Source organism: Hyla sarda, chromosome 4 (assembly GCF_029499605.1).
Source record: "Hyla sarda isolate aHylSar1 chromosome 4, aHylSar1.hap1, whole genome shotgun sequence".
NCBI classification, from domain to species: Eukaryota; Metazoa; Chordata; class Amphibia; order Anura; family Hylidae; genus Hyla; species Hyla sarda.
This window is the reverse complement of record NC_079192.1, coordinates 313623565-313767743: the sequence shown is the minus strand read 5'-3', so window position 1 is coordinate 313767743 and position 144179 is coordinate 313623565.

The following is a 144179-nucleotide window of genomic DNA, read 5'->3' as shown; positions in this document are numbered from 1 at the left end:
ATGCTTGAGAGAAATTGGGTTACACATTTTGGGGGGCTTTTTCTCCTTATACCCCTTGTAAAAATGAAAAAAAAATGGGGCTACAAGAACATGTTAGTGTAAAAAATGCAGATTTTGATTTTTCTCCTTCACTTTGCTGCTATTCCTGTGAAAAACCCTAAAGGGTTACAAAAAAAAATTTTCTCAATATCATTTTGAATGCTTTGAGAGGTGCAGTTTCTATAATGGGGTCATTTATGGGGTATTTCTCACTGAAAGGCCCCTCAAATCCACTACAAACCTACCTGGTCCCTGAGAAATTCAGATTTAGATTTTTTTGTGAAAATTTTGAAAATTGCTGCTATACTTTGAAGCCCTCTCATGTCTTCAGAAAGTACGGTAAGAACATGTCAACTTTATGATTCAAACATAAAGTAGACATTGTATATGAGAATCAATATATAATTTATTTGGTATGTCCATTTTCCTTACAAGCAGAGAGTTTCAAAGATAGTAAAACATAAAATTTTCAACATTTTCAAGGAATTTGGGAATTTTTCCCCATAAAATGATGTAACTATCAACGAAAATTTACCACTGACATAAAGTAGAATATGTCAAGAAATAACTGTCTCAGAATCAGAATAACAAGTAAAAGCATCCCAAATTTCTTAATGCACAAAGTGAAACAGGGCAGATTTGCAAAAAAGGGCTCAGTCCTCAAAGGGGTACTCTGGTCCTAATACATCTTATTCCATATCCAAAGGATCTGTAATTCCGCATCCACCTTTGTGAGCTCTCCGCAGCGCTGGAGGCTCCGAGTGTGAAAGGTAATGACCACGGGGCCAGAGTATCGTGAAGTCACGACTCCGTGCCCGTGTGATGTCATGCCACACCCCCTCCATTCATGTCTATGGGAGGGAGCGTGATGACATCAGGAGGGGGCATGATGTGACATAATGTCTCCAGTCCTGGAAACACAGAGGTTTCTGAGACTGGAGCAGCAGCCTGTCATAGAATACGGGAGCTGCATGGAGATCACAGGGGGTCCCAGTAGCGGGTACCCCCGCAATCAGACATCAGACATCAGATGTCTATGGACGGATTACCCGTTTAATACACTCCCCACAACCTAACTTTTCTCTCCTCAGTACTGAATTTATGGAACTGCTACTGAAGCATGAAGTGTTAAAAATGATAAAATTAAAATGAATCGAGCATACTTTGTGTTTGTGTTTCCATGGGGAGTCAGCCTACCTGGAACTCTTTTTTTATGCATGATATACATAGTTCACACCATGACCAAACATGACCACAATATTTGTGGCAAAAGAGTTTACAAGAGTATGGAACAGCTTGGGAAAGATGTGTACCATTAAAGTTGGGAAAAAAGGATATGCAAAGCAGCTCTCACACCAGATTTTCAAGTGGTTTTTGCTTAACCAGTTAAGAACCCAGCAACGACCAACAGCAGATTGGGCGCGGGGGCTGGGCAGAACGGGGAAACCGATGGGGATCGGCGCCGAAGTCCACTTACCCATCGGCGGCGGTGATCGGCGGCAGCAGAAGACGGCGATGCGGCTCCCTGGATCCTACGTAAGCCGGTGAGTTGCCAGGCAACATCTGGAGGGCTACAATTTGTAGACCATTATACAGTGGTCTCTAAACTGCAGCCCTCCAGATGTTGCAAAACTACAACTCCCAGCATGCCCAGACACCTGTTTGCTGTTTGGGCATGCTGGAATTTGCAGTTTTGCATTAAGTTTGCAGTGCAATGGTCTCTACACTGTGGCCCTCTAGAACTTGCAAAACTACAACTCCTAGCATGCCCACACAGCAGTTTGTTGTCTGGGCATGCTGGGATTTATAGTTTTGCAACATCTGGAGGGCCACAGTTGGGAGGTCACTGTGCAGTGGTCTCCAAACTGTAGCCCTCGAGATGTTGCAAAACTGCAAATCCCAGCATGCCCAAACAGCTGTCTCGGCATGCTGGGAGTTGTAGCTGCTTACCTCCAGCTGTTGCAAAACTACAACTCCCAGCATGCCCATCGTTGATCAGTACATGATGGGAGTTGTAGTTTTGCAACAGCTGGAGGCACACTTGTTGGAAAATACTCAGTTAGGTAACAGAACCTAACTGAAGGTTTTCCAACCAGTGTACCTCCAGCTGTTGCAAAAGTACAACTCCCAGCATGCACGGTCTGTCAGTACATGCTGGGAGTTGTAGTTTTGAAATAGCTGGAGGTTTGCCCCCCCCCCCCATGTGAATGTACAGGGTACATTCAAACTGGCGAGTTTACAGTAAGTTTCCTGCTTGAAGTTTGAGCTGCGGCAAATTGCGGCAAGAGCTGCGGAAACTGTAGGCGCTATATAAATAAATAAAATAAAATAAATTGTTTGCTGCGGCGCAAACTCCTAGCAGGAAACTCACCGTAAATCCCCACCAGTGCAAATGTATCCTAAAAACAATACACTAAATTAACACAAAATAAAGGGTAAAACACTATTTATACACCCCCTTACACTGCCCCCCCCCCAATAAAAGTGAAAAATGTATCATATGGCAATGTTTCCAAAACGGAGCCTCCAGCTGTTGCAAAACAACAACTCCCAGCATTTCCGGACAGCCACTGACTATCCAGGCATGCTGGGAGTTTAGCAACAGCTGGAGGCACCCTGTTTGGGAATCACTGGTGTAGAATATCCTTATGTCCACCCCTATGAAATCCCTAATTTAGTCCTCAAATGCGCATGGCGCTCTTTCAATTCAGAGCCCTGTAGTATTTCAAGGAAACAGTTTAGGGCCACATATGGGGTATTTCCATACTTGGGAGTACGGAAATACCCCACATGTGGGTGTAAAATGCTCTGTGGTCGCACAACAAGGCTCAGGAGTGAGAGCGCACTATGTACATTTGAGGCCTAATTTATTGATTTGCACAGGGGTGGCTGATTTTACAGCGGTTCTGACATAAACACAAAAAAATGAGTTCCCCAATGTGACACCATTTTAGAAACTACACCCCACACGGAATATAACAAGGGGTATAGTAAGCCTTAACACCCCACAGGTGTTTGAAGAATTTTCATTAAAGTTGGATGGGAAAATGAAAAAAAAAAATTCACTAAAATGCTGGTGTTACCCTAAATTTTTCATTTTCACAAGGGAAAATAGGAAAAAAGCCCCCCAAAATGTGTAACACCATTTCTTCTGAGTAAGAAAATACCCCATAAATGGATGTAAAGTGCTTTGCTGGCGAACTACAATGCTCAGAAGAGAAGGAGCGCCAATGGGCTTTTGAAGAGAAAATTTGTCTGGAATTGAAGGCCACCTGTGTTTACAAAGCCCCTATGGTGTCAGAACAATGGACCACCCCCACATGTGACCATTTTAGAAACTACACCCCTCACAGAATGTAATAAGGGGTGCAGTGAATATTTACACCCCACTGCCGTTTGGCACATCTTTGGAACAATGGTCCGTGAAAATGATAAATTAAATTTTTCATTTGCACAACCCACTGTTCCAGAGATCTGTCAAACGGCAGTGGGCTGTAAATATTCACTGCACCCCTTATTACATTCTGTGAGGGGTGTAGTTTCTAAAATGGGGTCACATGTGGCGGGGAGGTACACATTTTAGGTGTAATTTTCTCCTATTACCCCTTGTAAAAAATGTAAAATTTGGGGAAAAACATGCATTTTTGTGAAAAATAATTTTTTTTCATTTACACATCCAACTTTAACAAAAAGTCATCAAACACCTGTGAGATGTTAAGGCTCACTGTACCCCTTGATATGTTCCTTGAGGGGTGTAGTTTTCAAAATAGTATGCCATTTTTTTTTTTTTGCTGTTCTGGCACCATAGGGGCTTCCTAAATGCGACATGTCCCCCAAAAACCATTTCAGCAAAATTTGCTTTCCAAAAGATAAATGTGACTACTTCTCTTCTGAGCATTGTAGCAGCAGTACCAGCAGAGCCCTTGACGTCCACACATGGGGTATTTCCATACTCAGAAGAGATGGGGTTACAAATTTTGGGGGCATTTTCTTCTATTATCCCTTGTAAAAAAAATTAATTTGGGGGAAAACTAGCATTTCAGTGAAGAAAAAAGAAATCATTTACACATCCAACTTTAACGAAAAGTTGTCAAACACCTGTGGGGTGTTAAGGCACACTGTACCTCTTGTTACGTTCCTTGAGGGGTGTAGTTTCCAAAATAGTATGCCATGGGGGGGGGGGGGTTGGGGATTTGCTGTTCTGGTACCATAGGGGCTTCTTAAATGTGACATGCCCACCAAAAATCATTTCAGAAAACCTCACTCTCCAAAATCCCACTGTTGCTCCTTCCCTTCTGAGCCCTCTAGTGCACCCACAGAGCACTTGACATGCACATATGAGGTATTTTCTTACTCGAGAGAAATTGGGTTACACATTTTTACGAAGATTATTCTCCTTTTACCCCTTGTAAAAATAAAAAAACTGGGTCTACAAGAACATGCCAGTGTAAAAAATTAAGATTTAGAATTTTCTCCTTCAATTTGCTGCTATTCCTGTGAAACACCTAAAGGGTTAACAAACCTTTTGAATGTCATTTTGAATACTTTGAGGGGTGCAATTTTTATAATGGGGCAATTTGTGGGGAATTTCTAATATGAAGGCCCTTCAAATCCACTTCAAAACTGAACTGGTCCCTGAAAAATTCAGATTTTGAAAATTTTGAGAAAAATTGGAAAATTGCTGCTATACTTTGAAGCCCTCTGATGTCTTCCAAAAGTAAAAACATCTCAACTTTATGATGCAAACATAAAGTAGACATATTGTATATGTGAATCAATATATAATTTATTTGGGATATCCATTTTCCTTATAAGCAGAGAGCTTCAAAGCTAAAAAAAAGGCAAAATGTTCATTTTTTTTCATAAAATTTTGGCATTTTTCATCAAGAAATGATGCAAGTATCGACAAAATTTTACCACTAACATAAAGTAGAATATGTCACGAAAAAAAATGGACGGGCCCTTAAGGTATAAATGGGCTGGGTCCTTAAGGGGTTAAAGATTTATTCAGTAAACATGTGGGGCACCTCCACTTCCCTTTTTTTTTTTTCTTTTACCTACCACATGCAAACAGGGGTCTGGTATTATGTAGCCTTATATGTGTTATATTAGTAGAAGGGGTACCATGAAAGTAGGTGTCTGGTGTGGTGTATCCCTGTATGTGCTACAAGTTGTTTGTCTTAGTTTTTAGTAAACATGCTGTTATGCCCACTTAGTGGTCGTCCACATTAAGTTTGTTTTTGCCCTATCTCTTTTTTCTCCTTTTTGGAGTTTGATATATGCCTCTCTGGGGAAGTGTTTAAGTGGGGGTTGGACCCATGATGGGTGCACATTGAGGGACAATATGTGGTCAGATAGCTGGGGCTTTACCCGACTTGGCTCTCTGCACCCCCTGAAATTTTTTTGGTCTTTTTTATTTTTGGAACTGGATATTTTCTGTTTTAGATTCTTCAGTACGCATATTTGCAAATTTTTTTTTTTTTTTTATTTATTTTTTTTTAAATGGGGACCTGGGTACAGGACTCTTTAAAGATTGGGAGTTTGAATTTAAAGGCCTTCATGATGGAGGTCTATTCTGTTCAACATGCTTAAGACACAGAAACTTAAGGTTGTATTTCTTCAGGAGACCCATTATACGGCGCAACAAAGATTTGCTCTATCTAATAAGTGGTTCCCTTTTTCATATCACAGCTACACCCCAGAGGCCAAATCTAGGTACAAGCATATTATTATCCCATACCTTACCTTGGAATTTGTTGGGGACTTACAGTGATGGAGATGGACGTATTCTATTCGTAAAGGGTACTATCGCAACACATGTATTTACATTTGCCTATCTTTATTTGCCTAATACAAATCAAGGGGGGTGCTGGCTTCTGCTCTGGAGTCTTCGCGGAGAGCACTCTTGTCTTGGGGGAGATTTTAACATGGCTCTTGAACCTGGAGATCAGTCTTGAGGCAGATTGGCTCCCTTTTCCATGAACATCAGCTTATCGATATGTGGCGGATTTGCCATCCTGGAGATCAGGATTATTCTTTTTATTCGCCTGTTCATGATATGTATTCTAGATTAGACTATTTTTTTTTAAACACCGCGACCTCCAGTTTTCGATACAATCAGTTTCTCTGACCATGCATTAGTGTCCATTACTATTTTGATTCCTACTCCGTATCCAGTGCAATGGCAGTGGAAACTTAATCCGTCAGTGTTGGATGACGACGTGGTGGTTGAGGAGCTTAAAACTACATTGTCAAATTACTTTATTGAAAATGTCTCGAATGATATGTATCCATGCTTGATTTGGGAGGCCCATAACTGTGTGATTCTGGGTGTTTTAGGAAAGCACGGAGCACGTATTAAAAAAAAACAAGGCTGCTTAATTATCTCAGCTGTTGGGTCAGCTAAAAGAGCTTGAAATGCACCATAAAATGCTCCCAACTGATAGCCTTAGAGGGGAACTGACCCAGAAGAGGTTTGAGGTGAGTTCTTTGCTATTAGATAAAGCTACACTTACAAAATGCTGATGTTAATTCTACAAATTTGGGAATAAATGTGGGAGAACTGTGGCACGTGTACTCCGTAAACAACAACCCAGATCTTTCATTCCTTCCATACGTACTCGCTCTCAGGATAAGGTACATCTTTCGTCAGACATTGCCGGAGTTTTCAGGGACTACTGAGCCGTATGCTGAGCTGTAGTGTTGCTCACGAATATTCGCAATTCGAATATTATTCGCGAATATCGCATATTCGCGAATTCGCGAATTTCGCGAATATAGCGCTATATATTCGTAATTACGAATATTCATTTTTTTTTGTTTTTTTTTTCACAGTACACATCACAGTGATCATCCCTCTCTGCTTCCAGCTTGTGTGGTGTAAAGAAGGCTCTAATACTACTGTGTGAGACTGGCGCGCGAAAATTCGCATATGCGAAAATTAGCATATGCGAAAATTAGCACATGCGAATTTTCACATATGCGAATTTTCGCGTATGTTAATTTTGTATATGCTAATATGCACATATGATAGTTTTCGCATACGCGAATGTTCGCATATGCGAAAATAAAACGGGAATATAACGAATATGCGAATATTCGCGAATATATGCCGAATATTCGTCCATATATTCGCGAATATTCGCGAATTCGAATATGGCCTATGCCGCTCAACACTACTGAGCTGTACTCCATCAGCAGCACAAATCCCGCTACTCTGAGCCCTAAGAGTGCATAAATACATTGTATCTTCAGGTATGTTCTCTCTTCAGGAGGAGGATATGGATAGATTGGAGATCCCGATCTTGATAGAAGAGCTGCATATGACAATTAAACAATCACAGCGTGGGAAGGCCCCCGGACCCGACAGCTTTACATTGGGTTACTATAATCTCTTTTCTGATTTACTTTCCCCACACCTTGTGAATGCACTCAATGCACTGACACGGGGGACCACTCTACGCGCTGACGCTACCCGGGCACTGAAAATATCCCTTAGTGCAGAAGTGGTTACCACATTGCAAAATTCTTTCAGATTTCATTGGTCCCAAGAGGCTCTTAAATATTTGGGGGTACAGCTTACGAGGGACATTCACTTGGTTTGGTAGATCTGAGGCGTTCAAGATGATGATTTTATCAAAATTTCTATACATGTTTCAGTGTCTTCCTATATGAATTGCCTCTATTTTCTTTCGAGATCTTGATTCCTTGCAAAATAAATGATCATACTACAAAGTGGCTCTGTAAACGAGGGTGGTTGATTGGTGTCGGCATGCTCAGGATAAACCATGGATTGATTTGGAACAGACATACACTAAAACACCCCTCTCGTGCCTACCTTGGTGTTCTCTCTCTGAACTACCCTTTTTGCGGGCACACCCCCCGATTGGTCCCACTTTGGTGGCATGTTCAGATCAGACAGGGGGGCACATCTTTTTCCAGCTAATTCCTCTATGTTGCCAATACTGGGCGGCACTTCATTCCCTTCAAGTTTGGAAGATCTGTTGTTTCAGAAATGGATAGCAGCAGGCAAATTTTGTGCCAAACATTTCTTGCATGAACAAAATTGGATGTCTAGTTCCTTAATGTCGGAGATTTTAGACCCATGCCTGTTGGGATTATGGAGAATCGCCCAATTGCGCATTTTTTTTGACTACTCTTCCCCCACCTAGGTTGCTGACTAATCAACCAACGAGATTGGAGACCGTATGTGCAGAGGTAGGCCCATTGAGACATGCAGTATCTAGAATATATGCGGTGTTGATGTCCCCCCTGGACCAGGCTCCACCGGAATTTATCATTAAGTGAGAATCGGACATACAGATTTCTTTGACTCCAGAGCAGAGGAGTGGGATTTTTTCTTTGGTGCACTAATCTACTATTAGCTCCCGCTTCCAGGAAACAGGATACAAAGTTTTGTCCAGATGGTATGGAGTTCCAACCTGATTGCATGCCATCTAATCACATGTGGAACCTACTTGCTGGAGATGTGGGATTGAGGAGGGTTCATTCATACTTTTTTTGGGCTTGCCCCTCTCTTACTTCCTTTTTGAAGGTGGTAACGCAAATTATTAAGGCTGTCACAGGTCTCTCAATTGATTTAACACCAGCACTTTTCCGTCTCCATCATTGTGAGATACAGATTAAGACCTATAAGAAGTCCCTTTTAGGTTACATACACACGTATGCAGATTTAATGCACAGGATTTGATGCGCAGGATTTTCTGCGCAGATTTCAATGTAAACTAAATGAGTGAGCAAAGCTTCTTATTGGCAGTTACAAATCCTGCGCATCAAATCTGTGCAGGATCCTGTATGTGTGAATGTACCCTTAAAGGGGTTACCCAGGAAAAAACTTTTTTATATATAACAACTGGCTCCAGAAAGTTAAACAGATTTGTAAATTACTTCTATTAAAAAATCTATATCCTATCAGTACTTATGAGCAGCTGAAGTTGAGTTGTTCTTTTCTGTCTAAGTGCTCTCTGATGACACGTGTCTTGGGAGCCGCCCAGTTTAGAAGCAAATACCCATAGTAAACCTCTTCTACTCTGTGCAGTTCCCGAAACAAGCAGAGATGTCAGCAGAGAGCACTGTTGCCAGACAGAAAACAACAGCTCAACTTCAGCATCTGATAATTATTGAAAGGATTAAGATTTTTTATTAGAAGTCATTTACAAATCTGGTTAACTTTCTGGAGCCAGTTGATATATATATATATATATATATATATATATATATATATATATATATATATGTGAAAAAGTTTTTTTCCTGGAATACCCCTTTAAGGTTTTTGGTTATGCCTACTAGAGCTTGTGTTCCTATTCTGTGGAGAAAATCAACATCTCCTTCATTGTCTCTCTGGGTGTCTAAGGTGAATGAATTGTTGTTTATGGAAGATCTGACAGCGTTTATTTTGGAGTCTGTGGAACAATTTCAACAAACATGGCATCCCTGGTTAGAATTTTGTGAATTTTCAGAGTATAAAAATATATTAAGAGTAGAGTGGTACCGGGGCGGGATGGAAGGGGAGGTGGTAATGAAGGTTTTTTCTTTGTTTTGTTTGTGTTGTTTTCAGTGGGTGTTTTTGGGTAGGGGTTATGTGTTGATATAAATTGACTACATGGGATGGAGAGAAGTGGCAGAGAATGTGAGCCTTTCTTGATATTTGGGATAAGTGCCTATTTTCTTTTCGTTTTGTATTTATGTTAATGAGATGTACTGTACTGTATTTTCACCTATTGTGTGGGAGGTCTTTCTGGCCTGGTGTACCCCTCCGCTGGAGTTATTGTCTTAAAAATAAATAAACTGAGAGTTTAAAAAAAAAAAATGGCAAAAACAAGAAAACATGTCTGATCTACGATGGATAAATGATCGTGCCAGGCTTCTTATATAAAAAAAATAGTTATTTATTGTACTAAGGAGTACATATGGCAGTTTACATACATAAGTATATTACCTCTATTTACAATCTATGGTATTAGACTAAATATAACTATGTAGAAGTTTCTTAGGAATAGTAGAGGCAAATGTTATAGACTAATCTCATCTTACCATCTCAGGCCTAGTCAGTTCATGCAAAATGGTGGAATTATCTTGCTTCCTTGTCCAAGATGGCTGCCTCCTTCTCCCATCCATTCTTTTGTGTGTCAAGTGCTTTGAGCTTATATACCATATATGCCGGCGTATAAGACGACTTGGCGTATAAGACGATCCCCAACTTTTACAGTTAAAATATAGAGTTTGGGATATACTCGCCATATAAGACTACCCTCCTACTGCGATGTACGGTACCTTGTAGTTCCCCCCACATTAGGTAGGCATCATGTTCCCCCACATTAGGTAGGCAGTATAGTTCCCCCACAATAGTAGGCAGCTCCCCCACAATAGGTCCGGAGTTACCCCACATTAGGTCAGCAGTTACCCCACATTAGTAGGCAGCTCCCCCACATTAGTAGCAGTTCCCCACATTAGTAGGCAGCTCCCCCACATTTGTAGGCAGCTCCCCCCACATTTGTAGGCAGCTCCCCCACATTAGGTCAGCAGTTCCCCCACAATAGTAGGCAGCTCCCCCACATTTGTAGGCAATTCCCCCACAATAGTTGGCAGTTCCCCCACAATAGTAGGCAGCTCCCCCCACATTTGTAGGCAGCTCCCCCACATTTGTAGGCAGCTCCCCCCACAATAGTAGGCAGCTACTCCCCCATTTGTAGGCAGCTCCCCCCACATTTGTAGGCAGCTCCCCCCACATTAGGTCAGCAGTTCCCCCACAATAGTAGGCAGGTCCCCCCACATTTGTAGGCAATTCCCCCACATTAGGTCAGCATTTCCCCCACAATAGTAGGCAGCTCCCCCACATTTGTAGGCAATTCCCCCACAATAGTAGGCAGTTCCCCCACAATAGTAGGCAGCTCCCCCCACATTTGTAGGCAGCTCCCCCCACATTTGTAGGCAGCTCCCCCCACAATAGTAGGCAGCTACCCCCCCCCCATTTGTAGGCAGCTCCCCCCACATTTGTAGGCAGTTCCCCCCACATTAGGTCAGCAGTTCCCCCACAATAGTAGGCAGCTCCCCCCAAATTTGTAGGCAATTCCCCCACATTAGGTCAGCATTTCCCCCACAATAGTAGGCAGCTCCCCCACATTTGTAGGCAATTCCCCCACGATAGTAGGCAGTTCCCCCACAATAGTAGGCAGCTCCCCCCACATTTGTAGGCAGCTCCCCCACATTTGTAGGCAGCTCCCCCCACAATAGTAGGCAGCTCCCCCCACATTTGTAGGCAATTCCCCCACAATAGTAGGCAGTTCCCCCACAATAGTAGGCAGCTCCCCCCACATTTGTAGGCAGCTCCCCCCACATTTGTAGGCAGCTCCCCCCACAATAGTAGGCAGCTACCCCCCCATTTGTAGTCAGCTCCCCCCACATTTGTAGGCAGCTCCCCCCACATTAGGTCAGCAGTTCCCCCACAATAATAGGCAGCTCCCCCCACATTTGTAGGCAATTGCCCCACATTAGATCAGCATTTCCCGCACAATAGTAGGCAGCTCCCCCACAATAATAGGCAGCTCCCCCCACATTTGTAGGCAGCTCCCCCCTCAATAGTAGGCAGCTCCCCCCACATTTGTAGGCAGCTCCCCCCACATTTGTAGGCAGCTCCCCCCACATTTGTAGGCAGCTCCCCCCACATTAGGTCAGCAGTTCCCCCACAATAGTTGGCAGCTCCCCCCATATTAGATTGGCAGCTCCCCCCAACAGACATACAGCTTCCAGCCATATACAGTGTATGGCTGCAGGCTGTATGTCTGTACTGGTCTGCCCCCACAGTGTTCTGATCACCGCTCCTCCGGCCTGGGTCACCATCTACTGCTATGGCCTATGGGACCGGGGAGCGGTGGCCGGATCACTTAAGATAGCACGGCCGGTCACTCACCAGGCCCCGGTCGGCGCGTCCTCCTGCGGTCCTCCTGGTCCTGCGCTCCTCTGCCTCTATGGTTGTAGGCACGTGATGTCACTGACGTCCTGTGCGTACAACCATAGAGACGGAGGACCGGACCGCAGGAGGACTGAAGGAGGATCGCAGGAGGACACCGGGGAATGGTAAGTGACCAGCGGACATCCTTATGTCCCGAAAAGATTTTTCGGGACACAGGGATGTCCGGCATAGGAATACCTATGATTATCTGCCTGGGCCGGCTCCCGTTTGTGGCTGCAGGCGGGGGCCGGCCAGAGCAAGTAAAAACTAATACTGTATACTAAAAACCAGGGGGCCTACAGCTGTTGTAAAACTACAACTCCCAGCATGCCCGGACAGCCTTTGCCGTGCTGGGAGTTTTAGTTTCACAACAGCTGGAGGCACCCTGGTTTTTAGTATACAGTATTAGTTTTTACTTGCTCTGGCCGGCCCCCGCCTGCAGCCACACACGGGAGCTGGCCTGGGCAGATAATCCTAGGTATTCCTATTCCGGACCTCAATACCCGGCGTATAAGACGACCCCCGACTTTTCAGAAGAAAATTCGGGGTTAAAAAGTCGTCTTATACGCCGGGATATGCGGCATAACCATGGGTGCATCTATTATAATTGTGGGTGTTCCTTTTATTAATGAGGGTGTGTTTAACCTAATTGAGGGTGTATCTTCAATCACTGAGTGTCCATAAATATACATATAAGGTTTATTAGGAGAATATGCCTCCTCCTTTTGGGTTGGCTGAATATTCATTAAAGGGTACCTCTCATCAAATAAACTTTTGATATATTTTAGATTAATGAATGTTGAATAACTTTCCAATAGCATGTTAATGAAAAATATGCTTCTTTCTATTGTATTTTTCCCGATCAGTCCTGTCAGCAAGCATTTCCGACTCATGCTGGAGTCCTAAACACTTAGAGCTGCCAGCCTGCTTTGTTCACAGCCAAACAGGCTGTGAACAAAGCAGGCTGGCAGCTCTGAGTGTTCTCCTTTGAGAATAAAGCAGACTGGCAGCTCGTAGTGTTTAGGACTCCAGCATGAGTCTGAAATGCTTGCTGCCAGGACTGGTAGGGAGACCCCTAGTGGTCATTTCTTCAAAGGGGAAAATTAAATAGAAAGAAGCATATTTTTTTAATAACATGCAATTGTAAAGTTATTCTGCATACATTAATCTATAATATATCAAAAGTTTTTTTGATGAGAGGTACCCTTTAACTCGTGAGAATATGCTTCTTCTGATTGGATACTCCATGTGCATATATGGCTCACCTACAACCCTAAACCTCCCCACACTACATGTGTACAGAAATTGAATGTAGTATGTCATAGATTCCATATCTATATATACTGTGATATCCTTATGACAGCTGGTAACATATTATATATATTGCATACGTGGCGCTTATCTTATGCACTCAGTACTGTGCTAATAAGGATTTTTCATATTATTACATATTATACCCAAAAACATCTCATAATATTTACAGGTGAATTCTAGGCCACTGTACATGGTGATAGGTAGTTAATGAGTTTGTATCAATAAATGCTTCACGCCTTCTTCTGTGTTTCTTCGTAAACAAAATCCTATACAATCCTCAGTGATATTATTTGCTAGAACCAGAGCTTCTTGCCAGTGGATGACTGGATATCTGCCCTGAACACTTTTAATGGTAGCAACATGGAATTCCACTGGCTCATTTTGCTGTAGTTTTTTAGATGAAAACTGGGCCGCTTTTTTCCCCTAGGAGAAGCCAGTAGTAAATTTCTGTTACATCCAGCTGGTTATAATGGCAAACAAATGTTGCTTTTCCTATGAGAAAAGACAAGCGCTGTACAGACATTCATGTCACATTTGCTTTAAAGGTATACGCAGACTGTGAGATATAGTAAAATAAATTAAAATGCCCAACGAAAGGAATTATTGGTAAAAAAATGTTTTAGAAAAGCGACAGCCAATAAATATATAGCTTTTACTGCTGGAGTAAGCAAAATCCACTAGATGCTGACAAAATTTTGACACAACAGTTTGTCTTAAAGAAGCATTTTTAACTAATAGAAAAATGGTGCAGCTCACAATTAGTTACTTACCGAGGTTGATTTGGGTATACCCTAGGTAATTTGCCTATACCCCAGGTGTTGAATTGAGAACTACTAGTACATACACAGAAGAAAACCCAAACCTCAAGGCCAGTTTGAGTATTACTGGTACATGATAGAAAATGATAAAAAATAAATTCAGAGACTGTGCTTCAATGACATATAAAAGGAAATTTATAAAAATATAATATATAAAATATATAGATTTTATATCCTTTCACGGGGCCCTTGTGTGAGGAAAACCCTGTAAATAATTTACATACAATAAACAATGAACACAATATCGTATGTGGGGGAAATGATAGATGACTTAGTTATAAATTGCATAGTCCGGCATTTGATAATCCAGAAAGTGCTATTAACCTGCCAAAGGTCCTATGGCTTTCTATGATAGAATGATTTGTCCATAGAAGAAAACAGAATCTGTGTTGGAATATGATATACAATCCTTTCACCGAACAGCTTAGGACCCAATGTATGCCGCACAATGTCTGAGATGGATACTTGCAAGCCCGCAGGTTCAGGAACCTCGTGTGGATGGCATCTGACATCAGCCATGGCAACAGGAGGTCAGTGGCTGGACAGGTGAATTCTGATAGATGGTGGGAAGCAGGGACGCGCACAGACATTTTGGAGGGCAGGGGCTCTAGTAAAGAAAGAGGGCACTTTTCATAATTTAAATAACGTCTGCCAGACTTAATGGGCAGATGTGCTGCGGCCCAGGGATACAGTGGACTCCCGCCAGGCCTCCTTGACATTCCTATGCCCATAAAAGTTGGCGTTTTTGTAAAATAAAGTCAAGAACAGTTTCTCTGAGGTCTGCCATGTGTATATACACTTTGTCTGTGCTGTCAGTCTTATTTACAGAAAACATGTGACAGCTGCCCTATAATATACTGTATTATAGAGGAGATTTATCAAAACCTTTGCAGAGAAAGAGCGGTGCTGTCGCCCATAGCAACCAATCAGATCGCTGCTTTTATTTTGCAGAAGGCTTTTCCTCTGCAAAGGTTTTAATAAATCTCCCCCTATATGCCCCCACCTGAGCTCTATTTAACAGAACGTGCACTGTACCCGGCCTCACCCAGCATCCATCACCAATCACCCAGCACCCACCTTATGCAGGAATCTCCACAGAGCCCTGGTTCTTACACTGAAGAGATGGGCACCACACTAATATATGCTTACATGCTACAATATACAAGAGTTGGCAAAAAAAGAATTATAAATATACAAAGACGGCCAGGCATAGCACAGCATACAGGATGGAGGCAGGGAAGCTCCGCCTCCATTGCGCACAAGACTGACTTCGCATACTAGCAATGTGGGGCAATACCTAGAAAACGGGAAGACCAATTTTTGTATACATGCACTGTAACCTAGTGTATTGGGTTTAGTGCGAGTAAACAGCCTGTCAGTTTCCCTTTAACCCCTTAAGGACTCAGGGTTTTTCCGTTTTTGCACTTTCGTTTTTTCCTCCTTACCTTTTAAAAATCATAACCCTTTCAATTTTCCACCTAAAAATCCATATTATGGCTTATTTTTTGCGTCGCCAATTCTACTTTGCAGTGACATTAGTCATTTTACCCAAAAATGCACGGCGAAACGGAAAAAAAAATCATTGTGCGACAAAATCGAAAAAAACGCCATTTTGTAACTTTTGGGGGCTTTCGTTTCTACGCAGTGCATATTTCGGTAAAAATTACACCTTATCATTATTCTGTAGGTCCATACGGTTAAAATGATACCCTACTTATATAGGTTTGATTTTGTCGCACTTCTGGAAAAAATCATAACTACATGCAGGAAAATTTATACGTTTAAAAATGTCATCTTCTGACCCCTATAACTTTTTTATTTTTCCACGTATGGGGTGGTATGAGGACTCATTTTTTGCGCCGTGATCTGAAGTTTTTATCGGTATGATTTTTGTTTTGATCGGACTTTTTGATCACTTTTTATTCATTTTTTAATGATATAAAAAGTGACCAAAATACGCTTTTTTGGACTTTGGAATTTTTTTGCGCGTACGCTATTGACCGTACGGCTTAATTAATGATATATTTTTATAGTTCGGACATTTACGCACGCGGCGATACCACATATGTTTATTTTTTATTTTTTTTACACTGTTTTATTTTTTTTATGGGAAAAGGGGGGTGATTCAAACTTTTATTAGGGAAGGGGTTAAATGACCTTTATTAACACTTTTTTTTTACATTTTTTTTGCAGTGTTATAGGTCCCATAGGGACCTATAACACTGCACACACTGATCTCTAATGCTGATCACTGGCGTGCATTAACACGCCTGTGATCAGCATTATCGGTGCTTGACTGCTCCTGCCTGGATCTCAGGCACGGAGCAGTCATTCGTCGATCGGACACCGGGGAGGCAGGTAAGAGCCCTCCCGGTGTCCGATCAGCTGTTCGGGACGCCGCGATTTCACCGCGGCGGTCCCGAACAGCCCGACTGAGCAGCCGGGTCACTTTCACTTTCACTTTAGAAGCGGCGGTCAGCTTTGACCGCCGCTTCTAAAGGGTTAATACCGCACATCGCCGCAATCGGCGATGTGTGGTATTAGCCGCGGGTCCCGGCCGTTGATTACCGCCGGGACCGACGCGATATGATGCGGGATCGCGGCGCGATCCCGCTTCATATCGCGGGAGCCGGCGCAGGACGTAAATATACGTCCTGCGTCGTTAAGGGGTTAATTATATACCGTACCCCCCTTTATGAACTATATACTGTGCCACCATTCATCTATTAGTTCCCTATATACTGTGCCACTATTAATGAACTATATACTGTGTCACTATTATTTAACTATACTGTGCCACCACTAAGGGTGCGTTCACACGTGCGTATTTTCTGCTACAGATCTGCTGCAGATTTGTTTTAGCAGATTTCTCTTCCCATTGTCAATGGGAAGCAAAATCTGCAGCAGCAAAATCTGCAGCAGATCTGCAGCAAAAATAGGCACATGTGAACGCACCCTAAGGATCTATACACAGTGCCAGCATACATAAAAATATAATGTTCCACTATAATGAAATATATACTGTGCTTCCCTAAATTCCCTATATAATGTGCTTACATTCCTCCAATAATTCCCTAATAATGTGCTTTATACAATAAATACAAGCACATAACACAAAGACACATACAATACATAGGTAATATACACACATACAAAGAGACACTTTGACACATACATACAGGTACAAATATACATTAAGAAACATAAATACACAGACACACATATAACAAGGAATATATACTAAAAGATATAGCCAACAGGCACATCATACATACAGGTACACACATACAATCACTCACAGATATATACACACATATATAGATTCACTTGCTTATATATATATATATTTGTGGTCGTTGCTACATGACTGAAATGCGTAAAACCCTAATACTAACCTAACAACCAACTGTAACCAATAATCTATCAACCTCAACTAAGCAGTTTGGAGTGTGCCATAACTGCGGCGTAAAGAATATGCCTGGAAAAGAGGGCATACCCTGTGGTAAGTGTGATGGAATGAAAAGAAGGGGGGGCGGGTGGGAGCGAAGAACCCACGGCGTCATTGAAGGGAGGAGAGCCGTGAGTTTTATAGTCATCCCGCTCCTCCCACAATTACAGGCCAGCTGCGCAGGCCTTTCCATTTGTGGTCGTTGCTACATGACTGAAATGCGTAAAACCCTAATACTAACCTAACAACCAACTGTAACCAATAATCTATCAACCTCAACTAAGCAGTTTGGAGTGTGCCATAACTGCGGCGTAAAGAATATGCCTGGAAAAGAGGGCAAAACCCGGATTTAAACAAACATTTGTTTATTGCGGATTACAACACAAGAGACTGGAATGCGCGAGCCATTTCTTTGCGAGGGTTAGGGATATACTGCATGTAGCATCCGCATTTCCAACATCCTAATTTCATGATTACGTGGGCTGGGACCCCGTGCTTAGAATTGGCTGTAGCTGCGCCAATACGGAAGGAGTGACCGGATAATGAAGTCGGGACTCCTCCCAGCGACCTGACCGAAATGCGTAAATGTTTGATGAACTGAGAAGTAGTTAGCGGGTTGGACCTGAAATGGAGTAAAAGGTCGTCAGCTGATAGGTTACACAGGCATTCAACAATTCACGGAGGACTGTGGCAGGACACCCTTTGTGCACGGTGGGGAAAACCGAACAACCACAGTTTGACCCGGTGACGAGGTCTTGGTCTGACTGAGGGACAGCTCGAAATGATCAGAGACATGTGACAGCTGACTGACCTTAGGATAGGGCGCGTTAATGGTCCGAGTTGTACACTCACCCGGTCTGAGAAACCCATAACAGGCAAGGTACATGGCCGCTTTTAATGTGAGGCTATCACGGATACCCAATGGTGTGGAGTCTAACAAGTCGGACAACTGCCTGAACACATTGCCTGTGATTGGTTGTCTGACCGGGCTGCGAGGGACTTCCTTCTCAAGGATGCCCTTCAGAGCGGACTTCACCAAGCGAGAAGAGAGTATGGAGTAACTACGGGTATTGGTCAAGGATAAATGGTGTTGGATACCGGCTAGATAACTCTTAATAGTATTGTGGGATAAATGCAGTGTGGAATGGCAAAACCCGATATATGCTAATAGGAAGGGAACTGAAATCTTGTCGCCCTCGGCGTGCTTGGATCTGGATTTGGAAAACGAGTTCCACGCCGTACCATAAATTTTTGCGTATTTGCGGACAAGGCATCTGCTGCAATATACTGGACTCCTTCAACGTGAGCACATGTGAAAGTAAATGTATGTAGTAGGGACAGCCAAACTAACCGTCTAGCCAAGCTCATTTATCTATAACATGGCTGACCGTCTAACACCAGGACAGAGAGAGAGTATCCGAAGACGTGACGGGTGAGAATTGTATACGTGACGGACCTAGACAAGTATGTGCCCGGTGACAAGAGCGAAACGTTATACAAGTACCTTAACAACCTAGAACACCCTGAAGAGCATCTTTAGGAACGACTACACGGAGAAAGGAGCGCATCGACAACGCAAGCAATCACAACCTGAAAACGTGTCAGGTTCATGAGGTGATTACTTGGAGAACAATGTACGACACTTTAAACCAGAACAGAGGGAAAGTATCCGAAGACGTGTTGGACGAGAATCGTATGCGTAACCGGGCCTAGACGAGTATGCGCCCGGTGGCAAGTGCGAAACGTTAAACGAGTACCATATCAACCTAGAACACCATGAAGCACCTTTTTGGGACATGACTACACATAGAAAGGAGCGCATCGACAACGCAAGCAATCACAACCTGAAAGCGTGTCAAGTTCATGAGGTGATTACTTGGAGAACAATGTACGGCACTTTAAACCAGACAGAGGGAAAGTATGCGAAGACGTGTCGGACGAGAATCGTATGCGTAACCGGGTCTAAACGAGTATGCGCCCGGTGACAAATGCGAAACGTTAAACGAGTACCATATCAACCTAGAACACCATGAAGCACCTTTTTGGGACATGACTACACATAGAAAGGAGCGCATCGACAACGCAAGCAATCACAACCTGAAAGCGTGTCAAGTTCATGAGGTGATTACTTGGAGAACAATGTACGGCACTTTAAACCAGACAGAGGGAAAGTATGCGAAGACGTGTCGGACGAGAATCGTATGCGTAACCGGGTCTAAACGAGTATGCGCCCGGTGACAAATGCGAAATGTTAAACGAGTACCATATCAACCTAGAACACCATGAAGTACATTTTTGGGACATGACTACACAGAGAAAGGAGCGCATCGACAACGCAAGCAATCACAACCTGAAAGCGTGTCAGGTTCATGAGGTGATTACTTGGACAACAATAAGAAACTCTTTAAACCAGGAGAGAGGGAAAGTATGCGAAGACGTGTCGGACGAGAATTATATGCGTAACTGAGTCTAGATAAGTGTGTGCCCAGTGATAAGTGCGAAAGTTCATACGAGTACCATTACAACCCAAAACATCGTGAATTCCGATTTTGAGAACGTGACTATATCGTAAAAGAGGTGCACCGACGACACAAGTAAACACAACCTGAAGACGTGTCAGGTTCATGAGGTGATTACTTGGAAAATAAAACAAATCTTATCACCTACGTGTGGCGTTATTGCTGTTCTGAAGGCGTGTCAGTAACAACCGTGCAACGTACTCCCTGCAGGCGTGGGAGGCATGATGGGTATACATCACCTATGTGTGGCGTGTCAGTCATAACAATTATGCGACGTACCTTTTCTGTAACATGACAGGCTTAACAGGTAAATACCACCTATGCGTAGTGTCAGTGTCGTTCAGAAGGCATGTCAGTACCAACGATAATGAGACATACCCCGTCTGCAAGGTTTACTGGGTCAGCCCCGCCTGTGCGTCGTGTAATAGTCGTTCTGAATATGTGTGAGCAGCGACAACTGCTATGTATCACCCTGCCTATATAAAAATGCGTGCAGAACGACTACGTGTGAAACTGTCGTGAACCGCTAAGCATGGCTATACCACCAACTTGATGAGCCTATACTCGGGCCAACCATAAACGCGTATAGACCACCAGTGAATGCCTGAAGCTAACCACAACCTGATGGCAGAGAATATGCCGGCAAGTAGTAACTATTATAACCACATACCTGCGTACAGGGCCACACCCCATGTGCTGTATGAGCATGTGCGCTGCACAAAACTGCGGGCGTACGAACTTCACAAATAGCGCAAGTGCATGTACAGAACACATGCCACGAGTGCACACGCAGCCTGATTCCCGCGTGCACCCGAGTAATATAACCCTCCAAACATGCGTGATACAGGACCTGCGAGCGGGTGTGCAGCACGAACCTTATGAGTGCATACTCAGTAGTAATCCTATGAGCGTGGGCCATGTAATACTATAAACGTGCGTACAGTGTGACTCGTATGAGCGTGTACAAAGTATGAATCCTATGAGTGTGTACAACATGACTCCTACAAGAGCGTGTGTAGTAAGAACCCTGCAGGCGAGTACAAGCGTGTATACCACGTAACCTACGAGCAAGTGTACAGAATGGATGCTACATTGGTATGCACCGCATGAACTTTATGAATTATGCGAGCGAGTGTACCGTATAAAAGCTACCGCGAATGTACTGCATAATCCTAACGCGTGTAAAGTAAGAATCCAACAAGCGTGTGTACAGTGTGTACTGTGTAGCATGAATCTTATAAGTGTGTACGCAGCATAGTGCTACAAGTATGTACAAGCGTGTGTATAGAGTAAATGCTACAAGCATGCACCCCCGAACTATGCGCAAGTGTGAGTGCAGTATGAATGCTACAAGCAAGCGTACAGCATGAACCCTAAGGGTGAATGTACAATATAATCCTACAAGCGAGTGTACAGTATGAAACCTGTAGGCAAGTAAACGGTATAAACACTACAAGTGTGTACTGTATGAATCATACAAGCGTGTGTGCAGTATAAACCTTACAAAGGGGGTGTACAGTATGACCCTAAAAGCGTGTGTACGGTATAAAACTACAAGTGCGTAGAGAACGAATGAACCCTAAAAGCGTGTGTGGCGTATAAATGTTACCGGCATGAATCCTACCAACGTGTATGGGTACCAGGATGTGTACAGCATGAACCCTACGGCATGATTCCTATAAGTGAGAATCGTAGCTTCACAACAGCTGGAGGCACACCGCCCGGAAACACAGAAATATAAATAAATGAAAAGTAAACTGTGAGGAAGTTAGTTAAGAGACAAAGGTTAGAAGTGAGCGCAGCTGTTGATGTAGCGTGCCTTAGACTGACCAGATTGGCAGCTGTGGGGGTGAAGCATAAGCCCACAGGGTGGGGCGGAGCGGTGAGTCCGATTGAGTGTAAAGGTGTGCGAGTCTCAGTATACGGGAGACACATATAGATCCTCCCCGCAGCACAGAACTACAAAATGTGATAATGATATATATGTGCAGGAGGCTGTTCACGTGGTGCGGTAATGATATATATGTGCAGGAGACTGATCACATAGTGCGGTAATGTTATACATGTGCAGGAGACTGTTCACATAGTGCGGTAATGATATACATGTGCAGGAGACTGATCACATAGTGCGGTGATGTTATACATGTGCAGGAGACTATTCACATAGTGCGGTAATGATAAACATGTGCAAGAAGCCTAACACATAGTGCGGTAATGATATGCATGAGCAAGAAGCCTAACACATAGTGCAGTAATGATATACATGTGCAGGAGACTGTTCACACAATGCAGCAATCAAATACATGTGCGAGAGGCCTAACACATAGTGCGATAATGATATGCATGTGCAGGAGACTGTTCACACAATGCAGCAATCAAATACATATGCAAGAAGCCTATCACATAGTGCGGTAATGATATACATGTGCAGGAGACTGATCACATAATGCAGCAATCAAATACATATGCAAGAAGCCTATCACATAGTGCGGTAATGATATACATGTGCAGGAGACTGATCACACAATGCAGTAATCATATACATGCGCAGCAAGCCGTTCACATGGCGCGGCAATGATATGCACGTGCAAGAGGCGGTTCACACAACAAAGTAATCGTATACATGTGCAGCAAGCCGTTCATATAGTGCGGTAATGATATGCACGTGCAGGAGGCTGTTCACATAGTGCGGTAATGATATGCACGTGCAGGAGGCTGTTCACATAGTGCGGTAATGAAATGCACGTGCAGGAGGCTGTTCACATAGTGCGGTAATGAAATGCACGTGCAGGAGGCTGCACACATAATAAAGCAAGCCATAAGAGAACACATACATGCGCAGCAAGCCGTACACCTAATGCAGTAATGATATGCTCGTGCAGGAGGCTGTTCGCATAACAAATTAGCCATATACATGCGCAGCAAGCCGTAAGTAATCATATACAGCTGAAAACCGTAAAATGCTACCGGCGAATGCAGATATGTAATACAATAACCTGGGGCCGGGCTGACCAAGGGTTTCCCTGAACTCCGGCTCACCTCCGGAGTCCGGGAACCGCCAGCGTTACCCCCGGTCAGCCACAGCCACTTACCCCCCCCCATGCCGGCTGAAGCGAGGTTCCTGTCAGCTGACTCGTGCAGTCAGCTGACCGGTGGGAACGTGACTCCACTTCCTGCCGACATCACGTGACAACCCTCAAGCGAAGAACCCACGGCGTCATTGAAGGGAGGAGAGCCGTGAGTTTTATAGTCATCCCGCTCCTCCCACAATTACAGGCCAGCTGCGCAGGCCTTTCCATATATATATATATATATATATATATATATATATATATACACACACACATACATACATACACACATGCAAAGATTCACTTGCTCACATATATAGGCACATACATAGAGATACACACACACACACACATATATATATACACACACTAACATACAGTCACTCAATATATACACACAGTCACTTACCCTAAGGCCCCAGCCATCTCTCTCTGCACAGGCACATACATAGAGATACACACACACACACGCACACACACACACACACACATACACACATACACATCATACAGACACACTGAAAATCACTCACATCTATATACAATCACTTACAGTAAGTAAGGCTCCATCCCCCTCTGTATAGACTGAAGTTTCTGGCCGGGACAGAGAGTTGGCGGGGCTTCTCTCTGCCTCCTCTACTTCTGTCTCCTCCGTGTGGAGAGAAGCAGAGAAAAGGCAGATAATGACAGGGTAAGTGGCGCCCCCTTGCTGCAGGGAGGGCACAGCACCCTCCATTAAACCACACACAACTCCCCAGCAATGGATCCTTTTTACTTCACCTGTCACCCTGAGTCTGCAGCTCCTTTTGTGAGGGCACTAGAGGGGCAGGTGAGGAAAAGAGCAGGGGCTCCAGCCCCGCCTTTCACTCCTATGTGTGCACGTCCCTAGTGGGAAGAACAGGCACAGACCAATTTCTCACATTAGTAAAGACTCCAAATGACAGTAGTGCGTCTCCTGCACTGTAACTAGTTGCGTTTCAGGGTACTTAAGGTAAATTATTCGACCCTTTCCTCAGTAGTTGTGCTGGAGAGAAGAGGTTATTCAACATATTTATAGAAACACGGTCTCAATTAACGAGTAGATGGTAGGGTCTCCAAAATAGCAGGCATGGATTACAACAATGGGAGCACAATGTTTCTATACAGCACTTAGTGATCTATATTCACACCTTATAAAGGAGTTCATTTTTATAGGCACTTACTAATCATCAAAAACAGAATACACATATCATCATTGTAATCTACTACTAAATATTTTACGCACAATATATAAACAAACATAAGAAAGGAAAAATGAGAATAAGAAAAAATAAAATACAAAATACCGGTATATAATATAAAATAAAAAATAAGAATGAAAAAATAAAAAGTAAAAATGAATATAAAAACAAAAAAATGAAAATAAAAATTAATAGAATGCAATATTAAACACAGGGTTTGCGCAATATGACAGTTCCTGCATGAAGAAATGTGTTAATAGGGCATGGAGTCGGTTGCAGCAAATGCCTGAAGACAAATCAAGGGCACTTACTGGACTGAAGTCCACCGCCTACAGAAATCCAAACAGTTCAAAATTGGAATTTAGTCCCACTGGGTTGGGCCCGGCCTCTATAAACGGCTGGGACCCATAGCTAATAGGGCGTGGCATTGATCGAGGTGCCGCGCGCTATTAACCCTTTAGACACGGTGTTCAAAGTTGAACGCCGCATCTAAGTGAAAGTAAAGCATTGCCGGTTAGCTCAGGGGGCTGTTTGGGATGGCCGCTAACAGCTGTGACAAAGCAGAAGGGTCCCTTACCTTGCCTACTGGTGTCCGATCACCGAATGACTGCTCAGTGCCTGAGATCCAGGCATGAGCAGTCAAGCGGCAGAATCATTGATCAATGGTTTCCTATGAGAAACCATTGATCAGTGTAAAAGATCAGTGTGTTCAGTGTTATAGGTCCCTATGGGAGCTATAACACTGCAATAAAAAAAGTGAAAAAAAAAGTGAATAAAGATCATTTAACCCCTTCCCTAATAAAAGTTTGAATCACCCCCCTTTTCCATTGTAAAAACAAAAAAACTGTGTCAATAAAAATAAAAATAAACATATGTGGTATCGCTGCGTGCGGAAATTTCCAAATTATAAAAAATATAATTAATTAAACCGCATGATCAATGGCATATGTGCAAAAAAAATTCCAAAGTCCAAAATAGTGTATTTTTGGTCACTTTTTATATCATAAAAAAATAATTAAAAAACGATCAAAAAGTCTGATCAATACAAAAATGGTACCACTAAAAACTTCAGATCACGGCGCAAAAAATTAGCCCTCATACCACCCCATACGCAGAAAAATTAAAAGTTATAGGGGTCAGAAAATGACAATTTTAAACGTATAAATTTTCCTGCATGTAGTTATGATTTTTTCTACATAGTACTACAAAATCAAACCTATATAAGTAGGGTATCATTTTAATCGTATGAACCTACAGAATAAAGATAAGGTTTCATTTTTGCCAACAAATTTACTACGTAGAAACGGAAGCCCCCAAAAGTTACAAAATGGTGTTTTTTCCTTAATTTGTTAGCACAATGATTTTATTTTTCCGTTTTGTCATAGAATTTGGGGTAAAATGACTGATATCATTACAAAGTAGAATTGGTGGTGTAAAAAATAAGCCATCATTTGGATTTGTAGGCGCTAAATTGAAAGAGCTAGGATTTTTTAAATGTAAGGAGGAAAAAGGCGGGGTCCGGGGTAGCGCCGCGGCCCATACAAAACTATTGATTTCAACGGGGGGGAGAGAGCGGGGTTTGGGGTAGAGCCGCAGCCCATACAAAACTATTGATTTCAACGGGGGGGGGGAGAGAGCGGGGTTTGTTGTAGAGCCGCGGCCCATACAAAACTATTGATTTCAACAGAGGGGTGAGAGAGTGGGGTTCGGGGCAGCGCCGCGGTGCCAACAAAGTTATTGTTTCACCACTACAACTCCCAGCATGCCCTGACAGCCAGTAGATGTCAGGGCAAGCTGGGAGTTGTAGTGGTGAAACAGCTGGAGGCACCCTGTATAGTGAACTAAGGGCAGAAGTGTCGGCCCCAGCAGGCATCAGTGACGTTGTGCCTGCTGGGGAAGTCTGCCTGGTTGTGAGCACACTACCAGGCAGACAAAAAGCAATTTTTAATATAGTAAAAAAAAATGTAAAGGCAGGGATAGATGGGCAATAGGCAGGGACTGAAAAAAAAATGGATGGAAGGAGTTAATGATTTGGAGGCCAATGAAAGATAAATTGTTCAGATCCTGGTTAAGCTCTGTGATAAAGTGGGCTGAAAGGGGATGTTTGAGATTCCCATTTTTATGTTATTTAGATGTTCTTCTATTCTAGTTTTCAATGTTCTTTTAGTATGTCCAATGTACTGTTATTATATAAAGTGCTCCCTTGGTGTTACCAGTAATTAGATCTCCTATTTTCCATCTAAAGGAATTGGTTCGTGAGGACACTTCCATAGTTTTTTTTAGGACTTTTTTTTTTTTACTACAATCTGAGCACCAGCAACATCTCACACATCCTTTTATGCTCAGCCATGTCTCAGTTTTTTCTTGAATTGCTGGAGGCTTTATTGAAGGGGCTACAGATATCCCTAAGTTAGGAGCCCTGGTATACACTATTGGTGGACGAGTAGGTATCATCCACCCAAATCTCTATCTTGTCTCACCAAGTGGCAATATTTGTTTATTACTTTCTCTACCTTCTTATATGAATTATTATAGGGCAGAACTAATTTACCATTAAATTCATTGTTAGTGTTACATTTGTCTTTGTGGCCTATCTAATTGTTTGACATGATCTAGCGATTGTTTAATAGTGAATCTGGATATTCTTTGTCTCTAAATGGATTGGATACATTTTCTGACTCCTCTAAGAATTTTTCTTCAGAGGTGCAGTTTCTTTTTAATCTGTGATGCCAGCCTGCGCTAACCTCGGCTCTGCGAGTGCTTGCCGGCACTCACAGCTCAACGAGACAGGACCATCTTTCAGCAAAGCTGGTAATATTATTTATACTTCTACAGGTGAAAGGACTGCATGTCATATTCCAACACAGATTCTGTTTTCTTCTATGGATAAATCATTCTATCATAGAAAGCCATAGGACCTTTGGCACGATAATAGCACTTTCTGGATTATCAAATGCCGGACTATGCAATTTATAAATAAGTCATCTATCATTTTCTCCACATACAATATTGTGTTCATTGTTTATTGTATGTAAATTATTTATAGGTTTTCCTTACACAAGGCCCCTGTGAGAAGATATAAAATCTATATATTTTATATATTATGTTTTAATGCATTTCCTTTTACATGTCATTGAAGCACAGTCTCTGAAATAATTTTTTTATCATTTTTTATCATGTACCAGTAATACTCAAATTGGCCTTGAGGTTTGGGTTTTCTTCTGTGTATGTCTTAAAGAAGATCAACTAGTAGCCTTATTTAAAACAAATCTTAGATTTAATATTCCTCTCTACAATCTCAGTCCATTTTGACAAAAAAATACATCCCATTTATGTTAAAAAAGTTTTCTGCAACAGAATTACTTGTTCCTGTCCTGGTGATGCAAAAAGATTATAAAAAATAAATGCCGTTCCTTCCTGATTTAGAGAACAGAATGCTATTATTTAATGCAGGTGGTCCTCTGACAGCAACATTAGTGACTAATAATGTTATCCACTGGTGACAAATAGAGGCATAAAGCGAATGTATCCTAAGATAAACTGTGTCTGCGATTATATAGTATTAGTTTCAAAGATAATTGGATACGCTGACAACAACTACAGGTCAAACTGTCAGTATTTCATTACTTACCAGAGGGCACATCTATACATTTGACTACATATAGTACATACACTCATTGAGAGAGAAAAAATAATGCACCCAGAGCAAAATGTCAGATTGCTACTAAATTTCACACACTTAAAGGGGTTATCCAGGAAAAAACTTTTTTTTATATACATCAACTGGCTTCAGAAAGTTAAACAGATTTGTAAATTACTTGTATTAAAAAATCTTAATCCTTTCCGTACTTATGAGCTGCTGAAGTTGAGTTTCTGTCTAAGTGCTCTCTGATGACACCTGTCTCGGGAACTGTCCAAAGTAGAAGCAAATCCCCATAGCAAACCTCTTCTATTCTGTGCAGTTCCCGAGACAAGCAGAGATGTCAGCAGAGAGCACTGTTTCCAGACAGATAAGAACAACTCAACTTCAGCAGCTTATAATTATTGGAAGGATTAAGATTTTTTTTAAATAGAAGTCATTTACAAATCTGTTTAACTTGGAATACCCCTTTAAATAAGTGGGCTCAGCTACCATTATACACAGGGGTGCCACTATGTGTATCGGCCACAGACACTATACCAAAGAAGAAGATATACACAATATAGCGCACACCCAATCTATAAATGTACCAAAGATAATTTTATTTCACATACAAAAATCATATAAACATTAGCAGCTACTAAACTTGTCATGGAGTTATGTCTTAGGCAAATATGTAAATGATTATAGGTTTAGTCTGATTAGACACTGGGTCTTGTTACAATAGGCGAAACGTTTTTCCCCTGCTACCCTATAAAAAAGGCTCTCAGAGGCTACTTTTAGGTAGTGTACATATTGGTGATAGATTGATGATTTCTAGACATGCCTTTATGATGCACTCAAAGACATTTTGCCAAGTTGACAGAGACTGGGTACATCATTAGATGAAGAAATGCGTAGTGGTTGTCTCAACATAATTGCCCAACATCTAGGCCGTTATGACCAAGATGCTAGAAAGTGTTGGGTGCATTGTTACATAAGGGCACAAATACAGGTGAACAGACTCCGAACGGTCCAAACAGACCACCAGTAGCTTCCACAGTTTCATTGTCCACCGTCCAGATACACATGGCACCTTCATTTCACATCATTTTCAGGCACTTAGCAGAAGTGAATGTGGTGTCATAACACCTACCACCTGTCCTGCCATTGACAGCCAGCCACCGTCGCTTCTGTTTGCAGTGGTGTCATGAAAGAGAAGCTTTGAATGCTTAACATTGGAACAATACCATCTTTAGCAACAAATCCAGGTACTGTATGATAGTCGTATTTGAGTATATAGGCCTTGTGGTGACCACTGACCACCAGTTGGTCGCTCCTAGTAGTGATGCAACCCTTACAGCTCAGTGATATGTGAAAGACATCCTGCGGCCACTTGTCTCTCATAGCTTGAAAAGCATTTTTTTTTTCGAAGAATAATGCTTATACACATACCGCAAAGGTTTCACAGGAACGTCTTCACCAGATTGCAACACTTCCTGGTCGTCAAATTTATTGTCTATTAAGAGTGTACGGTAAGTCGGCTTTGGCAACCTATGCGCATGCAGGATCTACAGAACCATCTGTGGCGCAGGATGCCATACTGAACTTTACCATTTACTAGAGTCTAGAAAATTGTACAGTTGTTGACTAAACTGTATCCTTTGGCTCTAGTATTGTAATCACTGCCATATATCCTCATTACATTTACACATAGAAAGTTTTATTCGATTTCTACAACTCTTTCTTGTCACGTTATGTATTTTTTTCTCAATGAGTGTATGTCAGATTGACTTTATGACATTATTCACAAAACAGGAGCCTGAGGCTGACATAGTGAACAATAATGTACTGTATATGGAAGGTCTAGATAACCACACAAACGTGGAGGTTTCTATACTAAGAACTACTTATACGAAAATAATCCAATACATCATTTCTGTGCTGCAAATATGACTTTATTGCTAGAATAGACGTTCTAATACAATATTATATATGGTAGACTCAGAAGTGAGTGATTTTTCAAGCAATGCTCTTTGCATTTCCTGTAGGAGCAGAAATCCTCTAGAGAGCAACATTTAAGTAGTAAATGGATCTATAAATACAAACCAGTCCCTGAAAATGTTACCAGAGCTGCTACAGTGTATGAGAAATGGGGATAGGAATATGTCTTCATGTATAAAGAATTGCTCTGGAAGACTAGGAGAGAACATTCATCATCAGTATGACTGCTGTGAATACATATAACACTGTTTGCATGCGCACATATATCTCCTTCTGTGCTTTGTTTTAGCTACTTGTAATTACAGGATATCGTCTGTAACTGAAAGTAAAAGAGGACAGATCTGAAACTAAATCGATTGATTTTTATTTTTGGCAAATCAAGAAACAATATAAACATAAAACCATGAGCTATTTTCCCAAAGTAACCAACCACAGCTATGCTTTCCTGTGTTAACCAGCTCTGGTAAAATGAAAGCTGAGCTGTGATTGGGTGCTGTGAGAAAATTATTTTTTTGTTTTTGTTGTTGTGTACAGCAAAACATGTTGAGCGTAGCATGTTAATATTATAAAATTGCACCTTTCCAGGCTTCATGTACTGCACTCTGGCCAGTCAGGAGTTACAGACGCTGGGAAAATCAGCAGCGAGTGGGATATTTAATTCCCTGCTCTGTGTCCCAGCCTTACCTGTGATAACAGTTCATTCCTGTGTATTTAGCTTCAGTCTGTTGTGTCTCTTAAGTTTCTCTGAATTCTTCCTGTTTTCTTACCATTCTTAAGACTGCTGTTCTGTGCCTTGTTGTCCAACTGGTTTGACTCTTGCTTGCCTCTGACTATCTCTCTGCTTAGTAATTGGGTACTGCGTTACTTTCTGGCTTTGACTTTGGCTTGTTTCACTCTGCTTTATTTGTCAGTTTGTCTGTTTGCAGTATTGTGCTCATTAGTTTGTGCTTTGATTAACTTATTGTGTTCTTGCCTGATCCCTGACTTCCATCAAGCGTTTATTTGTTATGGACTTTGCTACCTCTTGTACCTTATCCAGCACAAGGCCCAGCACCTTGATTGAGGTCACCCAATTAAAAAGGGTGGGCATCTCAAAACACAGGGACAGATGAACTAGGGCAGCACTTTTCCCTGCTCGACCTGACATTCCTGGTATGGTTAAACACCAGTCCTGCGGACATTTCATTTCAGGAGCCTGCAGAGAGCCCTACGTGTCCCACCCACACTTTCTGTATTTTGTCTCTGCATAAAGACACAAAAAAAAAAACAGCATTTTCACCCAAAAATATACACATTTTTTAACCAACTTGTATTAAAAAATATACATATAATATTATTATCTACATTCTATAAAACACTTTTGCAGATGACAGGTATACTTTAATTTCCTTGCTGGCACATTGGCTGGGGGCTGACTACATTTAACCTCCCAATCAGCAGTTTGAATGGTTTGCTGAGCTTAGGCAAGCACTGTGGCCTCTTAATTGCTTGCATATGTTCTTAAAGGGGAACCCCGGTGGTAACAAGTGGAATATGAATGTTTTCAAATCAACTGGTGCAAGAAAGTTAAACAGATTTGTAAATTACTTCTATTTCAAAATCTGAAGCCTTCCAGTACTTACCAGTTGCTGTATACTACAGAGAAAATTGTGAAGTTATTTCCAGTCTGACAAAGTGCTCTCTGCTATCCAGATTAGAAGCATATCCCCATAGAAAACCTCTCTTGCTCTGCACAGTTCCTGACATGCACAGAGGTGTCAGCAGAGAGCACTGTTGTCAGACTGGAAAGAACTTCACAAATTTCTCTGTAGTATATCTGTAGTATACAGCAGCTGATAAGTACTGGAAGGGTTAAGATTTTTAAATAGGAATAATTTACAAATCTGTTTAACTTTCTGGCACCAATTGATTTGAATTTTTTTTCCACTGGAGTTCCCCTTTAACCCCTTAAGGACCAAGCCCATTTTCACCTTAAGGACCACGCCAATTTTATTTTTGCGTTTTCATTTTTTCCTCCTCGCCTTCTAAAATTCATAACTATTTTATATTTCCATCTACAGACCCATATAAGGGCTTGTTTTTGCATGATCAATTGTACTTTGTAATGAAACCTCTCATTTTACCATAAAATGTATGGCGAACCCAAAAAATTTTTTTTAATGAAAACCACAATTTTGCACATTTTGGAGGGTTTCGTTTTCACACTGTACAATTTACAGTAAAAATGGCAAGTGTTAATTATTCTGATGGTCAATGCGATTAAAATGATACCCATGGCTAGATACTTTTCTATTTCTGGACCGCTTAAAAAAAATCTAAAACTTTTTGTACAAAATCAGTAATCTAAAATCACCTATAACTTTTTCATTTTTCTGTATATAGGTATGAGGGCCCATTGTTTGCGCCGTCATCTGTACTTTTTATTGATACCACATTTGCATATATAAAACATTTAGATAATTTTTATAAATTTTTTTGGGAATAAAATGTGACAAAAAAGCTTCATTTTTTTAAATTTTATTTTTATTTTTTACGTTTACGCCGTTCACCGTACGGGATCATTAAAATTATATTTTGATAGTTCGGACATTTACACATGCGGCGATGCCAAATATGTTTATAAAAAAAAAATTACGCTTTTTGGGGGTAAAATGGGAAGGGGATTTTTCTTTTTTTTTTTCTTTTTTTTTTTACACATTTTCAACTTTTTTTTCAACTTTTTATGTACCTATAGGGGACTATCTATAGCAATAATTTGATTGCTAATACTGTTCAGTGCTATGCATAGGCTATCTTCTGCTCTGGTCTGCTCGTTCTTAGACCAGAGCAGGAGACGCCGGGAAACGGATGGAGGCAGATGAGGGGACCCCCGTCCACCATTACAGATGATCGGATGGCCGCCACAGTGCTGCGGGTGATCCAATCATCTATTTTAACATGTGCATTGCAGTAGATGCCATGATCTGTACTGATCACGGCATCTGTGGGGTTAATGGCGGACATCCACGCGATTGTGGATGTCGGCCATTACCAGCGGGTCCCCGGCTGCTGATAGCAGCTGGAACCTGCCGTGTATGATGTGAGCACCGCTCCGATGCTCTTGGTCATACACAGGACGTAAATGTATGCCCTGGTGCGCGAAGTATCACCAAACCAGGACGTACATTTACGTCCGTGGTCGTTAAGGATTTAAGGTCAGTTGTAAGTTGTGGCACACCTAGCAAAGTCTATGGTATCACAGTAGCTTTGTAGCTCCTGCTGAGCCCGGAATATACTTTAGTGGTCTCTGCAACTTTTGTGATTAAAGTCTGCACATTAAAATATGTCCTTGACCGAAGTTTCTGATTGCTAATGTGACTGTGATGGTAGGATCGAATGATTGAACCATAAACAAATATCAACCATAAACAAATACTTTACTTTTAGAATCCTCTGTGCCCACCAATACTAAATACAGACTCCTTAGACCACAGGATAGTGATATGCTTGCACAGGTTTAGTTTCAGCATATGAAATGTGGGCACAATCCCCTTAGTAGCTTTTCTATCTAAAGCAATGTAGTAAGTCTCTGAAAATACTGGGAGCACCCATGTGTTGCTCTGAGGATGCACAGACACAGGGGGACATTTACTAATCTAGTCTATTCTGGGTATGCTTATAGACCAGTGTATGTGGTAGTCTCCTGTCTATTGTGTTCCTAATTTATCAAAGGTCTCACAGCCCTTGATAAATTCTGTGCTCAGACTTCAGGGTCTACAGCTTAAACTGCATTTAGACCTGCTCCAACATGGTCTGACATTTCAGCGTATTTTGGGCATATGCGACTTGTCGCACAAAAGTCGCACTTGATAAATTCAGCACCAATGCATTTTCCAATGCATTTCCGTCTAAAAGAGACTTGCATGCATCATGTTCTAAAAATCCTCTACAGCAAAAGTTTTTTTAGACTGCGACTTTCTGTGAGACAAATTTAGACAGGAAAAACCAGTCTAAATCCTTTGATAAATCTCCCCCACAGTCTATTAATATAAACCCTATTAAGTGGGTTCTTCACAGTTGAGCTCACTGCGGTGTAAATGTAGAGGACTTAACACCTTAAGAAATCAGCCCATTAACACCTGAAGGACTCAGCCCATTTTCACCCTAAGAAGGTTTTTGCACTTTTCATTTTTGCACTTTAGTTTTGACCTCCTCCCCTTTTAATAATCATAACGCGTTAAATTTTGCACCTACAGACCCATATAAGGGCTTGTTTTCGCGTCACCAATTGTAATTTGTTATGACATAACTTGTTTTATAACATAATCTGCGGCGAAACAAAAAAAATAGTTTGTGGGGTGAAATAAAAAAATTTTTTTGCAACTTTTTAGGGCTTCCGTTTCTACGCAGTGCACTTTTTGGTAAAAATTATACCTTATCATTATTCTCTAGGTCCATATGGTTACAAGGATATCCAAATTGTGGAGGTTTTATTTTACTACTTAAAAGAATTTGAACTACATGCACAAAAATTAGTATTTTTAAAATTGCCCTCTTCTGACCCCCTATAACTTTATTTTTCCGCACACAGGGCTATAAGAGGGCTCATTTTTGTGCCGTGATCTGTAGTTTTTATTGGTACCAGTTTTGTTTTGACGGGACTTTTTGATCGCTTTTTATAAATATTTTTATGGTATATGAAGTGACCATAAATTCACAATTTTAGACTTTGGTATTTTTTTACGTGTACACCATCACCCGTGCGGTTTAGCTAACCTTATATTTTAATAGTTCAGACATTTAAGCATGCGGCAATACCACATAAGTATATATTTTTTCATTACATTATTTTATTTAAAAAATGGGAAATGGGGGGTGATTCAGACTTTTATTAGGGGAGAGGCTTATTCACTATTAGGGGAGGGGCTTATTTAACCTTTTCTTTTTTAACACTTTTTACCTTTTTTGTAGCCTTATGCTTTCAGTTTAATTTTAGATGCCGCAATCAACTTTGATCACGGCGGCTAAAGGGTTAATTCTGGGCAACGGCCCTATCAATGATGCCTGGCATTAATCCTGGGTTCTGGCTGCTGAAAGCATGTTATAAACACCTGTAATGGTAACAGTGCGTACGTGTATGCTCTGCATCCTTAAGGACTCGGGCGGGGGGGCGTACCTGTGTGCCCTGCATCCCGAACAGGTTAAAGGAGTTCTGTAGTGAAAGATAACCTTTGGATAAGGGATAAGTTATAGATTGTGGGGGGGTCTGACCTCTGGGACCCCCCCGCGATCTACTGAACGAGGCGCCGTCAGTCTACTGTAAGAGGGCGTGCCAACCCCCTAATAGAGCCGCGTCCGACATGCCCCCTCTATGTATCCAGGGGGCATGTTGACAGCGGCTTCCTGCGGAGGTTGGAACAGCTGCTTCCAGCAGACTTCTGGGGCCCGGTTCCGGAGATCGTGGGGGGTCCCAGCGGTGGGACCCCCCTGTGATCTATAACTTATCCCCGATCTTTTGGATAGGGGATAAGTTATTTTTCACTGCACTACTCCTTTAACTCATGGTTAACTGCTTAACAACTCTCTATCATATGCTGTAAGGTAAAAGGTTGTGGGGTAGAGATAGAAGGCTCCAAGAAACTCCCGCTGATGCACCTGTGCTCGGGCTGGCGGTTGGGGTAACCCGCCATATACAGCAATGCAGAAAGAGAATGTCCGGCACCAGATGTCCAAAAGCTTCTTAAGTTTATTATGGCATAAAATCCAAGAACACAGAGCGTAATAGCCTTCGCGTTTCGGGTATTGCTACCGTTAGTCATGGCTGTGGCTTGTAAGACACATGAGACTAACTGTTGTTGAATGGTAACAGAAATGCCCTTATACAAATATCTTCACCATGATAGAAATTCAGGGCACATCTGACAAATCCGAATTCGATACGAATTTCAGGAAAAATTTGATTTGCAACGAATGCGAATATCGCCATGATTCTATTGTGCGAATCGCTTCATTAAACTCCATTTAGTTCGGTTCAGGCACCAGGGCATCTAAAATGGCGGATCCACATGTGAGGACATGGGGCAAGGAATCCTGGGAAGGCGGGAACATGGGTAGGTGGGATGACCCTGAATCACATGCAGCATGCAGCCTATCAGCAGCCAGTCACCCCTGTGATGTCACAGCCATATATGATTGGCAGCCATTTTGCGGCCAGTCACTTCAGCCTTTCACTGCAGAGAGATAGATAGGGACAGACAGCGCTGCATGTTGCACAGATAAGCTTTTTTCTCAGCAGCGATTCACTTCCTAGTCAAGTCAGCGTTCTGTTGCACAGAGAGAGGAACAGAGGGCAGTGTATGTTTCACAGAAAAGCATTCTTACTGCAGCGATTCACCTCCTAGTCACTGTCACAGCGTTCTATTACAGAGAGGGACAGAGAGCAGTGTGTTGCACAGTGTGTTGCACAGAACAGCAGCGATTCACCTCAAGCATAAATCCTGCCTAGAAGCACTGATAGGGAAGGGAGTGAGATTAATAGAGAAAGTGAAATTTTGGCTGTAGTTCCTGTTAAAGTCTCAAGGGCCTAGATACTGTGAAAAGCCAGGCAAAAGTACTCACTGGCTGGTGTTGTACACAAATACTGTTTTAAGCATACTGTAGCACATTTTTCTTCCCTTATAAGTGCATACCACATATGAACATCTAAGTGGTGTACTATTTTATTCAATTTGCACAATTGCACAATTTTCTGTTCTCACCTCAGGAGCAAAAAGAGCTAGCTACAGCTCTGTCTGTAATGCACGTCATGTAACAATGTTTAGTACTTATCTGTTCGCCTTGTAGTTTGCAGACTTTGTTTAACCTGCTGTACAGCCTACCTGTACGCCCTCCGCCCACTTCCTTTCTATAATGTGGGGCCACGCCGTGGCCCTGCGTTATAGTGGGTCGGGCCCGGACGTTATTAGCCACGGGACCAGTGGCTAATAGCGCACGGCACTGATCACGGTGCAGCACGCTATTATCCCTTTAGAGGCAGCATTCAAATTTGAACGCTGTTACGCCGAGCGCTCCGGGTTCCCACTCCTCCCCGGAGCGCTCACAGCGTTCTCCTGTTCGCAGCGCCCGGTCAGACCCGCTGACCGGGTGCGCTGCGATAATGTCTCTAGCTGGGATGCGATTCGCGATGCAGGACGCGCCCGCTCGCGGTGCGCATCCCGACACGCTTACCAGGCTCGCTCCCCGTCTGTGCTGCCCCGACGTGCGTGGCCCCGCTCCCTAGGGCACGCGCCCGCCGGGTCTTTGCGATTTAATGGGTCGGTGCGCCACTGATTGGCGCATGGGTTTTAATTAGTGTCTTCACCTGTGCACTTCCCTATATTACCTCACCTCCCCTGCACTTCCTTGCCGGATCTTGTTGCCATTGTGCCAGTGAAAGCGTTCCTTGTGTGTTCCTAGCCTGTGTTCCAGACCTCTTGCTGTTGCCGCTGACTACGATCCTTGCTGCCTGCCCTGACCTTCTGCTACGTCCGACCCTGCTATTGTCTAATCCCTTGTACCGCGCCCATCTCAGCAGTCAGAGAGGTTGAGCCGTTGCCGGTGGATACGACCTGGTTGCTTCCGCCGCTGCAAGTCCATCCCACTTTGCGGCGGGCTCTGGTGAAAACCAGTAGCAACTTAGAACCGGTCCACCGACACGGTCCACGCCAATCCCTCTCTGACACAGAGGATCCACCTCCAGCCTGCCGAATCCTGACAAACGCCATGTCTAAAATGAAAGTGAACTGCTCCTGGCTATCTCACTGGGCTGTTTGGGATCGCCGCGGCAAAATCACGGCATCCCAAACAGCTGTAGGAAAGCAGGAAGGTCCCCTACCTACATCCTCGCTGTCCGATCGCCAAACGACTGCTCAGTGCCTGAGATTCAGGCATGAGCAGTCAAGCTGCAGAATCATTGATCAATGGTTTCCTATGAGAAACCATTGATCAATGTAAAAGATAAGTGTGTGCAGTGTTATAGCTCCCTATGGGAGCTATAACACTGCAAAAAAAAAGTGGAAAAAAAGTGAAGAAAGATCATTTAACCCCTTTCCTAATAAAATTTTGAATCACCCCCCCCTTTTCCCATAAAAGAAAAAAAAAACGGTGTAAATAAAAATAAAAATAAACATATGTGATATTGCCGCGTGTGTAAATGTCTGAATTATAAAAATATATTGTTAATTAGACCGCACGGTCAATCGTGTACGCACAAAAAAATTCCAAAGTCCAAAATAATGTATTTTGGTCACTTTTTATATCATGAAAAAATGAGTAAAAAGCGATCAAAAAGTCTGATCAATACAATAAGGGTACCACTAAAAACTTCAGATCACGGCGCAAAAAATGAGCCCTCATACCGCTCTGTTCGCAGAAAAATAAAAAAGTTATAGGGGTCAGAAAATGACAATTTTAAACGTATACACTTTCCTGCATGCAGTTATGATTTATTCCAGAAGTACGAGAAAATCTAAACTGTATAAGTAGGGTATCATTTTAATCGTATGGACCTACAGAATAAAGGTAAGTTTTCATTTTTACCGAAAAATTTACTGCATAGAAACGGAAGCCCCCAAAAGTTACAAAATAGCGTTTTGTCACACAATGATTTTTTTTCCCGTTTCCCCATAGATTTTTGGGTAAAATGACTGATGTCATTACAAAGTAGAATTGGTGGCGCAAAAAATAAGCCATCATATGGATTTATAGGTGCAAAATTGAAAGGGTTATGATTTTTAAAAGGTAAGGAGGAAAAAATGAAAGTGCAAAAACGGAAAAACCCTCCATCCCCAAGGGGGTTAAAGACTTTTTATAATTTATGAAAAGTGGCTCATAAATTTTGAAATAAAATTTTATAGAATTTAAATAAATAATTTTGATCCATAAAAGACAGGTAAGAAGTCCAGAGTGGAAGGTAGCTCTTGTCACTACATTCTTGTAACACTCACGTTTCTGAAGACAGGAATCCCGGTGAATGTGGATCCACTGGACCTGTGTTTGACAGATGACTCGGACCGCACCAGGGACCGTACCAGAGCCTGTCAAAAAGCAGGATGGACTTGCTGCGGCAGGTGGCACCCAGGTCACTACCCCTGGCACGGCTCAACCACACAGGCGGCTGAGGAGATACGAGGCACAGGAGGGATAAGGCAGCTCATAGACTGGATAGCAGAAGGTCAGGGCAGGTGGCACAGTAGCGTAGTCAGGACGTAGCAGGAGTTCAGTAGGCAGGCGGCAGAGAAGCAAGGTCAAGATACAAGAGCAAGTGATCTCATACACGACAAGGCAAAACTGAGGAACGCTTTCTCAAAGGCACAAGGCAACAAAGGGTGGAGGACTTTATAAACAAGCCACAGGTGGATCACACTAATGAGCATACTGGCCCTTTAAATCTTAAAGCTCCGGGGCGCACGTGCCCTAGGTGACGGGGACACGCAAGCCGGAGCAGAAAGGCAGAGGCAAGAGAAACACCTGGAGAGTGACGGACTGGGGCTCGCATGCGGGCGCGTCCCGCGATGCGAGTCCCAGCCCCGTCGGCAGCAGAAGGTAAGGGGACCATGCGCTCATGGCCAGCGTGTGTGGCCGGAGCGCATTACCTAACAATTTCAAGGACATTTCCTTGAAACATTCGTAACAATGAAGGACATTTCCAAAAGAATCTGCATGTCATACTGAATAACAGTATTATTTCACTAACACAGCACACTCCCTATGCATGTTACAGCAAAGGCAAAGTGTTCTGCACCCCTATTGAGGCTCTCTGTAGGCCAGAAATAGCCATTTTTAATAGCGATTCACCTCGAAAAAATTCGGAACGAAACAAATTTTTGGGGAAAATTCGGCGAATCGGCCGAATCAATTTTCTTTTTACTAAACTAAATAACCCTATTTCTGATAATCTTTCTGGGTACTGTGGTCATCCCATACCATGTATTACTTTGGTTGCCCATCTTTTTACCCTCTCCAGCTCCACTTGTACACTGGTGCCCAGTACTGTACAAAATATTCTATGTGTGGTCTGAATAGTGATTTGTACAGTGGTAGAATTATTTTCTTTTATACGGTATTGGACACCAGCGCAGAAAATGAAATATAGTGGTTATTTGATACTGTTGCACTACACTGCAGCTATATGCTAAAGGAGTAGAACTCAGTTCACCACTCTAACAAGTGTCCAGTAGATTAATATGAATCAACAGCGCATTATGAGACTTTAATAAGTACGATGTTCTTATTAAAATCTTGTACAGCACTGTTGCTTGATATTAATTGATTAGATTGATATTAATTGATTAGATCTTTTCCCTTTTTCACATTTTGCAACCTTATGCCCCCCCAAATAAATAAACAAATACCAGTCATTCCATTCTCCACTAAACAACCCATAATAACAAAGTAAAAACAGAATGTTAGAAATCCTTGAATCCTTGCTTATTCATTTCTAAGAAAAAACTAAAATATTGCATTGTCACAAGTATTCAGACCCTTTACTTGGTTGAAAGGAAGAAAGGAGGAAGAAGACCTATCAACCCTGGCGCTGTGGATACTTGATCCAAGGAATAGATGGAAGCAAAGGTGTGCTATCACAGATCCCTATGCAGGGACCACTTTATTGTTTAAAAAAAAAAAAAGCAAAGTGCAGATTAAGCGTTTTGAGGGAAACACCCTCTTCATCAGATCTATACAGCATAGGTACACTGAGGTTTATATAATGGAGAAAATGGCGCCAAATGCACCAGCGGGCAGAGCTACAGGTGCCAAACAAATGTAAACAGGAAGTAAACAGAAAATACAAACAAATAGCATAAAAAATTTGGCAAATTCATGTGAAACATATACAGATCCATCAGTCATATATAGTAATAAAAGTGCATGCAGATACAGAAAATCATAAGGTATTGAGTAATTCAGTTTCAGAGGTCTCTTATTCTTCTGCGCTGCACGGTTGAAGTACCTTCAGTAGTGATTATTATTGGATATGATGCCACAAGGTTGGCACACCTGGATCTGGGAATTATCTGCCATTCTTCTCTGCATATCATTTCAAGCTCTGTTAGGTTGGATGAGGACCATTGATGGGCAACCATTTTTTTTATTGCTGCAATATAGAAATAAAATCAAATACATTCCATAAATATTTAGGAATAGTCATATTTGAAGTAGGATACATTCAGTCCTAACATACAGTAGTAACAAATATCCAGTCTAAGGCCATGTTAAAGGGGTATTCCAGGCCAAAACTTTTTTTTTATATATCAACTAGCTCCGGAAAGTTAAACAGATTTGTAAATTACTTCTATTAAAACATTTTAATCCTTCCAATAGTTATTAGCTTCTGAACTTGAGTTGTTGTTTTCTGTCTAACTGCTCTCTGATGACTCACGTCCCGGGAGCTGTGCAGTTCCTATGGGGATATTCTCCCATCATGCACAGCTCCCGGGACGTGACATCATCATTGAGCAGTTAGGCAGAAAACTTCAGAAGCTAATAACTATTGGAAGGATTAAGATTTTTTAATAGAAGTAATTTACAAATCTGTTTAACTTTCCGGAGCCAGTTGATATATATATATATATATATAAAAAAAAGGTTTTGCCTGGAATACCCCTTTAACATCTCAGAATTCACTCAGAAATTCGGCTGCAGCAGAGTCCCGCTAAATTCAAAAGGATTCTGCTGCGATGTGCACACGGTGGAATTTCCGTGCCAGATGTTTCTGGCACGGAAATTCTATTTTCCATGTCCGCACAAAGAATGAACAATTCATTCTTTGTGTGATGTCCGCATGGAATGCATAGCCATCTATGACACAGCGCATTCCTGTGCGGTTCTAGCACCGTATATTATGCGGGTGCCCCGCAGCGTCCGGAATGTCCACACGGAAATTCACTGTGCAGACATTCCGTTGTGTGAACATAGCCTAATTATAGTAGGGCTGGTTCACACTTGCATAGGTGCTCGGAAGGGGGTCTCTGTTGAGTCGGATAGTTTGTTGATTCTGATGGATACCGAGGGTTCCTGTTGACTTCAATGGGGTCAGTGAGGTTTGTGTCTGCTTGCATATTGTTTGTCTGCTCAAAACCAGCATGAACAAACAAAACTTGGGACAAGCTTCCTGAATAAAGCTCTAACGCAAGTGTAAACCTAGGCAAAAGCAGTGTTAACAATAATATCCAATATAAAATATACCATATGTAATATCTAATGTGCTATACATGTGATCCCAATGATGAACTGTATATTGCTTTTCTTTGCATGAACAATGTATACACAATATTTCTCCTCTGCATCAATTTTCTTTATAAGGCACCCTGCTTAGTGCTTCATTTGTAAATCTCTTACTTCTACACCACATGGACTCTTCTCATTATTAACATAGACATAAAATAGGAGGGGTATGGAAACTTATTTTTTCTTAATTCTACTTTATTCTACAGGTCATTAAATCTCACTGTATATGATTGTATAGTCTGGAAAGAAAAAACAGTCCTTCCACTGTCCATCCACTAAGGATGACTATAGTGCTTGAGATGTCATATTGTACTACTTGTACAGTCATTTCAATTAATTATAGAAGAAATAAGCTAATTACAAATATTCCTTAAGGTTGCCATTCAATAATTAGCCACCACGTCAATGTCACTTGTTTGGCACTAAACTGTATTGAGCCAGGATGTGTAATTCTTAGTTGTTAAAAATTTAGGGGGACATTTATCATTGTTTGCTTTGGTAAGCAAGTTCTGTAGGCATTTTTTTTTTTTGCTTTAGTTTTGCTTATGTGGGACACATTTATCATACTATCACAGGCGGGTTGATTCATTTAGCTTACATAAGCAAATACCAATAAATAACTTTTGAATACAATTTTTTTTAGTACACATAAGCAAAAACCAATAAATTACTTCAGAACACCAATTTGCAGATTTGAAAAAAATGTGTTTTATATATATATATATATATATATATATATATATATATATATATATGTGTTTATAAAAAAAATGTTACCACTTTTTTTCCCCTAAATGTACTAACTCTTTTATTTTTTTGTACTTCTCATTTCAGATCCATGTATCCTGTGGATTACTTTAGATTCAAATGACTACAGTGACCAGTGTTTTTTTTTTTCTGTTTAATGTTAATAAAATGGTTAACGAGAAATTTGGAATGACAGTAAACTCTGCGGCACCGTAGCAAAGGGAGCCCGGGCTGACACAACACTGCAGCCGCTGGGACTCCTGCAGCCGACCCAGGAGATGTGCAGGAACCGTCCCTGCCATCCCTGAGCGTGTACCGCAGCACTGAGGGATGGCAAGGGATGGCTCCTACACATCTCCCGAACCATCTGCAGGAGTCCCGGGCAGCTGCAGAGTGATGCCAGCCTGGGCTCCTTTTAACATATAACGGAGCCGCAAAGTTTTAGTCCCTACTGTAAGATCAAATTTCCCGCCGGGTCCCGTGTGTTACGCCGAGCGCTCCGGGTCCCCGCTCCTCCCCGGAGCGCTCGCAACATCCTCGCATTTGCAGCGCCCCGGTCAGACCTGCTGACCGAATGCGCTGCAATACCTCTCTCAGCCGGGATGCGATTCACGATGCGGGAGGCGCCCGCTCGCGATGCGCATCCCGGCTCCCGTACCTGACTCGCTCTCCGTCGGTCTTGTCCCGGCGCGCGCGGCCCCGCTCCTTAGGGCGCGCGTGCGCCGGGTCTCTGCAATTTAAAGGGCCACTGCGCCACTGATTGGCGCAGCTGGCTTAATTAGTGTGTTCACCTGTGCACTCCCTATTTATACTTCACTTCCCCTGCACTCCCTCGCCGGATCTTGTTGCCATTGTGCCAGTGAAAGCGTTTCCTTGTGTGTTCCTAGCCTGTGTTCCAGACCTCCTGCCGTTGCCCCTGACTACGATCCTTGCTGCCTGCCCTGACCTTCTGCTACGTCCGACCTTGCTCTTGTCTACTCCCTTGTACCGCGCCTATCTTCAGCAGTCAGAGAGGTTGAGCCGTTGCTGGTGGATACGACCTGGTTGCTACCGCCGCTGCAAGACCATCCCGCTTTGCGGCGGGTTCTGGTGAATACCAGTAGCAACTTAGAACCAGTCCACCATCACGGTCCACGCCAATCCCTCTCTGGCACAGAGGATCCACCTCCAGCCAGCCGAATCGTGACAGTAGATCCAGCCATGGATCCCGCTGAAGTTCCACTGCCAGTTGTCGCCGACCTCACCACGGTGGTCGCCCAGCAGTCGCAACAGATAGCGCAACAAGGCCACCAGCTGTCTCAACTGACCGTGATGCTACAGCAGCTACTACCACAGCTTCAGCAATCATCTCCTCCGCCAGCTCCTGCACCTCCTCCGCAGCGAGTGGCCGCTTCCGGCCTACGATTATCCTTGCCGGATAAATTTGATGGGGACTCTAAGTTTTGCCGTGGCTTTCTTTCGCAATGTTCCCTGCACTTGGAGATGATGTCGGACGAGTTTCCTACTGAAAGGTCTAAGGTGGCTTTCGTAGTCAGCCTTCTGTCTGGGAAAGCTCTGTCATGGGCCACACCGCTCTGGGACCGCAATGACCCCGTCACTGCCTCCGTACACTCCTTCTTCTCGGAGATTCGAAGTGTCTTTGAGGAAACTGTCCGAGCCTCTTCTGCTGAGACTGCCCTGCTGAACCTGGTCCAGGGTAATTCTTCTGTTGGCGAGTACGTCATACAATTCCGTACTCTTGCCTCCGAATTATCCTGGAATAATGAGGCCCTCTGCGCGACCTTTAAAAAAGGCCTATCCAGCAACATTAAAGATGTGCTGGCCGCACGAGAAATTCCTGCTAACCTGCATGAACTTATTCATCTGGCCACCCGCATTGACATGCGTTTTTCCGAAAGGCGTCAGGAGCTCCGCCAGGATATGGACTTTGTTTGCACAAGGCGTTTTTTCTCCCCGGCTCCTCTCTCCTCTGGTCCTCTGCAATCCGTTCCTGTGCCTCCCGCCGTGGAGGCTATGCAAGTTGACCGGTCTCGCTTGACACCTCAAGAGAGGACACGACGCCGCATGGAGAATCTGTGCCTGTACTGTGCCGGTACCGAACACTTCTTGAAGGATTGTCCTATCCGTCCTCCCCGCCTGGAAAGACGTACGCTGACTCCGCACAAAGGTGAGACAGTTCTTGATGTCAACTCTGCTTCTCCACGCCTTACTGTGCCTGTGCGGATATCTTCCTCTACCTTCTCCTTCTCTACTATGGCCTTCTTGGATTCCGGATCTGCAGGAAATTTTATTTTGGCCTCTCTCATCAACAGGTTCAACATCCCGGTGACCAGTCTCTCCAGACCCCTTTACATCAATTCTGTTAACAATGAAAGATTGGACTGTACCGTGCGTTACCGCACGGAACCTCTCCTAATGTGCATCGGACCTCATCACGAAAAAATGGAATTTTTGGTCCTCTCCAACTGCACTTCCGAAATTCTTCTTGGATTACCGTGGCTTCAACGCCATTCCCCAACCCTTGATTGGTCCACAGGAGAAATCAAGAACTGGGGTACTTCTTGTTTCAAGGACTGTCTTAAACCGGTCCCCAGTACTCCCTGCCGTGACCCTGTGGTTCCCCCTGTAACCGGTCTTCCTAAGGCTTATATGGACTATGCTGACGTGTTTTGCAAAAAGCAAGCTGAGACTTTACCTCCTCACAGGCCTTATGACTGTCCTATTGACCTCCTCCCGGGTACTACTCCACCCCGGGGCAGAATTTATCCTCTGTCTGCTCCAGAGACTCTTGCCATGTCAGAGTACATCCAGGAAAATTTAAAAAGGGGTTTATCCGCACATCCTCCTCTCCTGCCGGAGCTGGATTTTTTTTTGTGTCCAAAAAAGATGGCTCCCTACGTCCTTGCATTGATTACCGCGGACTTAATAAAATCACGGTAAAGAACCGCTACCCCCTACCTCTTATCTCGGAACTCTTTGATCGCCTACAAGGTGCCCACATCTTTACCAAACTGGACTTAAGAGGTGCTTATAATCTCATCCGCATCAGGGAGGGGGACGAATGGAAGACTGCATTTAACACCAGAGATGGACACTTTGAGTATCTGGTCATGCCCTTTGGCCTGTGCAACGCCCCTGCCGTCTTCCAAGACTTTGTTAATGAAATTTTTCGTGATCTCTTATATTCCTGTGTTGTGGTTTATCTGGACGATATTCTGATTTTTTCTGCCAACTTAGAAGAACACCGCCAGCATGTCCGCATGGTTCTTCAGAGACTTCGAGACAATCAAATTTATGCCAAAATGGAGAAATGTCTGTTTGAATGTCAATCTCTTCCTTTCCTAGGATACTTGGTCTCTGGCCAGGGACTACAAATGGACCCAGATAAACTCTCTGCCGTCTTAGATTGGCCACGCCCCTCCGAACTCCGTGCTATCCAACGTTTTTTGGGGTTCGCCAATTATTACAGACAATTTATTCCACACTTTTCCACTATTGTGGCTCCTATCGTGGCTTTAACCAAGAAAAATGCCAATCCCAAGTCCTGGTCTCCCCAAGCGGAAGACGCATTTAAACATCTCAAGTCTGCCTTTTCTTCTGCTCCCGTGCTCTCCAGACCTGACCCATCCAAACCCTTCCTATTGGAGGTAGATGCCTCCTCAGTGGGAGCTGGAGCTGTCCTTCTACAAAAAAATTCTTCCGGGCATGCTGTTACTTGTGGGTTTTTTTCTAGGACCTTCTCTCCGGCGGAGAGAAACTACTCCATCGGGGATCGAGAACTACTGGCCATTAAATTGGCGCTTGAGGAATGGAGGCATCTGCTGGAGGGATCAAAATTTCCAGTTATCATATACACTGATCACAAGAATCTCTCCTATCTCCAGTCTGCCCAACGGCTGAACCCTCGCCAGGCCAGGTGGTCGTTGTTCTTTGCTCGTTTTAACTTTGAAATTCATTTTCGCCCTGCCGACAAGAACATTAGGGCCGATGCCCTCTCTCGTTCCTCGGATGCCTCGGAAGTAGAGCTCTCTCCGCAACACATCATTCCTCCTGACTCTCTGATCTGAACCTCTCCAGCCTCCATCAGGCAAACTCCTCCAGGGAAGACCTTCGTTTCTCCACGCCAGCGTCTCGGGATTCTCAAATGGGGACACTCCTCCCACCTCGCAGGCCATGCGGGCATCAAAAAATCCTTGCAACTCATCTCTCGTTTCTATTGGTGGCCGACTCTGGAGACGGATGTTGTTGATTTTGTGCGGGCCTGTACTGTCTGTGCCCGGGATAAGACTCCTCGCCAGAAGCCTGCTGGTCTCCTTCATCCTCTGCCTGTCCCCGAACAGCCTTGGTCTCTGATTGGTATGGACTTTATTACAGACTTACCCCCATCCCGTGGCAACACTGTTGTTTGGGTGGTCGTTGATCGATTTTCCAAGATGGCACATTTTATTCCTCTTCCTGGTCTTCCTTCAGCGCCTCAGTTGGCAAAACAATTTTTTGTACACATTTTTCGTCTTCACGGTTTGCCCACGCAGATCGTCTCGGATAGAGGCGTCCAATTCGTGTCTAAATTCTGGAGGGCCCTCTGCAAACAGCTCAAGATTAAATTAAACTTCTCTTCTTCTTACCATCCCCAATCCAATGGGCAAGTAGAAAGAATTAACCAGGTCCTGGGTGACTATTTACGGCATTTTGTTTCCTCCCGCCAGGATGACTGGGCAGATCTTCTACCATGGGCCGAATTCTCATACAACTTCAAAGTCTCCGAATCTTCTGCTAAGTCCCCATTTTTCGTGGTGTACGGCCATCACCCTCTTCCCCCCCTCCCTACTCCCTTGCCCTCTGGTTTGCCCGCTGTGGATGAAGTGACTCGTGATCTTTCCACCATATGGAAAGAGACCCAAAATTCTCTTTTACAGGCTTCATCCCGCATGAAAAGGTTTGCCGATAAGAAAAGAAGAACTCCCCCCATTTTTGCTCCCGGAGACAAGGTATGGCTCTCCACTAAATATGTCCGCTATCGTGTCCCCAGTTACAAACTGGAACCATGCTATCTTGGTCCTTTCAAAGTCTTGTGCCAGATTAACCCTGTCTCTTACAAACTCCTTCTTCCTCCTTCTCTTCGTATTCCCAATGCCTTCCATGTCTCTCTCCTTAAACCCCTCATCATTAACCGCTTCTCTCCCAAACTTGTTTCTCCCACTCCTGTTTCCGGTTCTTCTGACGTCTTCTCCGTGAAGGAGATTCTGGCCTCCAAGACGGTCAGAGGGAAAAAAATTTTCCTGGTAGATTGGGAGGGCTGTGGTCCTGAAGAGAGATCCTGGGAACCTGAGGACAACATCCTAGACAAAAGTCTTGTCCTCAGGTTCTCAGGCTCCAAGAAGAGGGGGAGACCCAAGGGGGGGGGGTACTGTTACGCCGAGCGCTCCGGGTCCCCGCTCCTCCCCGGAGCGCTCGCAACATCCTCGCATTTGCAGCGCCCCGGTCAGACCTGCTGACCGAGTGCGCTGCAATACCTCTCTCAGCCGGGATGCGATTCACGATGCGGGAGGCGCCCGCTCGCGATGCGCATCCCGGCTCCCGTACCTGACTCGCTCTCCGTCGGTCTTGTCCCGGCGCGCGCGGCCCCGCTCCTTAGGGCGCGCGCGCGCCGGGTCTCTGCAATTTAAAGGGCCACTGCGCCACTGATTGGCGCAGCTGGCTTAATTAGTGTGTTCACCTGTGCACTCTCTATTTATACTTCACTTCCCCTGCACTCCCTCGCCGGATCTTGTTGCCATTGTGCCAGTGAAAGCGTTTCCTTGTGTGTTCCTAGCCTGTGTTCCAGACCTCCTGCCGTTGCCCCTGACTACGATCCTTGCTGCCTGCCCTGACCTTCTGCTACGTCCGACCTTGCTCTTGTCTACTCCCTTGTACCGCGCCTATCTTCAGCAGTCAGAGAGGTTGAGCCATTGCTGGTGGATACGACCTGGTTGCTACCGCCGCTGCAAGACCATCCCGCTTTGCGGCGGGCTCTGGTGAATACCAGTAGCAACTTAGAACCGGTCCACCAGCACGGTCCACGCCAATCCCTCTCTGGCACAGAGGATCCACCTCCAGCCAGCCGAATCGTGACATCATGATTGGCTGCTCGGTCCCTGCCAATCACGGGACTCAGCGGGAAATGTGAAATTACATTAAGGACTCCAAAAACTCTGTGGCGCCGAGGTATGTTAAAGGAGCCCGGGCTGGAATCCCTCTGCAGCCACCCGGGCTCCATCTGATTCGATCCCCGCTGCCCTTACTTAATGACGGGGGCACTGATTTACATCCCTCCATTGTCTCCTACCCACACCGCACATCTCCCCCTCGCCTTCACTGTAAGGGCATGCTGGGAGTTGCAGTTTTGCAACAGGTAGCAGACAGATGGGAGATGTGCGGTGCGGGCGGGTGGGAGACAAAGGAGGGATATAAATCAGTGTGATCCGTGATCAGGTAGTCAAAAAAGCAGAAACATAAGCAAGGTTCAAGCTGGTCTCGATTCCTGGAGCTTTTTAATCAGATGCGCCTAGATCTGCGACAGTCGCAGTTGATAAATCAGGGAGCACTGGAAAGTGAAAAGTGAAAAAACTTCTACGTGAGCAATATGTCAAGATGAGCAGTGGGATGTAAACAAAAAGAAAGTCGCAAATAAGCGGAGCTGCGCCAAAGTTGTGCCAAATATACAGGAAAATAATCTCTACAAACTTTGATAAATCTGGTCCTTAGTGTTTTTCCTTACTGTTTAGTAGATTATAGGATATAAAAAAAAAAAACTGTATCTAAGAAACAGATGATATATTGCAGTAGCAATGACAATTCTGTAGGGGTAAAAATTGTGACAAAGGTTGCACGAATTCTCATTATAGTTGTAGGCAGTACTGCAATGCATATCGCGTAGGATTATTTCGCTAAAATATTTCCATGGAATGATAATTAATGTCATTGAAATATTTTACTGCTATTCCATTTACTGTCATGTAACACTTTTTTATTAGTTAACTCTAAAAGGTACGTAAAAAAATAATATGGCTTTTTATCAGATTGATTTATGAAGATTGTAAATGTTTTAAAATGTGCAAACCGCAAATTTAAAGGAATTTTAAAATAAATATATTAAAAGATATATTTAAAATATATTTAAAAAAACTCCATGAAAATAACAGAATTTACCAGGAAACCAACCCATGCACTTTTAATGTTTAACCCCTTAAGGAAGCCGCCTTTTATCTGAATGACTAGATGTGAGCGAATTTTTGAAAAATTCGATTCGGCCGATTCGCGAAAATTTCAGCAAAAATGTGTGGTGTGATCCGAATTTATTTGCGGTGAATCGCTAATAAAAACAGCTGGGTTAGTGAAAAAATACTGTTATTCAGTATGACATGCAGATTCTTTTGGAAATGTCCTTCATGCCATAAGAATGTAGTGAAAAGAGTTACCTTCCATTTTGTACTTCTCATCTGGCTTTTATGTATCAAAATGATTTATTAAAATTTTATAACATTTTATTTAAAAATGTATAAGTCACTTTTCATCAATTAGAAAATGTTTTTGACCCCTTAAGGACTCAGCCCATTTTGCCCTTGAGGACTCAGCTAATTTTATTTTTACGTTTTTGTTTTTTCCTCCTCGCCTTCTAAAAATCATAACACTTTTATATTTTCATCCAGAGACGAGAATGAGTGCTTGTTTTTTGCGCGACCAGTTGTACTTTGTAATGACATCACTCATTTTACCATAAAATGTATGGCATAACCAAAAAAATACTATTCGTGTGGGGAAATTGAAAAGAAAACTGCAATTTAGCAAATTTTTTAGGAGACCATTTAGTGGCTGAATGACACAGCATAGAGGTGGCGGCAGCATGAGGAGACCATATAGTGGCTGAATGACACAGCTTGGAGTTGGCGGAAGCATGTGGAGACCATATAGTGGCAGAATGATACTGCCTGGAGGTGACATCAGTTTGAGGAGAACATATGGTGGCAGAATGATACAGCCTGGAGGTTGCATCAGCATGAAGAGAACATATGTTGGCAGTGACACAGCCTGGAGGTGACATCAGCATGAGGAGAACATATGGTGGCAGAATGGCACAGACTGGAGGCAGGGGCGGATCCAGAGTCTAGTCCTGGGAGAGGTACTATAAGAGTGCATAGACTTGCATTGAGGGGGCGTGCTGTGACATCACAAGGGGCGTGGCTATGACTTCACAACCCCCACAGCCTGCACCCAGGGTCCTGAACAAAATGTTCAGAACACTGGGGCAGTGGAGTAGCTCTTTAAGTATGCAGCATAGTTCCCCCACGCTAGGTAGGCAGCATAGTTCCCAGTTCCCCCTCACTAGGTTGGCAGCATAGTTCCCCCACATTACGTTGGCAGCATAGTTCCCCCCACATAAGGTTGTCAACATAGTTCTCCCACATTAGGTTGGCAGTATAGTTCCCCCACATTTGGTTGGCAGCATAGTTCCCCCACATTAGGTTGGCAGTATAGTTCCCCCACATTAAGTTGTAGTTCCCCCACATTAGGTAGGCAGTATAGTTCCCCTACATTAGGTTGTAGTTCCCCCACATTAGGTTGGTAGTATAGTTCCCCCACATTAAATTGTAGTTCCCTCATTAGGTTGGCAGTACAGTTCCCCCACATTAGGTTATAGTTCCCCCACATTAGGTAGGCATTATGTCCCCCCATCTTAGGTTGGCAGTATAGTTCCCCCAACATTAGGTTGTAGTTCCCCCACGTTAGGTTGGCAGTATAGTTCCCCCACATTAGGTTGTAGTTCCCCCACTTTAGGTTGGCAGTTTGTTCCCCACATTAGGTCGTAGTTCCCCCACATTAGGTTGGTGGTATAGTTCCCCCACATTAGGTTGGCAGTATAGTTCAACCACATTAGGTTGTAGTTCCCCCACATTAGGTTGGCAGTATAGTTCCTCCACATTAGGTTGTAGTTCCCCCACAATATGTTGGCAGTATAGTTCCCCCACATTAGGTTGTAGTTACCCCCACATTAGGTGGGCAGTATAGTTCCCCCACATTTGGTTGGAAGTATAGTTCCCCCACATTAGGTTTTAGTTCCCCCCACATTAGGCTGGCAGTATAGTTCCCTCACATTAAGTTGGCTGTATAGCTCCCCCACCTTAGGTTGGCAGTGGCCCCTACAGACATACAGCCTTCAGCCATATACCGTGTATGGCTGGAGGCTGTATGTCTGTGTACTTCCCCACTTCAGTGCTCCGACCACCGCTCCTCCAGTCCAGGGTCACAATCTACTGCTATGGCCTTTAGGCAGTAAGGTCCCGGGACCGGAGGAGCAGTGGTCGGAGCACTGAAGATGATGTGCCGCTGGTAACTTACCATGCGCGTGTCCTCACTGCTCCGCTCCTATGATTGCATGCACAGGAAGTCAGTGACGTCCCTGCGTGTGCTACCTCCTGGCGGCCCCTGAATTTTTAAAGTTAACGTGGAGCAGCAGAAAGGTAACGGGGACATCCTTGTGTCCCAAAAAGATCTTTCGGGACACAGGGATGTTCTGATTGTCATGGGGGATTGTCATGGGGGAAATGGGCAATTGCCCCATTGCCCCCCCCCTTCCCCTGGATCCGCCACTGCCTGGAGGTGGCATCAGCAGCATCAGGAGTCCAAAAAGCGACCCGGTGACATAGTGGGGCGATGGGTGGCAATACCAGTAACCAGTGATGAAAGTGGGTGAAAGAAGGAAAACTTGGCATCAGATGTGTGGTATCAGGAGGGTGGCAGGATCTGAATATTAGCTAAGGCAGGTAGGCAGAAGAAAATGGTCTCTTTTGTCAAAGTGTTGGTGTGCACAAGTAAGTATTGAGGATATGCATTACGTAAAACGTAACTTTTAATATTATTCTTAGGATAAAACATATGGACCCAACATTTTTTTAAAATTCAATAAAAGGAAAGGTGTGCAAAAAACACCATGCGTCATTTACACCACCAAGCAATGATGTGATGCAAAGAGGTCTAAAAGGTGGTAGGGAACAACGTATGGTCCATTGTAGCAGGTGGGGGTAAAAACTTCCCCTGTAAGGCCCTACTCTCGCCCTATTAATTCCCTTCTTGGCAACTGTTACTTGCCCTAAAAAGGGCTGCCCCACACAGTAACCTCTCCCTATTTCCATCTAAAAACCCTGGGAAATGGCAGTGTTTTTAGGTGGAAATAGGGAGAGGTTTCTGTGTGGGGCAGCCCTTTTTAGGGCAAGTAACACTGGCCAAGAAGGGAAATAATAGAGCAAGAGTAGGGCCTTACAGGGGAAGTTTTTCCCCTCACATGTTACAATGGACCATACGTTGTTCCCTTCCACCTTTTAGAGCTCTTTGCATCACATTAATACTTGGTGGTGTAAATGACGCATGGTGTTTTTTGCACACCTTTCCTTTTGTTAGATTTAAAAAAAATGTAGGGTCTATATAATTTATCCTAAAAAAAAGTTAGGTTTTAGCTAATCCATATCTTCAATACTTACTTGTGGTCTGATGCGGAGGAATTTCTGTAACTGGGGAGCAGCACCTTAAATCTGTTTGGCACTATCCATATTTGTGAAGTGTTGGTGTGGCACCATGGTTAATCTACTCTGATGCATCAGACATTGGTGGGTGGAAATCCTGGCTGATCCATACCTGATTCATCTTCAGAAAGGTCAGTCTCTCCACATTTTTCGTGGACAGACGAGTTCTCCTTGGGGTGACTAACACCCGCTCTGATGGCACACTACTGGCTGGGCAGGATAGCTTTTCAAGGGCAAACTCTGCTAGTTGTGGCCACAAATCAAGTTTGGCTGTCCAGCAGATCTTCAAAGTGTGTTGGCATGCTCATGTCAAAGTATGCCACCCCCTGCTGGTTCAGGTCCTGCTCCAGATCTACCTGCTGCTGATGAGTTGCTTCCCTATGCGGGTCAAGAAAGGTACTCAGCAACGACTGTAGACTCAGGCTACTTCTGATGGAGCTGGTACTGCTCCTGCCACCCCACCCCTCCCCAGCAGCCATGGCAGTGGAACGTGAGCGCAGAGGGTCCCCCAAGTCAGACCTGCGAGAGGATGGACGATGGCGCAGATAGGCATTGGCCAACTGACTACATAGGATGTCTCTGTAGTAGCTCAGTTTGTCCTCCCTCTCAGTGGGTGTAAAAAATGCCCCCATTTTGTGCTGGTAGCGAGGGTCCAACATGGTGGAGAGCCAGAAGTTATCCCGCTGCCGAATGGGGACAATTTGGCGGTCACTACTCAAGCAAGTGAGCATGTATCATGCCAGTGACTCGGAGGGACTACCTGCCTCCATCTCCACTGCATACTGCCACAGTGTATCTGGGTCCCCTGTCTAGTCTTCCTCATCACCCTGAAGCTCCATTTTCTGCCCCAGCTCCTCCTCTCATGTCAGATGACTATAAAAACCACCCATTTTGTGAAACCTTACCTGTGCACCACTTTCCCCATCCCCCTCCTCCTTTTCCAGTTCAGCCCCCATAGGGCTCATGTGGCCGTGAGATGTAGGCGCCATGTCTCCAGTGACCTGACCAGCCATCGTTTCCAACACGTGTTGTAGGAAATGAAGCAGTGGAATAACGTTGTTCATCCCGTAATCCTGGCGACTGACTAATAATGTGGCACTCAAAGGGCCTGAGCAAACGGCAGGTGTCCTGTTTGAGCTGCCACTGGTTGACATTAAAGTTGCACAGGGGAGGATTTGGGCTTCCGGTTCCGGCGCGCTGATGGAGTAGTCGCAGCAGCGGGAGCTCCGTCCCACCGCCTTGCTACTGCCGCCTATCCGACACTTTGAACCGCTGTTCAGGGGTTGATCTGTTGCCCGGATCTCCCCTCACATCTCTCCGATGGAGAAATTTGTCAAGCGTGGCACCACGGCTTTCCCTCAGTCCTCACCTGCCTCACAGACGCCGAGCAGCGCTCCTCCTAAGATGGCGGCGGACGGCACAGCTCCGGAGCTGGAGATGCAGCAGCTACAGGCACAGCAGTCACAGACGCAAGCAGCCCAGGATGTGCAAGTAAGCGGGGTGATGGACACAATTATCCCATCTTTGGGAATGACAGGGAAGCAATATGCTATGGAGATGGTGAAGTTGATCTCCCCACAAATTACAGCCACCATTGCGACTTCCATCTCAACGGCTGTGGCGCAGTTGAAATTAGAAGTGGCCACGCATACTGCGCAGATTAGTTATTTAGACCGCAAATATGTCCACATGGAGAATGAAGTGGATACTGTCACCAGAGAGCTACGTATCCTATCTAAATCCCAGCAAGCTCTCCAGGACAAAGTGGAGAAAACAGATCTAGGAGGAACAATTTGAGGGTGGTGGGGCTCCCTGAAACAGTGCCACACAACCAACTTAGTATGCTTTTTTCTGTTGATCTACCTAAAGTGCTTGGCTTGGAGGGTGGCTTCCTGATAGAAAGGGCGCATGGGGTGGGCCGGGCCCCCCCCCCCCCACAAGCGGACATGAATAGACCTAACCGGTCCCCAAGAGCGCGCCAAGTAATCGCCCGCTATCTCAATTACATGGACAAGGATCTGGTCCTCCGCACCTTTAAAAAACGTTCCACTCCACTTGTTTTTCAGGGACATAAGCTTCTTGTTTTTGGTGATTATTCAGCAGAAGTGGCTCAGAGACGTAAATCTTTTGCTCCCATCTGCACCAGTCTGGTTAAAAAGCAGATTTGTTTCACCCTGCTGTACCCTGCTATCTTGAGAGTCTTTATGAAAGACGGTACATCTTCTATATACCAAACTCCCGTAGCTGCCGCCATGTTGTTAGACTCTGCTGAGGACATGGAAATCTCGACGAGATCTGCGCAGAAGCGCAGACGTGATGACAAGACTGCCACCACTCCGGACCCTACAGGATGACCTGCTTATATTGACAGTCAGATTTGATTTGCACTGCTTGTTGCTGGACTGTTTAGGAGTTTTAGTGGCCTCAGGAAAGGCCCAATGCTCTGGCCTGTGCGTCAAGGATGACCGAGGCCTGACTCTGATGAGCTCTATTAAGCTCCTTTTGCATTGTTTTTTATTTTTATCTTTGTATTATTATTCTATAGTCCTGTAGCTATATATGAGGATGGGTTACACCCTGTCTCTATTTCAAACAGCCTTTTGCTGCGGGGCTCATCGGGGGGGGGGGGTTTACCTATAACGACTCCCTTTTACTGTATTCCCACTTGTGGTTTACTGACAATCGACCTTAATGAGAGTTTCGGGGGACATTTTCTCGTGGGGGGGAGAGGGTAGGGGGAATGGCCAATATTCAGAGGGGCTAGGGGTGGGAGGGGGGTACCAGTTGATTGTTGAGTACACCACGACATTGCTTGAGTGGTTCAGTGCCCCACTAGTTGCCATCAGCGAAAAAAGTGAAGCCCGATACCACATTGGCACTGGGAGAGGGCGCAATGCCCTCCTGTTCTGGTTTCTATTTTTGATTTGTTGTTCTATGTTTATGTTCACTATTGCTCCTCACCTGTCTTTTCTCAGATATCATTCACAGGGACTGTATGCTGTGCGGTTGGACGGAAGGATGTCGCTTGCCCCCAGGCCATTGAGGTGTGTAACCTTACATTTTGAGTGGGAATGACTATAATAACATGGAATGTGAAGGGGCTGCGATCCCCAGCTAAGAGACGGATGGTACTACGTCATCTACATAAACTAAGGGCCAGTATTGCACTACTCCAGGAAACACATTTAGAGGAAGGGGACTTCTTTAGGATGCGCCAAATGTGGGTAGGGGAGGTGTATGGTTCCCCAGCAGTACAGGGGAAAGCGGGAGTCCTTATACTGATAAGGAAGAATTTTGCACACACGCTCATTTCTAAAACTAGCGATACTGACGGCAGGCTATGTCACATAGTCATGGACTCGTAGTTGGGGCGCTTGAGCCTATATAGTGTTTATGCTCCCAATGACAATCAGACCCCTTTTGTTAGGGATTTGCGGGATGCAATTCATGGGGATTCAGAGAGGGATGTACTAATCGGGGGTGACCTTAACACTGTACATTCCGGTGTGGAGGACAGGAGGCGACATCAGTAGGGGACACACCGCAGAGGGGGACTCTTGGTTAGCTGACCTACTGGACTGCACAGACCTCACAGACGCGTGGAGACATTATCACCCGGACGGGAGGGAGTTCAGCTTCTTTTCACCGGTATGGAACACGTGGTCCCGAATAGATTACTTTCTGTCTTTAGGACACCAAACATTCTACACTGCAATTATCCAATTAAGTCTGGAGTTTTATGAATGAAAAATGTTCCCACGGCAATTACTATGCATGTTATTGACCTGGTAACCCATTTCTGACAAAAGCCAGCGGAATTTGAAAATGAATTAAAAAGCATTGCGCGAATGCGTGTGTTTGCCAAAGTGTGCCTCCAGCTGTTGCAAAACTACAACTCCCAGCATGCCCAGAGAGCCGCATGCTGGGTGTTGTAGTTTTGCAACAGTTTGATCGATGCGTTTGATTGTCGGGTGATTTATGTATAACATCATGTTATACATAAATCACCCGACAATCAAACACATCGATCAAACACATCAATCACTCATACAGCATTCATTCATGCATTCATTCATTTACTCATTCATTCAACATTACATTATGTATTAATATAAATCACAAAAATCATATTGTCTTACCTGTCTTCCAATGTTCCGATCTCTGCGGCTGCCCTCTTTTTCTGAACACACTCCCGATAATGGTCCCCTGCTTAAAAAAGATTTACCCAATGTACCCGAATACTGAATGTATACGAAAAATCAAACCCACCCGAATACGAATGTATCAAAAAAAAATCAAACCCAGACACCCGAATACCGAATGTATACGAAAAAATGAGCCCCCCGGACACCCGAATACCGAATGTATCCGAAAAAATGAACCCCGGACACCCGAATACCGAATGTTTCCGAAAAAAAAAATTAAACCTGGACACCCGTATACCGAATGTATCTGAAAAATCAAAACTGAAAATATTACTGACATTTTATAAATAACGAAAAAACGAAACGAAAAATAACGAAACATTTTCTTATGCACATGTCTATTAAAAATGGTGTTATCTTAATTTTTTGGGTCAGTGCACTTATGGCAATAGCTAATTTGTATAACTTTTTATGTACTTTTTTCTATTCATAACAAAATCCTTTTTTTCCCTTTTTTGTGTTGACATGTTTTGACAGCCATAACATTTAAATTTTTCATGCAACGCCATTGTGTGGGGCTTATTTTTTGCATGATGAGCTGTACTCTTTATTAGGACAATTTTTGCGATTCTTCCTACCTCTTGATCTTTTTTATTCCACGTTTTGGACCCACATTAGCATTTTTTGAAATATTTTATTTATTCATTTATTTTTTTTTTTAAGCCTATCACTGTGCTGGATAAATAACATTATTGTTTTATGGTATAAATCATTATGAATGTGGCAATACCTATTATTATTTTTTTTTTTTTAGGGGGGTAACACAGGGCTTTATTGTGAAAGAGGCAATTATTTTATTTTCTTACACTTTCATTATTTATTGAAAACATTTTTTATACTTTTAACTTTTTACAGTCTATTCTATGCTGCAGTACATCTGTACTGCAGCACAGTATAACTCTCAGTACTACATTGACATACAGCCTGTTCAATCCAGACCATGGCTGCACCTCCCAGGCTGCCGTAGATGACAGACAGGATGCCGTGGCAACCAAAAACAAAGGCTAAGGAAGGAATAATGCGCTTTATGAAAATAAACTAAACATAACTTTTCATATGTAAATAACGAAAAGTTCAGACTAATGAATGAGGTCGAAAAACAAAAGCAATGGAACCAGGAATGCGCTTAATGAAACTAAACTAAAGCATCAGCACCAAATTTTTCTATCGCCCACATGTCTAACTATTGCTGTTCTGAAAAATAAAGGCTACTTCATGATAATGGAAGATATCTTAAACTGTACCTACAATTCCCTTTGAATAAATGTTCAGAAACATTAAAAAATATCTCATTTTAGAAACAGTTGCCTCACAGGATTTTAGGATGCCGGGTCCAAGCAGGGCTTAAAGGAGTACTATGATGCAGAATTTAGAACCCCCCAAATATTCCCCAAGGATGTACCTCTCTATCCATGTCATTCTTTCTTGAATCGATCCAGCCGTTCTCCCGGTGCGGCGGCGCATAGTTCTCACCACTTCCGGGTTATGGTGGTGTGGAAGATGACGTAAAAATTGTCATCCCCCATGCTGCCTTGCTCTGATTTCCTGTCCCTCCGTGCCTCTCTACTCCTATGAACTCCCTATGAACTCCCCTCCCCTGTAATTACAATAATCATGCCCCCCTGCTGCTGCCCGGCATGTGAACCCAGCACTATGATGTGTGTTTCCCTCTCCCCGTACCAAACAAAGTGAGCTCCGACGCTGTACTCGGCCAGGGCCGTTTGAAGGAATTTGGGGGCCCCAAGCAAAATGGACATGGAGGCCCCCCCCTTGATGTTCACGCACGTCACGCTCTAGGGCCGGCGTCAGGACTTAGTAACGCTGGCCCTTGAATGCTGGGAGCGCGATGTGAGCGAACGTCTATACGAGGCCCTCTACATTAGGTGCAGCACAGTTCCCCCACGTTAGGTGCGGCACAGTTCCCCCCACGTTAGGTGCGGCAGAGTTCCCTCCACGTTAGGTGCGGCAGAGTTCCCCCCACGTTAGGTGCGCCAGAGTTCCCCCACATTAGGTGCAGCCGAGTTCCCCCCACATTAGGTGCAGCAGAGTTCCCCCCACATTAGGTGCAGCAGAGTTCTCCCCACATTAGGCTAGCAGTGTTCCCCCACATTAGATGCAGTATAGTTCCCCCACATTAGGCAGTATAGTTCCCCACATTAGGTGCAGTATAGTTCTCCCCACATTAGGTGCAGTATAATTCTCCCCACATTAGATGCAGTATAGTTCTCCACATTAGGTGCAGTATAGTTCCCCACATTAGGTGCAGTATAGTTCTCCACATTAGTATAGTCCCCCACATTAGGTGCAGTATAGTTCTCCACATTAGGGGCAGTATAGTTCTCCACATTAGGTGCAGTATAGTTCTCCACATTAGGTTGGCAGTATAGTTTACCCCACATTAGGTGCAGTATAGTCCCCCCACATTAGGTGTAGTATGTTCCCCCACAGACATACAGCCCCCAGCCATACAGTGTATGGCTGGAGGCTGGATGTCTGTTTACTGCCCTACTTCAGTGTTCTGACCACTGCTCCTTTTGTCCGGCCACCATAGCAGTAGGTCCCGGGGCTGGAGGAGCGGTGGTCGGAGCACTGAAGCTGATGTGCCGCTGATCACTTACCATGATGGCCAGCGCATGTCCTGTTCGCTGCTCCGCTCCTCCGCGTTGCTTTCCAATGGGCGCACGTCCCCCCCCCCCCGGATCTGCCACTGCATGCATTATATACACACACAACACACTGTATACATACTGTACATGCATGCTTCATTCACACACAGATACTGTACACATTACATACTGTACATGCATGCCTCATACACACACAACACACTGTACACATTACTTACTGTACATGCATCATACACACACATACTGTACACATTACATACTGTACATGCATCATACACACACACACACACTGTACACATTACATACTGTACATGCATCATACACAAACACACTGTACACATTACATACTGTACATGCATCATACACACACACACTGTACACATTACATGCTGTACATGCATCATACACACACACACACACACACTGTACACATTACATACCGTACATGCATCATACACACACAGTACACATTACATACTGTACATGCATCATACACACACACTGTACACATTACATACTGTACATGCAACATACACACACAACATACTGTACACATTACATACTGTACATGCATCATACACACACAACATATTGTACACATTACATACTGTACATGCATTATACACACACATACTGTACACATTACATACTGTACATGCATCATACACACACACACACACACACTGTACACATTACATACTATACATGCTTCATACACACACAGATAGAATAGATCAGTGTTTCCCAACCAGGATGCCTACAGAGGTTGCAAAACTACAACTCCCAGCATCCCAGACAGCCTTTGGCTGTCCGGGATGCTGGGAGTTGTAGTTTTGCAACAACTGGAGGCACCCTGGTTGGGATACACTGGTATAGATACACACATGCACTTTACATATAGTCATCCACAGTAGTAACACACACACAGGTACAGTACATGGACATACACATATGTACACACATATATATCCACACACACATGCTTATACACACACAAATATATATATATATATATATATATATATATATAATGCAAATAAAAACGGCACAACCAAAATCCAGAGTAAAAAAGAGATTCGGGGTGCCCGCATATCTGGAACCTGGGTCCTCCGGTTCCTTAATCCAGATAAGCAAATACGATGCAGCACTCCACAAGTAGCAAAGAAGGTGGTTTTATTCCATCATGTGCATAGACAACGTTTCACCAGTCTCACACTGGCTTTTTCAAGTGAATAATAGTGATACAGGTGGGTATTTATAGACCGCCCACTGGGTCATGTGACATAGAAAAATACATGATTTACATACATAAACAAAACGATCCTGATATATTGTGCAATCAATAATGCAAAAACTTAATGTACAAGACATATATAGACATCCGATAATCAAAGGTTGAGAAAATATACATGTTTTGCTAAAAGTGCAAGTAGTGCAGTGACTGTGATCCAAAATACCGGGTGTAGCCGTGTATGCCTTCCGGGATCCCGCCACGAGGTTTCCTGATCTCAGGCGCCAAAGCGCCGTGTGTGCAATGTGCATCGTAGCAGAGGAGAAGTACTTCCGGGTCGGGAGAACGCGTCCTCGTATCCATAGAAACCCGACTCCGGAGTGAGCTGTAGCCAGCGCATGCTCAGAGAGGTCTGTGTGTCCGTACATAATATACAAGCGCTTGTTGTAGAGAGTTCGTCTGAGGTAGGTGTAATCAAAATGTATACACAAGAAGAGGTGTCGCTCCTGGGGACAGCACAATGCAACACAGTAGAAAGTATAGATGTTTCAGAGTTGGCGGAGTTATAGATGGCGGAGTTATTTGGTTACTCTAATATCTTTTTTCCTTCTCCAGTGACGTGCTTTACAGACCACCATCATACGGATATCGGTCCAAATACACCGATACAAGTCTGGTCCACAGGCGAGGACGAATCGTTGGCTCCGGTTCATACACACCGGTAATCATGATATATATGGAGAGTGGAGTTGGCTCATGCACGCCGACTGGAGTGAGTCATTACCCATTGTTTCATTTTCTTTACTTTATCTATATAGTTTGCTAACTGACCAGTCGGCTACCATGGGCAACCACAAGTTAGTGATTCCTCACTATCTGGCTCCTGCATCGGGAGAATGAGGACCAGCGACTGCAAATTGCTTTCTCTTCTGAAACATCTATACTTTCTACTGTGTTGCATTGTGCTGTCCCCAGGAGCGACACCTCTTCTTGTGTATACATTTTGATTACACCTACCTCAGACGAACTCTCTACAACAAGCGCTTGTATATTATGTACGGACACACAGACCTCTCTGAGCATGCGCTGGCTACGGCTCACTCCGGAGTCAGGTTTCTATGTATACGAGGATGCGTTCTCCCGACCCGGAAGTACTTCTCCTCTGCTACGATGCACATTGCACACACGGCGCTTTGGCGCCTGAGATCAGGAAACCTCGTGGCGGGATCCCGGAAGGCATACACGGCTACACCCGGTATTTTGGATCACAGTCACTGCACTACTTGCACTTTTAGCAAAACATGTATGTTTTCTCAACCTTTGATTATCGGATGTCTATATATGTCTTGTACATTAAGTTTTTGCATTATTGATTGCACAATATATCAGGATCGTTTTGTTTATGTATGTAAATCATGTATTTTTCTATGTCACATGACCCAGTGGGCGGTCTATAAATACCCACCTGTATCACTATTATTCACTTGAAAAAGCCAGTGTGAGACTGGTGAAACGTTGTCTATGCACATGATGGAATAAAACCACCTTCTTTGCTACTTGTGGAGTGCTGCATCGTATTTGCTTATCTATATATATATATATATATATATATATATATATATATATATATATATATATATCCACACACACACACATGCTTATACACAAATACATGCAGGGACACCTACTGTAGTCAGTAAAGATGAGCGAACTTACAGTAAATTCGATTTGTCATGAACTTCTCGGCTCGGCAGTTGATGACTTTTCCTGCATAAATTAGTTCAGCTTTCAGGTGCTTCCATGGGCTGGAAAAGGTGGATACAGTCCTAGGAGACTCTTTCCTAGGACTGTATCCACCTTTTCTAGCCCACCGGAGCACCAGAAAGCTGAACTAATTTATGCAGGAAAAGTCAGCAACCGCCGAGCCGAGAAGTTCGTGACAAATCGAATTTACTGTAAGTTCGCTCATCTCTAGTAGTCAGGCCCCATGTTGTACAGCCTCTGCGGTCTCCTTTTCTCACAGTTCTCTCCTCCCCCTTCCCCCTCCTTCTGCTCAGACGCTGAAGGTTGAGAGAAGAGTCCGGGCTGAGGGAAGATACCAAGTGCAGCGGGAGTGGGGGGAGCGTGATTGTGGTGAGGTGAGAAGAACTCCAAAGCTGTAAATTAGTTTACTTTAAAAACATGTCAGACATTCGGGGGCACTCTTGTTTGGGTGCATGGGGCCCTGAGCACAAACTCCAAGAGCAGGATTGTTATTCGCTACAGGACGGGCAAGCACTGGCTGTGCTCGGGGGCCCCCAGCCAGCTCGGGGCCCCAAGCAATTGCTTGGTTTGCCTGTCCTGTAGCGACGGGCATGTACTCGGCTCACAGTGGAGATGCAGCTATTTGAGCACACACTGCTCTCATAGCTATATCTCTCTGGTGCCTGAGCCAGGGGGAGCACCCAGTTTCAATCCCATTGATGCCATGATCAGGACTGATCATGGCATCTATGGGGTTAATGCTGCCAAGACCAGGACCCTCGCTGTAATTGAAAGTCAGGTACTGCTGGTGATCTCCTGCAGCGCATCGCTATTGGCAACTGCTCCACTTTTCCTCTGAACAGATATTGTTAAATCTCCCCTATTGTAACTATTCCGAAAAATCATAGTTACAAATGCCGACTTGATAGTTTTACTACAGAATAACAAATAGTTTAGAATTATGAATAAGGGGGGAAAACAAAGGCTAAGGAAGGAATAATGCGCTTGATGAAAAGAAACTAAACATAACTTTTCATATGTAAATAACGAAAAGTTCGGAATAATGAATGAGGTCGAAAAACAAAAGCAATGGAACCAGGAATGCGCTTAATGAAACTAAACTAAAGCATCAGCACCAAATTTTTCTATCGCCCACATGCCTAACTATTGCTGTTCTGAAAAATAAAGGCTATTTCATGATAATGGAAGATATCTTAAACTGTACCTACAATTCCCTTTGAATAAATGTTCAGAAACATTAAAAAATATCTCATTTTAGAAACAGTTGCCTCACAGGATTTTAGGATGCCGGGTCCAAGCAGGGCTTAAAGGAGTACTATGATGCAGAATTTAGAACCCCCCCAAATATTCCCCACGGATGTACCTCTCTATCCATGTCATTCTTTCTTGAATCGATCCAGCCGTTCTCCCAGTGCGGTGGCGCATAGTTCTCGCCACTTCCGGGTTATGGTGGTGTGGAGGATGACGTAAAAATCGTCATCCCCCATGCTGCCTTGCTCTGATTTCCTGTCCCTCCGTGCCTCTCTACTCCTATGAACTCCCCTCCCCTGTAATTACAATAATCATGCCCCCCTGCTGCCGCCCGGCATGTGAACCCAATTGCCCCGTTCCCCCCCCCCCCGGATCTGTCACTGCATGCATTATATACACACACAACACACTGTATACATAATGTACATGCATGCTTCATTCACACACAGATACTGTACACATTACATACTGTACATGCATGCTTCATACACAAACAACACACTTTATTTATTTTTTTACAGTTCACATCACAGTGATCATCCCTTCCTGCTTCCAGCTTGTGTGGTGTAAAGAAGGCTCTAATACTACTGTGTGAGACCGGTGTGCGGATTTTCGCATATGCGGAAATTTGCATATGTTAATTTTCGTATATGCGAATTTTGACTTATGTTAATGTATATGCTAATTTTCGCATATGCGAATTTACGCATATGCGAATTTACGCATATGCGAAAATAAATCGCGAATATTACGAATATGTGAATATTCGCGAATATATGACGAATATTCGTCCATATATTCGCGAATATTGGCGAATTCGAATATGGCCTATGCCGCTCAACACTAGTAACACACACACACAGGTACAGTACATAGACATACACATATGTACACACATATATATCCACACACACATGCTTATACACACACATATATATATATATATATATATATATATATATATATATCCACACACGCTTATACACAAATACATGCAGGGACACCTACTGTAGTCAGTAGAGATGAGCAAACTTACAGTAAATTCGATTTGTCACGAACTTCTCGGCTCGGCAGTTGATGACTTTTCCTGCATAAATTAGTTCAGCTTTCAGGTGCTCCCATGGGCTGGAAAAGGTGGATACAGTCCTAGGAGACTCTTTCCTAGGACTGTATCCACCTTTTCCAGCCCACCGGAGCACCGGAAAGCTGAACTAATGCAGGAAAAGTCAACAACCGCCGAGCCGAGAAGTTCGTGACAAATCAAATTTACTGTAAGTTCGCTCATCTCTAGTAGTCAGGCTCCATGTTGTACAGCCTCTGCGGTCTCCTTTTCTCACAGTTCTCTCCTCCCCCTTCCCCCTCCTCCTGCTCAGACGCTGAAGGTTGAGAGAAGAGTCCGGGCTGAGGGAAGATACCAAGTGCAGCGGGGGTGGGGGGAGCGTGATTGTGGTGAGGTGAGAAGAACTCCAAAGCTGCAAATTAGTTTACTTTAAAAACATGTCAGACATTCGGGGACCCTCTTGTTTGGGTGCCTGGGGCCCTGAGCACAAACTCCAAGAGCAGGATTGTTATTCGCTACAGGACGGGCAAGCACTGGCTGTGCTCGGGGGCCCCCAGCCAGCTCGGAGGCCCCAAGCAATTGCTTGGTTTGCCTGTCCTGTAGCGACGGGCCTGTACTCGGTTCACAGCGGAGATGCAGCTATTTCTCTCTTGTGCCTGAGACAGGCACCAGACAGGACAGACAGGACACAGCCTCACTTCGGTAATAAAGTCCTATCCCCCCCCCCCTCAAGTGTATAATACAGTGTTTCCCAACCAGGGTGCCTCCAGCTGTTGCAAAACTACAACTCCCAGCATGTCCAGACCGGCTGGGAGTTGTAGTTTTGCAATCGCTGGAGACACTCCGTTTTGAAAAGATATACTGTATATACATAAGAGAGAACATCTTTGTAATACATTGTTTTACTGTTTGAAATGGTATTCTGACGTGTTTGCACAGCCCAGCCAATGACGGCTGTGCAAACGATGAGTATATGAATATGTAAAGGATGGGAGTGACCGGATCGCAGGGAGGGGGGACGGCTAAGAGAGAGGGGAGGATGATGAGAGCGGTGACGTTTCGTTACAAAGATGGCCGCGGTCGGCCGAACACACAGGGAACAAAATTCATAATTGTGGCAGACAGGCTGTACTTCCGGATATCGGCAAAGTCGGGGATGCATGCAAGTGAGACAATGGAGGCAATTGACTTTCTTATACCGTATAACTTCTTGCTGTCTTTACAATGACATAAAACTTTGCTCCAGAGTACTCCTTTAGGCTAGGTCTCCACTTGCTTTTTTTCTGGCAGTTTTTGGAAAACTGCCACTGCAGTTTTTGAGCCAAAGCCAGAAGTGTATTCAATGGGAGTAGGACATATAAAGGAAGGACTTATACTTCTCCTCCCTTATGGATCCACTTCTGATTTTGGCTCAAAAACTGCATTGGCAGTTTTCTAAAATCTGCCAGAAAAAAAAAACAAGTGGAAACTTAGCCTTAAGTTAAAAAAAAAAAAATTTTTTTAAAAATAGCACCTCTTTATAATAGGCATACATTTACCAAACTGCCGTAGATGGCAGACAGGATGCACTGGCAACCAACGAGACCCCGCGATCGCATCGCGGGGTCACCGTTGGTGAACAGGGGGAGCACCCAGTTTCAATCCCATTGATGCCATGATCAGGAATGATCATGGCATCTATGGGGTTAATGCTGCCAAGACCAGGACCCTCGCTGTAATTGAAAGTCAGGTACCGCTGGTGATCTCCTGCAGCACATCGCTATTGGCAACTGCTCCACTTTTCCTCTGAACAGATATTGATAAATCTCCCCTATTGTAACTTTTCCGAAAAATCATAGTTACAAATGCCGACTTGATAGTTTTACTACAGAATAACAAATAGTTTAGAATTATGAATAAGGGGGGAAAACAAAGGATTCACCGGGCATTCGCTAGGGCAAGAGACACCCCTCGACAGGAACTATTGAGAGATAAAATCCCTTCAACCTCACAAACAAAAACAGTGAGATGTATCGCAACATACGATGGCAACAACAGACAAGTGATGGCTGTATTACGCCAATTCTGGCCAATACTTTTAGCTGATAATGATCTTAAGGAGGTGATCCCTCCATATCCAGCTGTCAAATATAGGAGGGGGAGAAACATACGTAAACATCTGGTTCACAGTCTGTATCAGGACAAACGGGAGGGAACGTGGCTACGGTCCACTATAAAGGGATCACACCCGTGTGGCAATTGTTCTTTTTGTGGATTTCTTCCCAGAGTTAAAGAATTCATAAATCCGATTGATAGTCGCAGATATGTAATTAGGGATTTTATCAACTGCCAAACGGCTGGGGTAGTGTATATAGCTCAGTGCGGATGTACTAAGATATATGTAGGAAAAACCACACAACAGTTTAGAAGACGAATATCCAAACATCTAAGCACAATCCGCACTGGAGAGGACACACCGGTCGCTAGACACATCCCCGACTGTCATGGTGGGGAGGTCACTACCCTCAAATTCTGGGGATTGATGAAAGTGACCTTAGGCCCTAGAAGAGGGAACTTGGACAAAAAGTTACTAAGAGAGGAAGCGAAATGGATTCAGCGTTTGAAAAGTTTGAGCCCATTAGGACTAAATGAAGGATTTACCTTCGCACCTTTTATATGACATTACCTGCAATACCACAAAATAATATATTGTTCTAACTTGGAAGCACATGGCCAATCTAAGATGGACATGAAATAGAAGCTATTCTACATGTTTACATATCGATGTACTGCATTAAATTGTGATGGACAATAAATAGTCTTATTCACCTATTAGTCAGCAACTACAGACATATAATAAGTGATATAGTATAACTGAACCATATTAATAAGATGGACACCTAGACAATAAGAAAGAGAGAACCTTTTGTTACTAGATAGGACACTTACCTCATATGATTACAGTAAATATGGCATCCTAGAGAACTGTAAAAGGAGAAGATGGTAATTAGATAGGGCACATTGAATATAGATAATTCGCAAAATATTGGATTGAACAGCAATCTACATAACTCAATTAAGTGAATCTGACTAGTATCTGGAGGATGGGGTTACAGGCTATCTCCATACAATAGCAGATATATTGACATCAGTACTAATCATATACCTAGATAAACCATCTGTTATATGTATCTGCGATATTATAGTCACATATACTATCATCATTATGTCCTTCAGTATATGAATAAATTGAAGATTATGATTCCTATTACCTATTAATAAATTAAATTGGGGTATGTCTTAGTATCCTAATAAGAAGAGTGATGCACTATACTTACCTGTAAGAATTATCCAGACACAATGGATAAGAACTAAGTGTTCGCGCAGCCTCTGTACACAGTAATTCACATATAGTAAGGTGATATCCATATGAACAAGTGTTCGTGCAGCTCCTTGTGCGCAGTGATATGTATGATGGCACGACATGTGTATGACTAAGTGTTCGCGCAGCTTCTTGTGCGCAGTGATATGTATGATGGCACGACATGTGTATGACTAAGTGTTCGCGCAGCTTCTTGTGCGCAGTGACACATATGTGACGGAATACCGGCATGAAAAACTTACTAAGTATTCGCGCAGGATCTCGTGCGCAGGCAATGAATCTCTGAGCGCCTGTGCGCTATGTGTTGGCGCAGGATTCTCTGCGCACATACGTCATAAAGGAATTAACCACTCACAAGTAGACATTGCATCAAGGAATTTGATTTGCTGATGAACGATCATAACTATAGGGTGAAAGGGCTGTTAAACAACATGACAGCAAGCGGATAGGACTGATGGTGTGTCAGCCAATCAGCAACTAGCTTCTAATTCAATGATGTCATCAAGGGGAGTTTTTATAAACCCTGATTATGGCGTGCTAACCTCAGTGCCCATTAACCTCATGACAAAGCTGCGTCCAGCAGCAAAACATGTTGAGGGGGGCTGAGCTTTGATTTTAAATATCAGTGTTAGCTCCTACATTGGTTGTACACGCTGCAGGTGTACACCGATCATAAATACGGAGAGTGCTATATAGCAGCTATTACCTCAGGAGCGGAAAAACACTGTATCTTTTAAATTAATGTGTGCTTAATTTAGATTTAATAATAAAGTTTTGGGAATATATGGGAAATTGGGTTACTTTTGGGTCACTTAGGTGACCTATAGGAATTAACTTGAGTATCAACCCGCCATAAATTGGTCTACATATGGCCAGGTACCGCTGGTGATCTCCTGCAGCGCATCGCTATGGGCAGCTGCTCCACTTTTCCTCTGCACAGATATTGATAAATCTCCCCTATTGTAACTTTTCCGAAAAATCATAGTTACAAATGCCGACTTGATAGTTTTACTACAGAATAACAAATAGTTTAGAATTATGAATAAGGGGGGAAAACAAAGGCTAAGGAAGGAATAATGCGCTTGATGAAAAGAAACTAAACATAACTTTTCATATGTAAATAACGAAAAGTTCGGAATAATGAATGAGGTCGAAAAACAAAAGCAATGGAACCAGGAATGCGCTTAATGAAACTAAACTAAAGCATCAGCACCAAATTTTTCTATCGCCCACATGTCTAACTATTGCTGTTCTGAAAAATAAAGGCTATTTCATGATAATGGAAGATATCTTAAACTGTACCTATAAATTCCTTTGAATAAATGTTCAGAAACATTAAAAAAATATCTAATTGAGAAACAGTTGCCTCACAGGATTTTAGGATGCAGGGTCCAAGCAGGGCTTAAGGTAAAAAAAATAAATAAAAATATATATATATATATATATATATATATATATAATAATCTATATAATAGGCATACATTTACCAAACAATAACACTATACAAAGGACAAATATTGATCATCATACATATTACTATTGTTACTGAACAAAACCCACTGTATCAAGACCAACATTATAAAAAGGTATGCAAGTTAACAGTACGGCTACACCATGACCACATTATCAAAAAATTGAGGCTATAAATTATCACCATACTGTTACTTAAAGGGGTACTCCGGCCCCAAGACATCTCATCCCCTATCCACAGCTCTTTCTGCCTAGTTGCTCAACCGCTCTAATAGCAGATAACAACTGGGTGACAGTCCCTTCCTGTCTAAAAGTGTGAGGCGTCATAGTCAACATAATAAAGGGATACTATACAAGTTGACACACAGTCAAATAACCAGAATACAAAATACAACTGAAATACAAAGAAGCACAAAACAGATATCAGGGAAAAAAAAATCAGGAATATAGCTGCAGCTAACAGCCTAAGAACCAAAACTAGATAAATTGCAGATATGAAAATATTGAGTTTAGTCTGTCCTGTTGTTATCTTGTTATTAGTGATGAGCGGCATATGCCATATTCAAATTAGCTATATTTCACAAATATATGGACGAATATTCCTCCTATATTCACGAAATTCGCATATTCGATATATTCACTATTGTTTTCGCTTTGGGTAAATGCCCATGCGCTTATGCGCATGCGGATAACTATCTATCTATATTATCTATCTATTTATCTATATCCTAAAATTCTTGGTCTATACAGAAGTCATAATGGGTCTATGACATTTTTCATTTTGAATATTGTCATGTCATACTCGCGAATATGGTCACTATCTATCTACCTATCTAATTTTAGTGACGATATTCGTGAATATTCGCTCTCCAGTCTAATACAGTAAATAGTATAGGAGCCTTCTTTAGACCACAAGCTGGAAGCAGGGAGGGATGAGATCACTGTGATGGGTTCTGTGGGGAAAAATTTGCGAATATATAGCACTATATTTGCCATATTCGTGAATATGCAAAATTTGCGATAAATATTCGAATTGCGAATATTTGCGCTCAACACTACTTGTTATGTATTCTCTGTTGGTGCGGGTTCACACCTGCTTTTATTAATCTGTTTAGTATCTGGTTATACAGTGGTGTGCCCAGTGGTGTGCCACAGTGGTGTAGAAAAATTCTCAAGGAAGAAATGGGGGATGGGCACTACAACACATGTACACAGCAATCTTCTTAAAGCACTGTATAGTAGGTCCTTGTTACGCCGAGCGCTCCGGGTCCCCGCTCCTCCCCGGAGCGCTCGCAACATCCTCGCTACTGCAGCGCCCCGGTCAGATCTACTGACCGGGTGCGCTGCGATACCGCTCCCAGCCGGGATGCGATTCGCGATGCGGGTGGCGCCCGCTCGCGATGCGCACCCCGGCTCCCGTACCTGACTCGCTCTCCGTCGGTCCTGTCCCGGCGCGCGCGGCCCCGCTCCCTAGGGCGCGCGCGCGCCGGGTCTCTGCGATTTAAAGGGCCACTGCGCCACTGATTGGCGCAGTTGGTCTAATTAGTGTGTTCACCTGTGCACTCCCTATGTATACCTCACTTCCCCTGCACTCCCTCGCCGGATCTTGTTGCCATTGTGCCAGTAAAGGCGTTTCCTTGTGTGTTCCTAGCCTGTGTTCCAGACCTCCTGCCGTTGCCCCTGACTACGATCCTTGCTGCCTGCCCCGACCTTCTGCTACGTCCGACCTTGCTCTTGTCTACTCCCTTGTACCGCGCCTATCTTCAGCAGTCAGAGAGGTTGAGCCGTTGCTAGTGGATACGACCTGGTTACTACTGCCGCTGCAAGACCATCCCGCTTTGCGGCGGGCTCTGGTGAATACCAGTAGTAACTTAGAACCGGTCCACTAGCACGGTCCACGCCAATCCCTCTCTGGCACAGAGGATCCACCTCCTGCCAGCCGAATCGTGACAGTAGATCTGGCCATGGATCCCGCTGAAGTTCCACTGCCAGTCGTCGCCGACCTCACCACGGTGGTCGCCCAGCAGTCACAACAGATAGCGCAACAAGGCCACCAGCTGTCTCAACTGACCGTGATGCTACAGCAGCTACTACCACAGCTTCAGCAATCATCTCCTCTGCCAGCTCCTGCACCTCCTCCGCAGCGAGTGGCCGCTTCCGGCCTACGACTATCCTTGCCGGATAAATTTGATGGGGACTCTAAGTTTTGCCGTGGCTTTCTTTCGCAATGTTCCCTGCACTTGGAGATGATGTCGGACGAGTTTCCTACTGAAAGGTCTAAGGTGGCTTTCGTAGTCAGCCTTCTGTCTGGGAAAGCTCTGTCATGGGCCACACCGCTCTGGGACCGCAATGACCCCGTCACTGCCTCTGTACACTCCTTCTTCTCGGAAATTCGAAGTGTCTTTGAGGAACCTGCCCGAGCCTCTTCTGCTGAGACTGCCCTGCTGAACCTGGTCCAGGGTAATTCTTCCGTTGGCGAGTACGCCATCCAATTCCGTACTCTTGCTTCCGAATTATCCTGGAATAATGAGGCCCTCTGTGCGACCTTTAAAAAAGGCCTATCCAGCAACATTAAAGATGTTCTGGCCGCACGAGAAATTCCTGCTAACCTGCATGAACTCATTCATCTAGCCACTCGCATTGACATGCGTTTTTCCGAAAGGCGTCAGGAGCTCCGCCAGGATATGGACTTTGTTCGCACGAGGCGTTTTTTCTCCCCGGCTCCTCTCTCCTCTGGTCCTCTGCAATCCGTTCCTGTGCCTCCCGCCGTGGAGGCTATGCAAGTTGACCGGTCTCGCTTGACACCTCAAGAGAGGACACGACGCCGCATGGAGAATCTTTGCCTGTACTGTGCCGGTACCGAACACTTCCTGAAGGATTGTCCTATCCGTCCTCCCCGCCTGGAAAGACGTACGCTGACTCCGCACAAAGGTAAGACAGTTCTTGATGTCAACTCTGCTTCTCCACGCCTTACTGTGCCTGTGCGGATATCTGCCTCTACCTTCTCCTTCTCTACTATGGCCTTCTTGGATTCCGGATCTGCAGGAAATTTTATTTTGGCCTCTCTCATCAACAGGTTCAACATCCCGGTGACCAGTCTCGCCAGACCCCTCTACATCAATTGTGTTAACAATGAAAGGTTGGACTGTACCGTACGTTACCGCACGGAGCCCCTCCTAATGTGCATCGGACCTCATCACGAAAAAATTGAGTTTTTGGTCCTCTCCAATTGCACTTCCGAAATTCTCCTTGGACTACCGTGGCTTCAACGCCATTCCCCAACCCTTGATTGGTCCACAGGAGAGATCAAGAGTTGGGGTACTTCTTCTTTCAAGGACTGTCTTAAACCGGTTCCCAGTACTCCCTGCCGTGACCCTGTGGGTCCCCCTGTAACCGGTCTCCCTAAGGCTTATATGGACTATGCTGACGTATTTTGCAAAAAACAAGCTGAGACTTTACCTCCTCACAGGCCTTATGACTGTCCTATTGACCTCCTCCCGGGCACTACTCCACCCCGGGGCAGAATTTATCCTCTGTCCGCCCCAGAGACTCTTGCTATGTCTGAATACATCCAGGAAAATTTAAAAAAGGGGTTTATCCGCAAATCCTCCTCTCCTGCCGGAGCTGGATTTTTCTTTGTGTCCAAAAAAGATGGCTCCCTACGTCCTTGCATTGATTACCGCGGACTTAATAAAATCACGGTAAAGAACCGCTACCCCCTACCTCTTATCTCAGAACTCTTTGATCGCCTTCAAGGTGCCCACATCTTTACCAAACTGGACTTAAGAGGTGCTTATAATCTCATCCGCATCAGGGAGGGGGACGAATGGAAAACTGCATTTAACACCAGAGATGGACACTTTGAGTATCTAGTCATGCCCTTTGGCCTGTGCAACGCCCCTGCCGTCTTCCAAGACTTTGTTAATGAAATTTTTCGTGATCTCTTATATTCCTGTGTTGTTGTGTATCTGGACGATATTCTGATTTTTTCTGCCAACTTAGAAGAACATCGCCAGCATGTCCGCATGGTTCTCCAGAGACTTCGAGACAATCAACTTTATGCCAAAATGGAGAAATGTCTGTTTGAATGTCAATCTCTTCCTTTCCTAGGATACTTGGTCTCTGGCCAGGGACTACAAATGGACCCAGATAAACTCTCTGCCGTCTTAGATTGGCCACGCCCCTCCGGACTCCGTGCTATCCAACGTTTTTTGGGGTTCGCCAATTATTACAGACAATTTATTCCACATTTTTCCACTATTGTGGCTCCTATCGTGGCTTTAACCAAGAAGAATGCCAATCCTAAGTCCTGGTCTCCCCAAGCGGAAGACGCATTTAAACGGCTCAAGTCTGCCTTTTCTTCTGCTCCCGTGCTCTCCAGACCTGACCCATCTAAACCCTTCCTATTGGAGGTTGATGCCTCCTCAGTGGGAGCTGGGGCAGTCCTTCTACAAAAAAGTTCTTCCGGGCATGCTGTTACTTGTGGTTTTTTTTCTAGGACCTTCTCTCCGGCGGAGAGGAACTACTCCATCGGGGATCGAGAGCTACTGGCCATTAAATTGGCACTTGAGGAATGGAGGCATCTGCTGGAGGGATCAAAATTTCCAGTTATCATTTACACCGATCACAAGAATCTCTCCTATCTCCAGTCTGCCCAATGGCTGAATCCTCGCCAGGCCAGGTGGTCGTTGTTCTTTGCCCGTTTTAACTTTGAAATTCATTTTCGCCCTGCCGACAAGAACATTAGGGCCGATGCTCTCTCTCGTTCCTCGGATGCCTCGGAAGTAGAGGTCTCTCCGCAACACATCATTCCTCCTGACTGTCTGATCTCCACTTCTCCAGTCTCCATCAGGCAAACTCCTCCAGGGAAGACCTTCGTTTCTCCACGCCAACGTCTCGGGATTCTCAAATGGGGTCACTCCTCCCACCTCGCAGGCCATGCGGGCATCAAAAAGTCCTTGCAACTCATCTCTCGTTTCTATTGGTGGCCGACTCTGGAGACGGATGTTGTTGATTTTGTGCGGGCCTGTACTGTCTGTGCCCGGGATAAGACTCCTCGCCAGAAGCCTGCTGGTCTCCTTCATCCTCTGCCTGTCCCCGAACAGCCTTGGTCTCTGATTGGTATGGACTTTATTACAGACTTACCCCCATCCCGTGGCAACACTGTTGTTTGGGTGGTCGTTGATCGATTTTCCAAGATGGCACATTTTATTCCTCTTCCTGGTCTTCCTTCAGCGCCTCAGTTGGCAAAACAATTTTTTGTACACATTTTTCGTCTTCACGGTTTGCCCACGCAGATCGTCTCGGATAGAGGCGTCCAATTCGTGTCAAAATTCTGGAGGGCTCTCTGTAAACAACTCAAGATTAAATTAAACTTCTCTTCTGCTTATCATCCTCAATCCAATGGGCAAGTAGAAAGAATTAACCAGGTCCTGGGTGACTATTTACGGCATTTTGTTTCCTCCCGCCAGGATGACTGGGCAGATCTTCTACCATGGGCCGAATTCTCGTACAACTTCAGAGTCTCTGAATCTTCTGCTAAATCCCCATTTTTCGTGGTGTACGGCCGTCACCCTCTTCCCCCCCTCCCTACTCCCTTGCCCTCTGGTTTGCCCGCTGTGGATGAAGTGACTCGTGATCTTTCCACCATATGGAAAGAGACCCAAAATTCTCTTTTACAGGCTTCATCTCGCATGAAAAAGTTTGCCGATAAGAAAAGAAGAGCTTCCCCCATTTTTGCTCCCGGAGACAAGGTATGGCTCTCCGCTAAATATGTCCGTTTCCATGTCCCCAGTTACAAACTGGGACCACGCTATCTGGGTCCTTTCAAAATCTTGTGCCAAATTAATCCTGTCTCTTACAAACTTCTTCTTCCTCCTTCTCTTCGTATTCCCAATGCCTTTCATGTCTCTCTCCTTAAACCACTCATCATCAACCGTTTCTCTCCCAAACTTGTTTCTCCCACTCCTGTTTCCGGTTCTTCTGACATCTTCTCCGTGAAGGAGATACTGGCCTCCAAGACGGTCAGAGGGAAAAAAATTTTTTGGGTTGATTGGGAGGGCTGTGGTCCTGAAGAGAGATCCTGGGAACCTGAGGACAACATCCTAGACAAAAGTCTGGTCCTCAGGTTCTCAGGCTCCAAGAAGAGGGGGAGACCCAAGGGGGGGGGTACTGTTACGCCGAGCTCTCCAGGTCCCCGCTCCTCCCCGGAGCGCTCGCAACATCCTCGCTACTGCAGCGCCCCGGTCAGATCTACTGACCGGGTGCGCTGCGATACCGCTCCCAGCCGGGATGCGATTCGCGATGCGGGTGGCGCCCGCTCGCGATGCGCACCCCGGCTCCCGTACCTGACTCGCGCTCCGTCGGTCCTGTCCCGGCGCGCGCGGCCCCGCTCCCTAGGGCGCGCGCGCGCCGGGTCTCTGCGATTTAAAGGGCCACTGCACCACTGATTGGCGCAGTTGGTCTAATTAGTGTGTTCACCTGTGCACTCCCTATGTATACCTCACTTCCCCTGCACTCCCTCGCCGGATCTTGTTGCCATTGTGCCAGTGAAAGCGTTTCCTTGTGTGTTCCTAGCCTGTGTTCCAGACCTCCTGCCGTTGCCCCTGACTACGATCCTTGCTGCCTGCCCCGACCTTCTGCTACGTCCGACCTTGCTCTTGTCTACTCCCTTGTACCGCGCCTATCTTCAGCAGTCAGAGAGGTTGAGCCGTTGCTAGTGGATACGACCTGGTTACTACTGCCGCTGCAAGACCATCCCACTTTGCGGCGGGCTCTGGTGAATACCAGTAGTAACTTAGAACCGGTCCACTAGCACGGTCCACGCCAATCCCTCTCTGGCACAGAGGATCCACCTCCTGCCAGCAGAATCGTGACAGTCCTGTTGAAATAATGTTATGTGGTGCTAGATACTAGCAGAACAGGCAATTCCACAAATATAAAGAACAGAAGAAAAAGGCATGTCCGCAATCACCATATAATGCATCTAAAAGTTCAGGCTTTATTACAAGAAAGTCTCAGAAGAACGACAGAGCGGTTTCACGTCAGTGACGCATCATTCGGTTCTTGGTGCCACAGTGGTATGTTTAGTATCTGGGTACACAGTGGTGTGCCCACTCTAGCGTGGAGCCTACTTGAATTTAGTATTGATGGTCTATCTGAATCTAAACCAGTACCTTTGCCCTCTCAGATTGTTGAGGGTCCTGAGGCCCTTTGTAAAAGGGGGGGGGGGGGGTGGTACTGTAATGACTTGTCCCAGTTTGGTCCGGGGGTTAAACTTTTTATAGTTTCTGGCAAAGCTTTTAGTTGTTGTGACGATGCCCTGGTATTTCTTGTCTGGTTTTTCTCTGAACAATCCTGTGTCCTCTCTCAGTCCACACTCAGCAGTTGCCTATTTAAACCGTCAGGGTTCCACTAGTCTTTGCCTATGAAAGAACTTAGTTTCTGGCTTTTGTTTTAGGATATTCTCTTGTGTCTTGGCTTATATTTGTCCTTTTGCTTCCGACTCCGTGTGTTGACTATGCTGTGCGTCTGTTTGTCTCCCCGGAGTATTGTTGTATATTTACCTTTTGTATTCCTGATAAATTTCCTGACCTGTGACAGTGTATTTTTTTGTTTGCTATTTCGACTTGAAGTCCCAGGCACCCTCTTTGTGATTGTGGATCCATCAGTTAGGCCGATATGAAGCTTACTAACTCCCTGTCCAGATGTGACAAGTGATACTAAATAAAACTAAGTATATTAAAGCTAGGTTTACCAAGATACAACCTGACCACATACTACCACTGCCTAATGATTGAATAATACCATCATGCTGTTACTGTAAAAAATTCAATACGCAGACCAACATTACTTTCATACATATGAAGACAACTTCTTTTATCCTTGTCTCATCTTTGAAGAACCTGACAGACAAAAATCTTGGGCTCCTCACTTTTCCAACATCTCCCAATCTATTACCCACCTCTTTGCAAACTCCCCCTCTATAGTTCCCCAAAGAGTGATAATGCCCCCTTTTGCGCACCACAATGCAAAAGTGCCCCTTAAACAATCATAATGTTCCTTTTGTGCCTCCTACACAATAGTTATCCCCTTTTATATTGTCCTTACATGGTAGTTAGCCCACTAATCAGTGCCCACACACTATAGATAACCCTCATTTTTGCCCTCTCACAGTATTTAGCACTCAATACTGTTCCAAACAGTCAATAATAGGGCATCCATACAGTAGTTAGCCCCCTAATATTGTACCCACACAATAGATAGCCCCTTATATTGCCCACTCACAGTAGTAATTCCCCAATAGGTATCCTAAACAGTAGATAGCATTAATAATAGTGCTCCCACACAGTATTTAGTTACCTTAATATCGTTCTCACACAGTAATTACCCCCAATAGTGCTCCCATACAATAGTCACCCCCAATAGTGCTCCTCAAGTTGTTACCATGAGAGGAGAAAAGTTCTCCTCTACTCTGAGGGTAGATACACCGAAAACACTATAGCTGATAGTGGCCAATAAATAGAAAATATACATTTGGAGGAAAAAAGCCCACAAACCTAGGACATTTGAAATGAATATCTAAATCTGAATATTATGGATCACATTTGGTAAATAAAGAACAAAATAAATATGCAGTGAAACTTTTTGCCACATTTTATCACTTATAGCTAAGAAATGTTATGTTATAGAGCTGCTTCAGTGGTGGAAAGGTTGGAAATTTGTACCCCCTCTGGATGGCACATTATTTAAGGGGACCCCCAGATCTCCTACACAGCACCCCAGTCATCCGTGCACAGAGTGAACTCTGCCCCGTGCCGGATGACTGACAACTACAGCCGCCACGCCCCCTCCATTCATGTCTATGGGAGGAGATGTGACGGCTACATACTTGCCGTCATGCTGCCTCCCATAGACATAGTTACATAGTTAGTATGGTTGAAAAAAGACATGCGTCCATCAAGTCCAACCAGGGAATTGAAGGGAAGGATGTAAGGGGATAAGAGGAAGGGATGTTGTTTTATAATTCTGCATAAGCATTAATGTTATTTTGTTCCAGGAATGTATCTAACCCTGTTTTAAAGCTGTTAATTGTTCCTGCTGTGACCAGTTCCTGAGGTAGACTGTTCCATAAATTCACAGTCCTCACGGTAAAGAAGGCGTGTCGCCCCTTTAGACTAAACCTTTTCTTCTTCAGACTGAGGGAGTGCCCCCTCGTCCTTTGGGGGGGTTTAACCTGGAACAGTTTTTCTCCATATTTTTTGTATGGGCCATTTATATACTTATATACGTTTATCATATCCCCCCTTAAACGTCTCTTCTCAATACTAAACAATTGTAACTCCTTTAATCGCTCCTCATAGCTAAGATGTTCCATGCCCCATATTAGTTTAGTAGCACGTCTCTGCACCCTCTCCAGCTCCACAGTGTCCCTTTTATGAATAGGCGACCAAAACTGAACAGCATATTCCAGGTGAGGCCGTTCCAATGCTTTATAAAGGGGGAGTATTATGTCCCTGTCCCTTGAGTCCATGCCTCTTTTTATACATGACAATATCCTGCTGGCTTTGGAAGCAGCAGCCTGACATTGCATGCTATTCTGTAGTCTGTGATCTACAAGTACACCCAGATCCTTCATGAATGAAAGGGGCGTGGAAGCTCCCAGCGGCAGGACCCTCACAATCTGACATCTTATAGCCAATACTTTGGATAGAAGAAAATATGTTTTTCGGCAGAGTACCCCTTTAAGCCAATTTCATTGCTATTAAATGGAGGATTCTTCGACAAAAGCACAGCTTATATCAGAAACTTTTTCTTTATAGAGTTGCTATCTTTATTGGCTTCTGGGCAGACTGTGGTTCAACCTTACTTTTGGTAAAACACTAGGAAAAGTGCACACTGTGCATAGTTATCAGTGGAATACATATATACAGTACACACACACACACATATATATATATATATATATATATATATATATATACAGGGGTCAATTCCTGAGGAAAAAAGTGTAGGAACTCACCCATGATTTCCACTCAAGGGCTAGTCCTGCAGGACTCCTGCTAATGGGAACTGTGTTCCTGCTCTGGAAAAAGTGCAGGAACTCCGTCGTTCCTGTGCATTCCTGCAGGACTTGAGCCCTGTATATATATATATATATATATATATATATATATATATATATATATATACACACATACCGTATAACCATATGGAATATGTTGATGCCTTTTAGAAAACTAAAGGCTTGAATAATATTTATGCTACTTCAATTTACGAAATATGAGATTTTATGGGAGCTTGAGCAAGGACAAATAGTTTTTTTGCTAAGTCAACTAAACTATAACCCTCAATCCATAACTGACTTTAGCTTCTTATTCATGACTCATCATTATGTTTCTGTATTAAAAGCTGCTGCTGAGATATTCAGTTATTTTTATGTTTTTGCCTTTTAATGATGCCACATTTTTGCTTTACAGAAATAATAGGGATAGTCATAACATTCTTGGCAGATATGATCTTAGCTCTTATTTAGTTGATTGATTACTATTTGCCCATGGCTTCATTCATCCAGAGCAATTTTTTTTAAGAAAACAATGACAATATGCACATTATGCAATGTTTGTTCATGGTTGCCATCAGCAAAACTCTTGTCATTCATTTTGCTGTCCTATTTCTCATGAACATTTATGTGATTTGAAAGATCTCATTCTAATATTCATCTAATGACCATGACTAGAATATACACATTCTTTAAAGAGGTAACATATGGTAAATAATGCCCATTTCAGATAAAACATTTAATCATCTAATTTGTAGTATTAGCTACATTTGTTCTCAGGGACCCTTGGTACTAACAATCCACTCTCTAATGATACAAATATATTAAAGGAAACCTGTGATCACTTTCATGCTGAAGCACAATTTATTGGGGGAGATTTATCAAAACCTGTGCAGAGGAAAACTTGCCCAGTTGCCCATAGCAACCAATCTGATTGCTTCTTTCATTTTTATGAAGGCCTGTGAAAAATGAAAGAAGCAATCTGATTGGTTGCTATGGACAACTGGGCTAGTGTTCCTCTGCACAGGTTTTGATAAATCTCCCCCATTGTGTGGCTCCCAGCAGTTTTTGCTGCCCTATCTACCTTGATTGATAGATCTATCCCTATAGCTAAACAGGGAGAGATTTAAAAATCAAGTCTGGTGGGGTGGGAAAAGCCACAGAGGACTGCCTGATGACTTATGGTTCATGTAGGACATGATGACTGGTTCGCTTATTAACCCCTTCCCGACCTATGACATACCTGTATGTCATGGGTGGCAAGGTGTTCCCGACCCATGACATACAGGTACGTCATGAACATTTTTGCCGCTACTCGCGGCACCCCGCAGCGCCCGGAAAGATGGTGGCTATCACTGATAGCCAGCCATCTTACCATGCGACCACGGGGGGTTTTCATCCCCCCCCCCCCCAGCGATCGCTGCTATCAGCTGGTCAAATCTGCTAGCGTTTCGCTATGAAAATACTTAGCAGCGCGGTGTGTGAGTCCCGATCACGGGGATCGGGACACACACCGCTCTGCTAAGTGTCCCTGACCCGTCCCCCGGCGTCACTTACCCGTCTGAGCGGTGTCCCGGGCGGTCCCGGCGTGAGCGACGTCCTCCATGCGGTCCCGGCGGCGCTGCGTCCCGGAGGTGAGTTTCCGGCAGCAGTGCGGCATCTTCGTTGGCAGCAGTGAGATCGCCGTAAAGCGATCTCACTGCTGCCTCTGGGAGTTTCAAAACTGCAACTCCCAGCATGCCCAGACAGCCTTTGGCTTTCTGGGCATGCTGGGAGTTGTAGTTTTGCAACATCTGGAGGTCCTCAGTTTGGAGACCACTGTATAATGGTCTCCAATCTGTGCTCTTCCAGATGTTACAAAACTACAAATCTCAGCATGCTCAGTCTGTCCAGGCATGCTGGGAGTTGTAGTTCTCTAACATCTGGAAGAGCACAGATTGGAGACCATTATTCAGTGGTCTCCAAACTGTGGACCTCCAGATGTTGCAAAACTACAACTCCCAGCATGCCCAGACTGCCCAAGCATGCTGGAAGTTGTAGTTCGGCAACATCTGATCCTTCAGATATTGCCGAACTACAACTTCCAGCATGCCTGGGCAGTCTGGGCATGCTGGGAGTTGTAGTTTTGCAACAACTGGAGGCACACTAGTTGGGAAACATTGTCCGTTTCCTACCTCAGTGCCTCCAGCTGTTGCAATTGTTGCAAAACTATAACTCCCAGCATGCACTGACAGACCATGCATGCTGGGAGTTGTAGTTTTGCAACAGCTGGAGGCACACTGGTTTGGAAACACTAAGTTTGGTTGCAAAACACTTGAAAGTTTATTACTTAACTTAGTGTTTCCAAACCAGTGTGCCTCCAGCTGTTGCAAAACTACAACTCCCAGCATGCACGGACAGCCAAAGGGCATGCTCGGAGTTTGCAACAGCTGGATGTTTGCCCCCTCCCCCCAATGTGAATGTACAGGGTACACTCACATGGTCGGAGGTTTACAGTGAGTGCTGCAAGTTTGAGATGGCGCAAATTTTGCGCTGCAGCTCAAACTTCCAGCGGCAAACTTGCTGTGAACCTCTGCCCATGTGACTGTACCCTAAAAACACTACACTACACTAACACTAACCTAAAATAAAAAGTAAAAAACACTACATATACACATATCCCTACACAGCCCCCCCTCCCCAAAAAAATGAAAAACGTCTGGTACGCTACTGTTTCCAAAACGGAGCCTCCAGCTGTTGCAAAATAATAACTCCCAGTATTGCCAGACAGCCATTGACTGTCCAGGCATGCTGAGAGTTTTGCAACAGCTGGAGGCACCCTGTTTGGGAATCATTGGCATAGAATACCCCTATGTCCACCCCTATGCAAATCCCTAATTCAGGCCTCAAATGCGCATGGCGCTCTCTCACTTTGGAGCCCTGTCGTATTTCAGGGCAAAAGTTTTGGGACACATATGGGGTATCGCCGTACTCGGGAGAAATTGCCTTACAAATTTTGGGGGGCTTTTTCTTCTTTAACCCCTTATGAAAAGGTGAAGTTGGGGTCTTCACCAGAATGTTAGTGTAAAAAAATAAATTTTTTACACTGACATGCTGGTGTTGCCCTATACTTTTCATTTTCACAAGAGGTAAAAGGGAAAAAAGACCCTCTAAATTTGTAATGCAATGTCTCCCGACTACGGAGATACCCCATATGTGGGCGCAAAGTGCTCTGGGGGCGCATAAAAAGGGCCAGAAGGGAGAGTGCGCCATGTACATTTGAGGCGATTTGCACAGGGGTGGCTGATTGTTACAGCAGTTCTGACACACGCAAAACAATAAATATCCATATGTGACCCCATTTTGGAAACTACACCCCTCACGGAATGTAATAAGGGGTGCAGTGAGCATTTACACCCCACTGGCGTATGACAGATTTTTGGAACAGTGGTCTGTGAAAATGAAAAATAAAATTTTTGATTTGCACAGTCCACTGTTTCAAATATCTGTCAAACGCCAGTGGGGTGTAAATGCTCACTGCACCCCTTATTAAATTCCATGAGGGGTATAGTTTCCAAAATGGGGTCACATGTGGGGGGGTCCACTGTTCTGGCACCATAGGGGCTTCCTAAATGGGACATGCCCCCCAAAAACCCTTTCAGAAAAACTCACTCTCCAAAATCCCATTGTCGCTCCTTCCCTTCTGAGCCCTCTACTGCGCCCACCGAACACTTTACATACGCATATGAGGTATTTCCTTACTCGAGAGAAATTGGGTTACAAATTTTAGGGTGATTTCTCTCCTTTTACCCCTTGTAAAAATTCAAAAATTGAGTCTACAAGAAAATGCGAGTGTAAAAAATGAAGATTTAGAATTTTCTCCTTCACTTTGCTGCTATTCCTGTGAAACACCTAAAGGGTTAAAACACTTACTTATTTTTACCCCTTGTAAAAATTCAAAAATTGGGTCTACAAGAAAATGCGAGTGTAAAAAATGAAGATTTAGAATTTTCTCCTTCACTTTGCTGCTATTCCTGTGAAACACCTAAAGGGTTAAAACACTTACTGAATGTCATTTTGAATACTTTGGGGGGTGCAGATTTTATAATGGGGTCATTTATGGGGTATTTCTAATATGAAGACCCTTAAAATCCACTTCCAACCTGAACTGGGCCCTGAAAAATTACGATTTTGAAAATCTTGAGAAAAATTGGAAAATTGCTGCGGAACTTTGAAGCCCTCTGGTGTCTTCCAAAAGTAAAAACTTGTCAATTTTTTTATGCAAACACAAAGAAGACATATTGTATATGTGAATCAATATGTAATTTATTTGGAATATCCATTTTCCTTTCAAGCAGAGACTTTCAAAGTAAAAAAATGCTAAATTTTCAAAATTTTCATGAAATTTTTAGATTTTTTACCAAAAAAGGATGCAAATATCAGTGAAATTTTACCAATAACATAAAGTAGAATATGTCACGAAAAAACAATCTCGGAATCAGAATGATAAGTAAAAGCATTCCAGAGTTATTAATGTTTAAAGTGACAGTGGTCAGATTTTCAAAAAATGCCCAGGTCATGAAGGTGAAAATGGGCTGGGTCATGAAGGGGTTAAGAAATTCTCCAACTATAAATCTTTGACCGACAGCTCAAACTGTGTGTGACAGAGCCTTAAAGTGTACCTGTAACCCAAAAAACCTTTAGATATCCTAGAGACATATCGAAAGTTTCTATCAGTTGGAGTCTGAACCCCCATGCCAACCCACGAATGGAATGAGAGGCAAGCTGCTGCATGCTTTCCCCCCTCCACCAGCTATCTCTACCTAACATACCCATCAAGTGTGATATTCCCAGTCTGTATCATAATCACTGTCTTCTGTTATATTAGATCTGCAACATCATTAAGGAACAAGCTTTTATCCATAAATCCTGGCTTTTGAGGGATTTATTCCCTGCGCTTTCATATGTATAGCTGCTTTATTTGAAGTAGTAGTTAGTGGGAACTGTCAGTTAATTACAATTGGTACACTGCAGCCACTGGACACTACAATCCTCATCTTCAGTCACACTGTCACACATACTCACTACAACTCTACTTCTGGCATCACAGACCTGACAACCTGTTTTTTTCTTAAAAAAATGGATGCAACCGGAAATTTTTTTTTAACCCCTTAACGACCACGACGTAAATGTACGTCCTGGTTTATCAGTACTTCACGCACCAGGACGTACATTTACGTCCTGTGTATGACGGCGAGCATCGGAGCGGTGCTCGCGTCATACATTGCAGGTTCCAGCTGCTATCAGCAGCAAGGGACCCGCCGGTAATGGCTGACATCCGCGATCACGCGGATGTCCGCCATTAACCCGCCAGATGCCGTGATCAGTGCTGATCATGGCATCTGCAGCAATGCACATGTTAAAATAGATGATCGGATCGCCCGCAGCGCTGCCGCGGCGATCCAATCATCTGTAATTGCGGTCAGAGGTCCCCTCACCTGCCTCTGCCCGTCTTCCAGCGTCTCCTGCTCTGGTCTGAGATCGAGCAGACCAGAGCAGAAGTTCACTGATAATACTGATTAGTGCTATGCTCTATGCATAGCACTGAACAGTATTAGCAATCAAATGATTGCTATAGAAAGTCCCCTATAGGGACATAAAAAGTGTAAGAAAAAAGTTGAAAAATATAAAAATAAAAAATAAAAAAAGTGAAAAATAAATAAATAAAAAGTACAGATGACGGCGCAAAAAATTAGCCCTATATACGGAAAAATGAAAAAGTTATAGGTGGTCAAAATAGGGCATTTATAGATTACTGATTTTGTACAAAATAGTTTTAGATTTTTTTTAAGTGGTACAAAAATATAAAAGTATCTAGCCATGGGTATCATTTTAATCATATTGACCCACAGAATAAATAACACATGTCATTTTTACCGTAAAGTGTACAGTGTGAAAACGAAACTCTCCAAAATGTGCAAAATTGTAGTTTTCATTTAAATTTCCTCCCTAAAAAAATATTTTTTTGCTTTCGCCGTACATTTTTGATAAAATGAGAGGTTTCATTACAAAGTACAATTGGTCACGCAAAAAAACACCCCTTATATGGGTCTGTAGATGGAAATGTAAAAGAGTTATGGATTTTCTAAGGCGAGGAGGAAAAAATGAAAACGCAAAAATTTAATTGTCCTTGTCCTTAAGGCCAAAATGGGCTTGGTCCTTAAGGGGTTAAACTGTATACAGTTTTTAACCGTATACAGGTTAAAATTTGTACACACGTTTTGATACAGTTAAGTCTGGTTTTGAGGAATCCGTTTTTCATCAAAACCTGATACGGGAACAAAAATGTGGTGTGAATGCATCCTAACCAGTAAAAGTACACATAACACTTTTACACCAAAGTACAAGGAATACATTATACATCTATTAACCTGTTGAGGACACAAACTGTAAATGTACAGCACTGAAGGCTTGTACTTAGCGCACAGCACCGTATAGGAGCTGTGCTCACTTTTTCATGATGTCCGCCATTAACCCTTTACATGCTGTGATCAATGCCAATCTAAAAATTGAAGTGTCGGTGGGCTCACCGGACCCCCGCAGTGCGATGAAGGGGATTCCAATGAGTTCAAATGGCCATCTGAGGTCTCTTACCCACCTCTGATATGCAGGTTGGCTGATTTTTTTGTACAGGCTGCAGAGTCAGACTTACAAGAAGATCACTGATAGTACTGATCAGTACTATGATATACTGTAGCATACTATTGAACAGTACATTGCAATGTAATAATTTGTATTATTGGTAGATTTCACCCCCATTTCCCATTTTAAAAAAAACAAAAACATATTTGGTATCGCCACTTGCAGAAATTTCTAAACTTTTCAAATATAATGTTTATGATCCAGCATGGTGCACACCTAAGCATATGATCCAGCATGGTGAACATCTTAACCATATGATCCAGCATGGTGAACGGTGTAATCATATAATCATATAAAAACACAATAAAAAAAAATGCTGATTTTTAGTCACATCATAGGTCAGGATAAAATTATAAAAAGCCATCAAAAAGTCCAATCAAAACTAAAATGGCACCTATAAAAACTGCAAATTACAGTGTCAAAAATGATCCCTCATGCAGACTTGCACATGGAAAAATACAAAAGTTTGTCAGAAAAGGGCAATATAAAGCATACTTATGTTGTCCAAAAAGTTTTTTAAAGTAGTACAATAATAAAAAAAACACTATGTGATATAGGTATCATTTTTAATCGTATTGACACACAGAATCATGTTTACATGCCAGTTTCACTTAATGTGCACTGCCCCACAATGCAAGTCTACGGGAGGGAGCGTGATAGCTGTCACGCCCCCTCCCATAGGCTTGCATTGAGGGGCGGAGCGTGACGTCACATGGGGGTGGAGGCGTGATGTCACACACCGCCGGCCCTGTGGTCGCCGGCAATCAGACCCGGAGCGAACACGCTCCGGGGACTGATTACAAATGGGGTGCCATGTGCAAGATCACGGGGGTCCCCAGCGGCGGGACTCCCGCGATCAGGCATCTTATCCCCTATCCTTTGGATAGGGGATAAGATGTCTAAGCACCGAAGAACCCCTTTAAGATTTTTAAATAGAAGTAATTTACAAATCTGTTTAACGTTCTGGCACCAGTTAATTAAAAAAAAAATTTGTTTTCACCGGAGCACCCCTTTAATCCTTCCAGCACTTATCAGCTGCTGTATACTACAGAGGAAGTTCTTTTCTTTTTTTATTTATTTTCTGTCTGACACAGTGCTCTCTGCTGACACCTCTGTCCATTTTAGGAACTGTCCAGAGCAGGATAGGTTTGCTATGAGGATTTGCTCCTGCTCTGGACAGTTGTGGACATGGACAGAGGTGTCAGCAGAGAGCACTGTGGCCAGACAGAAAATGAATTCAAAAATAAAAGAACTTCCTGTGGAGCATACAGCAGCTGATAAATACAGGAAGGATTAAGATTTTTAAATAGAAGTAATTCACAAATCTGTTTAACTTTCTGGCACCAGTTGATTTAAAAAAATAAATAATTGTTTTCCACCAGAGTACCCCTTTAAGGGGTTAATACATAGGCAGTGTTTTTCTTGGTAATTTCTCAACTCCTTTATTTTTTGGTTATGCAGTGGGAAAATGGTGGAAGGTTGGGTGGAACTTGTACTGGAAGGTGTATGTCTCTGCATCACAGTATGTGCATGGGCTGTGGCTGCATCCAACTATGTCCTACTTGCCTTACACTGAAACGGTATTTTAAGCTTTTTTCCTTGCCTTCTCCTTCACCAATAATTTGTGTTCACGGAGACAAGAATTTTATGACTCATTCGTATTTCATTGATAAAATATTCAGAAGATTAAAAACATACAAAACAATTAGTTTAGTGAATTCAATGCACAACTAAGCATGTGACCTTTTGTGTTTCTAGCTAATTGGATATGTTTATTTCATTAGCAACAATAACAACACAAACCCATTCATCTTGCATATGATTTAATGTCTTTTGGTAGTTTCCTAGGCTGTCCTAAGTGAAAATTATTCAGCTCAGACAAAGGTTTACATTCTAAAACCCTTTTAGGTGACCTTCAAGTTTGCCAAGAATTTCGTTCAGGATGTTCAAAGTCATTAATTGAAATGAATTAAGCAATCTTACAATGGACAATGTGTTGTACTGAACAAAAATCAAGGTTGCATTTTTAGCAGCAAAGTTTTTAGGGTGCCAATGAATGATGCCAAGTGGACATGATTTCATTTTTGGGGACATGACATTGTCCTAGATTTATTCGGTAATGGAAATACAGGCTGCAAATCAGCTGTCCATGGCTTTCTGGAACTAGAAGGTTAGGTTGACAAACCTAGTGCATAAAGCCTTGTCCTTAGCTATAGCTATAAGGCTAAGTTTCCACTTGGTTTTTTTTCTGGCAGTTTTTGGATATCTGCCACTGCAGTTTTTGAGCCAAAGTCAAAAGTGGATCCATAAGGGAGGAGAAGTGTAAGTCCTTCCTTTATATGTCCTATTCCTTTTGAATACATTTCTGGCTTTGGCTCAAAAACTGCAGTGGCAGTATTCCAAAAACTGCCAGAAAAAAAAACCAAATGGAAACTTAGCCTTAGGCCAGTTTTTAATTTAATTTTTTTTTTTTTTTTTACTTTTAAAATAGTTTTTATTGAGAGAGTTTTCAATAACAGAAAAAAAGAAGAATAGATATAACAGTGTGTAACATAGAAATATCGGCATATTAACATTATATAATTAACCCACACAGAAGCTGTCTACATATCCGGTTTTTATGCAATTTTTTGTAGTCGTTACAAAATTGGTCTTTTTTTTGTAAAAAGCAACCTTTACACTTTGTTGAAAAAATCGTTAGATTTTTCTTTTTACCGCCGTTTGTTTTCGTGGCAGTTTTTCTTATCCACAATCATCCAAAAATAAAAAAATGTGCAGATTAATTTAATGGTGGTTAAAATATTGATCACATTTTTTCCTCATGTGTGCACAAATCCAATTTTCTGATGGCAAATGGAGCACATTATTATAAGAAATATACAGATTTTTACCTGATTTTGTAACTATAAAACTCTGTTTTGCAGGTGCTTCATGGCTAGACTGGCAAATTTATTATGGTGAACATGACCTAAGAAGGTAAAGTAACTTTTGGTATGTTTTACAGATGTACAGCATGGCAACATTTTTAAATATATAAAAAAAAGGCAACATATTATTATGGGGACTATTAAGGCCATATATATTTTTTGGAATATTCATAGGATACAGTTGAAGTTATAGATTTACAGACACTTAGGTTAAAGTCATTAAAACTCATTGAATCAATAAATTCACTAAGTAAAAATTCCAGGGGGTGAGCAGTTTACATAAAGGTTAACTGTGCATTAAAGGGGAATTCTGGCCATAGACATCATATCCCTTAACCAAAGGCTAGGGGATAAGATGTCTGATCGTGGGGGACCCGCCGCTGGGACCCCCACGATCTCTGTGCAGCACCTGCATTTAAGCCACGCTGCTACTCTAGTCTCGGAAACCTGGAGACGTTACGTCACACCACGCCCCCTTGTGACGTCACACCACACCCCCTTGTGACGTCACACCACACCCCCTCTATTCATGTCTATGGAAGGGGCGTGATGGCTGCCATAGAATCAGGTGCCACATGGAGATCACAGGGATCCCTAGCCATTGAAAAGGGGATAAGATGTCTATGGCCAGAATACCTCTTTAATATGCAAGTTTAAAGCACATGGGACCACTTGTCCATTTGACTTTTCAGGAAGGAGACAGGTTCTATGTTCAAGAGATAAATGTACTTTAGTGTAAAAATAACAATCTGATTGGTTTCTATTGACAACTGGCCCAGTTTTCCTCTGCACAGGATTTGATAAATCTCCCTTTAAGTTATTACTTTTTGGTGAAGTGTCCTCTGGAAAGGAAAAAGAAGAAGGCTTGCAAGCCAAAGAACACTTTCTTAACCAAGAAGCGCAGAGGTGGCAGCTTTACTGCAAAAGGGACTGATGCCCTCTAAGTATAGATGCATTGTCAGGAAAAAATGTATATTGAGCTATTGAAACAGCTACACCAGTTCTATAAGAAGAATTGGGCTAAAATGTCAGCAATATTTTGTGAGACACTTGTAGAAGACTTTAAAGCATTTGTCCCAAAGTACACAGTTTAATGCTACCAAATTCCAACCACATATCATAAACTTCTAAGCCACCTGGGAATGTGTTAAAAGAAGTAAAAGCTAATATAACTAGTGCTAGTCTCTTGTATTATTCTGACATTTCACATCCTTGTTATACAATGGTGATCCTAACTGACCTGAGAGTGGGAATGTGTGCTAGGAATTGTAAAATAGTGAGCTTTAGTGACTGAGGCTAGGATTTATACTGTAGATATGTATAACTTCATCTGTAAATATGTATGACTGAAACACTGCTGTAGGGTGAGTTCACATGTACAGTTTGCTGCACATATTTGCTGGATAGGATTTAAAGCTGTGTTCAGTCATTTAGTTTACATTGAAATTTGCAGCATAAAATCTGTACATCAAATATGCACAGGATACTGTGTATGTGACTACACCCTTACTTAGAGTACCTGACCCCAAACTAAACTTTTAATTGATTGTTCCTAATGTAATTATAAGACATTTTTCTCTTTTATTTCTCTTAAAATTCTCAACCTTTATATGTTTTTGTGATTCAAAAAACGTCCACTAGGTGTCTCTGTTCTGTTCCCTGCTCAAGTCTAACAGTTAGTTTGGTCTCCTCCCAGTCTGGTAGGAGACAAAACTCAGAAAGTGCGTGCGGGGCATGGCGAGGCAAAGCTCTCGCAGGCTTCAATGATGTTGAGCTTGCTGGGGAACACCCACTTTCTCCTGCTGGGAGCTCACACAATGTGAGCAAGGGAAAAGGCATGATATACAGCTTTTTAAAGCTCAGAAATTTTTTAAGGACAGAAGGGGTGTAAGGGAATATAATCTGAGTTAGTTTAGAAAATATGGTTGGATGACAGGTACTCTTTAATATCACATTTAATCAGATTTACGGTATTTATTGAAAAATGGTACTGCAGAAAACATAGTATACACCTCAAAGTAAACTTCACAGCAGTCCAACCTGCCAATGATATATTTACTAACCCTGCAAGGAATACAGAACGGAACAAAATGGAAAAAAGTACTTCAATAGAAAATAATTTTTTCACCCGTTTCTCATCCAGGTTTTGTCTCACATGGGAGCCTTCATCAGTGCGATAAAATCAAGCAGGAGGAATTGCATTTACTTAAAGAATGGTTCTTCTATTTTTGCCTGTATTTGTTGCTTTTCTTGTGCATCAAAATGTGTTTATTCTGTTTACTTACAATTGAGTTGACAAAGAGCTATACCTATGCATGCAATGATCTGGAATTGTTGGCACTGTAAAATAATTAATAACATTGTGAGGTATTGTATACCTGATTTTCTCAAATATTCCTACATTTCTCTTTGACTCTGTTTTAATGCAATGGTCAAATGAAGGTGCGGTAGACCAAAAACATTTACCATAAATCTGGTCTGCTGGAATTAATAAGAATCAGACAAAGGTGTGCGAAAATGTTCACAGATCTGTTCACAGATAATTCCTTTTCACAAAGGTATTTTTTCCCCACACTTGTGAAGGCAGCTGGTTTGAGGAGACCATTTGCTGCACGGAGTACCCTCTCTGACAATGCACTTGGGGCCTGTTCTGGCCAGAAGTCCTTTGGGTAAGGGCTCAGGGTTTCTGCCAGAGAAATGCACAGTCTAGGTATGAGTGAACGTAGTTATTTAGGCAGTGTGCTTCAAGTTAGCACAGCGTGTGAAAAGAACTGTTCAATCATATTCACCAAACTATATTTGGCTACTTTTTACGGCTACTTGTTGTGCTGGTTGAGACAATGGAGTGGTTTCTTAGTGGTAAGCAGAGGGACCACTTGGTCAGACATGCAGCAATCAGGCATCTACAATCATCCTGCTTGCAAAACTTTGTCTTAAGAAGCAGGGCAATTTTCCCATTTTGTGTTTATATGATTTAGAAACAAGGCTATCCAAAATTCAGCAATTTGCTTGATGCTAAGAATACACTTGTTTCAACCAAGCATCATCTTGCCCTGGTCAGCTTGCCATAGTGAGTGTCTGCCTTGTCCTCTAGCTATAGCTGTAAAAGCTTCACGTCCTCCTCCACCTCAACCTTTTTTTCTCAACCATCTTCCTCTAGATCCTCCTACATGGGACATTGTCTGTTTAGGTCCCAATAATGGCAAACAAGATGTGGAAGCTGTACTTTTCCTTCCATCTATTGTTATCTCCAACAGACAGGAGTCCCTGCTCTTGCAGTTACTGAGCAGCGAGGCTATTCACTTGGTCCAGCCTCCACTGAGGCTGAGCACACACCTATAATTGCCTAAATACACTGAAATCCAGTTAGTAGTATGGCAGAAACTACACCACCAGTATATTGGCCAGATGGGAGTCCAATTTACATACAAGTGAATGACTGGATATATTATTGTTTTCTGTTCACACATTCTATTATGTGCTCTGGTCACACACACTGGCCGTGAGCACATGGTCCCCTCACCTTCCGCTGTCGATGGGGCTGGGACTCGAAATGCGGGATGCGACCGCATGCGAGCCCCAGTCTGTCTCTCTCCGGGTGTCTCTCCTGCCTCTGCCTCTCTGCTCTGGCGTGCGTGTCCCAATCCCCTAGGGCGCGCACACGCTGAAGCTTTAAGATTTAAAGGGCCAGTATGCTCAATAGTGTAATCCACCTGTGGCTCATTTATAAATTCCTCCACCCTCCTCAGTTCCCTGCCGGATCTTTATTGCCTTGTGCCTTTGAGAAAGCCTTCCTCTGTATTGCCTTGCCGTGTATCAGATCTCTTGCTCTTGTGACTTGACCTTGCTCCTCTGCCGCCTGCCTACTGAACTCCTGCTTTTCTTTGACTACGTTACTGTGCCTCCTGCCCTGACCTTCTGCTATCCAGAATACCAGTTGCCTTATCCCTCCTGTGCCTCGCATCTCCTCAGCCGCCTGTGTGGTCGAGCCGTGCCAGGGGTAGCGACCTGGGTGCCGCCTGCAGCAGTAAGTCCATCCCGCTTTGCGGCAGGCTTTGGTGAAAACCAGCGGCACCTTAGACTCCGCTCCCTGGTACGGTCCGAGTCATCTGCCACACAGGTCCAGCTAATCCACATCCATTGGGGTTCCTGTCCTCAGAAACGTGAGTGTTACACCAACCCCGGCAAAATGTCTTAGACTGTCATATGTCAGGGGTTCCTTGCCTTTTTTATAATTCTCAACTCTATATTTGCCTTGAGTGCCACCAAAATGGCTATAAGGACCAATACTACTTCCACTAATAACAACACAGCTATACGTTTCATTAACCACTTAAGAACTCAGCCCAATTTCACCTTAAGGACTCAAAAATTTTTAGTTTTTTGCACTTTAGTTTTTCCTCATTTTCTAAAAATCATAACACATTCAATTTTGCACATACAGACCCACATAAGGGCTTGTTTTTTGCACCATCAATTGTACTTTGTAATGACATTACTTATTTTAAAACATAATCTGCATAACAAAAAAAAATATTTGTATGGTGAAATAGAAAAAAAAAAAGACTGGCATTTTGCTACTTTTTTGGGCTTCCGTCTCTACACAGTGCACTTTTTGGTAAAAATGACACCTAATCTTTATTCTGCAGGTCCATATGGTTACATAGATTCCCAATTTATGTAGGTTTTATTTATTTTACTACTTAAAAAAAATTATTATTACATGCACCAAAATTAGTATTTTTAAAATTGCCATCTTCTGACCTCTGTAACTTTTTTATTTTTCCACATATGGGGCTATATGAGGGCTCATTTTTGCGCCGTGGTCTTTAGTTTTTATCGGTACAGTTTTTGTTTTGATGGGATATTATGATCACTTTTTATTAACATGTTTATCGTATATGGAGTGACCAAAAATGCTCAATTTTGGACTTTGGTATTTTTTTACGTGCACACCATCGATCGTGCGGTTTAGGTACCATTATATTTTAATAGTTCGGACATTTACGCACATGGCGGTACCACATATGATAATTTTTTTAAATTACATTATTTTATTTAAAAAAATAGGAACTTAAATTGGGGTGGGGGGGGTTGCTTATTCACATTTATTCTCTTTTTTTTAAACACTTTTTATACCATGCATAGCATTGATCAGTGTTATCGGTGCTCTGCTGCTCCAGCCTGCTGGGCAGGCTTGGAGCAGTAGATCGCCGATTGAATGATGAGGAGGCAGGTGAGGACCCTTCTGTCGTCCAGTAAGCTGATCAGGACATCACGATTCTATCGCGATAGTCCCGATCAGCTCAGTTGAGCTGCCGGGATAGTTTTACTTTCGCTTTAGATGCCACAATCAACTTTGATTGCAGCGTCTAAAGGGTTAATGCCGGGCATCGGTGGTGCCCGGCATTAACCCTGGGTCCTGGCTGCTGATAGCAGTAGGGATCCATGGGTTTGAAGCGTTCTTTGCTCGGGAGAACAGTTTAAACCCCGGTAACGGGATTTAGCACGTACAGGTATGCCCTGAGTCCTTAACTGGTTAATGCTCTATCTTTTTCTTCATTGCAGTACATGTGTTTTAAAGTAATACATTATTGTAGTTATAATATTAATGAGGACTGGCACTGAATTAATAGATTTTAAAGTTTGGTATTTCACTCTAGCTAAAATATGTACTGGATTACGGTACCCACTAACTGTTAAAGTGTTCCGGTCATTTGCACAATACTTTTACAAACATACATATAATGTTATCATCTACATTATATATTATACATTGGTGAAAAAATTTGTATATTTTTAGGTGAAAACATCCTGTCCCTGCAGCTGAGTCTGTACGGAGACAAAATACAGGAAGTGTGGGCAGACAAGCAGGGCTCTATGCAGTGAGAACAAGCAGGGCTCTGTGCAGTGAGAACAAGCAGGGCTCTGTGCAGTGAGGACAAGCAGGGCTCTGTGCAGTGAGGACAAGCAGGGCTCTGTGCAGTGAGGACAAGTAGGGCTCTGTGCAGTGAGGAGAACAAGGGCTCTGTGAAGTAAGGACAAACCGGGCTCTGTACACTGAGGACAAGCAGGGCTCTGTGCAGGGAGGACAAGCATTAAAATATTCACATTTTATTTTCTTTAATATTAATTTCCCTACTGGCGGTGCCCAGCATTATCCCTGGGTCCTGGATGCTGATAACAGTGGGGACCCACGCGGTTGGAAGCGTTCTCTGCTTAGGAGAATGGATTAAACCCCGGTAATAGGACTCATGACGGACAGCTACACCCTGAGTCCTTAAGGATTTGGGAACGGGGGCATACCTATACGCCCTGCATCCTTAACTGGTTACTGTTCTCCACCTGTTCTTTTTCCTCATTGCAGTACATGTGTTTTAAAGTAATGAAATAGCACGGCAGATACATTATTGTAGTTATAATATTAATGATGACTGGCACTGAATTAATAGATTATAATGTTTGGTATTTCACTCAAACTAGAATATGTACTGGATTACCCACTAACTGTTAAAGTGTATCTGTCATTTGCACAATACCTTTATATAATGTAGATTAAGGATGAGCGAATCAAATCTGAATAATCCGAATTCATTTTGAATTTCAGGAAAAATTTGATTTGCAATGAATGTGAATATCGCCGCGATTCAATTGCGCAAATCCCATCATTACACTCCAATAATTGCGGTCCTGGCTCCAGGGCATCTAAAATGGCAGATTGACATGTGAGGACATGGGGCAAGGAATCCTGGGAAGACTGGAACAAGGGTCTGTGGGATGACCCTGAATCACATGCAGCATGCAGCCACCATCAGCAGCCAGCCACCCCTGTGATGTCACAGCCCTATATAATCGGCAGCCATCAATTGTGGGTGTATTACAGCAGTGATTCACCTCAAGCCCAAATCCAGCCTAGAAGCACTGATAGGGAAGGGAGTGAGTTTGAGAGAGAAAGTTAAATTTTTGGGTGTAGTACACAGCAACTGTGTGCTGCAGCTCTAGTGTGTACAACAACTGAAAAGCTAATAGTTGCCAGCCAGTTAGGGTAAGCAGAGCACTAAAAGCCTATTGTCCTCTATTAAGTGTATCCTGTACATACATCTAAGTGGTGTACCATTTTGTTCCTGTTAAAGTCTTAAGGGACTAGTTACTGTGAAAGGCCAGGCAAAAGTACACACCTGCTGGTGTTGTAGACAAATACTGTTTTAAGTGTAGTGGAGTGCATTGTACTCCCCTCATAAGTGCAAACCACATACGTACATTTAAGTGGTGTACCATTTTGTTCCTGCTAAAGTCTTAAGGGCCTAGTTACTGTAAAAAGGCCAGCCAAAAGTACACACCTGCTGGTGTTGTAGACAAACACTGTTTTAAGCGTACTGGAGCGCATTGTACTCCCCTCATAATTGCATACTACATACGTACATCTAAGTGGTGTACCATTTTGTTCCTGGTAAAGTCTTAAGGGCCTAGTTACTGTGAAAGGCAAGGCAAAATTACACACCTGCTCGTGTTGTAGACAAATTTTGTTTTAAGCATACTGGAGTGCATTGTACTCCCCTCATAAGTGCATACCACATATGTACATCTAAGTGGTGCATCATTTTGTTCCTGTTAAAGTTTTAAGGGCCTAGTTACTGTGAAAGGCCAGGCAAAAGCACACACCTGCATGTGTTGTAGACAGATACTGTTTTAAGCGTGTTGGAGTGTATTGTACTCCCCTCATAAGTACAAACTACGTACGTACATCTAAGTGGTGTACCATTTTATTCCTGTTAAAATCTTAAGGGCCTAGTTACTGTGAAAGGGAGATAAAAGTACACACCTGCCCAAAAGTACACACCTGCTGGTGTTGTAGACAAATGCGGTTTTAAGCGTAGTGGAGCATATTCTACTCCCCACATTAGTGCATACAACATACGTACATCTGTGTGGTGTACCATTTTGTTCCTGTTAAAGTCTTAGGGGCCTTGTTACTGTGAAAGGCCAGGCAAAAGTATACACCTGCTGGTGTTGTAAACAAATATTTTTTAAGTGTACTGGAGCGCAATGTACTCCCCTCACAAGTGCATACTACATACGTACATCTAAGTGGTTTACCATTTTGTTCCTGTTAAAGTCTTAAAGGCCAAGTTACTGTGAAAGGCCAGGCAAAAGTACACACCTACTGGTGTTGTAGACAAATACTGTTTTAAGCGTAGTGGAGTGCATTGTACTCCCCTCATAAGTGCAAACCACATACGTACATCTAATTGGTGTACCATTTTGTTCCTGTTAAAGTCTTAAGGGCCTAGTTACTGTGAAAGGCCAGGCAAAAGCACACACCTGCTGGTGTTGTAGACAAACTTTGTTTTACGCGTACTGGAGCGCATTGTACTCCCCTCATACGTGCATACTACATACGCACATCTAAGTGGTGTATCATTTTGTTTCTGTTAAAGTCTTAAGGACCTAGTTACTGTGAAAGGCCAGGCAAAAGTACTGGTGTTGTAGACAAATACTGTTTTAAGCGTACTGGAGCACATTGTACTCCCCTCATGAGTGCATGCTACATACGGACATCAAAGTGGTGTATCATTTTGTTCCTGCTATAGTCTTAAGGGCCTAGTTATTGTGAAAGGACAGCCAAAAGGAAACACCTGCTGGTGTTGTAGACAAATATTGTTTTAATAGTAGGGGAGTGTATTGTCCTCCCCTCATATACAGTACAGACCAAAAGTTTGGACACACCTGCTAAGAGTTTTTTTTATTTTCATGAATATGAAAATTGTAGATTCCCACTGAAGGCATCAAAACTATGAATTAACACATGTGGAATTATAAACATAACAAAAAAGTGTGAAAATATGTCATATTCTAGGTTCTAGCCACCTTTTGCTTTGATTACTGCTTTGCACACTCTTGGCATTCTCTTGATGAGCTTCAAGAGGTAGTCACCTGAAATGGTCTTCCAACTGTCTTGAAGGAGTTCCCAGAGATGCTTAGCACTTGTTGGCCCTTTTTGCCTTCACTCTGCGGTCCAGCTCACCCCAAACCATCTCGATTGGGTTCAGGTCCGGTGACTGTGGAGGCCAGGTCATCTTGCGCAGCACCGCATCACTCTCCTTCTTGGTCAAATAGCCCTTACACAGCCTGGAAGTGTGTTTGGGGTCATTGTCCTGTTGAAAAATAAATAATGGTACAACTAAGCACAAACCGGATGGAATAGCATGATGCTGCAAGATGCTGTGGTAGCCATGCTGGTTCAGTATGCCTTCAATTTTTAATAAATCCCCAACATTGTCACCAGCAAAGCACCCCCACACCATCACATCTCCTCCTCCACACCAGCACACCTGTGAAGTGAAAACCATTTCAGGTGACTACCTCTTGAATCTCAACAAGAGAATGCCAAGAGTGCGCAAAGCAGTAATCAAAGCAAAAGGTGGCTACTTTGAAGAACCTAGAATATGACATATTTTCAGTTGTTTCACACTTTTTTTGTTATGTATATAATTCCACATGTGTTAATTCATAGTTTTAATGCCTTCACTGTGAATCTACAATTTTCATAGTCATGAAAATAAAGAAAACTCTGAATGAGAAGGTGCGTCCAAACTTTTGGTCTGTACTGTACGCTCTAAGTATGTCAGGCAGAGAAGTGCCAGAACGTGCACAGAGGAGTGGGAGAGGCCTAAATGCATCAGGCAGAAAGTCGCAGAAGTCTAGGGGCGAGTGGCAGCAGGAGTCGCAGCGAGAGGCCTGAGCTTCCGGTATCAGCTAGCGGTCGTGTCTCGACCAGAAACCCATTTGCCATCATCAATTGGTTAACTTGGTCATCCACTTCCCCTCTTATGACATCTGACACCCCCAGTCAACAGTCGATGGGTTCCTTAGACACAACCCTCAGTTGGCATGGCCCAGGAGCGGTCCCTGTCCTCCCATTGCCTCTATCCTATGCTGATCCCTCCCCCAAAGAAGTATCTTATGCTGCGTGTTCAGCTCCACTATTTAGTGAGGACAATCTAATATAGGACAGTCAGCCGCTACTGCCCAGCCATGAAGTGGAGGATACATCCGCCGCTTCCTCCGCTAGGCGGGCAAGTAGTGATGAGGAGAGTGGCGAGGGAGGTGGTGTTGCAAGACACTGTTGAGGAACCTGAGGAGGACATCAGTGACGTGCAGACACAACTCAATGATGATGAAGCCGATTGCACTTGGGAGCTGGGTGCAGAAGGGGCTTCATCATGATAAGGAGAAGAGGGTTGCAGGTTGCCCGTGAGGCAGCAGCTGAGCCTGCAAGGTGGTAACATGGTTGGCATTCAGCATGGGGGCAGAAGTGGAAAGTCTGGAGCCAAACGTGCCCGGGGTACACCACCTGCTTCCCGGCAGCCTACCTTCCCGGGAGGTAATGGAAAAGGGGTTCCTGGAGTTGGCGGCAGTAGCAGTAAATCAGTGTGGTCTGTTGGTGGGAAAACCAGTTGCTCGGCGGTGTGGCAGTTTTTTTTTAAATAAAACGTCCGAAGGAGGTTAACATGGTCACATGCAAGATGTGGCGGCAGAAGGCAAAGCGTGGCCAGGGTCCTAATGTTGGCACGACGGCCCTGCGTCAACATATGCAGTGTCACCATAAAGCAGCCTGGGAGAACCGTGGCTCCGATGTGATGTGTCAGCCTGCTGCATCACCCAGTGGCACGCTTGTTTCAGCCAGCGCAAGGCTCCACCACCTCAGCCGAAGGGAGCTGTGTGTCATACCCGACTTCAAGTTAGTCATTCCACCAGCAATCCATCGGCGAAGCCATGTCGAAGAGACAACAGTATGTGCCCACTCATCCAACGGCGCAGAAGCTGAATGTGCTCCTGTCCAAGTTACTGGTGCTGCAATCCCTCCCTTTTCAAGTGGTGGACTCTGCACCTTTCAGAGAACTGATGGCTTGTGAAGAGCCGAAGTGGAGAGTCCTAAGCCGTCATTTCTTTGCGAAGAAGGCAGTACCAGCCCTGTAAAATTTTGTGGAAGAGAAGGTGGGCCAGTCCTTGTGTGCCAAAGTGCACGGCTGCGCCGACGTGTGGAGCTGTAACTATGGTCAGGGACAATACATGTCCTTTTGGCCGACTGCGTGAATGTGGATCCTGCACAGCCACAACAGCAACTTGGACAGGTCACGCCGCTTCCGCCTCCACGCTGTCAGCCCGTTGGTCATGTGACAGTGTGCGACTCCGCCTCCTCATCCTCCCCTGTGTCCTCAGCCTCCACAGCACGGACAAGTCTCAGTGCCCCTCCAGCATACCATCAGTGCAGAGCACGGCAGTGTTACGCTGTTCTTCACATAGTTGGACTTGGCGAATGGAGTCACACAGGGGAGGAACTGCTAAAAGTCAGTCATTCATCAAGAAATCGAATCATGGCTTATTCCACAAAAACTGGAAATTGGAACTATGGTGACTGACAAAGAACATCTTCTCTGCACTGCAACAAGGAAGCCTGAGGCATGCGCCCTGCATGGCACAAGTGTTCAATCTGGTCGTCAAGCGGTTCCTGGAGTGTTCTCCGCATCTGCAAGACATCCTAAAATGGGAAGGAAACTTTGCATGCACTTCAGCCACTTGTACACCGATAAGCACACCCTCCTTGAGCTGCAGCGTCTGAACGGTATTCCCCAACATAGTCTGATTTGTGACATCTCCACATGTTGGAATTTCACCCTCAGTATCTTGGACCGACTATACGAACAGGGAAAAGCCATTACTGATTTCTTGATGAACCAAGCGGATAGGGGGACTCCCCTGTGTAACTTCAATGTCAACCAGTGGCAGCTCATACGTGACACCTGCCTTTGCTCAGGCCCTTTGGGGAAGCCACATTATTAGTCAGTCGCCAGGATTACGGGATGAACAACGTCATTCCACTGCTTCATATCCTACAACACGTGTTGGAAACGATGGCTGGTCTGGGCACTGGAGATGTGGCGCCTACTTCTCACGGCCACATGAGCCCTGTGGGGGCTGAACTGGAGGAGGAGGGGCACAGTGAAGCACAGTTTAGGTTTTTCTAGTCATCTGACAGGAGAGGAGGAGCAGGAGCAGCCAGAGAAGCTAGAGCGTTATGAGGAAGGCAAGACAGAGGACTGAAACACACCGTGGCAGTGTGTAGTGGAGATGGAGGCAGGGAGTCCCTCCGAGTTACTTGCACAAATGACACGATACATACTCACTTGCTTACGTAGTGACCGCTGAGTTGTCACCATTCAGCAGCGGGATGACTACTGGCTCTCCACCTTATTGGACCCTCGCTACTGGCACAAAATTGGTGCCTGTTTTACACCCACTGAGAGGGAGGACAAACTGACCTACTACAGAGACATCCTATGTAGTAAGTTGGTTGATGCCTATCGGCGCCATCGTCCATCCTGACTCGGGGGCCCTCTGCGCTCACCTTCCACTGCCTTGGCTGCTGGGGAGGAGTGGGGTGGCAGGAGTAGTACCAGCTCCATCAGCAGCAGCCTCAGTCTAAAGTTACTGATGAGTACCTGTCTTCACCTGCATAGTGAAGCAAGTCATAAGCAGCTGGTAGACCTGGAGCACGACCTTAACCAGTAGGTGATGCCATACCTTGACATGACCATGCCAACACACCTTGAAGATCCACTGGACTTCTGGGCAGCCAAACTTGATTTGTGGCCCCAACTAGCAGAGTTTGTCCTGGAAAAGCTGTCCTGCCCGGCCAGTAGTGTGCCATCAGAGCGGGTGTTTAGTGAGGCAGTGGCCATCTTAACCCCAAGGAGAACTCATCTGTCCACGAATAATTTGAAGACACTGACCTTTGTGAAGATTAATCAGGCATGGATCAACCAGGATTTCCATTCACCAATGCCTGATGCATCAGAGAAGATTGACCATGGTGCCACACCAACACTTCACAAATATGGATGGTGCTAAACAAATTTTAGATGCTGCACCCCAGTTACAGACATTCCTCCGCATCAGACCCCAAGTAAGTATGGAGGATATGCATTACGTAAAACTTGACTTTTGATGATATTCTTAGGATAAAGTATATGTATTATATGGAAATAGAGAGAGTTTCCTGTGTTGGGCTGCACTTTTTAGGGTGAGTAACACTTGCCAAGAAGGCAATTAATAGGGCGAGAGTAGGGCCTTACAGGGGAAGTTTTCACCTCCACCTGCTACAATGGACAAAACGTTGTTCCCTTAGACCTTTTCGAGGAAAGTGTTACTCGTCTTAAAAAGGGTGGCCCCACACAGGAACCAATCCCTATTTCCACCTAAAAATCCTGGGAAATGGCACCTTCGTCACCGGTTACTAGTATTGCCACCCACCGCACCACTCTGTCACCGGGTCACTTTCCGGACTTCTGATGCTGCTTCTGCCACCTCCATGCTGTCTCATTCTGCCACCATTTGTTCTCCTCATGTTGATGCTAGCTCCAGGCTGACTCATTCTGCCACCATATGTTCTTCTCATTCTGCTGCCACCTCCAAGCTGTGTCATTCAGCCACTATATGTTCTCCTCATGCTACCACCAACTTCAGGCTGTGTCATTAAGCCACTATATGGTCTCCTCATGCTTCCACCAACTCCAGGCTGTGTCAATCAGCCACTTTATGGTATCCTTATGCTGCCACCATTTACAGGCTGTGTCATTCAGCCACTATATGCTGCCCCCACTTACAGGCTGTGCCATTCAGCCACTATATGGTCTCCTCATGCTGCCACCACCTTCAGGCTGTCATTCAGCCACTATTTGTTCTCCTCATGCTGCCGCAAACTCCAGGCTGTGTCATTCAGCCACTATATGCTGCCGCCAACTACAGGCTTTGTCATTCAGCCACTATATGTTCTCCTCATACTGCCTCCAACTCCAGGCTGTGTCATTCAGCCACATTATGGTCTCCTCATGCTGCCGCCACCTCTACGCTGTGCCGTTCAGTCACTATATGGTCTCCTCATGATGCTGGCAGCTTCATGCTGGGTCATTCAGCCACTATATGGTCTACTCATTCTGCCGCCACCTCCAAGCTGGGTCATTCAGCCACTTTATGGTCTCCTCATTCTGCCGCTACCTACGCGCTGTGTCATTCAACCACTATATGGTCTCCTAATTCTGCTGCTACCTCCACACTGTGTCATTTAGGCACTCTATGGTCTCCTCATGCTTCCGCCAACTCCATGCTGTCATTCAGCCACTATATGGTCTCCTCATGCTGCCACCACCTCCATGCTGTGTCATTCAGCCACTTTATGGTCTCCTCATGCTGCCACCACCTCCGCGCTGGGTCATTCAGCCACTATATGGTCTCCTCATGCTGCCGCCAACTCCAGGCTGTCATTCAGCCACTATATGGTCTCCTCATGCTGCCAGCACCTCCATGCTGTGTCATTCAGCCACTATATGGTCTCCTCATACTGATGCCACCTCCAGGCTCTGTCATTGTGCCATTCTGCCACAGTGATTCTAATATCAACGCCTCTGATATGCATGTCATACTGAATAACAGTATTACTTCACTAACCCAGCACACAACCTTTGCGTGTTACAGCAAGGCAAAGTGATCTATGACCCCATTGATGGTCTCTGTAGGCCAGAATTAGCCGTTTTTAATAGCGATTCTCAGCAAATAAGTTCGAATCGAAACACTTTTTTTTTAATTCTGCAAATTGTCCGAATCGAATTTTAAAAAAAAATCACTCATCTCTAATGTATATAATAACATTATATGTATATTTGTAATGTACATTGGTGAAAAAATGTGCATATTTTTAGATGAAAAAATCCTGTTCCTGCAGCTGTGTCTGTACAGAGACAAAATACAGGAAATGTGGGGGACAAGCAGGGCTCTGTGTAGCTAGAACAAGCAGGGCTCTGTGCACTGAGAACAAGCAGAGATCTGTGCACTGAGGACAAGCAGGGCTCTGTACACTGAGGACAAACAGGGCTCAGTGTAGTGAGGACATCCAGGGCTCTGTACAGTGAGGACAAGCAGGGCTCTATACACTGAGGGCAAGCAGGGCTCTGCACACTGAGGACCAGCAGGGATCTGTGCACTGAGGACAAGCAGGGCTCTCTGCACTGAGGACAAGCAGGGCTCTGTGCACTGAGGACAAGCAGGGCTCAGTGTAGTGAGGACATCCAGGGCTCTGTACAGTGAGGACAAGCAGGGCTCTGCACACTGAGGACCAGCAGGGATCTGTGCACTGAGGACAAGCAGGGCTCTGTGCACTGAGGACAAGCAGGGCTCTGTGCACTGAGGACAAGCAGGGCTCTGTTCACTGAGGAGAAGCAGGGCTCTGTGCAGTGAGGACAAACAGGGCTCAGTGTGGTGAGAACAACCAGGGCTCTGTGCAGTGACGACAAGCAGGGCTCTGTACACTAAGGACAAGCAGGGATCTATGCACTGAGGAAAAGCAGGGCTCTCTGCACTGAAGACAAGCATGGATCTGTGCACTGAGGACAAGCAGGGCTCTGTACACTGAGGACCAGCAGGGCTCTGTGCACTGAGGACAAGCAGGGCTCTGTACAGTGAGGACAAGCAGGGCTCGGTGCACTGAGGACAAGCAGGGCTCTGTTCACTGAGGAGAAGCAGGGCTCTGTGCAGTGAGGACAAACAGGGCTCAGTGTGGTGAGAACAACCAGGGCTCTGTGCAGTGACGACAAGCAGGGCTCTGTACACTGAGGACAAGCAGGGATCTGTGCACTGAGGACAAGCAGGGCTCTGTACACTGAGGACAAGCAAGGCTCTGTGCACTGAGGACAAGCAGGGATCTGTGCACTGAGGACAAGCAGGGCTCTGTACACTGAGGACAAGCAGGGCTCTGTGCACTGAGGACATGCAGAGCTCTGTGCACTGAAGAGAAGCAGGGCTCTGTGCAATGAGGACAAGCAGAGATCTATGCACTGAGGACAAGCAGGGCTCTGTACACTGAGGACAAGCAGGGATCTGTGCACTGAGGACAAGCAGGGCTCTGTACACTGAGGACAAGCAGGGCTCTGTGACCTAAGGACAAGCAGGGCTCTGTACACTGAGGACAAGCAGGGCTCTGTGCACTGAGGACAAGCAGGGCTCTGAGCAGTGAAGACAAGCAGGGCTCTGTGCACTAAGGACAAGCATGGCTCTGTTCAGGGAGGACAAGCAGGGCTCTATACACTGAGGACAAGCAGGGCTCTGTGCACTGAGGACAAGCAAGGCTCTTTACACTGAGGACAAGCAGAGCTCTGTGCAGGGAGGACAAGCATTAAAATATTCACATTTTCTTTTCTTTAATTTTTATTTCCCCTTGATACTTGGGCAAGCGGCAAAAGGCAATTGCCATTTTACTTTATCAAATTTGATTTCTATGTCTCTTTGATATGTTATCTATATTGGCCATGTGTTGAATAATGGCAGGCATATAACTTTATCTTATATTAGTTTTATTATTTGACAAAAAAATCCGTTATATAAAGAACTCTGGAAAGTTGTGTGTTAAGTTTTACTATCTTGTGCTGTAAGTATAATTTCAAAGCACAAAAAAAAAATAAATATAGGTACAAGTTTAAGTCTCACTGTCAAACAAAATATCAACAGGTTTCTTTTCATTGCAAGTCAGCACTAATTTATAATGTAGCTTTAATGCTTTTTAATTGCAAAGTCCTGAAATATGCAAAGATAAAGAAAAACCTTCATATTGCAAGCTGTTTGCTCTTTATGAGAACTGCTGGAGGCAAACAAGAGGCATAGTGTAAATGCACTTTTAGTAAGGTACTTTTCTTATAACTCCTTTATGATAAAAGAAAGATGAAAAGATAAAAGTTATAACAAGAAAGTTAAACACGTTTTAAAGGGTTACTCCGGTTTTTTCAACTGGTGCCAGAAAGTTAAACAGATTTGCAAATGACTTCTATTTAATTTTTTTTTAATCCTTCCAGTACTTATCAGCTGCTTTTTACTACAGAGGAAGTTGTGTAGTTCTTTTCTGTCTGACCACAGTGCTCACACCCCTGTTCATAGGAGGAGTAGGAGGGGTTTGATATGGGGAATTGCTTGAACTCTGGACAGTTCCTGATATGGACAGAGGTGTCAGCAGAGAGCACTGTGGTCAGACAGAAAAGAACAACTCACTTCCTCTGGAGCATACAGCAGCTGATAAGTACTGGAAGGATTAAGATTTTTTAAAAGAAGTAATTTACACATCTGTTTAACTTTCTGGCACCAGTTTTCCGACGAGTACCCCCTTTAACTCTTTAAGCATTTGAGGTGCAATAATTGCTGAGTGTCATTCAGCCACTTGCTATGTTTTTCTCCCACTACAGACTCTCTGACTGCTCTCACACCCACAGCTAACTCCATGGGGAAGATCAAAAGGGGTTCAGATAATTCACACCCTCTGTGTAGTAGAGCTAAGTGGTCCTGCATAGTTTCTCCCTTTCTGGTGGGCTAAACATGACCATATATTACATGGTCACTCACTTGTTTGAATAGATATCATCTAACACTGCATTAAATCTCCACCAGACCTTTTTATGACTGTGATCGCTAATTTTTTGGGGCTATAGAAGATAAACTCATAATAAACTGTTTACCAGTCAACTCTACCCTAAACACAGCTTCCCATTTGATACTGATTAAAACACTGACTATAATAAAATGTCAACTCAGCATAATCAGTTTGGATATGTTATATGGATAACCTTAAAAAAAAAAAAGAAAAAAAAAACACATCCTTTCATGGTTATGCTAATGATGGCTCTCAGAAATAAAGTAATGCAAAAACAAAAAATGCCACTTGTAAATTGTAAGTTGTAAAAGTTTTGTTGCTCTAAGGAAGAATATACTAGTGATACGGCATGCAAAGGAGTGTGCCTTCATTTTCTCATAAATTCTGTGTGAATCTATAAAAGTAAAAGTCTTAGTGTTCCTTTGGAAGGGTAGGGTAGCACACAGCACATCCCCAGTGTATTTGACGCTGCACATGCGCTTCCGGCCGGCAGCGCATCTACGGCATCAAAATACACTACGGAGGCGATGTTTGTGACCCTACCATAAAACATCAGAAACATAGAGGTACTATAGACCCTATGGATTTCTAATCATATAGAGGTACTATAGAGCCTATAGATTACTTTAAATCTGTATCACAGAACTTTACAATACATCATATGTATAGAGTTAGCAGCTTGATTGTAGTAACATCACACGGTAAAAACAACACTCAGTCAGACATGTTTTGAGCGTGTACGCTGGTCACCGAGGAAGAGCGTACATGCTCGAAACATGTCTGACTGAGTGTCGTTTTTACCGTGTGATGTTACTACAATAAAGCTGCTTGCTACGACAGTGCTGGACCTTCTGAACTTTATTCTTCATTGTTGGACGCCTTGCCGGGCACCGGTCCGCGCAATGGGAACAGTGGGAGGTGACCTGGAATTCTGTCTCTGTCATATGTATAGACCCTTAATCTGACCATCCTTCAAATTGTCTGTAACTTAGTCTCAAACTACGACATAAAGGAATGTTTTGCCGCTCACAAGAATTATTTTGGGAGTGCAAAGTATATCGGTGAAGAAAGCATATGCAAAGCAGATCTCTCATGCCACCTTTTCCAGGTAGCTTAGCCTTAAAGTGGTATTCCGGTGGAAAACCTTTGTTTTAAATCAACTGGTGCCAAAAAGTTAAACAGATTTGTAAATTACTTCTATAAAAGAAATCTTAATCCTTCCAGTACTTATTAGCCGCTGAATTCAGCAGAGGAAATTCTTTTCATTTTCAATTTATTTTCTGTTTGTCCACAGTGCTCTCTGCTGACACCTCTGTCCATTTTAGGAACTGTCAATAGCAGCATATGTTTGTTATGGGGATTTTCTCCTGCTTTGAACAGTTCCTGGAATGGACAGAGGTGCCCACAGAGAGCGCTGTGGACAGACAGAAAAGAAGTCCAAAAAGAAAAGAATTTCCTCTGTAGTATACAGACGATAATAAGTAATTAAAAAATCTGTTTAACTTTCTGGCACTAGTTGATTAAAAAAAAAAAAAAAGTTTTCCACCGGAGTGGAAACAGTGTGCTGGATTGATAGTGAGAGGCACCTAGCTGTGGGTCCAAAGAGGTAAGGTTTTTTCTTGAAAGCATCATAATGATGTGTGGAGACTTAAATTCAGTTAATAATTCACTAAGAATCCTGATAAGAAGGGAGATACAAAAGCAGCTTTCTCATGACACCTTTTTCCAGTAACTTTGCCTAAAAGTCAGTGTTTCACTCCCACCAGAAGTCTTAAAGGGGTACTCCGGTGTAAAACTTAATCCTTCCTGTACTTATTAGCTGCTGAATATTCTTTTCTTTTTGAAACAGAGCTGTCTGCTGACATCACAAGCACAGTGCTCTCTGCTGACATCTCTGTGCATTTTAAGAACTGTCCAGAACAGCATATGTTTGCTATGGGGATTTCCTATTACTCTGGACAGTTCCTAAAATGGACAGAGATGTCAGCAGAGAGCACTGTGCTGTGTTTCAAACGGAAAAGAATTTCCACTGTAGTATTCAGCAGCTAATGAGTACAGGAAGGATTAAGAATTTTTAATAGAAGTAATTTACAAACCGGTTAACTTTAAATGGGTTATCCCTTTAAATGGGTTATCCAGGAATAAAAAACAGCAATTTTTTCCCCCAAAACAGTGGCACCCCTGTCTTTAGGTTGTGTGAGGTATTACAAATTGCCTCCATTCAGTTTAATGGAACTGAGCTGTAATACTGCACACAATATGAGGACAGGTGTCCTCCTGTTTTTGGAAGAAATCCTGGTGTCCTCCTGTTTTTCTTTTTGCAGATAACCTCTTTAAAAATGAACTGGGGATGTATTCCAAGTCATAAATCTCTCCATATGGAAAGGTTACCCATCTTCAGACAGCTTTTTAAACTTGAAAACAACTTTATTAGCAATCAATCGTTATACAATGTACTGCAACACAGTGTGTGTGTGTGGGGGGGGGGGTCATATTTGCACCACCTAATGGAGGCAAAAGCTTATGACGCAGCACTAAAGTCCACAGAGCTGTTAGTGCCACTCATATCCCTACTAGGGTTGACTGACTGATGTATGCAATGTATGCGATTCTCTACACAGAAAAGGCAGGTTTAAAGAGCTCAAAATAAGGCGTCCCAACTTGAACCTAGCAATGAGGATGGTTGTCAATGGCAGGACACGTAATGGGTGACATGACACCTTATAAGCACCCTGAAATAGTCCGATCAGAAACAGGGTTGTATAATGATGAGAGCTGGTGAAAACATGGCAGGCTTAGCACTAAAAAGGTGTGGCTTATCTGAGCGGGGGCAAATTTTTAAGAGGGCTGCACTGGGAGCCTCAGATGAGCCAGATTTATTGAGCAACAGGCACCTCTAAATCCAGCTCAGCTGACAGGCAAGTCTTATGTAAAAGCCCATAGTCTAGGAAATGCTGGTCATAGTAAATCCACCCAATGAATCGGAAATTTGGGTCCGACCTTTTATTATATTGAAATGAAATGCAAGAAATTCATTTTTCTGATTTTTCTCTTAAGATTTGCATGTTATATGGGTTTATTTTGACCTAAATTATAATCTGTGATTATGACTCGAGTGAATAAATGAATCTAATGTCACATTTACCTTGTGCATTTATAAAGTAGTTGTTCCATGATCAACATGTACACAGACTTTCCTAAACTGATTTATTTGCGATCTGTGAAGTAGTTTGTAGCATTTTTCGACTTTGCTCAGAGAGCAACACAAGCTGTGTACTTTTAATGTGTCATTATAACATAGTTACCCACAAAGTTCACTACAGATTTTAGTTCATTTTCTAAAGAAGACTTAACTAGACTATTAATTAAACTATCAATATTAGGTGGTCTTAGATGGTCATCACATTGTCATCAAATGGTTTAGTAAATTGAAACTTTGTGTTCTAAAATAATCCTTGAGAAAGCATGATTTTATTGAAAGACGGAGGCTCATATTATGCTATTCTTTCTTTTAATTTAGCCCACAGCAGCAAGGGTTAACATACAGAACAGTGAAGAAAACTTTTTAGCGTAACCAAACATCAGGTGTATGGTTGTCCATATCATCCAATCAGCATAGAGTACAGGTGATAAGGTCCGTGAACACCAACTGTTATTCCTCTTTCTTGCTGCTCACAGCTAAAGATAAGTACACAAAAAATTAGATCCTGCATTATTTCACACGCATATATATATATATATATATATATACATATATATACGTGTATACACGCGTGGGTGTGTGTATATGTATGTGTGTATGTTGTTCTTCATGTCATACATTTTCAAATGTATTTGATATTAAGTATATATATATATATATTTTCCCTATCATTTCTTCCCGTTACTTATTTCATTGTGGTACCGGGGTTCTCTTAATATACACATATATATATATATATATATATATATATATATATTTTCCATGTTGCACACTTCTGTGGCACAAGTTTTTTGCTATTGTCTCATCTGTTAAGATACTGTACTCACGGGTTTATACATCTGGTCCCGGTTTCTTGTCGAGCGGTGTCGGGGTCCGCGGGGTAATCCGGAGCTTACTCCGCGTCTCTCTGTGGGCTCCGCTTCATATTTTTTTTCTTCTGTGGCGCAGTTCTTTTTTCTCTATCAGCCATCTTTCGGCCCTGCGCGCATGCGCAGTATCTTCTTATCCGCGTCTTCTCGTTTATCGCGAGATTTGCGGCGCAACTGGTTCTCAGTTGCTTTCCCGCCCCCATTCTCCTCACGGATCTTCCCTCACAGTATTGCGCTATGATAGCTCGACTATATTAGAAAAAATATTGAGTTTTTCCTCTAATTTGCCCATTATACCTTAACTAGTGTATTTTTCAATACATTATATAGTGTTTTTGCATTTTTTGATACATTTTGTAAAAACATTTTCATTACATTATTATCACCATGACTTCTGAGGTGAATACTGTCTCCCCATCTGAGGTTAGAGAATTGACCTTTATTAATGAGGCACATGTACAAAATTTGGTTTCAGACTCTGTGAATAAGTCTGTTCACTCTGTCATTAAGGAGGCTTTTTCATCCTTACAAGAATCCATTTCCACCTCAGTCAAAATGGCGATTACTCAAGCCATTCCTATGCACCAAGGTCTGACTACTCCCTCAGATTTATTCTATTCTGCCGAAGAATCGGTCTCTCAGTTAGCCAGAGGCTTCAAATCTGGTAAAGCTTCCAGGAAGCGGCATCATTGCTATGACGACCCTTCATCTAATAAGAAATCAAAGAAGGGTCAAGTTGACAAAATTGCTGATGGCCGTTTACATCATCACGGCAAAAAATCGAGTGGAAAATCTTCCCACAAAAAACCCTCAGTCCGTGAGGAAGTTATAAATAAACAGACATCGAAATCCTCATTCAGAAACAAACCGGACTCTTATGTCCTATCTGACCGGTCATCTTCCGAGTCTGATCCCTCTTCTGAGGAACATGATTCTAGTTACAAGGATGTGTCAGAATCTAATGAATCAGATAATGTAGCTGTAAATGACACCTCTGCTGAGGTAGTGTTGGACAGTTCTGGCACCCCCTATTTCGATCCGGATCAAATTTTTCATCCGAGATCAGGGGATTGGGTCCCACATCCAAATGTGGCCAAATATGTTCAGTCTTGTTTTAATAAACCTATGGACTAGAAAGCCAGAAACAGACTTAGGGCAGAATGCCCTAGACCCTCTTTACCTGACATAACCACTGCGACCCCTGACATTGATCTCACTTTGGTAAAATATTTATCTAAATCAGGGAAGGACCCCAAAAAGGGTCTGGACCGATCTCTAAAATCGTGCCAAGATAAGCTAATTGACATTTTGGGTCCTTTAACGAAGATTATGAATCTTTCTGAAGAGGCTCTGGCCTCTAAGGATCCCATTGACCCTCATGTCTTACATGGGTGGATATAAAGGGCATTTTGCTTCTTTGGCAATGCCAACTCTGCCCTCTCTGCAGAACAGAGACGGGCTATTTTATTAAAAATGGATCCCCAACTAACCCATCTTGCTCCCAATGAACCGGCTCCCTCTAATAAGGCTCAAACGTCCATAAAAAAGGTTTTTCAACCCAAGGTTTTTCCCAAGGCTGGGAGAGGAAGGGGCTGCTTCCCCAGCCGTACTGTCCAGGAACTACAACAGTTTCGAGGCCCCACTCAACCCAAAACCTCTCAAGCAACAAACTCCTATACCTCCCGTTCTTTCCCTATCGTGGAAGACCATGGCGTTCCAGAGGATCCAGAGGATTCCAGAAATCAAGACCTTCTTCAGGTAAGTCCGATTCCTGTTCCTTTCCCTCACATACCCCTAGGGGGCAGACTAACCCATTTTTTCAAAAATTGGTCTATGATAACATCAGACTCTTGGGTTCTCAACACAATCAAAGGTTATCAAATAGAATTCATGATTCCTCCCTTTCAGTCTCATCTTCCCAATCCAATGTTTTTTTCCAGTCTGGATCAAAATCTTATAGATTTGGAGATCAGCGAACTTCTTTCAAAAAATGCTATCATCCCTACAGAAAGATCTCCTCAGAGTTTTATCAGCAACCTTTTTCTGGTAAAAAAGAAAGATGGCGGTCACAGACCAGTCATAAATCTCAAGTCTCTCAATGCCTTCATCAGATATCGCCATTTCAAAATGGAGGGCATTCATCTTTTGAGAGATCTTCTTCACGGAGATTGGCTGGTCAAGATAGATCTCAAAGACGCCTATCTCACGGTTCCCATTCATTCTTCATTCCAACATTACCTCCAATTTTCATGGAAAAATCTAATTTGGCAATTTACGTGCCTTCCATTTTGTCTGGCATCCGCTCCTTGGTGTTTCACCAAGTTGATGAAACCAGTAGTGTCCATATTGAGGAGCCGGGGTGTACGTCTGATCATATATCTGGACGACATCCTCATCATGGCTCAATCTTTTCATCTCATCAACCTTCATATGCAATGGACTCTTTCACTACTCACAGACCTAGGATTTGTTATGAACTACAAAAAATCTATTCTGACCCCTTTAAGGGAAGTAGAATTTCTAGGATTTTTGGTGAACACTGTAACAGGCACTGAGTCTCCCCCCAAGAAGATTGAAAACTATTCGTTGGGAGATTCGCTCGATTCTGAACAAGAATTTGATTTCTTTGAGAAATATTGCACGTCTAGTGGGCCTCCTATCTGCATCCATCCAGGCTATTTTCCTGGCCCAGTTACATTACAGAGCATTACAACGACTCAAAATTCAACACCTCCAGAATGGTTTAAGTTATTCAGACTCGATCTCTCTTACACCAGAGACGAAAGAAGAATTACTTTGGTGGCTCCAACATATAGAATCTTGGAATGGGAAGGCCATTTTTCATCCCTTTCCGGATTTTTCTATAAAATCAGATGCAAGTCTTTTAGGTTGGGGTGCTCGCTGTGGCCATCTCTCTACCGGGGGGAAATGGTCTTCAGACGAATCCCTCCTTCATATGAACTGTTTGGAGCTTCTAGCTGGATTTTTCGCTCTCAAGAGTTTTGCAAAGAACAAATCCGATTGTTGTATTCTTCTACGGATGGACAATATTTCGGCGGTTCAATACATCAACCGCTTGGGTGGTACGAAATCAAAAATGTTGTCAGAAATCTCCAAAGATTTTTGGCATTTTTGTTTAGACAGGAACATTGTCCTCAAAGCCGAATATCTTCCTGGTCTTTTGAACAGGATTGCGGACTGGAACTCTCGTTTCCTTGTGGATGCCAGCGATTGGCGCCTAGATCCTTCCATATTTCATCAACTCAATTATCTTTGGGGTCCTCTGTACCTAGACCTCTTTGCTTCTCGTTTAAATCGTCAACTACCTCTCTTCTTCAGTTGGCGTCACGATCCAGAAGCCTTAGGCGTAGACGCCCTTCTCCAATCTTGGCCCGCAGAGACCCTTTACGCCTTTCCTCCTTTTTCTCTAATCCCCAGAGTCCTCCTTCAAATTCTCTCCCAGAAATCGATTGTGGTTTTAATAACCCCTTGGTGGCCATCTCAAGCATGGTTCCCTCAGCTTCTAGGTATGACCGTAGATTTCCCTCGGATCATTCCCATGTCTCCTTCAATCCTTCTAGATCCATCAGGGAATTCGCACCCTCTAATTCTGTCAGACACCTTGTCTCTAGTAGCTTGGCTAGCATCAGGGAAACCTCTCATGATCAGGGACTTTCACAATCTGCTAGAGACATCTTATTGGATGCATGGGCCCCAGGAACCAGATCTGCTTACAGATCTGCCTGGAAAGTTTGGTCTCATTGGTGCGCACAACGGGATCTGGATCCCGTTCACTCATCTTTGAATGATATTCTAAATTTCCTCTCTTTTTCGTTCGATCAAGGTAAAGCTTATCGCACGATTAACGTATACCGTTCTGCTATATCATCAAATCACATCCCTATTGATTCTAGTCCTATTGGCAAGCATCCTTTGGTTTGCAGACTTTTGAAAGGGATTCGCTTCAGAAGACCTCCTCAGCCCAAATATACTTCTACTTGGGATGTTAATCTAGTGTTGTCATTCTTGGATTCTTTAGGTCCTAATGACTCTCTATCCTTAAAACTCCTTTCCCTCAAACTTTCCATGCTTTTATGTTTAATCTCTTGTAAAAGAGTCTCTGATGTCAAGGCTCTTGATATTTCTCATAAGTCTTTTTCTCCTCAAGGTGTTACTTTTTCCATTTACAAACGTACTAAAACCAATTTACATTCAGTGTTCTATCCTTATTTTCCGCACAATGTAAATCTTTGTGTAGTTCTTTGTCTTCAATCTTATGAACGTAAAACACTTTCTTTACGCTCACATTCTTCTTCTCAATTATTGATCTCTTATTGTCGACCCCATCTTCCCGTCTCGTCGGCCACTATTGCTAGATGGGTCAAACAAACTATGCACCTAACAGGTGTTGACACCTCCATGTTTGGGGCTCACTCTACTAGAGGGGCTATGGCCACTAGAGTCATTCAATCCGGAGGCTCTCTTTCAGACCTTTTGAAGGCTGCTAATTGGTCTTCAGAATCTACTTTCAGGACCTTTTATTTCAGACCTTCTTCTCATGTTTCTATGTCTGTATTTTAATGATATGATTTATAGTTTAGCTTTAAACATGCATAATATGAGCCTCCGTCTTTCAATAAAATTGGAGATTTTCCTAGTCTTGATGACGTAAAATATGGATTTTATTAAAGACAGGAGGCGAATATTATCCCTCCCTTTTATCCCCCCCCCTATTTACCTTTATTTGTCGTTTTCTTATTTATTTCAGCCTAGAGGAAAGACTACTGATTCGCTTCGTGGTCAAGTCTTTGTTCCGATGTTTTCCTGTTTGACCTCCAAACTCCAGTTCTACTTTGAAGTTGCTGTGTGTTTTTTTCTTCTACACTCCTCGCAACAAGAAAGAGTAATAACAGTTGGTGTTCACGGACGTCATCACCTGTACTCTATGCTGATTGGATGATATGGACTACCATACACCTGATGTTTGGTTACGCTAAAAAGTTTTCTTCACTGTTCTGTATGTTAACCCTTGCTGCTGTGGGCTAAATTAAAAGAAAGAATAGCATAATATTCGCCTCCTGTCTTTAATAAAATCCATATTTTCCATCATCAAGACTAGGAAAATCTCCAATTATCAAAAGTAATAGCCTAACCTTATGAGAGGTTGTGGTTATTAAAGAATCATTTGTAATGCCAAGATGAATGGTTTACTTCAATGAAATGTACTTGGGGCATGGTCCAACCAAGCTGTGGTATGTAATGATGAGAGCCTCACCTAGGTAATAGGTAAAATCACATGTATATTTAGTCAATCCTTGAATCAGTCAGTAAAGGGTGTGATATGATCTAATTTCAAAGGATGGAGTGTCCTCTAGATGTCTAAAGAGAAATCCCCTGTGAAGATGAGAGAGCCTTGAGGCAGGAATGCTTGAATGGCATGGAACTAGAAGAAAAATGGATGTCATTTTGCTTGTATTTCCAGTATTACAGTGATGTGTTTTTATGATGCTCTTTGATTAAGTAACAGATCAATGGCGTGGATAGTACACATTCTCTTCCCATACAATAATACATGTACAAAGTCTAAAGATAATGAATACTTTTTATAAACAAGATGCTTTTTTAGAATTTTGGTTGAGAGTTTTCAGTAAGCTGGTAGCACATAGTTTTTCTTTTTTTAAAGTCTAGCATCCTTTATTCCATCTCCTTTGACATACGTTAACTGGGACTATAATATACATTTAAAACATACATGAATACAGTAAGTAATATTTTATTTAGTTAATTTAACTGGTTGCTGTCTAAGGACGAGCCGGCTCATCATACAATGGCAAGCGGTGTATAGCTGGCCCCCAGCTGACTCTTGTAGCTGGGGGCTGCCATCAATAGCCGACATGTGACGATCACCTTGGGTGGCTATTTAACCTTTAGATCGCCGCTGTCAAAGCTGATCAAAGGTGGTCCAGTGGGGGTGGATCAACATTCCCCCCCCCCAGCAGCGCAATGGGGGGGGGGGGGTGATCCACTATGGAGGTAGCTGGGGGACTTACCTCTCTTCTGGTGCTGGTCCCCACTCTGTGATTGATAGAGCCTGGCTGGACCAGGCTTTATCAATCAAGTGCAGAGCACACAGATCAATTTAGTTCTTTGGAACTACATTGATCTGTATGAGGAATCTACTGATTCCCCCTCAAAGTCTCCTAAGGGGACTAAAAGAGAAAGTTGAATAAAAAGTAAAAAAAAAAACCCTTTAACCCCTTCTATATTAAAAGTTTGAATCACATCCCTTTTCCCAAATTCCATGTAAAAAACATGTAAACATAATAAAAATAAACATGTGAGGCATCGCGGAGTGTGCAAGTGTCCAAACTTGCATATTTTTGGCCACTTTGTATACCCTAAAATAATTTATAAAAAGTGATCAGAAGGTCCCATCAAAACACCAATAAAAACTTCAGATGATAGCACAAAAAATGAGTCCTCACACATTCCCCTATACGAAAAAATAAGAAAATTATAGGGGTCAGAAGATAACAATTTTCAACATACAAATTTTGGTTCATGTAGTTATAGTTTTTTTTAGGTAGTAAAATAAAATCAAAGCTATGTAAATTAGGTATCCCTGTAACCATTTTGGACCTACAGAATAAAGATAAAGGTGTCATTTTTACCTAAAAGTGCACTGCGTAGAATAGACACCCCCCAAAATTTACAAAATAGCACTTTTTTTCTCAATTTTGCCCCACAAATATTTTTTTTCTGCTTTTGCTGTACATTTTGTGGTGAAATGATTGATGTAATTAGAAATTTAAATTGGTGGCGCAAAAAAAAAAGAAAAAATATATGGGTCTGTAGGTGCAAAATTGAAAGTCATATGATTTTTAGAAGGTGAGGTGGAAATAATGAAAGTGCAAAAATGAAAAATAGCCCTGTCCTTAAGGGGTTAAAAACAATTCTAAAAGACAGTGTAATTTTTTTTTGTGTTTTCATTTTACATACAGTACTTTTTACAAAGGTCTAAACAGCTGATTAAATCCTTGCCATTCGGGTAAATGATACTTTGTGTCAATAAAGTAAAATACTGTGCCCTAAAATCAACAATATCTATAAAATGAAACACATAATCTATCCATAAAATACACTTATCTGTTAATTACTCTTTCCTAAATCATGATTAAATTTAAGATTACTCTCTGCATGCAGACAACTTTATTGAGCCTTAAAATGACATACTTAAAATAGTGTTGTATCAAATTCTGTGTAGTTAAATGAATGTGTCACAAGAGGTTAGCTCAAGCCTGTAATGACATTTTCCCCGTTATCATTTCAATTAAATGCGTGCTAGGCATTATCCCTTTAAATACTAATTTTATATCAAATATTTAGTAGCACACTTGGAAATAGGGTTAACAGGTTGAAGTGAGCGAAAAATGCATGGGTTTATTGTCGTAGAACATTAAAAACAGACAAGCCAGGCAGAATGCTTAACAACTAGGACACTGCTGTGAATATGCTGGAATGAAAATATAAGCGATCGATAATTCCAAGAATGTTTCACTCCAGTTTATCAGGTCAACCTGCTAACACGCCTGTGGGCAATTTCCTGATGAAAGACCACCGAGTATGAACAAATGTAATTAAGAGAGCTGGTGATGGTAATGTGCTGTGAAAGATATGCCACTATGGTTGATTAAATATCAGCAGCTAATCAGCCAATTTAGGCCTCCTGAAAGCAAAGCCAATGAAACTGTTAGGCTTAGAACTAGGAAATGCAGACAATTTCTATATGCATAACATTTGATACATAATTTTTTGACGCCTAAAAATGGCATTTCATCATAGAATAGTAAAAAAAACAATGCAAATCTATTCATTTATACTTTAAGAGTACCTGTCACCAAATAAAACCTTTAATATAGTGTTCCTTGTGTAATTAGCAGGTTTCTATTTACAATTGATCACTAAGTGATCACTGATACCCTAAATTTACCATCCACTAATAAACGTAATAAATGTAAAACATAACTTTAGGGTTTCAGTGATCACTTATATGGACATTTATCAACGGGTTTAGTCAGGTTTTCTTTACTATAATTGTCGCAAAATTGTCGCAACTGCGACTACACGCTTTTTCGTGCAACATTTTGACTGGAAAGCGAGAAAAGCAAGTTTTCCTAAAATTTACTATGTAGTAATAATTTTAAAATGGACTACGGGTAGTCAGGTATTTATTAACTGCGACAGTCGCAACTGCGCAAAAAAAAGTCGCAACAGCGTTAAAAATTGACTAAATTTACTCCAGCTCAAACATGGAGCAGAAAAAGCTACTACCAAAGTAAAAAAGGAAAAATTGCTTACGTGAAAGAAAATTATCAACAGGCTGAAAGCAGTTGATAAATACGTCACACATAAGCAAAAAAAAAGTAAGAAAAAATTACTAAAAAAAGGAATACATAAGCAAACATTGATAAATGTCCCTCTTAGTGATCAATTGTTAATGGAAACCATTTAATTCTACCCTCCATCCTTAGGTCCAATAATTTGTACCTTGTGTAATTAGCATACACTTTCCCATTCACTTGCTTTTAAAATTATTGTCACGATGCCGGCTGGCAGGTAGTGGATCCTCTGTGCCAGAGAGGGATTGGCGTGGACCGTGCTAGAGGATCGGTTCTAAGTCACTACTGGTTTTCACCAGAGCCCGCCGCAAAGCGGGATGGTCTTGCTGCGGCGGTAGTGACCAGGTCGTATCCCCTAGCAACGGCTCAACCTCTCTGGCTGCTGAAGATAGGCGCGGTACAAGGGAGTAGACAGAAGCAAGGTCGGACGTAGCAGAAGGTCGGGGCAGGCAGCAAGGATCGTAGTCAGGGGCAACGGCAGAAGGTCTGGAATCACAGGCAAGGAACACACAAGGAACGCTTTCACTGGCACTAGGGCAACAAGATCCGGCGAGGGAGTGAAGGGGAAGTGAGGTGATATAGGGAAGTGCACAGGTGTAAACACTAATTGGAACCACTGCACCAATCAGCGGTGCAGTGGCCCTTTAAATCGCAAAGACCCGGCGCGCGCGCGCCCTAGGGAGCGGGGCCGCGCGCGCCGGGACAGAACTGACGGGGAGCGAGTAAGGTACGGGAGCCGGGGTGCGCATCGCGAGCGGGCGCTACCCGCATCGCGAATCGCATCCCGGCCGGAGGTGGTAACGCAGCGCCCCGGGTCCGTGGAACCGACCGGGGCGCTGCAGTGAGGGAAGTGTAGCGAGCGCTCCGGGGAGGAGCGGGGACCCGGAGCGCTCGGCGTAACAGTACCCCCCCCCTTGGGTCTCCCCCTCTTCTTGGGGCCTGAGAACCTGAGGATCAGACTTTTGTCCAGGATATTGTCCTCAGGTTCCCAGGACCTCTCTTCTGGACCACAACCCTCCCAATCCACTAAAAAAAAAGTTCTTCCCCTGACCTTTTTAGAGGCCAAAATCTCTTTGACAGAGAAGATGTCCGAGGAGCCGGAAACAGGAGTGGGAGGAACAGATTTAGGAGAAAAACGGTTGAGGATGAGAGGTTTAAGAAGAGAGACGTGAAAGGCATTAGGGATACGAAGAGAAGGAGGAAGAAGAAGTTTGTAAGAGACAGGATTAATTTGACACAAAACTTTAAAAGGACCAAGATAGCGTGGTCCCAACTTATAGCTCGGGACACGGAAACGGACATATTTAGCGGAGAGCCATACCTTGTCTCCAGGGGAAAAAATGGGAGGAGCTCTTCTTTTCTTATCTGCGAATCTCTTCATGCGAGAAGAAGCCTGTAAGAGAGAATTTTGGGTCTCTTTCCATATGGTGGAAAGATCACGAGAAATTTCATCCACAGCGGGCAGACCAGAGGGCAAGGGGGTAGGGAGGGGGGGAAGAGGGTGACGGCCGTACACCACGAAAAACGGAGATTTGGAGGAAGATTCAGAGATTCTGAAATTATACGAGAATTCGGCCCAAGGTAGAAGATCTGCCCAGTCATCCTGGCGGGAGGAAACAAAATGTCGTAAATAGTCACCCAAGATCTGGTTAATTCTCTCTACTTGTCCATTGGATTGAGGATGGTATGCAGAAGAAAAATTTAATTTAATCTTGAGTTGTTTACAGAGAGCCCTCCAGAATTTAGACACAAATTGGACGCCTCTATCCGAGACGATCTGTGTAGGCAACCCGTGAAGACGAAAAATGTGTACAAAAAATTGTTTAGCCAACTGAGGCGCTGAAGGAAGACCAGGAAGAGGGATGAAATGTGCCATTTTGGAGAATCGATCAACGACCACCCAAATAACAGTGTTGCCATGGGATGGGGGTAAGTCAGTAATAAAATCCATACCAATCAGAGACCAAGGTTGTTCGGGGACAGGTAGAGGATGAAGAAAACCAGCGGGCTTCTGGCGAGGAGTCTTATCCCGGGCACAGATAGTGCAGGCTCGCACAAAGTCCACCACATCAGTCTCTAGAGTCGGCCACCAATAGAAGCGAGAGATGAGTTGCACAGATTTCTTGATGCCCGCATGACCTGCGAGATGGGAGGAGTGGCCCCATTTGAGGATCCCAAGGCGTTGGCGTGGAGAAACAAAGGTCTTTCCTGGAGGAGTTTGCCTGATGGAGGCTGGAGAAGTGGAAATCAGGCAGTCAGGAGGAATGATGTGTTGAGGAGAGAGTTCAATTTCAGAGGCATCTGAGGAACGAGAGAGAGCATCGGCCCTAATGTTTTTATCAGCAGGCCGAAAGTGAATTTCAAAATTAAATCGGGCAAAGAACAGAGACCACCTGGCCTGACGAGGATTCAGCCGTTGGGCAGACTGGAGGTAGGAGAGGTTCTTGTGATCGGTGTAAATAATAACTGGAAATCTTGATCCCTCCAGCAGATGCCTCCATTCCTCAAGTGCTAATTTAATGGCTAGAAGCTCTCGATCCCCGATGGAGTAGTTCCTCTCCGCCGGAGAGAAGGTCCTGGAAAAAAAACCACAAGTAACAGCATGCCCGGAAGAGTTTTTTTGTAGAAGGACAGCTCCAGCTCCCACTGAGGAGGCATCAACCTCCAATAGGAAGGGTTTAGATGGGTCAGGTCTGGAGAGCACGGGAGCCGAAGAAAAGGCAGACTTGAGTCGTTTAAAGGCGTCTTCCGCTTGAGGAGGCCAAGACTTGGGATCGGCATTTTTTTTTGTTAAAGCCACAATAGGAGCCACAATGGTAGAAAAATGTGGAATAAATTGCCTGTAATAATTGGCGAACCCCAAAAAACGTTGGATGGCACGGAGTCCGGAGGGGCGTGGCCAATCTAAGACGGCAGAGAGTTTATCTGGGTCCATTTGTAGTCCCTGGCCAGAGACCAAGTATCCTAGAAAAGGAAGAGATTGGCATTCAAACAGACATTTCTCTATTTTGGCATAGAGTTGATTATCACGAAGTCTCTGAAGAACCATACGGACATGCTGGCGGTGTTCTTCAAGATTGGCAGAAAAAATCAGGATATCGTCCAGATATACAACAACACAGGAGTATAGTAGATCACGAAAAATTTCATTAACAAAGTCTTGGAAGACGGCAGGGGCGTTGCATAGACCAAAGGGCATGACCAGATACTCAAAGTGTCCATCTCTGGTGTTAAATGCCGTTTTCCATTCATCCCCCTCTCTGATGCGGATGAGATTATAAGCACCTCTTAAGTCCAGTTTGGTAAAAATATGGGCACCTTGGAGACGATCAAAGAGTTCAGAGATGAGGGGTAGGGGGTAGCGGTTCTTAACCGTGATTTTATTAAGACCGCGGTAGTCAATGCAAGGACGTAGAGAGCCATCTTTTTTGGACACAAAGAAAAATCCGGCTCCGGCAGGAGAGGAGGATTTACGGATAAAGCCCTTTTTTAAATTTTCTTGGACGTATTCAGACATGGCAAGAGTCTCTGGGACGGACAGAGGATAGATTCTGCCCCGGGGTGGAGTAGTGCCCGGGAGGAGGTCAATGGGACAATCATAAGGCCTGTGAGGAGGTAGAGTCTCAGCTTGTTTTTTGCAAAAAACGTCCGCAAAGTCCATATAGGCCTTAGGGAGACCGGTTACATGAGGAAGCACAGGGACACGGCAAGGTTTACTGGGAACCGGTTTTAAGCAGTCCTTGGAACAAGAGGGCCCCCAACTCTTGATCTCCCCAGTGGACCAATCCAGGATTGGGGAATGGAGTTGAAGCCAGGGAAGTCCAAGAAGGATTTCAGAAGTGCAATTGGGGAGGACCAACAGTTCAATCCTCTCGTGATGAGATCCGATGCACATTAGAAGGGGCTCCGTGCGGAAACGTATAGTACAGTCCAATCTTTCATTGTTTACACAATTGATGTAGAGGGGTCTGGCGAGACTGGTCACCGGGATGTTGAACCTGTTGACGAGAGAGGCTAAGATGAAATTTCCTGCAGATCCAGAGTCCAAGAAGGCCACAGCAGAGAAGGAGAAGGCAGAGGCAGACATCCGCACAGGCACAGTAAGACGTGGAGAAGCAGAGTAGACATCAAGGACTGTCTCACCCTTGTGCGGAGTCAGCGGACGTCTTTCCAGGCGGGGAGGACGGATAGGACAATCCTTCAGGAAGTGTTCGGTACTAGCACAGTACAGGCAGAGATTCTCCATGCGGCGTCGTGTCCTCTCTTGGGGTGTCAGGCGAGACCGGTCGACCTGCATAGCCTCCACGGCGGGAGGCACAGGAACAGATTGCAGGGGACCAGAGGAGAGAGGAGCCGGGGAGAAGAAACGCCTCGTGCGAACAGAGTCCATATCCTGGCGGAGCTCCTGACGCCGTTCGGAAAAACGCATGTCAATGCGAGTGGCAAGATGGATGAGTTCATGTAGGTTAGCAGGGATTTCTCGTGCGGCCAGAACATCTTTAATGTTGCTGGATAGGCCTTTTTTAAAGGTCGCGCAGAGTGCCTCATTATTCCAGGATAATTCTGAAGCAAGGGTACGGAACTGTACGGCATACTCGCCAACGGAAGAATTACCCTGGACCAGGTTCAACAGGGCAGTCTCAGCAGAAGAGGCTCGGGCAGGTTCCTCAAAGACACTTCGAATTTCCGAGAAGAAGGAGTGTACAGAGGCAGTGACGGGGTCATTGCGGTCCCAGAGCGGTGTGGCCCAAGCCAGGGCTTTTCCAGACAGCAGGCTGACTACGAAAGCCACCTTAGACCTTTCAGTGGGGAACTGGTCCGACATCATCTCCAAGTGTAATGAACATTGGGAAAGAAAGCCACGGCAAAACTTAGAGTCCCCATCAAATTTATCCGGCAAGGATAGTCGTATTCCAGAAGCGGCCACTCGCTGCGGAGGAGGTACAGGAGCTGGCGGAGGAGATGATTGCTGGAGCTGTGGTAGTAACTGTTGTAGCATAACAGTCAGTTGAGACAGCTGTTGGCCTTGTTGCGCAATCTGTTGTGACTGCTGGGCGACCACCGTGGTGAGGTCAGCGACAACTGGCAGAGGAACTTCAGCGGGATCCATGGCCGGATCTACTGTCACGATGCCGGCTGGCAGGTAGTGGATCCTCTGTGCCAGAGAGGGATTGGCGTGGACCGTGCTAGAGGATCGGTTCTAAGTCACTACTGGTTTTCACCAGAGCCCGCCGCAAAGCGGGATGGTCTTGCTGCGGCGGTAGTGACCAGGTCGTATCCCCTAGCAACGGCTCAACCTCTCTGGCTGCTGAAGATAGGCGCGGTACAAGGGAGTAGACAGAAGCAAGGTCGGACGTAGCAGAAGGTCGGGGCAGGCAGCAAGGATCGTAGTCAGGGGCAACGGCAGAAGGTCTGGAATCACAGGCAAGGAACACACAAGGAACGCTTTCACTGGCACTAGGGCAACAAGATCCGGCGAGGGAGTGAAGGGGAAGTGAGGTGATATAGGGAAGTGCACAGGTGTAAACACTAATTGGAACCACTGCACCAATCAGCGGTGCAGTGGCCCTTTAAATCGCAAAGACCCGGCGCGCGCGCGCCCTAGGGAGCGGGGCCGCGCGCGCCGGGACAGAACTGACGGGGAGCGAGTAAGGTACGGGAGCCGGGGTGCGCATCGCGAGCGGGCGCTACCCGCATCGCGAATCGCATCCCGGCCGGAGGTGGTAACGCAGCGCCCCGGGTCCGTGGAACCGACCGGGGCGCTGCAGTGAGGGAAGTGTAGCGAGCGCTCCGGGGAGGAGCGGGGACCCGGAGCGCTCGGCGTAACAATTATCAACATAAATATGTTTAAAATGTAATAGAAAAAATGGCTCTGTTCTGTTCCCTGCCACAATTTATACAGTGAGTTTGGTCTCCTCTCGGCCTGGCAGGAGACCAAACTCAGGAAGTGCTGCACTGAGCTTGATTGACAGATGCTCAGAGCTGTCACAGCGAGCGCTCCGGTCCCGCACCCCAACCGTGAGCGCCCGCCGTCTCCCGCTCCTGCTGGGACCGCGATTGCTGCCTGCCTTTACCTCCTGCTAAGTTTTACTACAATTCTGCCTCATCCTCTGGTACCTCGTCTTGCCCAGCTAGCTGTGTGGTCGAGCCGTGTTGGGTAGTGACCTGGGTGTCACCTGCCGCAGCAAGCCAATCCTGCCTTGCGGCAGGCTCTGGTGAAGACCAGTGGCACCTTAGACTCTGCTCCCCGATACAGTCTGAGTCATCGCCACACAGGTTAGTAGGATCTACATCATAACAGCAAGATCCGGCCATTAATTCCGCTGGGGTTCCTCTGCCAGATAATCCGGATCTTGCTTCTCTCGTGGCGCTCCAGTCACAGCGGTTGGCCCAGCAGGCACAGCAGTTGAGCCAGTTATCTGCCATGATGCAGCAGTTGCTAACTGATCAACAACAGCCGCAACAGCCTCAGCCTCCTCCTGCTCCAGTGCTGCCTGCCGCTGCTGCAGTCTCTTCCAGAACAAAACTCTGCTTGTCTCTTCCAGAGAAATATTAGGGGGATCCCAAGTCCTGTAGTGGTTTTGTGACTCAGTGCTCTATGCACATTGAACTCATGGCGGAATAGTTCCCTACGGAACGAGCAAAGGTGGCCTTTGTCATCAGCCTCCTAACTGGAAGAGCTTTGGCCTGGGCAACCCCACTTCGGGACCGCAGTGATGTTCTCACAACCAATCTCCTGGCATTTCTGATGGAATTTCGGGGTGTCTATGAAGAACCAGCTCGAGCCTCCTCCGCTGAGACGGCACTGCTCAGTCTTTCGCAGGGCAATTCCCCTGTGGGTAAGCACTCCATTCAATTTCGTACGATGGACATTTCGAGTATCTTGTGATGCCATTCGGGCTTTGTAATGCTCCAGCAGTCTTCCAGGAGTTCGTCAATGATATTTTTTGTGACCTTCTCCTACTACTGTGTGGTTGTCTACTTGGATGACATACTCATTTATTCGCACAATGTTCAGTCTCATCACCTTCATCTCCGCCAAGTATTATAGCATCTCCGGGAAAATTATCTCTATGCTAAACTTGAGAAGTGTACCTTTGAAAAAACCAGCCTTCCATTCCTGGGGTATATTGTCACCAGTCAAGGTCTTCAAATGGATGCCAACAAGTTGTCCGCAGTTCTGGATTGGCCACGCCCCACTGGTTTGAAAGCTATTCAGCGCTTCCTGGGTTTTGATAATTACTATCGGCAGTTTATTCCTCACTACTCCACCTTGGTTGCTCCCATCATTTCACTTACCAAGAAGACTGCTAATCCTAGGGTCTGGCCTCCAGAGGCTGAATAAGCTTTCAAACAGTCCGCCTTTGCTTCTGCTCCTGTTTTATCTAGACCCGATCCCAGCAAGCCATTTATCTCAGAAGTAGATGCTTCTTCTGTTGGAGCAGGTGCAGTCTTAATGCAAAAACTGTAACCTGTGGATTCTTCTCGAAGACCTTCTCTCCTGCGGAGAGAAATTATACTATCTGAGCCGTAGAAGAATGGCATCACCTCTTGGAAGGCTCTGTACATCCACTAACTATCTATTCAGACCACAAGAACTTGGTCTATCTCTAGTCTGCCCACCGTCAAAACCCCCGGCCGGCTCGTTGGTCTCAGTTCTTCTCCAGATTTTATTTTTTTATTCACTTTCACCCTGCTGAGAAGAATCTTCATGCTGACGCTCTGTCCAGATCCTCAGATGTACAAGATCAGGAGTCCCATCCTCAACATATTATTCCTCCTGATCCTCTCATCTCTGCAGCACCAGCATGTCTTCAGCACTTGCCTCCTGGGAAGACTCCGAGTCTTGAAATGGGGTAATTCCTCTCTTCTAGCTGGTCATGCTGAATACGTAAATCCTTGCAGCTCATTTCCCGACAGTACTGGTGGCTCACTTTAAAGCAGGATGTTGTTGATTTTGTCCGTTCTTGTTCAATCTGCGCCCGGGACAAGACCCCCTGTTCCAAGCCTGCTGGTCTACTACAGCCTTTGCCAGTGCCATAGCAGCCTTGGACCGATATTGCTATAGACTTTATTACTGACCTTCCTTCTTCTGGCGGCAATATGGTAATTTGGGTTGTAGTGGACCGATTTTCTGAAATGACTCATTTTGTGCCTCTACCAGGTTTATCATCAGCACCGCAGCTTGCCAAGGTATTCCTTTGTCATATTTTCCGCCTTCATGGATAACCTTCTCATATTGTCTCCGACCAAGGTGTTCAATTCATCCCTAAGTTCTGGAGAGCTCTCTGCTCTCCTCTCCAAGTTAAATTGGATTTTTCCTCAGCATACCATCCCCAATCCAATGGACAGTTCGGGAGAGTGAATCAGGTTTTAGGAGATTATCTCCATCATTTTATTTCTTCTCGTCAAGATGACTGGGTAGATCTACTCCCTTGGGCAGAATTCTCATACAATCATAGGAACTCTGAATCCTCTTGGTCATCACCGTTCTTTGTGGTTTATGTGCTTCATCCTCGTCCTCCTCTTCCTTTGTCCTCTTCCTCCAGAGTTCCTGTGGTTGATGAGCAAGTACGGAATTTCTCTACCATCTGGCAGAAGACTCGTCAATCTCTATTGTATGCCACTTCACGTCTGAAGGATGGGTGTGGCGGCGGCGGGGCATCATGTACCTCGCCCCACGCCTATCCGACAATCAGTGGCTTTGAATAAAAGCCTTTTTTGCAGTCATGAAAGCCAGCAAATTTCAGGTAAAAATTTTGCTATACCCACCCCCTGCACACAGTACAAAGGCTGTGTGCAGGTTATTGCACCAAAATTTCATGACAGTTACTCTTTAACCCCTTAAAGACCAGGCCATTTTACACCTTAGGACCAGAGCGTTTTTTGCACATCTGACCACTGTCACTTCAAACATTAATAACTCTGGAATGCTTTTAGTTATCATTCTGTTTCCGAGATTGTTTTTTCGTGACATATTCTACTTTAACATAGTGGTAAAATTTTGCGGTAACTTGCATCCTTTCTTGGGGAAAAATACCCAAATTTGATGAAAAATTTGAAAATTTTGCATTTTTTCTAACTTTGAAGCTCTCTGCTTGTAAGGAAAATGGATATTCAAAATAATTTTTTTAATTCACATTTCCAATATGTCTACTCTATGTTTGAATCATAAAATTGACGTGTTTTTACTTTTAGAAGACATCAGAGGGCTTCGAAGTTCAGCAGCAATTTTCCAATTTTTCACAAAATTTTCAAACTCACTATTTTTCAGGGACCAGTTCAGGTTTGAAGTGGATTTGAAGGGTCTTCATCTTAGAAATACCCCACAAATGACCCCATTATTAAAAACTGCACCCCCCCCCCAAAAGTATTCAAAATTACATTTAGTAAGTAAACAATAGATGAGGTCCGCACAATAGAAGCAGGTAAAATCCAGTGCTTTATTCAATATGCAGAATAACAAGTAGTACAGGAGACAACTGCCTACGCGTTTCGGGCTGTTGAGCCCTTAGTCTTGGCATAAGAACATAGTGTGATAATGGACTTATATACACAGATATCGAGTCACATGATCATTAACACAAACGAAAGATCAGGATAAGTATAAAAACAAACAACCCACCTGTTACATATAAATACCAAGTTACAAAATACAAAGAGATACAAAAATATATATACAGGGTTATGTACAGGAAAAGTCTCAAGCCCCTTCTTAACAGTTTAAATTCAATCTTCCATACATACTAATAGCCTATTAACATATTGTATATTCTATTCAGGTTATGTATAGATAAGGAAGAAATATGGAGGTATAGGAAATAGGAGAAAGAACTGTGGGGATAGTGTGGCAATAGTAAACATTAGTAAGTAAGTATGAGGTATTGACGTAAATTAAGTCCATTGGGCTCCCTAGTCCCCAACATGAACATCCAATAAGACTCACGATTCAATAATAATCTTCTCATGTTGCCTCCTCTAACGGGTCTTTTAACTCTTTCAATTCCCATAACCCGTAGGGAATCCACATTCCCATTATGGATATTTTTAAAGTGCCTGGACAAAGATGATATATTAAATGAAAGTGCATTTCTAGCATCAGACATGTGCCTGCGTATCCTAGTTTTTAATGTATTACTAGTGCACCCGACATATTGGCAATGGCATGTTTCGCAGGAGCCTAAATAAATAATATTTTTAGAATTACAATTAATATAATCTTTCATTTGGTAAGATTTATTATGATAAGAATGAAACTGTTTGTCCACATGCATATGTTTGCATGTGACACAAATGTTATGGCCACATTTCCAATTGCCAAGATGTCAAAGCAATTCACCTTCACCATTCCCCTTATTTCTGATGGAACTATTGTACATGTTTGGAGAAAGAATAGTCCCCAAAGAAGATCCCCTTTTGGATACCATTCTGACATTGTTTTGTAGCAAGTCACAGAACGTATAGTCCTGCTCCAAGATAGGCAGATATCTCCTAATAATTTGTCCTATCTTATGATATTGCTTGTTGTATTGTGTAATAAAGTATGGAGCCAGGTCATTATTCTGTGCTTTATCCTTTCTATATGGCTTTTGAGATATAAGTGTACATCTGTCCAGAGTAGCTGCTCTATCTCTAGCTTTATTAAGGACAGAGGCACTATACCCCCTCTCTTGCAGCCTTTCAAAAAGTAAGTCTAATTCTTTCAAAAAAGTACTCTCTTTGGAACAATTACATTTAAGTCTACACCATTCCCCAAAGGGGATATTATTCACATGTGATGGATGGCAAGAACTAGCTTGTAATATAGAGTTCCCTGCATTTTCCTTCCTGTATGGAGCCACCACAATGTTGTTATTTCTGGTAGATAGGCACACATCCAGGAAGGAAATGCTATTGTACGAAAAAGTGGATGTAAACGAGAAATTGAGATTGTTACAATTTATATATTTCACGAACTCTGCAAATTCCCTCTCTGTCCCTTTCCAGATGAGGAGGAGATCATCTATATACCTCCCCATCCACTTTCAATCACATTTCAAGTGGATGGGGAGGTATCCATCAGAAATAAGGGGAATGGTGAAGGTGGATGGCTTCGACATCTTGGCAATTGAAAATGTGGCCATAACATTTGTGTCACATGCAAACATATGCATGTGGACAAACAGTTTCATTCTTATCATAATAATAATTCTTACCAAATGAAAGATTATATTAATTGTAATTCTAAAAATATTATTTATTTAGCTTCCTGCGAAACATGCCATTGCCAATATGTCGAGTGCACCAGTAATACATTAAAAACTAGGATACGCAGGCACATGTCTGATGCTAGAAATGCACTTTCATTTAATATATCATCTTTGTCCAGGCACTTTAAAAACACCCATAATGGGAATGTGGATTCCCTGCGGGTTATGGGAATTGAAAGAGTTAAAAGACCCGTTAGAGGAGGCAACATGAGAAGATTATTATTGAATCGTGAGTCTTATTGGATGTTCATGTTGGGGACTAGGGAGCCCAACGGACTTAATTTACGTCAAGACCTCATACTTACTTACTAATGTTTACCATTGCCATACTATCCCCATAGTTCTTTCTCCTATTTTCTATACCTCCATATTTCTTCCTTATCTATACATAACCTGAATAGAATATACAATATGTTAATAGGCTATTAGTATGTATGGAAGATTGAATTTAAACTGTTAAGAAGGGGCTGGAGACTTTCCCTGTACATAACCCTGTATATATATTTTTGTATCTCTTTGTATTTTGTAACTAGGTATTTATATGTAACAGGTGGATTGTATGTCTGGATCCATGCCGCTTTTTATACTTATCCTGATCTTTCTTTTGTGTTAATGATCGTGTGACTGGATATCTGTGTATATAAGTCCATTATCACACTATGTTCTTATGCCAAGACTAAGGGCTCAACAGCCCGAAACGCGTAGGTGATTGTCTCCTGTACTACTTGTTATTCTGCATATTGAATAAAGCACTGGATTTTACCTGCTTCTATTGTGCCGGACCTCATCTATTGTTTGTCTGCTGCACGTGGAGAGGAACGCCACCTCCCTGGTCTGAGCACTAGAGCAGTGGTAAGGGGGATTGAGTGGAGGACTTGGTATATGCCATTCAGTAAGTGTTTTAACCCTTTAGGTGTTTCACAGGAATAGCAGCAAAGTGAAGGAGAAAATTCACAATCTTCATTTTTTACACTCGCATGTTCTTGTAAACCCAATTTTTGAATTTTTATAAGGGGTAAAAGGAGAAAATGTTCAGCGGGCGCAGTAGAGGGCTCAGAAGCGAAGGAGCGACAAAGGGATTTTGGAGAGTATGTTTTTCAGAAATGGTTTTTGGGGGGCAGGTTGAACTTCGGAAGCCCCTATGGTGCCAGAACAGCAAAAAAAAAAAAAAAAAAAAAAAAACACATGGCATACCATTTTGGAAACTAGACCCCTTGGGGAACATAACAAGGAGTAAAGTGAGCCTTAATACCCCACAGGTGTTTCACGACTTTTGCATATGTAAAAAAAAAAAATTGTCACTAAAATGTGTGTTTCCCCCAAAATTTCACATTTTTGCAAGGGTTAATAGCAGAAAATACCCACCAAAATTTGTAAACCCATCTCTTCTGAGTATGGAGGTACCCCATAAGTTGGCCTGAAGTGCACTACGGGCGAACTACAATGCTCAGAAGAGAAGGAGTGATATTTGGCTTTTTGAGAGCAAATTTTGCTCGGGGGGCATGTCGCATTTAGGAAGCCCCTATGGTGCCAGAACAGCAAAAAAAAAAAACACATGGCATACCATTTTGGAAATTAGACCCCTTGAGGAACGTAACAAGGAATAAAGTGAGCCTTAATACCCCACAGGGGTTTCACTACTTTTGCATTTGTAAAAAAAATATATATTTTTTCTGAGTATGGAGGTACCCCATAAGTTGACCTGAAGTGCACTACGGGTGAACTACAATGCTCAGAAGAGGAGGAGCACCATTGAGCTTTTGGAAAGGGAATTCGTTTGGAATGGTAGTTAGGGGCCATGTGCATTTACATGTGACCCTATTTTGCAAACTACACCCCTCACAGAATTTAATAAGTGGTGCAGTGAGCATTTACACCCCACTGGCGTTTGACAGATCTTTGGAACAGTGGGCTGTGCAAATGGAAAATTAAATTTTTCATTTTCACGGATCACTGTTCCAAAAATCTGTCAGACACCTGTGGGGCGTAAATGCTCACTGTACCCCTTATTACATTACGTGAGGGGTGTAGTTTCCAAAATGGGGTCACATGTGGGGGGGGGGGTCCATTGTTCTTGTACCATGGGGGCTTTGTAAACACAAGTGGCCTTCAATTTCGGACAAATTTTCTCTTCAAAATCCCAATGGCGCTCCTTCTCTTCTGAGTATTGTAGTGCACCCATAGAGCACTTTACATCCACATATGGGGTATGTTCTTACTCAGAGTAAATGGGGTTACAAATTTTGGGGGGCTTTTTTTATTTTCCCTTGTGAAAATGAAAAATTTAGGGTGACACCAGCATTTTAGTGAAAAAAAATATTTATTTTCATTTTCCCATCCAACTTTAATGAAAATTTGTCAAACACCTGTGTGGTGTTCAGGCTCACTATACCCCTTGTTACGTTCCGTGAGGGGTGTCGTTTCCAAAATGGGGTCACATGTGGGTATTTTTATTTGGGTTTATGTCAGAACCGCTGTAAAATCAGCCACACCTGTGCAAATCACCAATTTAGGCCTCAAATGTACATGGTGCGCTCTCACTCCTGAGCCTTGTTGTGCGTCCGCAGAACATTTTACACCCACATATGGGGTATTTCTTTAATTGCGTTACAAATTTTGGGGGTCTTTTTTTCCTTTTATCTCTCGTGAAAATGAAAGTAAAGGACAACACCAGCATGTTAGTGTAGACCCCAACTTTTCTTTTTCATAAGGGGTTAAAGGAAAAAAAGCCCCCCAAATTAGTAGTGCAATTTCTCCCGAGTACGGAGATACCCCATATGTGGCACTAAACTGTTTCCTTGAAATACGACAGGGCTCTGAAGTGAGAGAGCGCCATTTGAGGACTAAATTAGGGATTGCACAGGGGTGGACATAGGGGTATTCTACGCCAGTGATTCCCAAACAGGGTGCCTCCAGCTGTTGCTAAACTCCCAGCATGCCTGGACAGTCAGTGGCTGTCCGTAAATGCTGTGAGTTGTTGTTTTGCAATAGCTGGAGGCTCCGTTTTGGAAACACTACCGTACAACGTTTTTTTTTTTTATTGGGGGGACAGTGTAAGGGGGTGTAAATGTAGTGTTTTACCCTTTATTATGTGTTAGTGTAGTGTAGTGTAGTGTTTTTAGGGTACATGCACACTGGCGGAGGTTTACAGTGAATTTACCGCTAGGAGTCGCGTCTAGACCACCAATAGCAGAGATAGGAGGGGTGGAACCTCGGCCACCTCACTCCTATTGCTTCAAGGGGATCGTGGGTGTCTAGGATATCCGCGATCCCCTTTATTTTCCGGGTAACCGGGTCACTATAGACCCGTATGACCCAGAATAGTGTGATGACCCCCCTGGGCATTTGCGCGGGGTGTCTGCTGATAGATATCAGCAGTCACCCTGGCCCGGTCCCCGCCTGGCGCACGGCGGGGACCGAAATTCCCACGGGCGTACAGGTACGCCCTTGATCCTTAAGTACCAGGGAGCAAAGGCATACCTGTACGTCCTTGGTCCTTAAGGGGTTAAAGAAATTTTGGACTCGAAGTTTATCACAGGTAAATGCTTTTTCCTAGTGGATTGGGAAGGATTTGACCCGGAGGAAAGGTCTTGGGAGCCACACGACAATATTTTAGACCATGACCTTATTCACACATTTTTCTCTTCAAAAAAGAGGGGGAGACCAAAAGGGGCGGGGGTACTGTCACAGCAAGTGCTCCGGTTCCGCACTCCAACTGTGAGTGAGAATGCGAATCACGGCCCGTTGCTTACCTCCAACTGCCCGGCTCTCTGCTTTCCTGTGCACATGGCCCCGCCTCCTAGGGGGCACGCGGCACTACTCTAGATTTAAAGGGCCAGCGCACCACTAATTGGTGTCTGGTCCATTCCATACATTATTTAAGCCAGTTCCTCCCCCACTTCCCTGCCAGATCTTCAGTGCCCCTAGCCTGAGATTAAGCGTTCCTTCTGCCTGTTTGCCCCTTTCTGTGTATCCAGACCTTGCTGTAACGTTATTTGACTACGCACCTTTGCCGCCTGCCTAGACCTCCTGGTAAGTTTGACTAGGCTTCTGCCTCATCCTCTGGTACTTCGTCTACCTGTGTGGTCGAGCCGTGCCGTGTCGGGGATAGCAACATGGGTGTCACCTGCATGTCACATCCAGGATCGTAAAGAGAGCCTCACTGAAATATGCATAGAGCCTCATTTAAAGCTGCACAGAGCCTCACTGAAAGCTGCACAGAGCCTCACTGAAAGCTGCACAGAGCCTGAGGTATTCTATTCATTCCAGCACTGCAACAATGAGAGGGCAGAAGTGGTCCCCCAGCAGGCTTCAGTGATGTCATGCCTGCTGGGAAACACCCACTATCTCCTGCGAGCAAGAAGAAAGGTAATATACAGAGCCAGATGTATTAACCCTTTAACTACGCCGGCTCCCGCGATATGAAGCGGGGTCGCGTCGGTCCCTGCGCTCATCAACAGCCGGGACCCGCGGCTAATACCACACATCGCCGATCGCGGCGATGTGTGGTATTAACCCTTTAGAAGCGGCGGTCAAAGCTGACCGCCGCTTCTAAAGCGAAAGTGAAAGCATCCCGGCGGTGAAATCACGGTGTCCCGAACAGCTTGCTGGACACCGGGAGGGCCCTTACCTGCCTCCTCGGTGTCCGATCGACGAATGACTGCTCCGTGCCTGAGATCCAGGCAGGAGCAGTCAAGCGCTGATAACACTGATCACAGGCGTGTTAATACACGCCTGTGATCAGGATGAGAGATCAGTGTGTGCAGTGTTATAGGTCCCTATGGGACCTATAACACTGCAAAAAAAAAAGTAAAAATAAAGTGTCAATAAAGGTCATTTAACCCCTTCCCTAATAAAAGTTTGAATCACCCCCCATTTTCCCATAAAAAAAATAAAACAGTGTAAATAAATAAATAAATAAACATATGTGGTATCGCCTCGTGCGTAAATGTCCGAACTATAAAAATATATAATTAATTAAACCACACGGTCAATGGCGTACGCGCAAAAAAATTCCAAAGTCCAAAAAAGCGTATTTTGGTCACTTTGTATACCATTAAAAAATGAATAAAAAGTGATCAAAAAGTCAGATCGAAAAAAAATCATATCGATAAAAACTTCAGATCACGGCGCAAAAAATTTACCGCCCTGTACGTGGAAAAATTAAAAAATTATAGGGGTCAGAAGAGGACATTTTTAAACGTATACATTTTCCTGCATGTAGTTATGATTTTTTCCAGAAGTACGACAAAATCAAACCTATATAAGTAGGGTATCATTTTAACCGTATGGACCTACAGAATAATGATAAGGTGTCATTTTTACCGAAATATGCACTGCGTAGAAACAGAAGCCCCCAAAAGTTACAAAATGGCGTTTTTTCCTTGATTTTGTCGCACAATGATTTTCTTTCCGTTTCGTCGTGAATTTTTGGGTAAAATGACTGATGTCACTGCAAAGTTGAATTGGAGACGCAAAAAATAAGCCATAATATGGATTTTTAGGTGGAAAATTGAAAGGGTTATGATTTTTAAAAGTTAAGGAGGAAAAAACGAAAGTGTAAAAACGGAAAAACCCTGAGTCCTTAAGGGGTTAAGCAACTTTCAAAAAAAGGGAGGGAAGATCACACAGTTTTCAAGACATGTGCAAGAAAAGGTGCTACAGGGTTCTTCCTCATGCCACATCCATGCACATCCGGATGTGCAGCCTGGCCCCACAATGTCAGGGTGCCAGAATTGTGCCACTGCTAACCAGCAGAGAGCAAGCAGCACACCCAGCTATTGGGACACATCCGTCGGTCCACATTAGAACAAATGTGACAGGGACATATGAAAAGATACCAAAATACTAACAAACAAAAAACAGGTTATGTCAGATAGAAATATGTTGCCATACGCTGTCATAGAAATAATTACAGAGACCCACTACACAAAATGGAAAAAAAAAATGAAGTGGAATAAAAAATACAAAAAAGAAAAACAAACAAATTAGAATCGGGTTTAAAATTCGTTTTGCAACGAATGCGAATATCACCTCAATTCTATCCTGCGAATTGCTTCATTAAACTCCATTTAGTGCGGTCCAGGCTCCAGGGCATCTAAAATGGTGGATCCACATGTGAGGACATGGGACGAGGAATCCTGGGAAGGTGGGAACAAGGGTAGGTGGCATGACCCTGAATCACAGGCAGGATGCAGCCTATCAGCAGCCAGTCACCCCTGTGATGTCACAGCCCTATATAATCGTCAGCCATCTTGCGGCCAGTCACTTCAGCCTTTTCCTGCAGAGAGATAGATAGGGACAGACAGCGCCATGTGTTGCACTGAAAAGCTTTTTCCAGCAGCGATTCACCTCCTAGTCAAGTCAGCGTTCTGTTGCATGGAGAGAGGGACAGAGAGCAGTGTGTGTTTCATAGAAAAGCATTCTTACTGCAGCGATTTAACTCCCAGTCACTGTCTACAGCGTTCTATTACAGAGAGCAGTGTGTTGCACAGTGTGTTGCACAGCAAAACAGCAGCGATTCAGCTTAACCCCTTAAGGACCGGGGTTTTTTCCATTTTTGCATTTTCGTTTTTTGCTCCTTGCCTTTAAAAAATCATAACTCTTTCAAATTTGCACCTAAAAATCCATATGATGGCTTATTTTTTGTGCCACCAATTCTAATTTGTAATGACATCAGTCATTTTGTCCAAAAATCTACGGTGAAGCGGGAAAAAAAATCATTGTGCGACAAAATTGAAAAAAAACCCGCTGTTTTGTAACTTTTGGGGGCTTCCGTTTCTACGTAGTACATTTTTCGGTAAAAATGACACCTAATATGTATTCTGTAGGTCCATACGATTAAAATGATCCCCTAATTATATAGGTTTGATATTGTCGGACTTCTGGAAAAAATCATAACTACATGCAGGAAAATTAATACGTTTAAAATTGTCATCTTCTGACCCCTATAACTTTTTTATTTTTCCATGTATGGGGCGGTATGAGGGCTAATTTTTTGTGCCGTGATCTGAAGTTTTTAACGGTACCATTTTTGCATTGATAGGACTTATTGATCAATTTTTATTCATTTTTAAATGATATAAAAAGTGACCAAAAATGCACTATTTTGGACTTTGGAATTTTTTGCGCGCACGCCATTGACCGAGCGGTTTAATTAATGATATATTTTTATAATTCGGATATTTCCGCACGCGGTGATACCATATATGTTTATTTTTATTTACACTGTGTTTTTTTTTTTATTGGAAAAGGGGGGTGATTCAAACTTTTAATAGGGGAGGAGTTAAATGATCTTTATTCACTTTTTTTTCCACTTTTTTTTGCATTGTTATAGGTCCCATAGGGACCTATAACACTGCACACACTGATCTTCTATGTTGATCACTGGTTTCTCATAAGAAACCAGTGATCAACGATTCTGCCGCATGACTGCTCATGCCTGGATCTCAGGCACTGAGCAGTCATTCGGCGATCGGACAGCGAGGAGGCAGGAAGGGGCCCTCCCGCTGTCCTGTCAGCTGTTCGGAATGCCACGATTAGCCGCGGCTATCCCGAACAGCCAGACTGAGCTAGCCGGGAACTTTCACTTTCACTTTTAGCCACGCGGCTCAGCTCTGAGCGCGCGGCTAAAGGGTTAATAGCACGCGGTGCCGCGATCGGCGCTGCACGCTATTAGAGGCGGGTCCCGGCTTCACTATGACGCCGGGCCCGCCGTGATATGACGCGGGGTTACTGTGTAACCCCGCGTTATATCAGAAGAGCAGGACCAAGGACGTACTGGTACGTCCTTGGTCCTTAAGGGGTTAAGCACAAATCCTGCCTAGAAGCATTGATAGGCAAGGGAGTGAGATTGAGAGAGAAAGTGCAATTTTGGGTGTAGTACACAGCGACTGTGTGCTGCAGCACTGGTGTGTACTGCTGGTGTTGTGAACAAATACTTTTTTAAGCACACTGTAGCACATTTTTCTGCCCTCATAAGTGCATACCACATAGATACATCTAAGTGGTGTACTATTTTGTGCCTGTTAAAGTCTCAAGTGCCTAGATACTGTGAAAGGCCAGGAAAAAGTACTCACCGGCTGGTGTTATAAACAAATACTTTTTAACCCCTTAATGACCACAGACGGAAATGTACGTGCTGGTACAGATCACGGCATCTGAGGCAATACGCATGTTAAAATAGATGACCGGATCTCCCGCAGCGCTCCCGTGGCGATCCGATCATCTGTAATGGTGGATGGAGGTCCCCTCACCTGCCTCCGTCCATCTCCCGGCGTCTCCTGCTCTGGTCTGAGATCGAGCAGACCAGAGCAGGAGATAGCTGAGAATACTGATCAGTGCTATGTCCTATGCATAACACTAAACAGTATTAGCAATCAAATGATTGCTATAGATAAAAAGTGTAAAAAAAAGTTGAAAATGTAAAAATAAAAAGTAAAAAACAAGATAAAAATCCCCTCCCCCAATAAAAATGAAAATTGTCAGTTTTTCCCATTTTACCCCCAAAAAGTGTAGATTTTTTTAGAAACATATTTGGTATTGTCACATGCGTAAATGTCCAAACTATCAAAATATAATGTTAATGATCCTGTACGGTGAACGGCATAAATGTAAAAAATAAAAAAGTCCAAAAATGCTGCTTTTTTGTCACATTTTATTCCAAAAAAATTTATTTTAAAAATTATATAAAAGTTTGATATATGCAAAAGTGGTATTGATAAAAAGTACAGATGATGGCACAAAAAATGAGCTCTTATACCGCCCTATATACGGAAAAATGAAGAAGTTATAGGTGGTCAAAATAGGGGGATTTTAGATTACTGATTATGTACAAAAAGTTTTAGATTTTTTTAAGCGGTACAAAAATATCAAAGTATCTAGCCATGGGTATCACTTCAATTGCATTGACCCCCAGAATAAAGAACACATGTCATTTTTACCATAAATTGTACAGTGTAAAAGCGAAACCTTGTTAACAGAAATAACAGTTTACATAGATTTACAGCAAAGTTAACTGCAACGTGATACATAAAATGGCGCTCCCGCCAATGCACACACAGAAATACAGGCTACTCTGTTATATAATCCTATCTGATTCCCGCTAACCGGGACACGTTGCTGCTACGTACTGTCTAAGGGAACCTGCTCTATGCCCTACCACAGGTCAGCACCGGTGCACACTCACAGTTCTGTAGGCCACAGGTTCTTTATCTCAGTCTCTGTGATGGTGGTTGCAGTCAGGTCTCTGGGTCTCTCCCTTGCTGTCTACAGCTGCAGTCTCTTATGCACTGGTCTGGGTTTCTTTGCAGGTTGCTTATGTTGTTTTGTCACTTGGAGGTCACTGCAGCCTGGTCCCTTGCTCTGTAACTTGCTTGAGGTGTTCTCTGGTTCTCAGCTGCAGCCTGTAGCATCACAGTTCAGCTCTGTCTCCTCTAGCAGGATCCTGTTGCTCAGTCCCTGGATCACACAGTCTATATGCCCTTTCAAGGCCACTTTATCCAGACTCTTTTCTCAGCTCTGCACAGCCATAGAGAGCCGAATCCCACACAGTCCCAGGGACTTCCTGCTCCTCCTCCTCTCCAGAAAGATCGCTTCTCTTAAAGCAACAACAACAACTGTGTTTTATTCTCACTTACAACAACAGTGACATCTTGTGGCTGAAAGATGCATGACAGTCTGTGGGACTTTCTCAATAGAATGACTAAACTCCAGTGTAATGGAGTTTAGTCATTCAAGGGGCTGACCCCCTACAAGTCGAAACACGGCATTTCGTGTGTGTTTTTATCTTTCATTCTTCACTATTTTTCCACCTAGATTTTTCTATTAAAATTGGATATTTAACAATTTTTTCTCTAGGAGCCGGATATCTTGTTTTTTCTCAGCCTCCACTGCCCAGGCAAGTCTCAGTGGCCCTTCAGCATACCATGTGTCACGCTGTTCTTCACATGGTTTGCCTTGGCAAACTGAGTCATACAGGGTAGGAACTGCTAAAATTCATTTGGAAAGAAATTGGAGCATGGCTTACTCTGCGAAAACTGGAAATTTTTCAAGACATAGTGACACTGGACGCACATTTACTAAAGCTATTAATATGGTACATATGGTACAATAACAAATAGAACCAGAATGTCACTTTTAATATTTAATGTAACTTTACCTTTCCATTAACAAGAGAATCCATTCACACTTCTGTCTTTCTACAGACCTTTTAACCTTTTGCTTCACCTTTTTATTTAGCAGTTTGATGAGATCTGACAGCAAGGTGGTTGTTTCCTCTGCCGTCTCTTTGGAAATTCACTCCAGTAAAATGATAAATTAAACAGCAGGTCTGGAATGTTTTGTCATCTGGTTATGTGTCATTTAGAATTGCTGATATGAAGGAGAATAGACAGAACACTCATCCAATAGCAGGTCAAATGAACTTTGGCTTTTATGAATGCTTTTCCAAAGGGAGCATAATGAATAAGACACAAGCCCTGCGTGAGGAAATGGAGCTGGACACCCATGGTGCAGGGGCGTACCACTAGAGACAACAATGTTTTGCATCACTGGGCACCTTATTCAGCTGGATGGGGTTAAATTGATTCAAGTCAGACACTAAGCAGAAGTGTATATAAAAATGTCTGCATTGGCATTTTAATGTGTGTGGTGTTTTAGTGACAGTGGTGTCAATGGCTGTAGCAATGGTAGCAACAATGGCCATTTTGCATCACTTGAATCTTCATCCAGGTTGATGACAAAACTCTCTTGCCAGATATCACATTAAAGTATACAGTGAAATATAAAATACACCACCTAAAAAGTATTTTGGTTTTGGGGAGTGTTTTTTTATTGAAACATTTTCTGCTAGTTTTCTCATAAACTTCTTCATAGTACTTGAAAACCAGAAATAAATCATGTGCAAAATGCCATGAAAAACACGTGTAAAAAGAAAAAAAGGCCATGTTGCATGGGCTAGAATATGTTAAAGTACATTTACTTAATTTAGCATTAAAGGGGTTATCTAGGAAATGTTATATATATATATATATATATATATATATATATATATATATATATATATATATATATATATATATATATCAACTGGCTCCAGAAAGTTAAACAGAATTGTAAATTACTTCTATTAAAAAATCTTAATCCTTTCAGTACTTTTTAGCTGCTGAAATTGAGTTGTTTTTTTCTGTCTAAGTGCTCTCTGATGATACCTGTCTCAGGAACTGTCCAGAGTAGAAGCAAATCCCCATAGCAAACCTCTACTATTCTGTGCAATTCCCGAGACAAGCAGAGATGTCAGTAGAGAGCACTATGGCCAGACAGAAAGGAACAAGTCAACTTCAGCAGCTAATAATTATTGGAAGGATTAAGATTTTTTAATAGAAATAATTTACAAATCTGTTTAACTTTCTGGAGCCAGTTGATATATATAAAAAAAAGTTTTTCCTGGAATATCCCTTTAATTCAACCTATCAGGAGATGCACTTGCTTTATGGATGGTGAGAAATGGCTGCTATTAGCAGACAGGAGTAAACCTTTAGATCTAAAAGTCCAAATTACTGGTGCCCGGTGGGTATGGGAAATATGTAGTAAATGTGAATAATCCCCTACCCTAATAACAGTGTTCCCATAAAAAAAAAAAGAAATAATAATAATGTAAATGAAAATAAACATGACCATGTATGATTTTGGTGTGTGTGTGTAAATGTTTGAACTGTTAAAATATGATGGTGTAACTGATCAGAATTGCTGATTTTTAGTCACTTTATATTCCTGAAAAAAAATTGTAAAGAGTGATCAAAAAGGCCCATAAAAACAAAAATGGTAACATTGAAAACTACAGATCACAGCAAAAAAAAATTGCCCATATACAGCCCCGTTTAAGGCCCGAAGAACAAAAGTATTATAAGGGTCAGATAAAGACAATTTTAAACGTACTTATTTTCTTTAAAAAAGTGAAACATTTTTTAAAAGTTTAAAATAAATTAAAACCTTTATAAATTGGGTATTTTTGTAATCATATTGACCTATAAAATAAAGATAACATGTCACTTTAACCATAACCCCTTCAGGACCACAGGTTTTTTTCATTTTTGCACTTTCATATTTTCTACCTCACCTTCCAAAAATCAGAATGCTTTCAATTTTGCACCTACAGACCCATATGAGGGCTTATTTTTTGCACCACCAATTGTACTTTGTAATGACATCAATCATTTGTCCACAAAATTACGGCAAAACCAGTTCACCCACAATATAACCCAGTTTATTGGGTTTAGTGAAGGTGAACACCCTTTAGTGAATAGGTTCAGCATATGTACATTTAAGTCAACCATCACCATAACCATCTTTAAAGGGGTACTCCACTGCTAGACATCTTATCCCCTATCCAAAAGATAGGGGATAAAATGTCTGATTGTGGGGTCCTGCTGCAGGGGCCCCCACCATCTCCTGTTCTAAACAAACGCCGGGTTCCTGCGGCAGTGGTTGTGACGTCCTGGCCACGCCCCTTAATGACATCTCATCACGCCTCCTCCATTCATGTCTAGACATGAATGGAGGGGGCGTGACATGACATCATGAGGGGACGAGTTGGTGACATAACGATCACTGTCTACAGCTCTGAGCATTCTGAACAAAGTGTTCAGAACGCCTGAGCACTGGAGTAGCCCTTTAAGCAGTAGGCTCTGTGCTTTTTTTTACAGTTGTGCTGAACCTAGGAAAAACTTTTACCAAATAGTTTAAAAAAAGAGAACATAAAAAAAAATATGTTTTGTTA